This window comes from Engystomops pustulosus, chromosome 4, assembly GCF_040894005.1.
Source record: "Engystomops pustulosus chromosome 4, aEngPut4.maternal, whole genome shotgun sequence".
NCBI classification, from domain to species: Eukaryota; Metazoa; Chordata; class Amphibia; order Anura; family Leptodactylidae; genus Engystomops; species Engystomops pustulosus.
The window spans coordinates 145635662-145759171 of NC_092414.1; the positions used below are offsets into that span (position 1 = coordinate 145635662).

The 123510-nt window shown below is 42.5% G+C and overlaps 4 protein-coding genes, 2 non-coding genes and 1 pseudogene across 12 annotated transcripts; 4 read left to right on the top strand and 3 right to left on the bottom strand.

Moving 5' to 3' along the window:
- The first annotated feature begins 9090 nt into the window (after nt 1–9090).
- Nucleotides 9091–42151, top strand: LOC140127366 (long-chain fatty acid transport protein 2-like). The gene is made up of 10 exons (XM_072147973.1): nt 9091–9631; nt 26260–26469; nt 27653–27811; nt 29920–30044; nt 32517–32711; nt 33002–33092; nt 35829–36027; nt 38850–38947; nt 40227–40357; nt 40651–42151. The coding sequence occupies exons 1-10, from the start codon at nt 9157–9159 to the stop codon at nt 40825–40827; spliced, it is 1860 nt and encodes a 619-aa protein (XP_072004074.1). The 5' UTR covers nt 9091–9156; the 3' UTR covers nt 40828–42151.
- Nucleotides 42152–42342: 191 nt separating this feature from the next.
- MAN2C1 (mannosidase alpha class 2C member 1) lies at nt 42343–73411 on the bottom strand. The gene is made up of 26 exons (XM_072147972.1): nt 73214–73411; nt 69851–69976; nt 68729–68852; nt 68274–68344; nt 67560–67737; nt 65658–65847; nt 64521–64627; nt 62327–62437; nt 61748–61840; nt 61394–61510; nt 61180–61275; nt 60791–60936; nt 58232–58355; nt 56897–57018; nt 56569–56654; nt 56054–56215; nt 54852–54928; nt 54651–54745; nt 53543–53647; nt 52031–52187; nt 49129–49272; nt 48866–48975; nt 47757–47836; nt 45795–45940; nt 44055–44158; nt 42343–42704 (listed from the first exon to the last, which is right to left on the bottom strand). The coding sequence occupies exons 1-26, from the start codon at nt 73324–73326 to the stop codon at nt 42587–42589; spliced, it is 3102 nt and encodes a 1033-aa protein (XP_072004073.1). The 5' UTR covers nt 73327–73411; the 3' UTR covers nt 42343–42586.
- Nucleotides 73412–76242: 2831 nt separating this feature from the next.
- NEIL1 (nei like DNA glycosylase 1) lies at nt 76243–90126 on the bottom strand. 7 transcript variants are annotated; one of them, XM_072147979.1, is made up of 10 exons: nt 89975–90126; nt 85597–86020; nt 83674–83793; nt 83512–83581; nt 82877–82976; nt 82662–82786; nt 82182–82215; nt 81247–81302; nt 80192–80594; nt 76243–76487 (listed from the first exon to the last, which is right to left on the bottom strand). In XM_072147979.1, the coding sequence occupies exons 1-9, from the start codon at nt 90081–90083 to the stop codon at nt 80193–80195; spliced, it is 1440 nt and encodes a 479-aa protein (XP_072004080.1). In that variant the 5' UTR covers nt 90084–90126; the 3' UTR covers nt 76243–76487; nt 80192. The 7 variants fall into 7 exon arrangements, with proteins under 7 accessions (XP_072004080.1, XP_072004079.1, XP_072004078.1 ...); XM_072147978.1 differs by lacking the exon at nt 89975–90126 and adding an exon at nt 89759–89781 and having other exon boundaries at nt 83536–83581; XM_072147977.1 differs by lacking the exon at nt 89975–90126 and adding an exon at nt 89759–89781 and having other exon boundaries at nt 82188–82215; nt 83518–83581.
- Nucleotides 90127–90450: 324 nt separating this feature from the next.
- TRNAD-GUC (transfer RNA aspartic acid (anticodon GUC)) lies at nt 90451–90522 on the top strand. The gene has a single exon. It is a non-coding gene; the product is annotated as a tRNA-Asp (tRNA).
- Nucleotides 90523–90944: 422 nt separating this feature from the next.
- TRNAV-AAC (transfer RNA valine (anticodon AAC)) lies at nt 90945–91018 on the top strand. The gene has a single exon. It is a non-coding gene; the product is annotated as a tRNA-Val (tRNA).
- Nucleotides 91019–93346: 2328 nt separating this feature from the next.
- COMMD4 (COMM domain containing 4) lies at nt 93347–104101 on the bottom strand. The gene is made up of 8 exons (XM_072147981.1): nt 103947–104101; nt 103696–103767; nt 102964–103029; nt 102831–102870; nt 99610–99729; nt 99012–99092; nt 95718–95888; nt 93347–93847 (listed from the first exon to the last, which is right to left on the bottom strand). The coding sequence occupies exons 1-8, from the start codon at nt 103947–103949 to the stop codon at nt 93807–93809; spliced, it is 594 nt and encodes a 197-aa protein (XP_072004082.1). The 5' UTR covers nt 103950–104101; the 3' UTR covers nt 93347–93806.
- Nucleotides 104102–117639: 13538 nt separating this feature from the next.
- Nucleotides 117640–120809, top strand: LOC140128477 (tigger transposable element-derived protein 1-like; annotated as a pseudogene).
- Nucleotides 120810–123510: the final 2701 nt, after the last annotated feature.

Here is a 123510-nt window from a genome sequence, read left to right on the forward strand (position 1 = left end):
TTCACATCTGCTAACTTGTCGGGAGATAATATACGCGCGCGGAACAGTGAAGAAAAGATTGTAGATGTTTGCATACATCTGCTAACTTATCAGAAGACATTCTTTTTCAATTAAATAAAACATTTTATTCCCGAACCATGGTCCCTTTGAAAAAGTCCCATTGACTTAAAAAACGCGCGTGAAAAACGCAAAAACGCTAATGACTCCAAGGAAAAATGGAACAAAAACGCAGCCAAAAACGTCAGTTTTTCACGCATTGCACCCTGACGTGAAATGCAACGCTAGTGTGGATGGGCCTAAAGGTGTGCAGTATGTGTTAATTAGCAGTCCCTACTGGCCCTGTCTTTATAATACTGGCATATTATTAAAAGGTAAAATGGTCTTTTCCCTTCCCAGGATCCATGTGCACTCTTTACAGATTTAGGCTACCAGCACACAAATGTGGCCAGCTGTTTTTCATGGCTGATTTGCATCAGTCTAACTTCAGTTTTTCACGGATCCTCATAAACTATGGTGTATAAGAGATTTGTGAAAAATGGGTCTAATTAGGACATTGTTAGAACTTGTGCTGTGTAAACCAGTGGTTGTTTCATCCTGGTCTTTTGCTTTACTGCAAGAAGTAAATTCTTGTCTTTCATCATGGAGCTGAATGAAGGTGTTAAGTGTGGTTTGAGTGATGAACAGCCCGTCCAATCAGCAGGCCATGGGGCACCCAGAAACTCCAAATATATATTTTTTTCACTTAGGTCCTAGTTATACTGATGTTGTTCTACTTCTATTGTGATATTGCTGTGTATTCCCACACTTGCTTAGTCTAGACTTTTCTTTGCCTAAGGATTCTGTTCATCACCACCATCTTGATATTGACCCATTATCCTGACTTCATTTGTCTGTCTCTCTGTTTGTTTGTCATCTTTTCTGAGCACATACTTAGAGTAGGGAATGCTAACCAGTTTCCGCCAGTGGATTAGCCCAGGGCTTGGAAAGTAGGTAGGGACAGAGGTCATGGGTAAGCTCAGGGCCTGTAGACCTGTACTACGTTATAACAGACTGGCTGCATGACCCATTAAAATAACAGCTTCTCTGTAAATGACACTGTATCACAGAAAAAAACTCCTTAGCTTAGCTTTTTTCTCAAAAGGGTCTATGTAAAAAATTAACCCCTTACCGAAGTGTGACATACAGATATGTCACTACGGTAAGGGGTTAATTTGTTTACATACATGGATGAGCCCTCTCCATACACCCACCGGTAACACCCGCAATTGTTAACCCTTTGATTGCCACTGGCCTCATAGCTGAAATTATTGCCCCCCAAGATGATCATTGCGGTCATCTGGGATGTATGAAAACACAATAAAATGTATATAAATTTAGTATCCCCATGATCACACTGACCCAAAGAATAAAGGAGATGGAAAAGTTTCTCTGTTTCTTTACTTTACTAAAGCAAGTGAAAAATAAAAATCTATGTACAACCTTAAACTCTTGAAATACTTTATTGCTCATGTGTACCAGGATTGTGACTTATAGTTCATGTAGAAGTTTGACTGTTCTCCTTTCTCCTGTAAGAATCAATATACAGTGAAGTTTAGATCCAATGAAAATGTGAAACTCTGATATAGGAAGCAATGAGTTCCAGTTTTGTCTCGCTATAATGTATCCAGCTATGATGCAAGGAGTCCTTGTCTGCCACCAGAACAGCAGTGCTGACATTAATCATACATTCATACAATGGGGCTCATTTACTAAGGGTCGCGCTACTCACTTTCATTGGACATTGCACCTTTTTCGGGGATTGTACCACTTCCACGGGTAATTAACTAGTGTCTGCACTGGCAATCGTTTTTTGGCGCAGCTGCGCTGGCTTTCATACACCACAAATTGGGGACTTCCCATCGGACAATCTGACTGGTTCGGACTGGGTGCTGGATTTAACTTTCAAATTGTTTCACAAGACAATGAACTTACATGCTGCAGGAAGAAGAAGGTGAAGAAGGATATCGGGCGCACAATCTTAGTGAAGCGCGGCACACTAAGCATTATGGTTGGACAATGCACTTTCGGTGAACTCCATCGGACAGGTAAGTAAATGTGCCCCAATACGTTTTCTCCATACTGTTGATGGCTTTGGTCATTAATCTGCTTTTAAAGAATGTAATAAAATACTGTGAATAGAGCTCAGGCAAGATAGAAAACCTGAGACAAAAAATTGAAATTTGTACTTCGATGCAATGTACTGGGAAGCTGGAAAAGAACCCATCACAAACTTGATATATAAAAATTTAATAATACAAAATATCATATGCAGATTTTATTTTTGTGTCAATAAAGTGATATATATTTTAATATTTTGTGTTTGTGTGTTTTGATTGACTATTTAGAACACAATGGCCCTCACTGGGCATTTTTTGAGGCATTTCTTGTAGGTTTTTATGTTTGATTATGTATATTTATTTTTATCTGCACTCTAAGGTAAAGAGGGTTTTTGTATTTAAATCCAAGGGGGTCTGAATACTCCTACAAAATATTACAATAGGACTAAAGAACCCTCTCCATAAGGGTGTTTTCACATTGGCGTTTTTTTTCACTGAAGCCATTTTAGCTTATGGACACATACAGATTGTTTTTCTCTTCCTGGCTTCAGTGATTTATCACTGATGCCCTTACTGACCCATTCTTTTCAGTGGGCTATTTCACACTTCAGCTTTTTCCACTCATCCAATGTTGTCAGTGAGTGCAAAAAGAACATGTTCTAGACTGACCACTGATCAGTGAAAAAGCCCATTGAAAATAATGATTTTCGTTTCCTGGATTCAGTGATTTATGACTGATGCCTTACTGACCCATTCTTTTCAATGGGCTTTTTCACACCTCAGTTTGTTTCAGTGGTCAGTCTAGAACATGGTGGTCAGTCTTTTTGCGTTCACTGACAACATTGGATGAGTGGAAAAAAGCTAAAGTGTGAAAGAGCCCACTGGAAAGAATGGGTCAGTAAGGGCATCAGTGATAAATCACTGAATTCAGGAAGAGAAAACCAATCTGTATGTGTCCATAAGCCAAAATGGCTTCAGTGAGAAATCACCAATGTGAGAAAAACGCCAATGTGAAACCCAATTTTTTATATTATCTGCTATCCACTGTAGATCAGCAGAAACACCTCATACCAGCTGTTAAAAATTATGTTAGAAAGCTCAGTTCAAATTTACTAACTGGTATTTGAAAGAGGTGTTATTGGGACGAGATTCTGTAGGGACTCCGTGAGATATTTTGATGAAGGCATACGGTTTCATGTTTTATTTGGCCTTTCTTTTTCTGTTATGACTTTTTACCCCTATATTATGTAGCATGGGGGGGGGATATGTTCACTACTTGTCAGCATCCTTATATTAGTCTTGCAATTTATAATACATTGCAGTACTGTGATGTTGAGATGGGCAAATGGATTCTAACAAAGTGGAATTCGTTTAGAATTTCAGGAAAACTTCGCTTCGGCACTAATCTGAAGTTTACGTGATTAGTGGGAACAATTTTTTTTCCCCCCTTTTTTAGCAAAATGGCCACGAGCACAACGTGTTACATGGGGCAGAGAACTCTGTGAAGAAGAAAGGAACACCCTTGATGACATGCACAGACATGTGAGCCAATCAGCGACCGGCAGGTTTATGTGATGTCACAGCCCTATAAAACTGTCGGCCATTTGCAATCCCGTCATTTCACACTGCATTTTACCACAAAACAGGTCCACAGGATAGGGCCTAACTTGCTAATCAGTGGGGGTCTCAGTGATCACGAGAACAGGTATGCGAGGTACCCTCATGGCTCCACGAAATTACTGGAGCAGCCGGTTACGCATGTGCGCATACCTCCCAACTTTTGTGGAGGAGAAAGAGGGACAAAATGGCGGCGCGCGAAGCGCGCCGCGGCGATTTTTTTACCCACAGAAGCCACACCCTAGCCACGCCCCCTAACCACACCCCCTGGCCACGCCACTGCTCATACCTTCAACGCATCCACTGGCACCAATGTATATTTATGTATATAATTGGGGGGCATATTCCACTCCCCCTAGACAACGAGCATGCCCTCCTAGACAACGAGCATGTCCTCCCCTAGACAACGAGCATGCCCCCCCCAGACAACGAGCATGTCCTCCCCTAGACAACGAGCATGTCCCCCCCTAGACAACGAGCATGTCCCCCCCAGACAACGGGCATGTCCGCCCCCAGACAACGAGCATGCCCCCCCCTAGACAACGAGCATGTCCCCCCCAGACAACGAGCATGTCCCCCCCAGACAACGGGCATGTCCGCCCCCAGACAACGAGCATGCCCCCCCCTAGACAACGAGCATGTCCCCCCCAGACAACGAGCATGCCCCCCCTAGACAACAAGCATGCCCCCCCTAGACAACGAGCATGTCCCCTAGACAACGAGCATGCCCCCCCCTAGACAACGAGCATGTACCCCCCCCTAGACAACGAGCATGTACCCCCACCTAGACAACGAGAATGTACCCCCACCTAGACAACGACCATGTCCCCCCCTAGACAACGAGCATGTCCCCCCCCCCTAGACAACGAGCATGTCCCCCACCTAGACAACGAGCCTGTCCCCCCCTGTGGCTGCGTGCCCTTTTTTGTGTGTTTGTGTTATTTTTGTCTTCCAGGACCGTGCATGCTGTGGACTGCTTCCGATTCGAAGGATTACATCGATGACCGACAGTTCTAACAAATAAAATGGTCAACGAGGGTGTGTCTGCGTTTTTTGTTCAATAAAATTTTCTGAAAACGGTGTGATTATTTATTTTTTTGCGACACTCTTCATAGTTTGCCGTAGTAGTGGTGCCGGCTAGGTGACGGTGCTCATTACTAAGGGCTGGCCTTAGTGTTTGCCTTAATTTTTTTGGCAAATTCACACTAACGCCCATACCATTACCCCGGTACCCACCGCCACCAGGGGTGCCGGGAAGAGCCGGGTACAAACCAGTACCTGACCGTCTATAGATGGTCAGGTAGTGGGGCGGCTGCAGGCTGTTATTGTTGCGCTGGAATAGCCCCCTAACAGTGACCTATCCCAGCTCAGTAATGGCAGGCTGCTGCTGCTTTTTTGTATCAGGCTGATTTGAAAAATAGGGGCACCCCATGCCGTTTTTTCTTCAAATTTTTGACAAAAATATGCGTGGGGTCCCCCCTTTAAAGGGGGCTCCCAGGCTGTTTCCCCCATTTTTACAAAAAAATGGGGGGGAAAAACGGCATGGGGTGCCCCCTATTGTTCAAATCAGCCTGATACAAAAAAGCAGCAGCAGCCTGCCATTACTGAGCTGGGATAGCCCACTGTTAGGGGGCTATCCCAGCGCAACAATAACAGCCTGCAGCCGCCCCAACACCTGACCATCTATAGACGGTCAGGTACTGGTTTGTACCCGGCTCTTCCCGGCACCCCTGGTGGCGGTGGGTACCGGGGTAATGGTATGGGCGTTAGTGTAAATTTGCCAAAAAAATTAAGGCAAACACTAAGGCCAGCCCTTAGTAATGAGCACCGTCACCTAGCCGGCACCACTACTACGGCAAACTATGAAGAGTGTCGCAAAAAAATAAATAATCACACCGTTTTCAGAAAATTTTATTGAACAAAAGACGCAGACACACCCTCGTTGACCATTTTATTTGTTAGAAATGTCGGTCATAGACGTAATCCTTCGAATCCGAAGCAGTCCACAGCAGGCACGGTCCTGGAAGACAAAAATAACACAAACACACAAAAAAGGGCACGCAGCCACAGGGGAGGACATGCTCGTTGTCTAGGGGTCAGGGGTAGACATGCTCGTTGTCTAGGGGGGGGGGAAATGCTAGTTGTCTAGGGGGGGGACATGCTCGTTGTCTAGGAGTCGGGGGGAGACATGCTCGTTGTCTAGGGGGGGGAATGCTCGTTGTCTGGGGGGGGGACATGCTCGTTGTCTAGGGGGGGGGGCATGCTCGTTGTCTTGGGGGGGGACATGCTCGTTGTCTAGGGGTCAGGGGGAGACATGCTCGTTGTCTAGCAGGGGGAAATGCTCGTTGTCTAGGGGGGGAAATCCTCGTTGTCTAGGGGGGGGACATGCTCGTTGTCGCAGTAAAGGGGAGGGGTCCTATGGAGCGCAGTAAAGGGGAGGGGTCCTATGGAGCGCAGTAAAGGGGAGGGGTCCTATGGAGCGCAGTAAAGGGGAGGGGTCCTATGGAGCGCAGTAAAGGGGAGGGGTCCTATGGAGCGCAGTAAAGGGGAGGGGTCCTATGGAGCGCAGTAAAGGGGAGGGGTCCTATGGAGCGCAGTAAAGGGGAGGAGTCCTATTGAGCGCGCAGTGAAAGCCATAAAAAACACATTTGATATTTTCCTTCCCGCTTCCCAGTACAGGGCCTGGAATATTTAATACTGTCACTAGGAAGTATAATTTGTTACGCAGAAACAGGCCGCACACAGCTCTGTACGTGGAAAAATAAAAAAGTTATTGATTTTTGAAAGTGGGGAGTGAAATATGGAAACGCAAAAATCGTTCCGTCAGAGTAATGGAGCAGACGGCCGTGTATGACCATTCTGCTCCATTACTGTCATAGAGCGATGACATGGACCTTATGTGGACCCCAACAGACCCCTTGTTTTCATGATCTATGGGGGTCACATCACTGAAACCCCCACACATCAGCAGGTTAAGCCCTGTCCTATGGATAGGGCCTAACTTGTATTTGTGGGAAAACCCCTTTAACCCCTTAACGCTCTGCGCCGTAGCTCTACGACGCAGAGAGTATAAGGAGTGTATGAAGAGGGCTCACGGGCTGAGTCTTCTTCATACAAGGTGGGGGGTTTTGCATGTTGCAGAAAACCCCCACCGCTAATAACCGCAGTCGGTCATTGTCGCCGGCAAAGTCTTTTTTACGATCGCTGTGCCCCCGAACGTCATCGGGGGCGGCGATCGTTTGCCGTGGTAGCCTCGGGTCTTCTTTTGACACGAGGCTACATGGCTTCTGCAGGTTCGTTACAATGAGCCAGAAGTATTGCAGTATATGGTAGAAGCGATCTGACCATCTAGGGTTAATGTACCGTAGATGGTCTAAGAAATAGTGGAAAAAAAAGAAAAAACAGGTTTTAAAAATAAAAAAAATTTATAAAATATTAAAAATTCTAATCACCTCCCTTTCCCTAGAACGGATATAAAACATAATAAACAGTAAAGATCACAAACATATTAGGTATCGCCGCGTCCCAAAATGCCCGATCTATCAAAATATAAAAACGGTTACGGGCGGCGGTGACCTCCGAGGCGGGAAATGGCGCCCAAATGTCCGAAATGCGACTTTTACACCTTTTTACATCACATAAAAAATGAAATTAAAAATGATCAAAATGTCGCACAGACCTCAAAATGGTAGCAATGAAAACGTCGGCTCATTTCGCCAAAAATGACCCCACCCCCAGCTCCGTGCACCGAAATATGAAATAGTTATTAGCGTCAGAAGATGGCAAAAATTTTTTTTTTATTCTTTTTTGCACACATGCGTTTAATTTTTGAAAATGTATTAAAACACAATAAAACCTATAAATCCGGTATCACCGCGATCGCACCAAACCAAAGAATAAAGCTGAGGTGTTATTTTGAGTGCACAGTCAAAGTCGAAAAAACTGAGCCCACAAGAACGTGACATGTGCGGTTTTTTAAAAAAAATTTTCCACATTTGGAATTTTTTGCAGCTTCGCAGTACACGGCATGTTAAAATAAATAACATTACGGGAAAGTAAAATTTGTTACGCACAAAATAAGCCCTCACACAGCTCTGTACACGGAAAAATGAAAAAGTTATGGATTTTTGAAGTTGGAGAGCGAGAAATGAGAGAAAAACCCTGCGTCCTTAAGGGGTTAAGGGATTAAGTATATGGTACAATAAAAGCAGAATAGAAGGGCACTGGGGGGGTTAGGGATGGGGGCAGGGGGTCTATGGAGGAAAGTGTTTAACCCTTTAGCTGCTGCCTGCAGTCCCTGTAGAGTACCTGTTATCACACTGCAGCAGCTGCACACACTCGGCTCTGCTTCATCAGACGAACTTCAGTGAGGAGCAGGAGGAGGTGGGGGCAGGGAGCCATTGATGTAGCAGAGCTGGAGAGCTCCTGCCTGCACGGAGGATGATCCCCTGGGGCTGCTGTGCAGGGGCAGTGCAGAGAACATGACACTCTGCACTGCTCCATCCATCCATCCATCCATGTGCCTGCAAGTGGCAGCCTGAGGACAGGGAGGGCTCTGCCTCCCAGGGGAGGGGATGGGGGAGGTGCCGGCTCTGCAGCAGACAGCCCGGGAGCTGGAGAGGAGGAGGACGCTGTACCCCGCCCCCTGGCTTCTCTGTATCCTGAGCAGGACGGGGGCGGGACTCGGGGGCGGGACTCGGGGGGGGGGGCGGGACTCGGGGGCGGGACAAAACGGAAAAATCCGTGAAACCGCAAAAAAACCGGGACTTTCACTTAACGGTCCGTGCAGGCGGGACAAGGGTTAAAAAACGGGACTGTCCCGCCCAAAACGGGACGGTTGGGAGGTATGCATGTGCGGGCTGCCCCATTCATCTCTATGGAGCTGCCAGAGATTGGTTAGCGCTGTACTTGACAATCTCCATCAGCTCCATAGAGATAAACAGGGCAGCCCGTGCATGCACGACCGGCTGCTCCAGTCATTCCAATGGGGGTACCTCGGATCCCATCAGTCCCCTGCTCTTGTGATCTGTTGGGTCTCATCACTGAGACCCCCCACCAATCAGCAAGTTAGGCCCTATACTGCGGATAGGGCCTAACTTGCTTTTGTGGGAAAACCCCTTTAAAACCTTTTAAGGGCCAGACTTTTTTTTATATTATGTTCCGATATGTAAAACCATAGAATTCAAAGAAGGTGTACCTTATTTCTCGCATGAGTGTATTGTTTATTTATAGATACTGATTATTTCTATGCACAGAATGTATTACTTTAGTTATGGAGATGTGTTTCAATGGTAGGTAAAAGGTTAAAGTTATGAAACGTGATCTTTTCAGAGTTCATAGTACACGATAGTCGTCTTTGTGCTGCCTGTGTAGAGCACACACCTCCCCTGCTTCATTGTTTGTAATCAGACATTCAGCGAGACTCGCTTCCCCATTCTGCAGGATGTCTATCGTGCAGAAAGCTCTGGTTGGGATACCGCTACTATGGATGCTGAAACGCATATTATTCTCATACCTCTGGCAGGACCTCAGGTTTTTTTTCAGAGCAGCTGGCTATGCACGGAGGATACAACAAGCAGTTAAACGTTGCCCTTCCTTTGGCATGTTGGATATGTTTTTGAAACAGGTGTCTGTCAGACCAAACCAGACATTTATTCTATATCAAGACCAGTCGTATACTTATAAGGAGATAGACCTTAAAAGCAACCAAGCAGCCTGGGCGTTAAGTCAGTATGCAAAACTGAAGAAAGGTGACTGTGTGGCGATTTTCCTGGGCAATGAACCTGCATATATCTGGCTTTGGTTAGCATTAGCCAAGTTAGGATGCCCAATGGCTTGTATGAACTATAATATCCGCTCGAAATCCTTTCTTCATTGCTTTAATTGCTGCAAGGCTAAAGTACTGATTGCTGCTCCAGGTAAGAGAAAATCCAATATCCAGGATATTATGCATTCACGTGTTGGTGAGCAAGGGGGTCCTATACATTTTATGAGTTAATCTGATATACATGTATGGCAGTATCTGCATTATTTCAGTGACACAAGACAGTATGCAATCTGTTGTTTTGCCTGCAAGCAGGGAATCCTTGCAAAATATTTTACTATGATACAAGTAGTCCCATCCCAGGCAATTTGCATGGTCCTTGGAATCCAGCCAGCACAGGATAGGGACTAACTTGCTGATCAGTTGGGGTCTCAGTGATGAGACCCCCACAGATCACTAAAATAGGGGGTCCGAGGTACTTCCGTCAGACCCCTCATCGCTCCCCTAGATGAGAGGAGCAGATGGCTGTGCATGTCCGTTCCGCCCATTCATCTCTATGGAGCTAATGGAGATTGCAAAGCCATGGAGGTACATAGGATCCCTGTTCTCATGATGTGTAGAGGTCTCATCACTGAGACCCCCACCGATCAGTAAGTTAGAGCCTATCCTGTGGATAGGGTCTAACTCATTTTGTAGGAAAACCCCTTCAAGAAGGTCATGAAAATGTTATTATAGAGTGTATAGAGATGTTTTAGATGTAGTATTGCATCATTGACCCACACCTTCTTTGATACAAAACATTTCCAGTAGCTGGCAGTCCTCATGCTGATGCCACCTCGTGTGCCCAGGGCCCTGTAGTATCCCAGCAACTGTTACCCGGACTATACATACTACATTCACGAGGGAGATTTCATTGGAAACTAAAGATGAGAGAGTTTCTATAAATGAAAACTGACCTGCACACATTCCTGTGGAAGCTATGGGAGCACAGCAGATATGTAGATGTTCTAGTTTCTAGATTTTATCATGGTAAAGTTTTGTTCAAAATGTTATTTTTCTGTTATCTGGGCAAGCAATACAAGTAAATACATCAGTGTGTATCTAATGGTGATGATAGATCTTCTGACTATAATAGGTTTCTTCTGAGTGTCATCAGGGTGCCTGGTATTGTACTAGACAAAACAGGGAATCATACTGTGCCATTCACTTCATGTTTTCATGGAAATAAGTTAGACACATAAGTTGGACTTTATAGACTTCTCTACCTTATCAACTGTGTAACTTATCAACTATACAGATAGTGTATGAACAGCTCAAATTCCAGATTATATACTATAAGTAAGAGAACCTCTGTGCTAAAATATGCCAGCTGCAGAAATGCATGGCTTCTGTCTGCCTCTGATAACATATTCAGAAAAAAACATGACATACTCTACTGGATGCCATATGACAAAACTATAGACCCCTAGAAACAGAGAATAGAGATACCTTTCTAAGCATGGATCTAAATCTGCTAAATAAATCAATAGAGGTCCTTAAACTATTGTGTAAGGACCTTATTATTGTCCAATATTGTTGTAGAAAAGTTTGTTCCATCGAAGGTTAAAGGGGTTTGCCCATGAAAAAAAGTTCTCAAATTTTATTGTTTACACAATAAAGATGATTTTTTAACCCCTTACTTTACAATTTTACTCATGTCAGTCAGTGTAAAATTCCAGAGTGTTGGTGGGGATTCTGTGCTATGAGATGCTTTGAGCTGACAATGTGCTTAGATTATCAGGGTCCAGGTTTATACACAATTTTACTTAGTTTCTGGACATTCACTAGAATCTGGTACATAGAAAAAGAGTGATGAGACAGATCAGAGATGATCGATAATGAGATCCATGAGATGGATATAAAACACAATGACATCTCAATTCTGCTACCTCACCTACAACAGACACAGAGTCAGCTCTGCTATATGCCGGATAAAGATCTTATTCTGCTGATAGCTAGTAGAGTAAGTCTCTACACACTGCTGCTTGCTGGCAGAAAGACCCTGTATCTGAGCTGGTCTTGTAATGCACGGGGAAGAGGCTGGAGGCATAGAGCATATTGCAGCATGAAGTTAAAATAAGCTATTGATGAGAAGAATCTGCACTGCCTGACCATAGTAAGAAGATTTATGGTCAGATCCTAGGGGAAACCAAAATTGTATACAGCCAGGACTGATAGACAGGTTGGACTTCTATCTGTGAAATGCTGTATTTTCGTTAATAACTTTGAATTAGAGAATGTGTCATTTTGTTATCCTGAGTATATTCAAGACTCTTGTCCTTATGGGAATACCCTTTTAAAAGTCATCCCTTGACACCTGTACAAGAGGCATCACCCACCACAGTACCACATAGTATCATAGTAGATATGGTTGGGAAAAGATGGATGTCCATCTGGTCCAAATTATAAGGTCTGGGCTTTCCCAGCTATTTGAACATATTGGTGTTAGGTGCTTCAATTTCTTCCAGCTATTCTGGAATTATCAGCTTTTTGATCTCCAGAGAATTGTCTCGTCAGTTTATTTAACTTTGCCTACCATGTAAAATGGTACAGGCTCCTTTGTACTAACCAAGTGGAAGCCTCCTAAATTTCCTTCTGTCCCTAGTGGATATGACTCACAGGCAGATTTGCATCAATTAACATATGCAGCTAGAGGAATGGTTCAGTGATTTCCACGTACTCCTCACAAAGCCATTGATTTCTATGGGTGTTTTCACATTGGCTTTTATTTTCACTGATCCATTTTCCTTGGAAAAAAATATGAAACATGTCCTATTTTTCCACTGAAGCGGATCATGGAAGGCAATAGAACTCTATGGGTCTTCAAAAAAAAAAAAGATTAAACTTAGTTTTCACTGACGAGGCTGATAAACGAGGTTTTGTGTTTTTAAAGCAATGTTAAACCTCCAGTTTTTTTGTGGACACAGAGACAAAACAGAAGCTGAACATCCATGCTGATGTGAAAGAACTTTAACCCTTCATAGAGGTCGTAGCCCAAAATAATGAGGTATAAACTGGATAAAGGAACAGCTATAGTGGGTTGCAAAAGTATAAATTCCCACCGAATGTTCCCTTGTTTTACTTTTAAATGTTACAACCACAAACCTGAATGTATTTTATTTATATTTTATATGACCGAGCAACACAAAGTATTAAGTATTTGTGAAGTGTAAAGAAATGATACATGCTTTTGCAAATTAAAAAAAAATGAAAAGTATGATGATTCCAATTGCCTTTAGAAGTTACCTAATTAGAGTGCATGTGTATATAATGTGTTCTCGGAATTAGGGTGATTTTTCACTGAACCCATTCCAGTTTATGGACAGATTGGTTTTCTCCCTCTGGCTTCAGTGATTTGTCCCTGACGCCTTACTGACCCATTCTTTTCAGTGGGGTCTTTCACACTTCAGTTTTTTTCCACTGATCCAATGTTGTCAGTGAACACAAAATGAACAGGCTCTAAACTGATCAATGAAAAGAAACTGAAGTCGGATCCTTCCTGCATTGTGTCTGGTCCTGCCCTAGGGTTCATGTCTTCTGGTCCGAAGTGCTGGAGTTCCTAAATTTACACTTTGATTTCCCACGATTACTGTCTCCCTCTGTGTGTCTCCTCGGCATCATAAACGAAGTTGTCAATGGCCACTATGACAAAATTTTCTTTAGGTTTGTCTTATACTACGCCCGAAAAGTGGTGGTGATGACCTGGAAGGACCAGGAGCCCCCCCCCCATTAAAAAGATGGATACTACTTAGAGATGAGCGAGCACTAAAATGCTCGGGTACTCGTTATTCGAGACGAACTTTTCCCGATGCTCGAGTGCTCGTTTCGAGTAACGAGCCCCATTGAAGTCAATGGGAGACTCGAGCATTTTTCAAGGGGACCAAGGCTCTGCACAGGGAAGCTTGGCCAAACACCTGGGAACCTCAGAAAAGGATGGAAACACCACGGAAATGGACAGGAAACAGCAGGGGCAGCATGCATGGATGCCTCTGAGGCTGCTTAAATGCACCATTATGCCAAAATTATGGGCAACAGCATGGCCATGACAGAGTGACAGAATGAAGCTAGATAGCATCTAAAACATCCAATAATTGACCCTGACACTATAGGGGACGGCATGCAGAGGCAGCGGCAGCAGCGGAAGGCTAGAGAGTGGCATGGCGACATACCCTAAATGGACTCAGGCTTCAAACCAATGGGTAGCAGAGAGGAACCAAAGGAGGTGAGCAAGAAGCGCTCAAATAATATTGGTACATGATAAAAGTTTGCCAGTATATTTTGTGGATTACACAGCAGGGTGGCGACAAAGTTAACATGGAAGCCATGAAAACAATCCAAAATTCTGCCTGACACAGCTCGTTTGATAAGGGGACGATGTATGGAGGCAGTGAACTAGTAGTAGATTAAAGGTGCTGCAGTTAAAACTATGTTAGTTGGTTCTTGGCATGGAGCTGGCGCTCCGCTGCCAGGCGAGCTTTCGCCAATCCAAGCCCCTGTCTCTAGGCTACTCCCCAAACAGCACTTCTAAAAACCTTTCGGATAAGATCAAGTGTAGTAGCGTTCTTATAAGTTTGGGATATGGCGGGTGAGGGGAATGTAAACATCTGCGCAAGAAGCGCTGAAATAATATCCGTAAATGAAAAAAGTTTTCCAGTATATTTTGTGGCTTACACAGCAGGGTGGCGACAAAGTTAACAAGTTTGATGTGGAATGCCCTGCAATAGCTCTTGGGCGGTGTGCCTTTTATCACCTAGGCTCAGCAGTTTGAGCACCGCCTGCTGTCGCTTAGCAACGGCACTGCTGCTGTGCCTAGAGCTACCGACTGATGGCGCCATGCCCACGGATGGTAATTCGGAGGAGGTGGAGGAGGGGTGGGAGGATTTGGAGGTATAGTAGGCCTTTGAGACCTGGACCGAGGTAGGCCCCGCAATCCTCTGCGTCGGCAGTATATGACCAGCCCCAGGGTCAGACTCGGTCCCAGCCTGCACCAAGTTAAGTGTAGTAGCGTTCTTATAAGTTTGGGATATGGCGGGTGAGGGGAATGTAAACAGATGCGCAAGAAGCGCATGATGCGCATGGAGCTGGCGCTCCGCTGCTAGGCGAGCTTTCGTCAATCCAAGCCCCTGTCTCTAGGCTACTCCCCAAACAGCACTTCTAAGAACCTTTTGTATAAGATCAAGTGTAGTAGCGTTCTTATAAGTTTAGGATATGGCGGGTGAGGGGAATGTAAACAGATGCGCAAGAAGCGCATGATGCGCATGGAGCTGGCGCTCCGCTGCTAGGCGAGCTTTCGCCAATCCAAGCCCCTGTCTCTAGGCTACTCCCCAAACAGCACTTCTAAGAACCTTTTGTATAAGATCAAGTGTAGTAGCGTTCTTATAAGTTTAGGATATGGCGGGTGAGGGGAATGTAAACAGATGCGCAAGAAGCGCATGATGCGCATGGAGCTGGCGCTCCGCTGCTAGGCGAGCTTTCGCCAATCCAAGCCCCTGTCTCTAGGCTACTCCCCAAACAGCACTTCTAAGAACCTTTTGTATAAGATCAAGTGTAGTAGCGTTCTTATAAGTTTAGGATATGGCGGGTGAGGGGAATGTAAACAGATGCGCAAGAAGCGCTGAAATAATATCCGTAAATGGTAAAAGTTTGCCAGTGTATTTTGTGGATAACACAGCAGGGTGGCGACAAAGTTAACAACTTTGATGTGGAATCCATGAAAACAACCCAAATTTCGGCCTGACAAACCTCGTTTGATAAAGGGACGATGTATGGAGGCAGCTATATGGACGACTTTTGGAGGTAGCAATGGAGACAACGTGTGGAGGCTGCTATGGAGACAATTCAATTTGGATAGTGCCTGTATGTGGCAGTCCAAAAAATTTTTCAAACCAGAGGAGCAGGTAGGTGGCCCTCCAGAAAAATGGAATAGATTGAGTGCCTGTATGTGGCAGTCCAAAAAATTTTTCAAACCAGAGGAGCAGGTAGGTGGCCCTCCAGAAAAATGGAATAGATTGAGTGCCTGTATGTGGCAGTCCAAAAAAGTTTTTAAACCAGAGGAGCAGGTAGGTGGCCCTCCAGAAAAATGGAATAGATTGAGTGCCTGTATGTGGCAGTCCAAAAAATTTTTCAAACCAGAGGAGCAGGTAGGTGGCCCTCCAGAAAAATGGAATAGATTGAGTGCCTGTATGTGGCAGTCCCAAAAAATTGTTTAAAACAGAGGACCGGAAAGGTGGCCCTCCAGAAAAATTGAATAGATTGAGTGCCTGTATGTGGCACTCCCAAAAATTGTTTAAAACAGAGGACCGTGTCGGTGGCCCTCCAGAAAAATTAAATGCATAAAGTACTATACCTAGAGCCAGTGGGCCCTGTCAAAAAACAGCCAGTTTCCTCTGCTTTACTGTAGAAAGAGGAGGAGAAGGAGGAAAATGAGGAGGAGGAGGAGTGGATAAATTATTCAGGTTGAGCTTCCTTCACCTGCTGGAGATTTGAAATTAGGGGAAATCCATGCTTTATTCATCTTGATAAGCGTCAGCCTGTCAGCGCTGTCAGTCGACAGGCGTGTACGCTTATCGGTGATGATGCCACCAGCTGCACTGAAAACCCGCTCTGACAAGACGCTAGCGGCAGGGCAGGCAAGAACCTCCAAGGCGTAGAGCGCCAGTTCGTGCCACATGTCCAGCTTTGAAACCCAGTAGTTGTAGGGAGCTGTGTGATCATTTAGGACGATGGTATGGTCAGCTACGTACTCCCTCACCATCTTTCTGTAAAGATCAGCCCTACTCTGCCGAGACTGGGGACAGGTGACAGTGTCTTGCTGGGGTGACATAAAGCTGGCAAAAGCCTTGTAAAGCGTACCCTTGCCAGTGCTGGACAAGCTGCCTGCTCGCCTACTCTCCCTCGCTACTTGTCCCGCAGAACTACGCACTCTGCCGCTAGCGCTGTCAGAAGGGAAATACTGTTTCAGCTTGTGCACCAGGGCCTGCTGGTATTCATGCATTCTCACACTCCTTTCCTCTCCAGGGATGAGAGTGGAAAGATTTTGCTTGTACCGTGGGTCCAGGAGAGTGAACACCCAGTAATCGGTGCTGGAATAAATTCTTTGAACGCGAGGGTCACGGGATAGGCAGCCTAGCATGAAATCTGCCATATGCGCCAGAGTACCAACGCGTAAGAATTCACTCCCCTCACTGGCCTGACTGTCCATTTCCTCCTCCTCCAACTCCTCCAACTCCTCTTCTTCTGCCCATAAACGCTCAACAGTGTAGGACTCAACAATGGTCCCCTCTTGTGTCTCGCCAACATTCTCCTCCTCTTCCTCCTCATCCTCCTCCACCTCCACCTCCTCCGATATGCGCTGAGAAACAGACCTAAGGGTGCTTTGGCTATCAACAAGGGAATCTTCTTCCCCTGTCTCTTGTGAGGAGCGCAAAGCTTCCGACTTCATGCTGACCAGAGAGTTTTTCAACAGGCCAAGCAGCGGGATGGTGAGGCTGATGATGGCGGCATCGCCACTGACCATCTGTGTTGACTCCTCAAAGTTACTCAGCACCTGACAGATATCAGACATCCACGTCCACTCCTCATTGTAGACTTGAGGAAGCTGACTGACCTGACTACCAGTTCTGGTGGAAGTTGACATCTGGCAGTCTACAATCGCTCGGCGCTGCTGGTAAACTCTGGATAACATGGTCAGTGTTGAATTCCACCTCGTGGGCACGTCGCACAACAGTCGGTGAGCGGGCAGTTGGAGGCGGCGCTGCGCTGCCCTGAGAGTGGCAGCATCTGTGCTGGACTTCCTGAAATGCGCACAGATGCGGCGCACCTTCGTGAGCAAATCAGACAGATTGGGGTATGTCTTGAGGAAACGCTGAACTATCAGATTTAACACATGGGCCAGGCATGGCACATGTGTCAGTCTGCCGAGTTGCAGAGCCGCCACCAGGTTACGGCCGTTGTCACACACAACCATGCCTGGCTTCAGGTTCAGCGGTGCCAGCCACAGATCAGTCTGCGCCGTGATGCCCTGTAATAGTTCTTGGGCAGTGTGCCTTTTATCGCCTAGGCTCAGCAGTTTGAGCACCGCCTGCTGTCGCTTAGCGACGGCACTGCTGCTGTGCCTAGAGCTACCGACTGATGGCGCCATGCCCACGGATGGTCGTTCGGAGGAGGAGGTGGAGGAGGGGTGGGAGGAGGAGGAGGCATAGTAGGCCTCAAACACCTGGACCGAGGTAGGCCCCGCAATCCTCGGCGTCGGCAGTATATGACCAGCCGCAGGGTCACACTCGGTCCCAGCCTCCACCAAGTTAACCCAATGTGCCGTCAGAGATATATAGTGGCCCTGCCCGGCAGCACTCGTCCACGTGTCCGTGGTCAGGTGGACCTTGTCAGAAACGGCGTTGGTCAGGGCACGGATTATGTTGTCTGACACGTGCTGGTGCAGGGCTGGGACGGCACATCGGGAAAAGTAGTGGCGGCTGGGGACCGAATACCGAGGGGCGGCCGCCACCATGAGGCTGCGAAAGGCCTCGGTCTCTACTAGCCTATAGGGCAGCATCTCCAGGCTTAGCAATCTGGAAATGTGCACATTAAGGGCTTGGGCGTGCGGGTGGGTTGCACTATATTTGCGTTTCCGCTCCAGCGTCTGGGGTATGGAGAGCTGAACGCTGGTGGATGCTGTGGAGGATCGTGGAGGTGACGATGGGGTTTTTGTGGCAGGGTCCTGGGCAGGGGGCTGACTATCAGCTGACACAGGGGAAGGAGCAGTGGTGTGCACGGCCGGAGGTGAACGCGCTTGTTGCCACTGAGTGGGGTGTTTAGCATTCATATGCCTGCGCATACTGGTGGTAGTTAAGCTAGTAGTGGTGGAACCCCTGCTGATCCTGGTTTGGCAAATGTGGCACACCACAGTCCGTCGGTCATCCGGTGTTTCCTTAAAGAACCTCCAGACTTCTGAAAATCTAGCCCTCGCCGCAGGAGCCCTCGCCACGGGAGCTTCACTAGTTGACACATTTGGCGCTGATGCACCAGCTCTGGCCCTGCCTCTCCGTCTGGCCCCACCACTGCCTCTTCCAACCTGTTCTGGTCGAGGGCTCTCCTCCGTCTCAGAAGCACTGTGTTCACCCGGCCTCTCAACCCAGCTTGGGTCTGTCACCTCATCATCCTCCGATCCCTCAGTCTGCTCCCCCCTCGGACTTCCTGCCCTGACAACAACTTCCCCACTGTCTGACAACCGTGTCTCCTCATCGTCGGACACCTCTTTACACACTTCTTCCACTACGTCAACAAGGTCATCATCACCCACAGACTGCGACTGGTGGAAAACCTGGGCATCGGAAAATTGCTCATCAGCAACCGGACAAGTGGTTTGTGACTGTGGGAAGGGTCCAGAAAACAGTTCCTCAGAGTATGCCGGTTCAAATGGCAAATTTTGCTGGGAGGGGGCAGACTGGGGGGGAGGAGGCTGAGGTGCAGGAGCTGGAGGAGTGCCGATTTCGGTGACATGGGTGGACTGCGTGGAAGACTGACTGGTGGACAAATTGCTCGAAGCATTGTCGGCAATCCACGACATCACCTGTTCGCACTGTTCTGGCCTCAACAGTGCTCTACCACGAGTCCCAGTAACTTCAGACATGAACCTAGGGAGTGTAGCTCTGCGGCGTTCCCCTGCTCCCTCATAAGCAGGTGGTGTCTCACCCCGCCCAGGACCACGGCCTCTGACCCCTGCAGTAGTTGGACGCCCACGTCCCCGCCCTCGTCCTCTACCCCTAGCCCTCGGGTTAAACATTTTGAAAATGAGAGTTATAACTTGTATTTTTTTTTTAACTTTTTTTTTTTTTTGGTTTTTTTGTTTTTTTGTGTTTTTTAGTTTTTAAAACCAAACGATGCTATCCTATTGCTATGGCTATTTTCTAGCCAAGTATTACAGCACACTACTATGCCAGATAAGATGACGCTGAGTTATGAAAAAAATAAACATAAAATAAAAAAGGAAATGGCAGACTGTGCCTAGTTGAAATACAACCCCGGGCCCTAATAAATTTTCCCACTTCGGTCTTTGCGATGGATATGTGCGTCACTAAAACACAGTGGTCGCAAGTCTGACTCCAAATTGCTCCCAATTTGATAGTAGATGCACTGCAGCAAGTACAGCCACCAGCAGATCAACCAGAAATCAAATATATCTAACGCTACTGTAGGCGTAATTAAGACGTTTGTATTCTCCTATGGCTATTTTCTAGCCAAGTATTACAGCACACTACTATGCCAGATGAGATGACGCTGAGTTATGAAAAAAATAAACGTAAAATAAAAAGAAACTGGCAGACTCTGCCTAATTGAAATACAACCCCGGGCCCTAATAAATTTTCCCACTTCGGTCTTTGCGATGGATATGTGCGTCACTAAAACACAGTGGTCGCAAGTCTGACTCCAAATTGCTCCCAATTTGATAGTAGATGCACTGCAGCAAGTACAGCCACCAGCAGATCAACCAGAAATCAAATATATATAACGCTACTGTAGGCGTAATTAAGACGTTTGTATTCTCCTATGGCTATTTTCTAGCCAAGTATTACAGCACACTTCTATGCCAGATGAGATGACGCTGAGTTATGAAAAAAATAAACGTAAAATAAAAAGAAACTGGCAGACTGTGCCTAATTGAAATACAACCCCGGGCCCTAATAAATTTTCCCACTTCGGTCTTTGCGATGGATATGTGCGTCACTAAAACACAGTGGTCGCAAGTCTGACTCCAAATTGCTCCCAATTTGATAGTAGATGCACTGCAGCAAGTACAGCCACCAGCAGATCAACCAGAAATCAAATATATCTAACGCTACTGTAGGCGTAATTAAGACGTTTGTATTCTCCTATGGCTATTTTCTAGCCAAGTATTACAGCACACTACTATGCCAGATGAGATGACGCTGAGTTATGAAAAAAATAAACGTAAAATAAAAAGAAACTGGCAGACTCTGCCTAATTGAAATACAACCCCGGGCCCTAATAAATTTTCCCACTTCGGTCTTTGCGATGGATATGTGCGTCACTAAAACACAGTGGTCGCAAGTCTGACTCCAAATTGCTCCCAATTTGATAGTAGATGCACTGCAGCAAGTACAGCCACCAGCAGATCAACCAGAAATCAAATATATATAACGCTACTGTAGGCGTAATTAAGACGTTTGTATTCTCCTATGGCTATTTTCTAGCCAAGTATTACAGCACACTACTATGCCAGATGAGATGACGCTGAGTTATGAAAAAAATAAACGTAAAATAAAAAGAAACTGGCAGACTGTGCCTAATTGAAATACAACCCCGGGCCCTAATAAATTTTCCCACTTCGGTCTTTGCGATGGATATGTGCGTCACTAAAACACAGTGGTCGCAAGTCTGACTCCAAATTGCTCCCAATTTGATAGTAGATGCACTGCAGCAAGTACAGCCACCAGCAGATCAACCAGAAATCAAATATATATAACGCTACTGTAGGCGTAATTAAGACGTTTGTATTCTCCTATGGCTATTTTCTAGCCAAGTATTACAGCACACTACTATGCCAGATGAGATGACGCTGAGTTATGAAAAAAATAAATGTAAAATAAAAAGAAACTGGCAGACTCTGCCTAATTGAAATACAACCCCGGGCCCTAATAAATTTTCCCACTTCGGTCTTTGCGATGGATATGTGCGTCACTAAAACACAGTGGTCGCAAGTCTGACTCCAAATTGCTCCCAATTTGATAGTAGATGCACTGCAGCAAGTACAGCCACCAGCAGATCAACCAGAAATCAAATATATATAACGCTACTGTAGGCGTAATTAAGACGTTTGTATTCTCCTATGGCTATTTTCTAGCCAAGTATTACAGCACACTACTATGCCAGATGAGATGACGCTGAGTTATGAAAAAAATAAACGTAAAATTAAAAGAAACTGGCAGACTCTGCCTTATTCTACTCAAACCCCTAATAAATTTTCCCACTTTGGTGTTTGAGGTGGATATGTGTGTCACTAAGAGCTAAACACAACGGTAGCAAGTCCCCCTGCTAATTCCTCACAATATGGTACTAGCTGCAAATAAAAAAAAAAAAAAGTATAACGTTATTGTAGCCCTAAGAAGGGCTGTTGGGTTCTTTAAGAATCACTCCTGCCTAACAGTAAGCTAATAGAACACCCTAACGCTTTCCCTGAGCAGCAGCAGCTCTCTCCCTAGCGGCATCCAGACAGAGAATGATCCGAGCAGCGCGGGCAGCGGCTAGTCTATCCCAGGGTCACCTGATCTGGCCAGCCAACCACTGCTATCTACGTGTAAGGGTACCACGTCATGCTGGGTGGAGTGCAGAGTCTCCTGGCTTGTGATTGGCTCTGTTTCTGGCCGCCAAAAAGCAAAACGGCGGGAGCTGCCATTTTCTCGAGCGGGCGAAATACTCGTCCGAGCAACGAGCAGTTACGAGTACGCTAATGCTCGATCGAGCATCAAGCTCGGACGAGTATGTTCGCTCATCTCTAATACTACTCATTAACAGTGTCATTCCCCACTACCGGTCCCTATATACCAACAGGAAGTGTCCCCAGAAGTTTGACCGCATCTGGTCCAGATGGTGCGCGACTCCCCATACAGCCTTATAATCACATGTGATATATACTCCTCTCCATGATGAAGGAGACTGAGCGTGCTGGTATGTGTGTGTGTGTGACTGATTGTCTATGTGTCAATAGTTATTTGTGTTGTATCAAGATGTCTGGCTGCAGTATCCTGCTGTTATCTACTGTGTAATATCCCTCAGGTAGTTTTGAAACACAGTAAGAACCTGACTGTTACCATGGCTGTTGTATAATAATCCTGTAATGGGGGGAAGGAAATATGTGACAGACAATCTTGTTCTTCGGTTTTGTTTATTATAATTGTATAAAATTTCAAAAAACTGCAAAAATAAATACTTTAAAAAAAAAATGAAAAGAAACTGAAGTATGAAAAAGACAATTGAATGAAATGGGTCAGTAAGACATCAGTGAAAATTCACTGAAGCCAGGAAGAGAGAATCTGTATGTGTCCTTAAGCCAAAATGGGTTCAGTAAAAAAATCACTGATGTGAAAAGAAAAAAAAGCCAATGTGAAACCACCCTTACTACAGCTTATTTGTGAAGGCATTGTTAGAAAATGCCAAAAAGCAAAACAAAAAAAGAAAACTTTAATATGGTACATGACGCCTATGAACGGCAGCACTAAGCATCGGGATTGCGCCTGTGTGGGCTGTGCTTCCACATTCACAGGTGACATGGATGTAGGGGGGGGGGGGCAGAATAGTCTCAGGCCCCTTCCACACTAGCGAGTGTAATGCGATGAACTCGCATCACACTCGCAACGCAAGCTGCCGGGAACGCACGGCCCGAACCCTGCACCGCGGGAGTGAACTCAGCATGTCAGTTCACTCCCGCGGTGCAGGGTTCGGGCCGTGCGTTCCCGGCAGCTTGCGTTGCGAGTGTGATGCGAGTTCATCGCATCACACTCGCTAGTGTGGAAGGGGCCTTAGCCCCAATGCTCACAGAGACTACCCCAGGCCCCAAATTGCCTCAGCATACGGTATATTTTAGAAAATAGTAAATATTTGGAGAATCTACCATCAGGCTAAGAAAGTAGATTCCTGATGACAGATTTCCTTTAATAAAAAAAACAATGTAAAACATTATTCCTCCCAGCCACTCAGCCCTAGGCATCTAAATGAATACTAAATATAAGCATATTTTTAACATCAAGATAACATTGTTAGAACTATAATGTACTATAGCATTTACTAATTTACGGTACTATAATTTAATATTTAGAATTTAGTACATAAGATGGCCAAATGGTGAAAAATTGAAGTTGGGATATATTACACATTTGATACATTTTACATTAACCATTTAGCCAGTGTTAGTCGCAGAAGGTGCTTCATTCTCTACCTTTTTCACCCTTATACACTGTTTAGCAGTATATTAATAGATAAACATAGGCAGATCCGATCTAGTGTCAATACTGAGTCACAGATTGTAAGAGGGAGAATTCTGAAACTTAACTTAAGGGGTTCAGAGAGTACAATCAGGTCAAGAAGCTTTAAAGGATCCATAATGGTTCTTTGCTCCATACAGAGAGACCAGTACTATAAACAGTGCATTACAGTTGTGGGCTGTAACAGATCTTGAATTGGGGTGGGGCAGCTATAAGTTATGGCCCTGGGTTTTATTATCTTTGTATGGTATTTATAGTGGCATTATACCAAATCTGTACACACTCAATAGTTTGAAATTCTTGCTGTAATGCTGCCATTCCTGTGTTAAATGGTGATAACAGCAACAGCTTTGCTGAATACTATTCTGCAGAAAGGAGGAGTCAACAAATTTTGTTTACCAACATCAGGAGCTAAAACGATTTCCGATTGCTGCCAAATACAGAAAGTTAGGGCTCTTTAACATTGGTTTTGTTTATCACATCTGTGGTTCAGTGATAGAAAGTAATTGATTTCTATGGGTGTTTTTACATTGGCTTGTATTTTCACTGATTTGCTGTCCGTGGGAAAAAAAATAAAAAATTCACAGATCACGGAAGGCAATAGAAGTCTATGTGTCTGCAAAAATAACGGATGAAACATCTATTTTTTTCACTGATGAAGCAATGTTAAACCTTCAGGGTTTTTTTTTTTGCGGATGAAGAGACAAAACGGATGCATCATAGAGACAAAACACAAGAAAATGGAGAGAAAACACAACGGATGTGCAACTGCAGCTGATAACCAACCAACACTAATGTGAAACAGCTTTATTAAGTATATTTCTGCAAAGGCAAACATCCATTTGCAGTTGTCTAAAGACTTAATATGTACCCCTTAAGGCCCCAACACATAAGCAGCATAATTTGATAGGTGTCCCCTTTATACTACCCATAAGCCAAAAAAACAGACTTGTGCGGCCCACAAACTCAGACAGGAATAGGATCTGTTCTGGGCAGTCGGCTCATGCTAGGCGCCATGGGATCCATCGTTGTGTGCATAAGCTCATAGAAAGAAATGGGAATACGTGTTAACCGCTAAAACAATGGCTAGCTTATGGACCCATTTCCTGTTTATATGCATGAGGCCTTAGATTGATAGGATATGCTGTGAGTGAAGGAAACAAGATGATGAAACGGCTGGTGACTGCACCAGTAAGGGAATGATATGTGATCAGCTGTATAAAATACCTTCCTCCTGCTTGTAGAAGTAGGTTCTGAGAGATAAGTGATAGAAGGGGCATTTTCAAGCTTAACTGTGGGCTGCATATAGTTATACAGTAGATAAAGTGATATTCCATAAGTAGAGGTATCCCTTTAAGGACTGTAAAATGACTTTCTGCACTTGGTACTTCATAAACTACTAATATTTTACCTATGATTACATTACATTACTCAATAGCGCCCCAGATTACATATCACCTTCTGCTTCTAGTATTGAGCCAGCCAGCAATACCGGTCCTGAAGAATCTGGAATTACAACTTTATGCATAAACTCTACACTAAAACAAGTTTTAACCTATATAGATCCTGAATGTATGTGCGCATAGACCAGTGATGGGCAACCTTTTGAGCTTGGTGTGTCAAAATTCGCCAAAAAAACGAGCATAACTCGGGTGGTGTGTCACCATGACAAAAAAATATAATTTTGTGATATTTATAGTTTAAATAATAAATCTGTATACTATTTAACTTTTAGGGTACTTTAACTGTAGGTTGTCTGATTGATCCTACCATGTACTGCCATTCTACAGTATGGCAGTATATGGGGATTTTCCCAATCATCTATTACTATGTGCAAATCACACATTGTAATAAATCGGTTACAATCAGTGTGGAAATGCTTAGTAACCTGTGAACTTTCAGTCATGAAACTTCACAGGTTATAGCAAGGGCGCAGGTGCCGCTGTCTGCATCTCCCTTATGCCCTCTTGGCATGGAGAAGGTGTGAGGAGCAAAATAATCGCAATGTCTGGCGATTTGCAAGGCGTTGCGATTATTTCAGGGCTTGTACGTCACAAAACTGACACACAAGCCCTGATGACTGTCTTCTATCATACAGTGCACTGACCTTACTTACTATATGATGAGAGTGGTTGTCCTCCCTTGCCCCTGCTGTGGACATGGTCAGTGTAGAGGTGGGAGCTGCTGGGACATCACACAAGGCAGCAGCGATGTGACCTCTGACTTGCTGCCATCCTCCCCCCACCACAACTATCAGGAGCTGCAGAGGAGCCTCCTGGATGTATGGCCGGGTCACCTCTCCTGCTGTGCCCCATGCTGATACCTGTGCTGGCCGGAGACACTAGGCACAGCTCACACATGGGGAGAAGTTGGCCCGGGGAGGAGGAGGAGGGGGGTGCTGGAAGCTCAGTGCAATCTCTCAGCCTCCTGGCTACTGCACCTGGTCATGTAGGATGAAACTTAACTCTCAGGCAGCCGCGTGTCAGTGAAAATGGCTACGTGTGTCAGCACTGACACGCGTGTCATAGGTTAGCCATCACTGGCATAGACCTTCAAAAATCTAAAATGTGAAAAAAAAATAACTTTTCTGATCTAACACAATAGGCTTGAATCCTGTGCTTGTTACTAAATATACAACTTAGACATGCAATTTGCATAAAAATGAGATGTTACTAAAAATATACATACTCTATACATTCTAAATGTATACATTTGTTATTAAGACTACTTTATTTATTTTCCCAAGAATTGAGGGCCGCTGTGGAGGAAGTACTGCCCGCTCTCTCAGAAGCTGGGGTTGTGGTCTTCTACCTGAGCAGGGACTCGCCCACTGAAGGTGTTCTAAGCTTACTTGACAAAGTGGAAGCTGCCTCTGAAGACCCGATTCCTGAATTCTATAGATCAGGTTCTACAGTAAAAACACCAGCTCTCTATATTTACACATCTGGAACTACAGGTAAATCGTATTTAATAAATACTGCAAAATGTCTTAAACCAATCAGAATCTAGAATAAATCCCTGTACTTTAAAAATTTTTCATCATTGGGCAGCAAATACGTAAAACATATTTTTAAATCCCCCTCTAGTTCATGATAAATGCACAAAACACATTGGGGCACATTTACTTACCCGGTCGACGGAGTTTACCCGAAGTGCATTGTCCGACGACAATGCACTGTGCCGCAATTCACTAAGATCGTGCGCTCCAATATCTTGCATCTGTTGCTTCCCCGCTCAGCTCCGACGGAGTTCACCCTCTTCTTCCTGCTGTATGTAAGTGCATTGGATGCGACTCAATTTGAATCAGTCGGATCGTCTGCCGGTCCATCTCCCCTCCCATTTCTGTTGCATGAAAGCTGGCGCTGCTGCAGCAAAATCCGATTGCATGCGAAACAAACCCCCTTCTAAATAACTGTCACAGAGGAGCAAATCCCGAAAATTTCCAAAATCCGACAAAAGTGCGTTCCGCGGAACCTTAAATAAGCCCAAATATATGGTGCCCTCCTTTTAATCTTCTGGTGCTGGTGTGCTCTGATTCCAAATCCATTTATGTAACATTGCTACCTCCCAAACCTTATTACCTATAGCTATGATACATTTTGGTGTACGGAAAAACATTTGAATGTTAATGGAGACTGTGGTAGCACAGAGTTTCATAGACGTGACCGTGTTACTTTGGCAGGATTGCAAAAAAAATCTTTGGTTACGGTAATTTATTTTTATTTATAAAATAAGGCTTCAGGAACAATAATTGAAAAATGGGTAGCTAAATAAAAGGTACTATTAAGAGGTCATAAAGAAGAAGGAGTGCATGAACACAACAACGGTATTGCTTAAAAAATCTTTTCCATCTCATCATCTCGTAACTGAATTTGATGATGTGAAAAATCTTATTGGAAAATGGGTTTGCATGCATTGGGACTGAATTTATGCCCATTTCATTTATGTATATTCGGTTTATGTAGATATTTTAGGTTGAGGTCTCAACAATCACTTCTAAATGTATCTTTTCTTCGGTATTTATATCAATTTTAGTGGGTGTTGAACCCCTACCTGGATAGGTCATTAATGTTTCTAAGTGGGATAATCTAAGTATAAATAACATTTTAAGCAGTAGAATTGTACGATTCTCTTTGTAGGTCTTCCTAAGGCAGCTGTTATAAATCAGGGACGCCTTTTGATAAGTTCATCAATAAGTACATTGGCTGGAGTTACATGCAATGATGTTTTGTACATTCCATTGCCTTTATACCACAGTGCTGGTCTTATGATTGGGATTCGTGGATGCATCCAGCAAGGTAATGATTTATTTATACATTATATATATTAAATTAAATACTTTTATCTATTATAGATGAAACCTATTTGTATTTCTCTCACATTTAAATAATCTTTTTGACTGATGGTAGATGTCCAGCATTACACGCTTGTTTCTTTGTGGACTTATTGGAACTGTTTTAGTACATAAAGAAAGGGCATATTTTCTACAAAATTTACTTTTAAACAATGTAAATGAGCCACAGACATTCAGGCTGATGTCGCCCGAGTGCCTCTTGGCATTGCCAGGTTTTAATTTATGCAATCACATTCCCTGCTGTAATCCTACCTCCCGCTTCTGACCGAGGAGCTTGGAGAGAGCACACACCGCTCTCTCCATGCCCGGGCCTCTTACATCACCAGTCAGGAGCAGGAGCCTTCTGACATCACCGGTCAGGAGCAGGAGCCCTCTAACATTACTCGGTCAGGAGCAGGAGCCCTCTAACATCACTCGGTCAGGAGCAGGAGCCCTCTAACATCACTCGGTCAGGAGCAGGAGCCCTCTGACATCACCGGTCAGGAGCAGGAGCCCTCTAACATTACTCGGTCAGGAGCAGGAGCCCTCTGACATCACCGGTCAGGAGCCCTCTAACATCAATTGATCAGGAGCAGGAGGTTCATTCACAGCTGGACGGTGGGGGGAGGAGGGTTGAATACATTTAAACCAGGCATTGCCAAAAGGCGCTCAGGCCTCCAGCTTACTTACAAACTGATGGCAGATGTTGTTTAAAATTAAAATTTGAAAGTCCCTTGCATGGTTTCATCCACACAATGTTCCAAGTCTTATACAATGCTCATCAGGAATTCTGGCCACTCATCTTTGCAGAATCTTCTAATTCACCAACATTGAAGGGTTTCTGAACATGAACCGCATTTTGAGGTCTTGCAACAGCATATCAATCCAATTAAGGTCAGGACTTTGAGTAGGCCACTCACAGCATAGTAAAGGACTCTTTAGCAGTTATTGCAAACAATTGATTGCAATTGTTGCGGGTGGCCACTACTAGTTTTTACTTTTGCACGTAGGACCCTGCAGGTTTTTTAGCAGCTTTTTCTCTAAATTAAGACCTTCATTAAAAACTGCATTTTTGTTTAACATATTTTTCGGACTATAAGGCACACCGGATTATAAGGCGCACCATCAATAAATGCCTGCTAAAACATCTAGGTTCATATATAAGGCGCACCGGATTATAAGGCCCACCTGATTATAAGGATGAATGACCAGCAGGTGGCAGACCTGTGCACAGTTCAAGGCAGCTGTTGTCTGTAAGTACAGTACATATACAAGGCGCACTGGACTATAAGGCGCACCTTTGATTTCTGAGAAAATCAAAGGATTTTTTGTGTGCCATCGGTGCTGCGGAGAGGAGAAGGGGATGAGCGCAGCTCACCCCCGCCCCTCTCCTTAGGAGTATACAGCGCTCTGCGCCGTATCACGTAGAAAGATAGGACATGTCCTGTCTTTCTACGGAGCGGTACGGTGCTGCACCGTACCGCTCCCGTACAGGGCTGTGACCCCATAGCGATGTATGGGCGACTTACTCATGTAGGTTTATCTAATACTTACATTAGTTTGGTGATCTGAAAAATATAAGTGCGACAAATGTCCCAAAAATGAAGAAATCAGGAAGGGGCAAATACTTTTTCACAATACTTACTGTAATTTTTCAAAAGTGCTTGGGGATGGAGGGAACGTAGAGAGACTAGTTTTTCAAGATTTTGCATTATATATGAGAAGTCATGATTCCATCGATTAACTGCCAGGTTGTGGTAAATGATTGAGATTCCTCCTTTACAAAAGTGATGATCCACCATAAGTCTTGGGATTCCAAAGCAGTGGATGGGGCAGGTGGTAGTGAAACAGATAAGCAGGGTCACTTGTATTATGTGCTGGAGCTCTGTAATGGAAGTCCTTATTATTGTCTTGTTTTATACCTTTATTTCTAGTAAACTCCATTGGTTATACCAGCATATTCTCTATATTTTATTAATTGTATGATCTCAAAAGAAGACATATATGCTACACAGGACCCCAAATAAAAAAAATCATAAATGATGTTGAACTAATACAACTTATTTTACCCAGGAGCCACCTGTGTTTTAAGAAACAAATTTTCTGCTAGCCAATTCTGGGATGACTGCCGGAAATATAAAGTTACAGCTTTCCAGTATATTGGAGAGATCCTCCGATATCTGTGTAACACCCCAAAGGTATGGACAATTTTCAGAATTTTAATCAATTGCTTTAGTTTTTGTGTAAATATAAAGACACAGAATAGACGCAGGAGTTATAAATATGTAAATAGCTGGATAGATTTAGTCAATTAGATGCAATGAACAGCAAGTATTTAAACAGGTGCAGTCTATTTTCCAGTGCTATAATATTGGTTCTTAAAGGGATGGCGAGATGCACCTTGGTGCTCTAGGATTGCAAGAACATTTGTCTTATAATAAGGATAGCATCATTGGTAGAGTAATGGTTAAAAAGAACCTCTTATGCGGCTCTAAACATAGACAAAATAAAAAACAGTTTGGCTCTAGATTGCACAAATGTCTGAGATGTTTGCTATGTGTCAGAGAAAATTATAGTCAAAAGAGCTGAATATATAGAAAAGAGAGTGCAAGTGAATTCACATAAAGAATGGCTGGAGAATTGCACTTGTGCTGTAAACTCCTGTGTTACCCCTTCCTCTTCAGCAGCAGAGCCCTCGTTCCTATTGTTTCACATGACAAGGTTATTACTTTAGAAAGCTTTTTTGTTTTATATGTCCTGCATGATCTGTGAAGCACTTCAGAACATCATATAAAACTAAAGATTTATTATTATAATAATTCTCAAAGGTTCTCTTTAAAGGAAATCTACCAGTAAGTTTAACAAATAAAAAACTAAACAAACACATCTATGCTTTTCTTCCTCATGGCGGTGGTCTTCTTTAATCTTGAAAGCTGGGATCGCCTGGAAAAAAGACTTATAATTAGCAGGCCGGAGCGTGAGGACAAAATGTCCAATTATCCATGTCTCCTGCGTGACATCACCTCCCTCTCCCATGCCCAATGACCCATTTTAAATATCCTTCTCACAGAGCTTGCATCCCCATGCACCCCCATATTCCCTTCCATCTCACAAAATCTGCACCACATGTCCTCCTATTTTCATGACCCCCCTACATTTTGCAGCCTGCCCCCCATGCATCCCTTTTCCACAGCCTGATACCCTATGCCGCCCACGCATGCCCACTTCTTTCTTTCTCAGTCTGCACCACATATCTCACTCTTTTTCACTCCCTGCATGTCATGACTTTTCTAATACGGTAATTAATCTACAAATATCTCTCTTCCTTCCAGCCTGCGGCCTAGTACCTTCTTACAGCCTGCACCACCAGGTTTTAGTTTTTTCTACAGCCTGCCAAATATCACGACACAAGAGCAGCATCTTTCTACTTACCCTACCACACTGGCTTATCAAACGGCTTTGACATCTTTGCAGGTCCTGTAATCCAAAAATCCACTTACTTAAGTGACTTACTGCACACAAAGTTTTTATAGAATTGTTAACACAAGTTGTAGCAAAAACACAGTAAAATATCTGGCCACAGTTTGAGTGGCCAGGTGTAAGTCTAGACAGACACGTACCCATGCTTAAAACTAGTCCCTGACCTGTTGAATCAGTTTTAATACTCAGTGCGGCACAATTACAAGGGACCTTGCGCCACTTTTCTTTCATATTTTATACTCTCTTTATGTGCAAACTGCTTGCACTTGTATTTAAGAAGTGTCTGCTACACATATGTGTCGCAGGTGACTCATTTGTGTTGCGGCTGCACTATACCCAATGCAACACAAATCTCTGCACATAAAGGTGTGTTCCGATGTACAGTCGGAATGTGCGCCACATTTATCATGCAGAGTTGGACAGAAGTGTGTTGCATGCCACATGTTAAAGGTGAATCAAAAAAAGTTGGTGCACAGTTGGAGCAGTACAGGGGGCGCCAGATTCATGAAGAACGGGCACCACAATTTCTGAATCTGGCGGCCCCTACTCTATACACAGGCAAGCTGCACATAGTGCAGTTTGCACAGTTTTTGATAAATGTGCCGCAGCTTTTGTCCCAATGTGTATTTATCATTCTATAAAAGTTTTTGGTTCAGGTTGGTTTCACATTGGGTTTTTTTTTTTTACATCGGTGATTTCTTACTGAACGCATTTTAGCTTATGGAGCTATACAAATTGGTTTTCTCTTCATGGCTACAGTAAATTTTCACTGATGCCCTACTGACTTATTCTTTTGAATGGGCTTTTTCACACTTCAGTTGTTTCCACTGATCCAATGTTGTCAGTGAACTCAAAAAGAACAGGTTTTAAACTGAAGTGTGAAAAAAAATACATTGAAAAGAAAGGTTATGTAAGGTATCACTGAAACAAAATCACTGAAGCCAGGAAGAGAAAACCAATCTGTATGTGTCCATAAGCAAAAATTGGTTCAGTGAAAAATAACGGATGTGAAAAAAACACCAGTGTGAAACCACCCTAATAATGACATCCCCATTTCCCAGAGGATAGGGGGATTTCAATCAAACCTGAAAGGGTTTCAAGACCTGCCCGACTGCTTCTGTTACACAGTGTACAAAATTACTCGTCGCTGATAATTAAATAAATTCACACATTTTTCCTTTTTCTTCTAGAAATATAATGATAAGGAACACCAAGTACGACTTGCAGTGGGAAATGGACTTAGGCTAGATGTTTGGAAAGAATTTATCAATCGTTTTGGCGATATACATATTTATGAATTTTATGCTGCCACAGAAGGAAATGCATTATTTTTCAACTACACCAGAAAAGTAGGAGCGGTAGGAAGATGCAACAGCTTACTAAGGGTACGTTGTATAGTCCTTTACATATAATTATACCTTCCACCTGCTTCCCATTCAAAGAAAAAAAACTACTCACTATAACAGTCATTAGACCATTTACTCTGAACTGCCCCTATAACAGCACTCTAGAGTGCCCCCTATAAAATGTGTAATCTGGACCAACCTCTTAGAATAACTGCCTGTGTGTTTAGTCTTGAATAATTAATGAACTGTGTATTTAGTAATAATTATAAGTGAGAGAATAATAACATGAAAAGAATATAAAGTGGAATCTGGAAATTTTTGCATTTTAGCGTATGAGACCTTTTGAGCTGATCAAATATGATGTGGAAAAGGATGAACCCATCCGTGATGCTGCAGGAAATTGTATTCGTGTTGGAAGGGGTAAAAATATTTCTTTTCTAAGTACTAAAGAATTAAAACACTTGCTTTAAATAAACGACATTAAAAGGTTTCAGAGGTATTTTGGATTTTTCAGGGTGTTCCTGTTAAGGTTACCGTATATACTCGAGTATAAGCCGACCCAAGTATAAGCCGAGACCCCTAATGTCAACACAAAAAACTGGGAAAACCTATTGACTCAAGTATAAGCCGAGGGTGGGAAATGCATTGGTTACAGCCTCCCAGTACAGGCAGTCCCCGGGTTACATACAAGATAGGGTCTGTAGGTTTTTTCTTAAGTTGAATTTGTACGCAAGTCGGATCTGTATATTTTATCATTGTAATCCAAGCCAGCACTTTTTTGGTCTCTGTGACAATTGGATTTTAAAAATGTTGGGTTGTCATAAGAATCAAGATTAACACTAAAGCTTCATTACAGACGCCTGTGATAACTGTTACAGCTGATCAATGTAGCCTAGGCCTAAAGTACAGTAAGTTACCAACATCCAGAGGTCCGTTTGTAACTAGGGGTCGTATGTAAGTTGAGTGTTCTTAAGTAGGGGACCGCCTGTATATAGTCTGCCAGCCCCTGTAGCATACAGCCTGCCCAGCCCCTGTAGTAGGAAAAAAAAAATAACACTGTACTCATCTTTCCAACGTCCCCCATAGGTCCTCTTCTGTCTCAGACTGTCTCAGACAGAAGAGGACCCACAGGTGACGTCAGAAAGGTTTTTTAGTTGACTCGAGTATAAGCCGAGTTAGGGTTTTTGAGCACAAATTTTGTGCTGAAAAATTAGGCTTATACTCGAGTATATAAGGTATGTTGAATAACAGCGCTTTGTAGAGGTGAAATACCCAAATGTAGCTATATCTTTATTATATAAATTAGCGGCTTGTTTTATTTAAAAAAAAAAGTTATATTTATGTAAATGTGTCTATGTTGCCACTCTGGGCTCCAGCTTCACACCCCGAGAGTACTTTCTCTATTCCCACTTCCTCCTCCCTAACCCCCTCTTCCTACCAGCTGCTACTCACTGTAGCAGTGACGTCTTCAATTGCGGAGCCAGAGGAGGTAACAAGCATGGTAGAAATGCTCTGGAGCCCCAGGGAACTTCATCCACATTTAAAGGATATCTACCACCAGGATGAAGGATTGTAAACCAAGCACACTGCCATGCAGGTGTGTGTCCTCTTGGTCAGGATCCACTCTTCTTTTAGCTTAGCTTCTTAAGTCCTTGTTTTTATGAAAAATTATGCAAATGAGCCTGTGGGTCTCTGGACTCCATAGATGTTGATGGATCCTGGAGCCCCTTTGGCTCATTTTTGATAAAAACAAGGGCTTAAGAAGCTTAAAGAAGAGTGGATCCTGAAAGAGGAGGCACACATCAGTATGTAAGTGTGCTTAATTTACAATCCTTCATCCTGGTGGAAGATGTCCTTTATATTAATATAACTTTTTTATTTTTATGAAAGCAACCTATTCATTTATATATTATAAGATATGGCTGCATTTGGGTTCTTTACAAAGCACCACCAGGGCTCAACATGTAATCATAGCCAAATGGAGGTCCACAAAGAGTTGGTGGACTTGGTGAGTTGGTGTCTTTATTCACCGATAATGCAACGTTTCAAACCGCCAGAGCAGTCTTTATTAATCATGCTTGATAAAGTCTGCTTTGGCAGCCGAAACATCGGATGGTGAGTGAATAAAGACACCAGATTGTTCATCTAATCTTGAGCTGTACAGTACAGTAGTAGAACCGAATTTCCTACAGAAATCAGCCACTTTGTTAGGTAGAATCTAAACCACACTTACTTACTGGTTGGCGTTTAGATACTGTTGCATTATCATATCTTCATTAGACATAAAACCACTATGTAAAATTATGCTCTGGTGCCCCTATGTATGTCACACAGGGCACTTGGCACACTGCTTGTCTCCTAATTATGCACGCCTCTGGCATGCATTACAATCCACCCAATCCCTCCGGGGGAGGGGGTGGCCAGATTCAAATGCAGGCTGGAGGCGTGCATAATTAGGAGGTGAGAAGAGCGCCGAGTGCCCTGTGTGTCATACATAAGAGTGCCAGAGCCTAATTTGCATAATTTTAAAAGAAGTTTTCTTGCTACCGTAAATCAAGTGGTTTTACATTTAATAAAGATATGATCCTCCAACAGTATCTAAACACAGACTAATAGTCATGTTTGGATTAGATACTACCAAGACACTACAAAGTGGTTTATTTCCTTTGTAGCACACCAAAGACAAAATGATAGTTTCTTTGTTTATAAAAAAAAATTGTGAAATATAATGAAAGGATTCCTCTATTGTTAGCAGTATAGCAGCGCCGATCATGATCACTATGATAGGTAGGTCCAAAAGGAAAACAATGGTGTTCTGAATTTCAGACCAGTAGAAAAAAACAGGGACTTAAAATTTGGCGCAGGCTTTGAGACAAAGTTTGCGACATATCTTAAGTCCATTTTTTTTTTTACTGGTCCGTAATGCAAAACCCCATAGTCTATTTTCTATTGGATCTACATATCATTTCTCTCTTCTTTTTTTTTGTTCAGTTTCATGATCACTATGATGCAAGATGTAATCTGGCCAGCACGCAGTCCGATTTCAAGGCACAGCTGAGGAAACATATCTGAAATCAGTGCACACTTATTCAACATGTATTTCATTTCATTTCTGTTTATTTACACCTGTTGTTCTTGATTCCCACTTATTCACAGGAGAGACTGGTTTGTTAATATCAAAAATTACAGTTACCAATCCTTTCACGGGATATGCAGGAGACGAGTCACAGACTGAGAAGAAGAGACTCCGGAATGTGTTTGAGAAGGGAGATATGTATTTTAATTCTGGAGATTTGCTAATGATTGACAAACAAGGTTTCATTTTCTTCCAGGATCGTGTCGGCGACACATTTAGGTACGATGTCAACAAGCTTCTTGTAGTAGTAAAGGGTACATACGTTTTCAGACTATTAGCAAAGTTACCTTAGACATTGCTCCCCCAAATTAATTCCAATATAAAGTGTCCCCCTTTTAAATGTACCCTCTCTTTGAAATTATATTGTGTACGGAGTCCTTAATTTACATGTAAACAGTATCCCCATAATGAATGTATACATGCAGTCCTCCCTTATAATTCATACTGTGTAATAAATATAGATAGATACTGTGCTCCTTGTATTAAATACCATCCTCCCTTTAGTAGATTGTACATATACTTTACCCCTCTCTATTAGACATATATACATGATGTTGAATCTGTATACATATCAATGACGGACCCCATTGACACACTGTATTACCTCTGAAGGATGGTTGCACTGCACTGGCAACCAAAGGGAGAAAACTAAAAGATCCAAACAATAATTATTAAGCATGGCAGTTTAAAAACATGACAAAAATCCACCCAAGTATATAGTTATTTAGCACACTGCCCCACATATATAGGTAGACAGCACACGGCAGCCCCCCCCCCCCAGTAGATAGGCATCCAGAACACTGCCCCCCCCCCCCCAAAGTATGTAGGTATCCAAGACACTGCAGCTCCCCCAGTATATAGACAGCCAGCACACTGGAGCCTCCCATTCCACTATATAGGTAACCAGAAAACTGCACCCCCCCTCCTCCTAGTAAAAAGGTATACAGCAAACTGCAGCACCCCTCCCGCAGTATATAGGTAGCCAGGACACTGATGTCACAGTTTGCTCACCAGAGGAGCACACAGAGCTTTGTCGCGCTACTGCTGAAGAAGAGAGGAGATGATGAGCTGTGAGGACCTCTAGAAGGTGTACTTAGTTTTTTTTTTTTTTTTTTGCTCGGGGGCAGTGGGAGGCTGCTGGCGCCTCCTGCCCACAGAGTCTTGTAGTGTGAGGATTGATGTTGGGGTGTCGTGACAGACTATGGCCTGTCCTAAAAACTTTACAAAGTATAAGTACATCGCCCTGTCAGATGAATGGTGCGGATTTGCAGTTATTGAAATTTATGTAAAAAGCCTGGCATATGTAAACATAGCCCTTCTTTCATTTTCTAAAAGGGTTTTTTCCCTTTTCCATGCCTGATGTATAAGGACCTGTAAAGACCTAAAACATGTAATACCTCTCTGCTGTTTAGCAGCGAGTTATTTACAGAAACTGTGAGCATAATATATGAATCTGGTCTCCAGTGTTATGTCTAGGAAATATGGCCGATATGCAATCATTTTTTTACAGAGAAGGTTTGCCAATTTTACAGCTCCTTTACACAGTCGAGTTTACACGAAGTAAAGCTATAACTGTTTTTACTTCAGCTTTGTGAGTGTTTTGTGTGCAGGGTTGTAATACACTCAGGGCCGGGACGACGGGTGGGTAAGTGTAGGCAGTCACCTAGGGGGCACCCCTGGTTCCTAACCTAGGGGGAGTGCATTCCTGCACACACATACCATTAATAACAGGATGCAATAATGTCGTTGACACCGCCTGTGTCATAGAGAATAAGCGCAGAACCTAAGAGGAAGCTGCAGGGAGCTAGGAGGTCCTGTGCTACATAATTAGGGGAACCTGTGCTACATATTTAGGGGAACCTGTGCTACATAATTAGGGGGGCACTGTGCTATATTACTAGGAAGTGTCCAGTGCTACATTTATATATGGCAAAGTTAAGCTACATTACTATAGGCACTGCTGTGCTATAGGTGAATGCCTAGGGCGCCAAAATGCCTTGTCCCCTCCTTGAATACACTTATAATAATGCATATCCAGCTAATCTGATTCTTACATTTCTTTGTTCTTGAACAAAATACGTTCTGCCTAAGCTAGCTGTGCATGCCGTCTATGGCCCGGATTAAATAACTGGGACATTTTCCAGATGAGCCAATTGAACATATTATTAGTGGAAATTGTGGAGTACACTACACACTGCACCTGAGCTATGCAGCTGCTTAGTAATCATAGTAAACACAAAGGTATTATACAAGGTGGGCTAAACAAAGTACTAACTACTGTACATAAACAGTCTACTATACAATTCCATCCTGTGTTTTCTTGCTGGCAACATAGTGACCAGGCGGAGGCCTAAAGGATGCTCTTTTGACCTCCATCTTACAGCTTATGACAATTGACACATTCGGCGTGAACCTTTCTGATATATATGCTAAACATGTTCACAAAACAAGATGTAAACCCAGCCTGGTGGTGTGGTAGGAAACGTGTATTTAGACTGAGATTATGTGACTACAGGAAGTCCTTCTAGAAGAGGTTTACTGGCTTAATCCCAAGTCATGTCACAAGGCTTCCTGAAAGCCAGGTTGTACTTGGCCATTTCAGTGAAAAGAAATCTCATTCTAGCTCACCTCCAGCCTCTCTGTACTTCGGAAATGGCACGGGCTTCACCTCGTTTGCTGAGGTCACAATAGCTTACAGAAAAAACTCTCGACAGTCCAGCCAAATTCCGGAAAAAACTTTTGAGACTTTATTTGGTCAGAATACAAACATCCACAGCATTGTTTCTCGATATTCCCTTACTCAATCCAACGCGTTTCAAACGGATTAACCGTTCTTAATCATGGTGTATCATGATTAAGAACGGTTAATCCGTTTGAAACGCGTTGGATTGAGTAAGGGAATATCGAGAAACAATGCTGTGGATGTTTGTATTCTGACCAAATAAAGTCTCAAAAGTTTTTTCCGGAATTTGGCTGGACTGTCGAGAGTTTTTTCTGTACTTGGCCATACATTCTCTATAAACAATGTTATTCTTTTGCAGATGGAAAGGTGAAAATGTTGCAACAACAGAAGTAGCAGATATTGTAGGGATGACTGACTTTATTGAAGAAGCCAATGTCTATGGAGTTCCAGTTCCTTGTAAGTACAGAAATATATGTTATCCAGTACCAGGTCTTAAAAGGGAGTTTGTCTCTGTTTTGCTTTCTGGTCACCATGGCCAACAATTGTCTTTTTAGAAAAATGCAAATCAGCTTCCAGTGCAAGGGTCATAGTTCACCAATATCAGATACTGGGAGTCTGACACTTGGAATCCCTACTGCTCGGTTGTTCCTAGCATTTACAGAATGGAGTCCAGCTCTGTTCTCAGATACGACACAGGAACAGATGATCAGTGGGGATTCTTTTTGTCGGGCCTACACCAATCTGATATTGATGACCTAGAGGAATAGTGTCATCAAAGGAACCTGCCATTCGAATTAACCCACTCAAAATATATACTTCATTAAAAACTATAAAAAGCATTGCCCTTGTCCCTAAATGGTTCCATCCCATGGCTGCAATGTTAAAAATCAGTTTGTAAACTCATATGCAACTCACCTGAGGCAAGTATGATCACAGAAAGTGGGTCCCAGGAATGCCCTGCCTCCATGGTCCTAATTGACAGGTGTCATTGCTTCCGCCATGCTGCCAGTATGGAACTAGTACTAAGGGACCGTTTGCCAATATTCAACTGCAGACATATACAGCTCCCTTTTACTTTCCCCTGCCCCAATGGAAAAGAGGCAGTCAATAAATGTCTAATTTAGAAGAATGCTGGCTCTAATCCCATGCAGAAAAGGCTAAATGTATAAAAACATCTAAAAGGTACTGTCTGTGGGCGGTGTTGCTGATGACAGGTTCTCTTTAAATATGAAAATCCCCTTTATAAAGCAGGGTCCCACAATTTCTCTGCAGGGCCACCTAAGGATTATGAGTCATTATAGAATAGCCTGTCCTAATAATGAAGAGAAGGATGATCCTTTAGAGTAAAAGATGCCTCTTTAGTTATTCTACAATCATGTTCCCTGAAGGGGATGACATTTTATGTTCTAACTCCGAAAAAACTCTTAGGTTGAATTTAGACAAACATTTGCCCGTACAGCTATGTCCAGGCATACGTAACACTGTGATGGAGAGGAGGGGTGACCCCCTCCCCTTTCTGTAGAAATGCATGGCATATGAGCCTTGCACATGGGAAAAGATAGGACATGTCCTATTTTTTCCCCATGTATGGAGTGGTACGGTGCTGAATGTGTGCACCACCGTATCGCTCTGTGTGGCAATTGCTCTCTACGAGGGACACATCCCTCATACGTTTGTGTAAATGCAGCATTATACCATTTGTCCACTTAAGATTTTTGTCACTTTCTTTTTTCAGATCATGAAGGAAGAATTGGAATGGTGGCCATTAAACTTAAGGAAGGTGAATCATTTGATGGGGAAAAACTTTACCAAAAAGTTTCAGATTATTTACCTAACTATGCCAGACCTCGTTTCATAAGAATACAGGTAACAGTTTTTTATATTAACCAAAACCATTCATCTAGGTTACATATACTTGTTAAATCATATTAGTCAGTGATCCTTTTACAATACTGTACATTTATAGAATAAATCATTAGCTAATCATTAGATTCCTAATGGATGGACCTCAGAAGGCTTTCATATACACTGCTCACTGCAGTAGAAAGAGAACCTGTCTTACTTAATGTATATTACAAGTACTATTTTTTTTTTTTTTACAATTTTACATTTGTTATACAATTATGTATTAATAAATGAAGTATTGCTTTCATCTACAGGACTCTATTGAAGTCACTGGAACCTACAAGCAGCGTAAAGTGGAACTGGTCAAAGAGGGCTTTAATCCACTCACTGTAAAAGATCCACTGTACTTCTTAGAAGAGACTGAAAAGCGATACACAGCAATGGATCGTCATATTTACAATGCAATTCTGGAACAGAAATTAAAACTTTAGTTTCCTATGTGGTCACATGCCACGGTTTGGTATAGGTTTACCAGAATAATACATGTCCAAATCCTGATCACAGTTCTAGTTTGGAGATTTTACCGACTTAGATTGCACTGTTAATATTATAAATCACAGGGACTTTGCTGAGAAAGACATTAATAAAGCGAAAAACTATTGACTGGACATAATGCCTCACCTTTACCTGATTATTGATCCCTGTGATTAAATTGCACATATATGAAAAATAGTCACTTACCATCTGTTACATGTAACATGTTAGATACCATGGAAATAACTCATGTGGAAGACAGTAAAAGTTAAGCTAAAGGGTATGTGCATCCATAGATTATGTATCAATTGGACAGGTCCTTAATAATCAGCATTTCAATATCATTATTCATGAATATTTTTAGCCACAATCTACATCAGCTGCATAGAGATGAATGGAGCAGAACGGTCATGCATACAAGGGGTCTGCCGGAAGTACGTAGGACTCCTCGTTTTTGGGATATGTCGGGGCTCATCACCGATCAGCATGTTGGGCCCTATCCACAGGAAAGGGGCCTAACTTTCTTGGTGGGAAATACAAAGAATTTCAAAAGTGTGATGTTGCACTACTTGTTTTGCTCGCTTCGATGTCTTAGGGCTGTGCCCCCCCCCCCATAGTCGGTTTGTGAATCATCACGCAGTGTTCCATTTCATGGATGGACCACCTTGCAGAGTTGGTTAAAGTTTGGTGCTGCTCTGTTGCAGGAAAGAACACCTTGTGTCCCTTGAGTCCTGTCCTGTAGTCTGTCTGTGAACCAGGACATTGCATGGTCCTTAATTCACAGAAGAAGCACAGCAGTATGTGGGATCCCTTAAAAAGAGCTTTCACCTTAATACGACTGATGACTATAAGTGCCACTATTGCAAAATGCTTTATGTTTAATTATTAACCCACAACTGATCCTGAACATCCAAGCAGCAACGAAACTGGGTTAAGTAACTAGTAAATGAAGTATATTCACCTAACATCACCTATTCACTGCTGGATAGAGTTACCCTTTAAACATCATTAACTGTAAAGTAATAAATGGTTTCAGCAAGGGATCATACAACTATTTCATGAATCTCGGGATTGAATCTTCCACAAGGGAAAAAGCTTCAAAAGGCTAATAGTCCTTGGATAAAAAAAGACCATCAAATGAAAAGAAAATAACACGAAAATGAAAGCTGTCTGCAATTGATAGTGAATACATTTAATCATACTGAATTATTATAGTTTTTAGCAGTACCTAATCACATTGTTCAGGTAACAAATTGGGTTAAAATGTTATGATTGCAGAATAATCCCATAATTATATTACATATTTTTTCCATACAGTCAGAATATTGCTGTAGAAGATTCACAATGCTTTGTACAGTGTGATTTTGCTGTTATTCTTTCCAAATATTTATAAATAAATTGGCTTGGTTTTTGTTGGTTTGATTTTCCATATGGTGAGTGTCTCAGCACTGGCAGCAGTGACTGGACAGTGAGACTGTGTCTAGAGCCCAACCACAAGCAGCAACACCTTTCTTGAAAGACGAATAGATAAAATGCAGAATTTTGAAAGATCCCAGAACAACTATTCTCCATTATCTTTTTTTTATGAAAATTCTTATGAAAATAGACAAGAGACCAGAGAGATTTAGCAAGTAGAAATCTAATGAAAAGCCATTGGTACAGTATATATTACCAGATTTCTGAAAACATGAATCATTTGGAATCTCCTATTGCTCCCTATCTCTGCAGAACTAACAGTAGAGATAGCACTTTAAAGGGCGTAAAGGAAAGTTTCACCCGCTGGTCCTGGAATGTAAGAGGCTGGTTACTGCTGGGACGTTCCAGAAGGTCACACCTGAGAGGAGCAAGAACAATACCTTGTAAAGACAATCCTGTTGTGGCATTATAACTTCAATTACATAAATAAAGTACCTACATAATCAAGAAATCATAATCAAGGTATTTTATGGTATTTAACCACATCTTTAGGAAGCTTATGAGTGACAATTTTTATTCAGGGGGATTGTAACAAAAATGCTTATCTACTATACAAATGATATGGAATAAGTGTCTGATTAGGTGAAAAGAGCCTATGCAGTCCATATGAATTAAACATGGGTGTTCATGCTCAACTAGCATTTCCATCACTTGTATCAGACCTTGAGGGATAGCAGAAATCTATTTGGAGAAACTGAGGGAACTTGAAGGTCCAGATTCATAGTATCATAGTATAGAAGGCTGGAAAAAGACGCAAGTCCATCAAGTCCAACCTTTACGAATTTATCCTCGGGTTTATCCCCATAATCCGTGATATTTTTGCTCTCCAGAAAGGCATCCAGGCCTCTCTTGAACATGTACATAGAGTCCGCCATAACAACCTCCTGCGGCAGAGAGTTCCATAGTTTCACTGCTCGTACAGTAAAGAACCTTTGTCTATGGCAATGGTAGAATCGCCTCTACTATTCTTACTATTGCTGCAATTCCAAATAAATCCTCTCTGCAAGGGATGGCGCTGTGGTTGGTTAGTGGTAAAGAGACCATAGTGCTTGTCTCTTTAATTGTTAAATGTGGAGGCGCTGGGTGTTTGATACCTACTGAACTGATGTTAATGACCTATCCTAAGGACACTAAATAATAAGTATAGACTTCAAACTAAAACCGATGATTGTAGCAGGATGCTATAGTAAGCTAGGAAGCTTATTGCCATGTATTGGCTGTGTCTGGATGCCCCAGGGGTGCAGGTATATAGGGCAGCACGGTAGCTTAGTGGTTAGCATTACAGCCTTGCAACGCTGGGGGTCCTGGGTTCAAGTCTCAGGGTCAACATCTGCAAATCAGGGACTGATCTGGCAAGCTCTGTGCAGCACTGCGTAATCTGTGTGCGCTACATAAATAAAGGAATTATTATTATTAATATCATCAATCATTTGGAAAAAAGGGTTTTTTGCAAACGGAAAGCAAATGCAAAATTTGCATTTGCACATATGGGCCCCATGGCTAGATACTGCTGGGCTGTGTACATTTACAAAGTACGTGTCTGTAAAAATGTCACAAAAAATGTTTTGATTGCCCGGTGGCCGCACCATTCGCCAGATACATCAAGAGGCCAAAGCCTTTTGATGTATCCGGCACAACAAGTGGGAGCGTGGGTGCCATCATACACTGGCGTATGATAAATGTCCCCCCCATAACTTTATATACTCACAAGAAAACTTCTTTCACCGGGAGCGAGGTCTCCAGCCAGGTTTCTACAGTGCTGCCATAAGACTCATATAGTCTCAGTACCAAGGAGTCTGGTTGCTTCTCTGCCTGTGAAAACAATTACAAGCATTATGAGATATATTTTTATAGTGATTTCCCTTTTTTTGCTTTACTTACAGTATTCTGTATTCTGAGGTGTCTATAGGATGAATCCGTATCCAGGGATTAGACGGAGGCAACGTTGTGCAAATCAATTTTAACAGCAGATTCGCATGCTGGAAAAGCCATGGAGAGCTAGTCCACAGGAAGGTTACACGCAGCCTGGTAGTAGCTTTAGGCTGGGCTGGTACAGATGGAGTCCGGGTGGTGGATCTCGGCTCTGGGCTAAAGTCTCTGGACTTGCCCTGGATGACAGACTAGTGATGGGTTGCGCGCGGTCGAGCCGGCACAAAGAGCCCATTCACTAAACCCCGCCCCTAAATGGCTCACCACGCCCCCTTTAACACGATAATATCGGGTTAAACATGGAGTGGTGCGGGCGCCTGACTGGCCTATGGCCCCCTGTTATATATTTAATAGGGAGCAGTTCAGGAGCCAGAAGACCCGGGTCTTCTTAGTGAGCGGAGCCTAATGATCCAGCTCACTAAGAAGAGATGGAATTTCCATCACTAAGACAGACCATAAGCATCCACCCAGCCTGGTCAGGTGGTAGCACTCCTCCACTCAGCTTCCAGCTTGCTTTACAAGAACATCATTGGACAGTAACATCTCACAGTGTTAACTCTTGCCTTATCAGGCAGTGGCTACATATCCAATTACTAAGTTCTCCAGTACTTAAAAGGAAACCTACCACTTAGAATGTCAGGGGTAAGCTGTAAGTACCGAGCACCAGCTCAGGGTGAGCTGGTGCCGGTACTTACTTTCGTTAGTGTTATAAACCGCGGTATCCCGGTTTTAACACTTTTTAAACTTTAGAGCAGAAGACGCTTCGGCGCTGTGTGCGCGCGCCTCCATAGGAAATAGCGGAGATGTTGCGCGCGCACGCGAACTTCTGCTCTAAAGTGTTAAAACCGCGATACCGCGGTTTATAACACTAACGAAAGTAAGTACCGGCACCAGCTCACCCTGAGCTGGTGCCCGGTACTTACAGCTTACCCCTACCATTCTAAATGGTAGGTTTCCTTTAAAGACCTCCTAGAGAGGTGATCAGTCTCCCTAACAGCTCCTGAAATGAAGAGGGCGCTATTCGCAACTACTACCTTGCCTATGCATTGGCAGGGGTGTTGCATATACATTTTAAAAAATTATTATCCTGTAAAAAGAAACAAAAAACGGGGCCAACATTTATTATCACGCCTCAAAACAATTGTAAGAAAAATAGCTGTTCATCCCAGTAAAAATAAATAAAATATAAAAGAAAGACCTCACATAAATAGGTTGATGTAAAAATAAAATTATAATTATTAGAACCTGGTTATGTGATTATGCTGACCCAAAAAAATGAAGAAAATGTTTCATTTACACAGCTCCCAAAACAAAACCAATAAAAATCTAATAATCTGCAATATAAACAAGCCTTTACAACGTTCCACAGAAAAGTAAAGTTACGGCTCAAAGAATATGGCAGTAACGATAACATTTTCACCCTTTAAAGGCACAGGAAATTAAGTTACCCATTCTAAAAAAATCAAGATAAAAAGCTATTTTTTAAAGCAATCATTGGATGAAGACAACTTGTACTCACTAGTTTGACAGCCTCTAAAACTACAGCAGAAGAAAGGACAGTGAAAGAACTCCAAGATGTCTGCTGTGTAGACGGTGCTTCTGTGGTGAGAAGGGGCATACAGAAGCTATATGCATTCTGGATCACACCAGCGTCTTGAAATGATCCTGACAGCAAGATATAAGCCAATTAAAATATTGTATCTAAAAGATTAAATAGGTATAGTATCTCATTATATATGTATTATAAAATATAGCTTGGTTAGCATTTAATGGCCTCATAGCCAGGCACTGAGGCTCCATTCACACCTCGGTATATGGCGGCTTTGAGCTAGCTGCAAAAATGGCAGCTAGCTGACGTCCGCCATAGATGTGCATTATGCACAGACACAGTGTGGTGATCATAATGAGTCTCACCACACCGTGCCCAAGCTGTGGCTGAAGGCTCTCACATGGACGTGTGAATGGAACCTGAGCTAGAATGGCACCTTACATTATCCAGGGGACGTACATACAATATTCACGGTAAAATGACTACATACACGACAAATAAGCACTTTTTCCAGGATGGGGTAGGGAAAACATTGCCTCTTAGCTACCTTGTAAGGCAAGGTAAACGCAAAACCAGTATATCTTTTCGAAAAAGGAACAGATTCCATATTCACAACAGCAATGATTACCACTACACTACAGAAATTTGTAGAAACTGTAGACAGTGTTTGCGTCTCCCAAGTACAGTGTTGGTTCAGCTAAGTGAGAGACTTCTGATTAGGGTCAGGAAGTCAAAGTTCTAATTACGGAGAACAATTGAGGCCGCCTTGCAGGCGTGTGGAGACTTACTTATGCTGTTCCTTCTGGAATAGATATACTGGTTTATCTTTAATCCCACATCATGTCATTAGGCTTCCTGAAAGTCTAACTTGTTATGTTAAAGGATATTTACAGCTTTTTATAACTCTTTTTTTCATGCGACCCCAGCGTGTCAAGCTTAAAGAAGTCCAGCGCTGGGATTGTTTTTTTTTTTTTTTTATATATAATTTTTATTAATAATTCGACACATAACAATAAATGTATAGATCATCCTCTATCAAATACAAAACTATATAAATTTCTATTATACACTTATTATAGAGATCTTTGACAAATTAACTATACATTTTTACATATATTCCCTTTACAAATCCCAACCCACCCACCACCCCAACGACTGGTGAATCCTAGATAACCAATATCTATACAATTTATTTCTCTCTTCCTAATTCCACTATTTCCATAAGCAATTCATTTTACTCCTCTATAACTTCATCAGCTTCCATTATTCTCATGCGGTCCATTCTAGTTCGCCACACTTGACACCTAGGTGGATCTTTGTTTTTCCAGTTATACAATATAATTTTACGTGCCATTAGCAGACCTTCCGCAGCCTCTCGTATACCTTTTTTTGTACCAATTAGCCCAATTTTGCTCCCAAGATACAGTTTTTAGCACAATATGGGACACTGCAACCACTGGACACTCTGATGCCCTCTATTATGTATTCCCAATATCGCACTAACTTTGGGCACCTCCACTCAGCGCCGGGATTGTGGTGAGGAGGAGTATAGTTGACTATGTGTAATTTAAGTTTACTACCAACTACTGGCAAATTTGCTTTACGGGGTCTGCCTTACAAGGTTGCCAATAGGCAATGTTTTCCTTATCACATCTTGGAAAATGTATTTGCATATTTCCAAGAATCCCCCATTGGAGCGCCAATGTTTGTAAGTCTCCACACATCTGCAAGACGGCCTTAATAGGGAAAGTCTCCATAAGAAGAGCTCTTACTAAATATTACTAAACATTACATATATGTGTGTCAATCTGAAGGGAAATCTGATCAAGAAAAACCATACAAAAAAAAACACATAATCTATTTGGATGATGTGGCAAATGTAATTCAGAATTCCGGTTAATTGATAAATGGTTGCTTTGTAGTAATACTTACTCTCATGAGGCATAACTGCATAGGAAAATTCATGATGTCCAATATCTGCTGTGGCATCAGGGGACTTTGGAGCTCTCAACCTAATAAAACATACAAAATAATAAGCAAGAAAACATTGTATGCGATTGCAAATTTCTTCATCAAATGTTTTACTAAAGGTAAAAGGACATGAAAAATTATATTTAAATATGAAACAATAGCAAACTGAAAACTCCAATTTATTCACCCACTTGGCAAACCTGCTCCTGCTTTCAGACTTATATGGTCTTGTCACTCCATTAGTACATGCTAGTTGTGACATCTGTATCCAGAGTGACGTGGCCTCCGCCAGCTCTCACCAATTAGCACAGCTTCATTTCTAGTCTGCCCTATCATGTACGATCTCTTTCTTTGTTCTCCTTTCTTTCTACCTTTTTTTACACAGCCTATAAGGTTTATCCATCACAATAAGAGAAGGGAGAGGAGAGAGAAAGGACACTGGTATCTATGTAGGCTACTTAGATACCTGGACCCTTTGGATTCTAAATAAAAAGGATCCAATCCACGGGTCTTAAAGAAACCATAAAAACCAAGCATGATAAACCAGGGGCAATTACTCATAGATCCAGGCACTAGCTATAGATCCCCTGTGACTGTGGTAATCTTCTTATATTTATTATCCATGGCCTCCTTCTTTTAAAACTAACTTTTAAAATGATACCAATGAAACTGAAGGGCTATGGCTCTGGCTTCCCAAGCTGTTGTTACACTGTGCAGTAGCACGTCTGAGTCTCACCCTCCCCCTGCACTTCCTGTACCTTCTAAATGTAATAGTTGGTGTAGTTACAATACAGAGGGGCTCTGGTAACACCCCCCCCCCCCCCCCCGAGCACTTAAGACTTAGTATCATTTTAAAAGTTGATTTTAGAAGCAAGTAGGCCATGGATAACAAATATAAGAAGATTACCACAGTCACAGTGCCTGGGTCTATGAGCAAATACTTTTGTATTCATATTACTATCTGAATTCTAGATATGTCCTGAGATAAAGAACATCCTTCTTATACTGGATTTTGATGGTATATTTCTTTTCAGATACTGGAGACCCAGAAAATACTGATGATAACTCACAAGGAAAGGCTGAGAACGTTCCGAAGCACTGAGCACCCATATTTGCAGTCATTTAGAACAGCTATGCCAAAGCCATGTTCTGACAGATCCATCCATCGATGTGCCCAAACCTAACAAGGGAACAAGAAGTTAGGTTCATGCAGATCCAAACAATATAGATCTGCATGAAAACCCCCAAATTAATAGCAAAGCTCTCTACTATAAGGCAAAGGGGTCCGTAAAGATGGCAGTGGTGGCTACTAGGAGCCAAACGAAGATCTCACCTCATATCGGGCCCAGTCCCAAGAAGTATTACGATGAGTCGGTCTCTGTAAATGTCCAAACTGGATCTCATATGTTGCATTTGTACTGTGAACTGTGGTAGGAAATTCAACTTTCAAAAACTTGTGAGCTTCTATCCAGGTTACCTGTACCAAAACAAGAAAATGACTATAATATACAGACAAACCATGTATGCAGAAACCAGAATCCAGCATACAGAAGAATAGAGGTCTACCGATCAGGGGTGCACCTAGCCTTTCTGCTGCCTGAGGCGAGCTATAGAAAGACGCCCCCCCCCCCCCCAATCCATATATGTAATATATCAAGGAGCGTCAGGACCAGACCCAATCTTGGGTTAATATGAAAATAAAGCAATGCAAAATACATAAAGTGTGCCACCGTTCACTATATAATACACACAGCAAGTTACCACAAAGAACAAAATACATAAAACGATCCGCCATATAATATAAAATCAATACATCATGCCACCATATACCATAAAATACATCCGGCGTCCTTCATGTAATATATAATACATACAGCGTGCCGCCATATACCATATAATACATACACTGTGCCGCCATATACCATATAATACATACAGCGTGCCGCCATATACCATATAATACATACACTGTGCCACCATATACCATATAATACATACACTGTGCCACCATATAATACATACAGCGTGCCGCCATATACCATATAATACATACACTGTGCCACCATATACCATATAATACATACACTGTGCCACCATATAATACATACAGCGTGCCGCCATATACCATATAATACATACACTGTGCCGCCATATACCATATAATACATACACTGTGCCACCATATAATGCATACAGCGTGCCGCCATATACCATATAATACATACACTGTGCCACCATATAATACATACAGCGTGCCGCCATATACCATATAATACATACACTGTGCCGCCATATACCATATAATACATACACTGTGCCACCATATAATACATACAGCGTGCCGCCATATACCATATAATACATACTCTGTGCCACCATATACCATATAATACATACACTGTGCCACCATATACCATATAATACATACACTGTGCCACCATATAATACATACAGCGTGCCGCCATATACCATATAATACATACACTGTGCCGCCATATACCATATAATAAATACAGCGTGCCGCCATATACCATATATTATATACAGCGTTCCGCCATGCAATATAGATACATTCAGTGTACCACCATGTAAAATATACTATATGGCAGTATATGTAGATATACACACACAGTCATACAGCATGTACACATATATACAGCAAATATGCAGCATATACACTCATATAGCATGCATAAACACACACAGTCGCCACACACATACAGTATACACACACTTCTATACAATCATACAGTATACATACACACACACTCACCATACAGTATATACAGATTAATATAAACATATATATATATATATATATATATATACCCACACATCTTACTAAAAAATAGATACATACTTACGTGGACGGCGGGCGAGTGGGAAAGGTGGGCCGCAGATAGATGAGGCGGACCGCGGACGGGAGAGGTGGGTCAGGTGGCTGGGAGTGGCGGGCCGCGGACGGGAGAGGCGGGCCGCGGACGGGAGAGGCGGGCCGGGTGGCTGGGAGTGGCGGGCCACGGACGGGAGAGGCGGGCCGCGGACGGGAGAGGCGGGCCGGGTGGCTGGGAGTGGCGGACGGGACAGGCGGGCCGGGTGGCTGGGAGTGGCGGGCCGCGGACGGGAGAGGCGGGCCGGGTGGCTGCAAAGGGCTTTCTGCGAGAGGCAGGTCGCGGACGCGAGAGGCGGGCCGCGGACGCGAGAGGCGGGCCGCGGACGGGAGAGGCGGGCCGGGTGGCTGCGAGAGGCGGGCCGTGGACGGGAGAGGCGGGGCGGGTGGCTGCGAGAGGCAGGCCGTGGACGGGAGAGCCGGGCTGGTTGGCTGCGAGAGGCGGGCCGCGGACAGGAGAGGCGGGCCGCGGACAGGAGAGGCGGGCCGGGTGGCTGCCAGAGGCGGGCCGGATGGCTACGAGAGGCAGGCCGCGGGATGGCTACGAGAGGCAGGCCGCGGGATGGCTACGAGAGGCAGGCAGGCGGTCCGAGGGTCCTGGAGAGGCGGTTCGGGAGGCGGCTGCAGGAGGGGCGGCCAGGACGTTCACAGCCAAGCTGCGGTGAGTGACCTACCTGATGCCGCCCCTCCGTCCACCAGGAGGCGCTGCCGCCTGAGGCGAGTTTCTCAACTCGCCTCATGGTAGGTGCGCCCCTGCTACCGATCATCACACTTAGATTATAAAAAGTAGCGTCTATTCTATTACCTTGGGGTCGACTGCTGAGACAACCCAACCAGACATGTGAAATACATCCTGGCATATCATGGGAAACACTTCAGCTTAACATGATTCAGGACGGATACAAAGGTTGTGATACAGACAAAGCGGGGTAATGCAAGTCTGGCACATGGCGTCCTACAGTGTTTAAGAGGCTCCGGCCTCTTAGATCCAGAAGAAATCCATGTCTGATCGGACCTATCTGACCATGCTCTATCCAATGATCTGCTTATATTTTAGTTACAGTCTCCACCTGCTTTCCGTGAAAGAATATATTAAATATCCACTATATTTAATATATTCTTTCCTGGAAAACAGGTGGAGACTAAAACATTAGCAGATCATACCCGAGGCATTCAAAAAGGCTAGCACATTCATATACAAACCAGCATATTAAAGCAATTTTAAGAATAACCTTCCCATATATTAATATATATAACCAATCATATTACTTTAAACTGTGTGAAGTATTTTCATTCATTTGCATTTTCAGTGCAGAATATTCATTTACTTTACTAGCTACATTACCTTAGTATTAAATCTGAGGTATGGACATGAAGCCTCGAGGATTATCTCTTGTACAATGGTGCTATGATCACTGATTTTCAGCCCAAACTTTACAACTCCTCTTAGTCCTCCATTACTACTCATCTCTAGTTTAGTCAAGACACTTGTTACAGGTTTCCTACAATGAGAAAATGATAGAACAAATGGCAGAATACAGTAACAAGCGGTTTACTTGACCCAAGTAGGGTTGCATGATGCATCAAAATATCGGTACTTGTACGACTTCCACAGACTCTATAGACTCCTCGTATCTGTCTGTAGAGAAGACATCGGGCAGGGAATCCTTTGTATAGAAGCGTCAGGTTAGCGGGACAGCAGACATCGGGCATGGAATCGTTTGCATAGAAGTGTGGGGTTAGCGGCAGAGCAGGGAATGTGTCATCAGGGAGATATCACCATGTGTCCATATATGGTCACTACATCTCCCAGGGCTTCCCCAGATACAGGGCTCTATTTAATTCAATTAAATAATTTTTGCTTAATGCGGGATTTGGACCCTACAACCTCCACACTCTACCTGCCATAGACAGACAGAGCCTCTGTCCACTAGGCTATGGGCTTACTGGCTCTCAATGAGAGGATTTTATTTAATGTTATATAGAGAGGGAGCTTATCAGAAACTATTATTATTATTGAGATTGTTATTATTATAATTATTGAGATGATGATTATTATATATTATTAATCATAAATAATAATGAGATTATACGATTTTAAGCATATAATAGAGTTAAATGAATATTAAATGAATAAAAATGTATAAGAAGAAAAAATAATGGTTTATTCATACAGGCGTGTCCGCTGCTCATCTGCAAAAAAATATGGATGTAATGTATCCGTACGCCATCTGTTTTACATATGCAAAAAAAACTGATAGGTTTCTAATCTACTTCTTGCCCTGCCCAGTTGGTTGCCTAGCAACATTTTAGACAAAGAAAAAGACTTGTATGGATGTACATGGTCCACATGTGAGACAAAATAACACATGGGGCAATTTTTTTGCACATCCATGAAAAGAAATGGACATGTGAACAGACCCACAGAAACGAAATGGTCCATTTGTTCTTCGCACCCGGACATCAAAAACACCAATCTACTTGAGCCCTAAAGTATACTCTTTACGATGTATAATGACATTACCAGGATAACCTTTACATCACATGTACTACACTGTCATAAAGCACTAAAGCTTCTCCTGGCAAATCACTTGGTGACCGCTACTGAACACATGTGTTTCAAAGGAAATGCAAATGTGATCAGGCTGAGCCCCGCCCCCCAGACATCTCTAAATGCACTGTAAACGCTGCATGCAATCACGCCCTGAACATTCAGATAATACTTTTTTCTTTTCTTGAAATTATCGTATCTTTATCAAGTATCGCTATACATTTCTGGGTATTGTATCACACTCAAAAGTGTATTCTGGATATTATAGCGCACTCAATAGACCCAAGCACATCTCATCAAGGTTACCTGGTCTCCAGATGATAGTCCATCACATCCCAAGCATCCCAGTATAAGGGAATGTCATCAAACATCACAAACTGGTTCCCATAACATGCTTGTGGTATACACTCTCTGAAACAAGAACCAGCAAGTCAAAATCAATGTACAGATACAAAGTTCCATTGCAATCCTGCACTAAAAGCCAAATGTACAAAGTAATCCATAAGCAAGCCTATAATCAATAAAAAAATGTATACAGTTTATGCTAAGGTGTGAAAAAGACATATTCATGACATTTTTTTTTCCACTCTTTATGATATGTTTAAGAAACTGTAAAGGGTTGAAAACACACAAGCAATTTTTTTCTATGGATGTAATTCCTTGTTTTTGATCTAGTAAAACTGAAGTTGATTTTATCTTAATTATGTCAAATGCTGGATTACTAGGTTCATCGTGGATCAACAGAATGTTGCCATTTTCTGTTCTGTATCTTCAATCAATGTCCATTTCATATTGTTAACCACCAAAAGGAAATATAAAATGCACTGAAATAGTGGGCATTATTTCCAAAGTAAACCTTACATGGGTTGTTAACAATAGCAACAGAGTCTGTGGGGGTTATCTGTCATACACCAGCAAACGTGATAGCCCCTCCAAGCATCTGGTGCAGTCAGATACATCAAGAGGCTCTGGCCAGCGGGGGCCTGTGCAGCATAGACACTAGCTGGCGTAGAAATAAATGCGGACGGCGAATTTTCACATATAAAAAGTCACCGTCTGCAAGCGAATGCACAGGCGCGGGGACAGTAAAGCCCTTTGCTTGCCCAATCCCCATAGGCCCCCCTGGCATGGAGGTGGCGAAAATAATCGCAAGTGCAAGCCATAAGGTATGGTGCAGAATCCCTGATAAATATCCTCCAGTGTTTTCATTCTACAATCATTCCAAAGCAGCTATATTGAACCCTATCATTTTCTCTTCGCACATTCCAAATATATATTATATACACACATATATATATATAAAGTTATATAGAGAAGGGGTTTATCTTTGTAAATAATTATGGATCTCATATTCGACTGATTTGTCCACTGTATGCTGTTTGGGCTATAAAGTAATTCAAGTAAACTACTTAACCTATTGCACGATAAGAGTCTTAGAGATGTCAAACGTCCCACTGAATCAATGCTAGCCTGAAGAATTCCATTATTCATTGTTATACAACCATTATCCTAAAAAGAAAAAATTAAATGTAATATCAGATATAAACATGTATACAAAAGGGTGACAGAACTGCAGTATTTTATTGTATTGTTACTTTACTAGAACTGTACATACCTGCATGACCACGGTTACAGGATAAACTGGATTTACTTCTTCAGGCAAGATAGAATAGCCCATACCAGGAACCTTGACTAAAAACACACAAGCATGACACAGGCAATAAAACATTGTTGCTTTTGGATGCTACTGAAAAAAAAAGATTTCATAAGTTGTTACAGCTAATGTACCTAGAGTTTTGGTCCTAAATTTCATTCAATAATCTATCTTTGCCATGCAAACAACATTTTTTAATTACTTTCTACAAAATGAAATGTTTACAAACACTAAAAGTACTACACATTTAACCCTTTCAGGACTCCTATTTTGGCCTCAAGGACACAGACCCATTTTAATAACCCTGTGTCACTATGAGTGGTTTTAGCTTTGGAAGACATTAACATATACAGTGGGTTTTGAGATTGTTTTCTGGAGGGAGTGGATGGTAGGGAACCACACCAACTCCCTCCAGATATTAATGTTTGTTGATCTGCTTTAGTAATTTATTCTTGTATTCTGTGTTATTTTAGTTATACTTGCACTAATGCATTTTGCCACTATATCAGACATCTAAAAGTAGGGATTCTGAGGGCTTTACCCTTGGTGTGACAAGTACTGTGTCCACAAGGGTTAAAGGACATGTAAATGGAGGTCTTATATTGACCCCCATTTAAATAGTTTTAACAAATTATTTGTTGGATAGCTAAAAAAAATTAATATGATTGATAGCTCGCCTGTACAGTTTTCTTTTTGCTTCTTTTTTTCTGATGTGCTCTAAGGCATTAATACCCACAATCAGAGATGGCAGAGAGTCCATAGAAGACTATGGGGAATGAAAGGTGAATGTACAACCTTCTGTTTACCTTCCATTTTTTCTAAGGCTCTTTTTAAATGGATAGTGTAACAGAAATCCCTATAACAGGTGTGAAATTAGACAGTATTGGGTATTTGTGTTGCAAGTGAATATCTACTTCCTGTGTTTGTGTGTGTGTTTGTGTGTGTGTGTGTGTGTGTGTGTGTGTGTGTGTGTGTGTGTGTGTGTGTGTGTGTGTGTGTGTGTGTGTGTGTGTGTGTGTGTGTGATATATATATATATATATATATATATATATATATATATATACACACACACACACACACACAATATATATATATGTCAAGAATCAGAAGTTTATATCTAGAGATGCGATATTCTTAAGTTACTCAACATAATAAACATACCTAGACGATGCTCCCCTGATTCTGGTATGGAAATTACTTCTGTGCGCTCCCAAGGCAAAGTGTTTATCACAGACAATGACTGACTGCTTGAAGGTTGGGATGAAGTTTTCAGCAGGGACTGTATTGCTTTACTAAGAAGTTTGGCTCCTTCTGTTCTGATCTCTGTTAAAAAAAAAATGTATCAATGTAAAGTAATGTGGTTTTAACCCGGTTCATTTATTATTTTATTATACCTAATTGGAAAGGTTAAAGAGGAATTTCTATTTACCCATTCACGCCTCAAAGACTTCAAGAAACATTGATTATCTGTTTTGAGATCTCATATAAAAGTAAATGGAGAAAGCTGTACATGTGTACCCACCTCACTAACTGAGGCCACCAGATAGAGATGATTACACCCACATTTATTAGACATTAACCTGTTAATCCTACCATTATTACATACAACCAGGTATAATAATAGGATCTTGGTTTATGGTCTGTAAGTGAAACATATGATCAACAGATGATCTTACCTTCATAGTATCTCAAAGCGTCTTCAACCACCAGCTGGATACAGCTACCTGGCAGCACATCATGAAACTGATTCAAAAGCAACAACCTTGACCAGGAGTGAAGAGAAAGTAGTCAAACCTTTTCTGTCATTTTAGAATACATCATCAATTTCATCAATACAAACCATACCAAAAATTGTTCAATAATGTTTGGTAGTGGTAAAAAAAAAAGTTAAGGTACGGTAGCGTTATAAGGGTTCATTAAAGGCACATAATAACACATTTGTATACCACGTAACTGAAGAAAACATAAAATGCCAGACACTAATGAAAAAGACCTGCACTTTACCTCCAGAGATGCTGAAGCCGATCCCTTGGGTAAATGAAGTTCTTGTCCTGTGCGAGGGCAGCAGAGCTCAGAAACTCTACATCATGTAGTAGCTGCTCACACTGTCTGTTCCCTTTTTTGATCTGAAGAGTAAATAGATTTAAAAGAATGTGCAATAAAGTGAATTCTCTAACTGTAGTTACTCACTAATTAATATTATTGGAAATAGAAATTAATATATAATTAATAGAAAATACTACAGTGCACACAAGATTGGCTTCCATCCATTTCCATGGGTTACGCTATCTTCAAGTGCATCTCATCAGGATCCTTTCCAGGACTCTATTAGGTTATAGCGCTCTGTTTTGGGCATGAAGGGGCAAAGCCATTGATTCAATACTGTAACCCCGTCACAGTTTTATCTTGATCATCAGTGCTTCCTGTCACTCAGAACACAAGAGTTCCTGCTTTCAAGGACATTTACCATCAGACTGACCAATGGTAGACTCCTGACCGTTTTGTCAATGTGTATCAGGACCTGTTCTTCTAATATCCAGGAATGGCTGCATATTCTAGAAACAGGAGTTTTAAAAATATGTGCTCCAGGCTGTCCCGTCCATCACCAGATATCTGTGAGACAGGCTATGATGAACAGAATGGGGGCGTGAATGAATTGATAGCCGGCGGAGTCAAGAGATCAAACATTCATCCTTATCCTGTGAATAGGGGTTAAATGTTAATCGTCAACCCCTTTAACTTTAATTACGTCCTGTATACATATGCAGAGCACAAAGAATAATGCAATAAGGAGAATATTATACATCACAGCCACACCTTTTAGGCCTAACTCACACGAACTTGAGGGGGGGCGTTTGTACAAGTTTGCGGCCGTACATACGCCCCCCATAGACGGCAGACGGCAATAGGCACACAGAGTGATACGGTGCCGCACTCCGTACACGGGGAAAAGACAGAACATCTACTAATCTTTCCCTGTGTGCACGGCCATGCAGCTCTATGGAGAGGGGTCATTGCTTCTCCTCTCCAGAGCACCAGACCTATGCCCGCCCCATACGTTGGTCTGAATTTGCCCTTAGGCAGAGACAAGCTTTATTAAGCTTTAGGGAAAGTTTTCCATACACTAAACATTATATCATTTCTCTTCTTACTTTTACAAGCTTAGCATCAGCAGAGCAGATTAAAATATAGTTTTACCATCAACCAGCACTTGCCAAGAGGAACAATAGTGTGGTCGTATTTAGTTTGATTCAATGATTTCAATGCTGTGAATAAAAACAAGTCAAACAATGAACACATAATGTACCAACACAATTCCCATGAAGAGCACAGAGTTACCTGAGCTTGTGTAGTGTATGTGCCATTGTGCAGCTCCAAAAACAGCTCCCCAACCCACGAACACAGCTGAGAGGTGTCAGTTTCCAAAGCAGAAAAGAACCGATCGGGGGCAGATAGCTGAACTCTGTTGAATAAATAGATATGATATGTAACAACACAAATAAACACAGTATTCCCGTTATTATTCTGGAGAGTCCTGGACAATTTTGTGAGAATGTGATGTAGATTAAGTTCACACCTGTGTTCAATTACACATCTCATTAGTAATAGCAGAAAAACAGCACAGAAGCATGCAAACCGCTATTAATAATGGATGTGTAATGGAAGAAAATGGAAGGTCCCTTAAAGTTTGAATAGGAGACTTTGACATTTTATTGCTAACAAAAAGGAATACAAACAGTCCAAGTGTCACACAATGTAATAAACAATTACCATTATTAATGTGACAGCTTTCATTATTACAGATCACACATAGATTAACCAATTGTGGGGACTCCTAACATGAAACACCCTACAATCACCTTGCATTGCCAAAAAGAGATCGATTCCACAATCCTCCCGTTGACAAATTCAGTATTATATGCATACCAAGAAATTGGCTGGCACCGCACAATTACAATCATAGGTGGCCCAGTGCAAAAACGTAACGTATACTCCAAAAAAACCAAGCAATGCACAGTGGCCAAAAGTAAGACACAAATATATAAGCAACAAAATCAATTTATTAGTATTCCAGGATAAATCAAACACGCAAGACACACATTTAAAAATATAATATACAAAGAACGTCATGGGTGGGGACCCAGGTAAGGGTCCTCCACGTTTCGCCCCTAGTCCAAACACTATATGTGTTCTAATACCTCATTCTATAAATATGACAGAGTCAACACAGAATCAAAGTCTCAGTCAAGATACAACAGTGTAAAGTTCTGAGCACAATCCCTATTGGATCAAAAGATCATCAATTGAAAACAATATCAAATACATAAATTGTGCAATGTGCAATAAATGAGAAAGTGCAAGTGCTTAAGTAAACCAGGATCATCTATACACCACCAATCCAAAAAGTCTCACTAGGAGTATGCGAATACCGCTGCAAAAAGTTATCCCTATAGGGTTGGCATACAGGTAAAGACGAGGCAGGATAAGGGGCGAATGGCTCCCCACGCGTATCGTTGTCCTCCAGACAACTTCCTCAGGGGTAAGTAACCATACTCATGACACACTCACTTAAATGTGCCTCCCAATTAATGCGGCGTCCGCGGACAACGCCAGGTGCACGCAACAGCTCATGACTGGAAGTGGTATATAGTCATGTTGCTTGGTTACAAGTCAAACTTTACCCAGACCAGGATGCGCAAGCGCGAGAGGTGGATGACTATACACCACTTCCGGGCATGCGCCGTTGCGCGCACCTGGCGTTGTCAGCGGCTTTATCCTGGAATACTAATAAATTAATTTTGTTGCTTATATATTTGTGTCTTACTTTTGGCCACTGTCTGTGCATTGCTTGGTATTTTTGGAGTATAAATTCAGTATTATATATCACCAAGTAATATCAATTCATGTCTTTGCAGTGACTCTTCAGTTTGGCTATGGCCTCATGTACACGACCATGTGCGGCGGCTGTGAGCTAGCTGAACAAACAGTGGCTCCATAGCCTTCTTTTGGGCACGTTTACGGTCGTGTGCATGAGGCCATATACAGAGGTTACTAAATGGAGGGCGCTCCTCTATAACATCCATATTACATAACATACAACATTATTACCATGTTCTAGTCATACTACTTTATCTTTATGTTGTAGAGAAGCCCTTTCGACCTTTCAAAATACCATCTGCACCCCTGTAACCTATAGGTTAGTTTATGTAATACCAAAAGTGCTCTAAAATCTCCCAATGCAAACTAAAAGTTCTACATTTTATTTCACAAACAGATCCGATACATATGTTCTGGGAATAGAATAGGCTGGGGGTATTCTGGATTTTAAGAATATGGTATTAGGCTTGAGACCTCCTCAATGGATTTGTTCTGGGCCTGCTGGAGGATATTCCCCTACCCATCAGCATGCCTTGTATTCTCTGAATAGATACATCTTGTGCTGATTTCCGTGTCTCACACATGTGTATTAGGAGGATGCAGCATGTCAGCAGATAAAGCACAGACACTAGCAATGCTTTGCTATACATTACATCCAGACATGAGCAGGGGAAGGAGAGGGGAGGGGTAACACGGATGACATCACTGCCTCTGACCATGTGACCAGCCTCATTTACATAATAAAGAAAAGATGATTTTATAATGATTAATGTATGAATTGACTAGATAAAGGTTGGGATGGGATCCTTGTGAGCTGCTCTAACAGGTAGAGGTGACAGAAATAGTGACAGAGACCTGATGACAGGTGTCCTTTAATGTTTGCCAAAATAAGGATCCAATTTTTTGGAATACTGAGAAAGCCATCGACTGTTGTGCACTTTAAGTAAAACAACAACTATACCTCGACAGAAAACACATGTCCAGCTTACCACTGAAATAATTTAGATGACTTGTACTGACCTGGGCAAACCATCTGTATCTTTCATTCGTCTAAGTCTTCCTACCATCTTCTCAGTTGGACCTCCTCCACCATCACCAAACCCATAAAGGGCTATACCGCAGTTGACACGGCCCTTATCTCTGTTATTCTTCACTGTTTTTAGCATCTGAATGATCAAACAATGAATACAGATTATAGACAGAACCCTCAACATAATTAAAAATACATTCCAGAAGCATAAAGAATAAACTCCAGAAGGTGCCTTGACATCACCTATTTACCTGTCCACAGAGAAGGCAAGAAACAACTTTGAATCCCTGCTCCAATCCAAATAGAAATGCAATTTATTTTTACCTTAAAACTGTCATGCTCTTTTGGTTTTGTGTCTAGTTTAGATAAAATCTCTCACCTCTTCCACAGTACCCTTCATTCCATAGGAGTCACCAGGAGGGAAATGAGCCAGAACCTTTGAGCCATCAATGCCTACCCAGTGAAAGGTATGATGCTGCATAAGGACAAAGAACAAAAATGTAAACTTGCAAAACACTGAAATGTTTACAAACAAAAAATATGTGAAAAAGTGATGCACAGTTATTAAGCACATTGGTCTTCAGGTGACTCACAGGAAATGCATTAACCAGACTCCAACTTAATTTCTGAGTGAGGAAGCGATGGATCCCACAGCCGTTCATCAGCTGTGGCAGCTGAGCCGAGTATCCAAAAGTGTCCGGTAGCCAGAACTGGGAAGATGATAGAGAAAAGGTGGGATTACTATAGTAGACAAGCAAATACAAATCAGCTAGGATCAGCTAATGGCTGTAAGCATAGGATGGAGTTAAAAAAAACTGGACAAAGAATTTTCCTTTAATAAAGTAGATTACAAACTTTACTATTATCATCTGGACTATTAATTTGTAAAATTAAAAAGAGTTTTAAGCATTTAATTAACTTGAAGATGGTTTTGCTGATCGGTTCACCTCAGAACACGTAATGCCAAACTCTTCTTGAAAGAAGAGCTGTCCATGGAGGAACTGGCGCACCATTGATTCACCGCTGGGAAGGTTTCCGTCCTCAAAGAAAAAAAAACAATGGAAATTCAACTGCTTGATCCATATACAATCCTGGAAAAATACAACACTGGGTCCATATTACAACACAGTACTGAGGAGGTATAAAGAGATTACTAGGAGCAACATGGAGAGATGGATTCAATAGATGGGTTGCAGTCTACTTATATTTTGAACCCAATGCACAGCAGAGCAGTATTTTATCACATCTCAAAGATTTTTGATGAAATTGGATAAATGACCCAAAAATAGCTCTACAGTTAGTTTTTCTTCTGAATAAATTAGGATAAATTTTAGCCTAATGAAGGACTTGCATAGATTTGTCCTAACTTCAGAGTGCAGTATATGTCAGAAGTTTGTATAATACACCCAAATCTCTCAACTATTTAAAATATTTAATCATTAAGCATATATGAAACAAACCAGACAAAGATTCTCTGTTTGCCTCTTGAATATGTCCTCTCAGAATAATCAGAATTATGGTCTTACCATTTCTACCCATGTTCCACCAACAGGTATGAACTGACCAAGTTTCACAAACTCTTTAATCCGTGAATATAATCCAGGATACCATGTTTTCACCCACTCTAGTTGCTGAGCCTGTAAAAAATAATATTAATTACGTTAGAAAAGTTCCCTGGAAGAACAGAAACCCCAGCAATCCAGGATGGAACGGCAGATCAAGCATGTGTTGCTGCTCCCATCAATTGTATGGTTGTGTTGTCAATTCTGACACTTCTATACTATTGGATGAAGCTGGAGGGCTCCCGTACTCGTGATTGTGGACAGATCACAGATCAGCTTGTTAGCCCCTATCCTGTGGAAATGTATGAAAAATACTATTTATGGATCAGTTGGAATCAGATTTAGTCTGTGAACTCTCCCTGGCTGTACCACACTGGCAAAGGGTAGTCAGCAGGAGTCACGGATCACCAACGGAGACCTCTCTTAGGTGATTTCATAGAGTTTATTACGTCCCTACCGTCTTGCTAATATGTACCCCCACCTACCCAACAGCTGTTTCAGAGGCTGCAATTGTCCAGGCGATATAACCCACATCTGGTGTAACTGCCCCCTGGTTTCCTCTCTCTGGAACCAGCGAGGGTCAAGAACACAGCTCACCGCTTGGTTCAGTATATAACTTTAGCAACTAGAATCCATATAGTGGCAAAATGGAAAACAGAGTACCCATTGTTCACAGGGTTAAAAATACTGATCTTGTTCAAATCCCATTTTCAGATTTCCTACACTCCCCCTTCTGTTTTCTCTTCTTTTGATTGATACGGTAGCTGACTATTTATCATACTAAACCAATTTCTGTTAATTCCCACTGCAAGGGGTATGCTTTTTGCCGTGACTTATTGTAACGCATTATTCTGTTTTCTTTCAATAAACTTTTGTTGAATTTAGAAAGTTATCAGTCAGGAGAAGAGTACAAAAAAAATTCCAAAGGCATCAGATAAACGCTGAAAAACAGTGAAGACGGCCAACAAGAGGTGGACAGAATTTGTCACTACAGTGGCATTTCCGAAAACGTGGTCCAGGAGGCAGCCAAGAAGCTTACAGTCACATTAAAGGTTGTGGTCTGACAGGTTGTGGTGCGTAGACAAAACCGCTTGGACGTGGGCTTTAGTAAAGATGGAAAGAATTATGAACGGTTCAAAGTATCAGTCAATTTTGTCCGCACAGATCTCAGTTCTGTAATAATCATTCTTTGATTTTTTATTTTTTTTTACAAAACATAAACCTGCTTTTATTATATCCTTCATATGGAAGGGAGAGACGCACATCTCTCTAGAAAAATCAATATTAAGATCTATGAAAAAGAAAAAGCAGAATACTTTTTCCCAGGACCCCTAGAAGAGAAAGTCTCACATATAAATCCTGTTCCAATCATGGAGCTGAGCTTCTGCCCATCATATGAAACTCTCAGGGCAACATGAATCAACTCACAAATTCAAATTAAAGGGAGTCCAACAGTAGTTTTGACCATATAACGAGTTCGGTATTAGCCCTCGGGATCTAGTATCTTTGTGTGTGCTTTTATTAGCAGCAGGACTGTAAAGATGCATTTATATTCCAGAATTGTAGCTTCGCTTGGAGCGCAGGGATGCATTTCTGTGTGAAATCTCTTGAATGCAAGCAGCACAAAGGGACATATATTTAACGCATAGACCAAAGGACACGGGCAATGTGAACAGACACCCCAGTGCTCCAAGTCCAGTTACAATCTAGAATCAAATCCTTTTTTTAAGTCCTGCTGCTAATACCAACACACACACAAGGTATGATAACACAGACCTCTGGAGACAATACCTCTGCTGACAGTTTTTATGGTGAAAACTGCTGCTGGTCCTCCCGTTTGAATTTGTCTACATGTATGCAGAAGTAACCTTTTGGATAATACATGTCACTGCTGCAGTCAATCCCTGGCATTCGTGCTAAACCACTCAAGACTGCTGAGACTAGTGACCACTGCCTGCCACAGCACTGGTAGAGGTGGCAGGGTGGACCAGGAAGTATAGATATGCTTTTTTTTTGTTTTGTTTTTATTATCTCTTTTCCTGTGGGTGGACAATTTATACCCAAACCAATTATAGTGTTGAATGGAATGCTCTAGTAAGCAAAGTTATACTTAATCCTAGAATAGCTTTTTTTTGGATGATCATAAGGATATATGTACCTGAGAGCACGTAAAGGTGAAATCAGAATTCTCTGTCATCAGTTGTACAGCAGTAACCCAACTGCGGGCACATTTTCTAATGGTTTCCTCATATGGCCACAACCAAGCTGGAAGATAATGTGTAAATCCATGTTATGTTACTCATAGAGGGACATGTATCACTCCAATTGCTTTCTTTTTCTTGCAACTTTGTGTAATACTTTTTGCCGTTTTAGACTTAGGCGCAGAATCAAGCAGTGTACAAAAGTTAGCTGCCTCAAAGATTTAATGAAGTAGCCAAATTTATCATTGTAGCCCAGATGTTTGCCCAACTTCTGAGATTTGGGCTCTAAAATTGTCCCATTCTTGCAGCTAATAAGTCCCAAAACAGAGCATGCTGGACCAGACTTACTTTTGGGAGCTATTATTTGGGACTAAAAAGTCACACACCACAAAAAGTCGCAAAAGTGAGAATAAACAGGCAACTCATCACATGTATCACAAAGGTGAAAAACTTAAGATACATTGCAATGATTAAGTAGGTCAACTTCAGGAAACCTGAAAAAGTGGCAGCGGAAAAACAATGATACACGTGCCCCATAGTCAGGTATACAGGCAGCTCACTTGTGTCTATACTAAAACTATGACTATGATCTATGACAAAAGGGAAAATCATTGAATTCTTAAAGAAAACCCTACAGCAGATTTGTATAAATATGTGAGTCTGAAAGAATAGTTTCAAACATGTGTGTAATGTGTGAGATATTTTTATCTAGGCCTCCAACAAGCTTTCTATAATTGTAAGGCGATTGCCGAATTTATAGATCTATGTTCCCAGCCATTTTCCCAAAATTTTGATGAACTATGCACTGTTTCTCATTTTTCTCAGAGAAACCGAATGTTTATACTATCCCAGCTACAAAATGTAATGAGAAGACTCCTCAGTAGTCAAAATAAGATAAGGAGAAGAAATAGGCTGAAGGACAACTATTTTCTAAGAGGCGTCAAGGACAAGCAGGCAAATTACACAAGATGGCTGACAGTGGACAATATAGCTCCCGGCTAAAAAAAAAGATGGCGTATGGGTGAACAAAATGGCATCCAGAGAGAAATTTGATATATTTCACAAATGCATGTAATTTTCTAACCTAAAAATACCTGAATCGATGTGGCAGTGCCCCATTGCATGGATAGTGTGCTGGCTTTCACCATTTCTTTGACTGAGGAATTTAGAAGACAGCTTTCGGACAGCAGCAAAGGTGCCAGGGTCGTTAACATCACACAAATTAACCATTTGATTTGCCACATACAGGGCCTGGAAGCTTCTTTGGTTATCTTCACCAAGCAACTAGAAAAATATCATGAAAAAAATATAAAATCTCAAAAGGTGGTACATCAATAATAGTAAAGATGAAATATGAGCAATACATTCAAAATGGTTATTTGGTATATAGCCCAGAGTACGGCATCATATAACAATTGTACAGGAGTTTTGGAATAACAAAAACAACAGTAAAGGAGTTGACACTTCACAAGAAACATCGACACCATGAAGGGGAGCCTGTATTTGGTCTGCCATTAACTCTCAATTGACTGACCTGACACTTAACTCAAACGTAGCTGATGAGCTAAAGGGTATCCGCTGTTTCCACATACACCATTTGTATTACAAACTAAAAGTGATTGTTACAGGAAATAATTAAGATTTATCTTTGATGTATTACACACATGCAATAAAAAAAAAAAAGTACCTGACTAATGATCACACCGTTCACCATAGTTTCATGATCCTCTTTATTAGCAGAGAAGTTGAGATAAGGATCTAGTTGACTGACAACTGTTCTGTCAGGCACAGAGAAGAATAGTGCAGTTACATTACACTACACTATGATTTTTGTTGTCAAAAAGCAGCAAGGTTCTGATAGTATGACCCTAATGCTGCAGACAGTTGTCAGATGTTATTACATACATACTAGATATTTGAGGCGAAGCAGTTACAATTCCCTGGAGGAACATTAATGACACAAGATCCGTCCACTGCCACAAACACTACTTTAAAGCACAACTGTAAATTACCCCCCCCCCCCCCACATACCAATAGCTCTTGGGATGTAGAACAACTTTGACTATTATCTTTGTTACCTATATGCAGCAGTTTCTTTGCTTTACCCCTCAGATTATCTCAGTGCTGAAGTTGCTCCTTCCCTGCCTGTGCTGACAAGCCCTGCAGATCTTCCTATAAACAACTTTATGGGCCCACAGGTGGGGAGGAGATTCTTCTCTTTGCTCACAGAGGAGGAGGTCATGTGACAGAGCTCTCTGTTTGTAGCATAGCTGAATGTATTTAGTGCTGTGAATACAGATGTCTCCTACACAGAATAAAGAGGTACAAAATCTCCCCTGTCCATATCAGTTTCTCCGTCCCAGTCTGTGATTCTACAAAACTTTCTCTGTCTCTCTCTCTCTCTGCACCCCTCCCCTTCCTTCTACTCAGAACTGTGCAGAAAATGTATTAACCCTTAGTGCTCGCACAACACAGACAATATTATATACTTCACATAACTGTTTTACTTATGATTTCTACCACTTATTACATGCTTCATGCTCCTCCATGTAAATAAAGCTGCCACACTAGTCACCATATACATCCTGTATGCACAATGTGCAGTGTTCAATGGATTTACTTGAAGGAATCTCACTGGATTTGCTGGTAAATTACTTTGAGAGACAACACAAGGCATCATGGGATCTGTGGGATGAGTGAATTGGACTTAGCTTCAGGTCAGATAAAGGGAGGTGTTAGTCTCCGCCCAGTACACATCTGGTGAGAAAGATGTTTGTCAAACACTTTCAGAACAGAAAATTCCATAAGGGCGAACACCACAACAACTTTTAAATGGGGAATCACATATGATAATTTGGTGAAATCATTATAACTTTACAGTTAGAATGTAGTTTCACAGGAACGCAGCACCTTTGTTGTTCTCCAATGGTAAAAAAGATTAAATAAAAACACATTAAATACAATAGAGAGATCTAAATTGATTCAAGTATTCTTACCTTGGCCATATCATACAAAATCTCAAAGTCCAGAAGAAGCTCATGTATATCACGATTGAAAACAGCAAGTTCAGCTCTTTGTAGTGTAAATATTTTCTTGGGATCAACAGGAGAAATCATCCCTCCTTGACCAGCCCCAAAAAGCCCATTACAAGCCATCTCTATGTACAGGGTCAGGCTGAAATACACAAGTAAAGATTGAGTCCTTTTGGTAATATTTTAGGTACTTGCTAGAAGAGCACAACTCCCATCCTACATGTTTTATATTAATATATGTTACATATATATATATTACATACATAAAAGGTCTCTATTTAAAAAGGAGAGATTTACAAATGCTAAATGAAATAGATTGTAGTGGATTATATTGTAATACTGCACATGTAATACTGTCCCACGATCTTACAATATGTTACATTTGGCTACAGAGCAATTTGAGTCTTAGCCTTTCAGCACACGTGTGCATTCTTGGCCGTTGTTAGAGGCCCATATATCATTGGCGTGTGGGGGATTTATCCAAGCCACAAACGCATGCAAAATTGGAACCTGCTCTATAACATGGAGCTCAAGCGGACGACTCATGTACATGGAAACCAATACCAGTTTGTAGGAGCCCACTGACATTCATGCTTTATCCATTGAATTAACAAGTAGCATAGGGATAACAACATAACATTAGTGTGCACGGAGTCATATTCTTTAAGGGCATCTTACCTGTGTGGATCCTCTGCTTTCAGAGAGCGAGACAAAATAAAGTTGGTCTTCTCCCCCTCCTTTGTCAAACCCTAAATACAAAGAAAATCAACATTAAAAAGTTACACATCATTCACTGATCCACTCACTAATACGAAAAAATATATACAGTAAATATTATTTATTTACAGCATAAAAAGTAACAAACGAAATCAAGAGAACAGCTATACAATACAATAACTCAAAAAGTGTTTACTAAATGAGTTTAGATAATAATGCGTGATAATAGAACTACAAGAAATGAGTAACATATCAGTGTGCTAAATTGGGTTTTCTAGCTAATAAAACCATTTAAGCCACTCTGAAAATGCTTTCTAATGGTCACAAAGGGGCTTGGACTATGTTATAGCCAAACACTGGCCACTGGGCTTTCATTTATGTAAAACAATATAGGAAACCTGTGTAGAAGCATTTACCTGGACTGGCATGCCGTCCTTCCATACTAATCCTTCACCATCGCTTTCCCATAGGAGATGAACCTCCTGTCCTGACCATTCCTTGGGAATAGTAACCTGGACCTTAAACCAACATGTCCACCATCTTAAAGAAAATAAAAATATTTTAATGGTCATGGCTCTGTGACTGCTCAAAATGAAAATGCTGTGTAACTATCAGGGGGAGATTAATAAGTAGTTCAACCTCTTAGTTATTCAAATGCCACTCTTGTGCACCAGAATCGAAATCTACAGTAGGGATGGCCTGACGTACATTTCAGCTATAACCTGCACCAGTATTTTGTTTGTGGGGTGTAAAAGCCACAAAACAATCATACAAAGCATGATCAATCTATCCACATATGTCAGCTCTGCATTTTACCCTTAACACTCCAGCCGCTCAGTGAAGGCAGCATCATACTGTGGACATGCTTTCCTTTAGCAGGGACTGGGAAAATGATGGGACGATGGATGTAGCTACCTATAGGACAATTCTGGAAGAAAACTGGTTAGAGGCAGCAAAGCACATGGGACTGAGATGTAGATTCACCTTTCAGCAGGACAACAACCCTAAACATACAAACAAAGCTACAATGGAAGGTTTTAAATGAAGTAATATCCATGCACTAAAATGGCCCAGTTAAAGTAGAGACCTAAACCCTATTGATGATCTCTGGCTTGACTTGAAAATTTCTGTTTAGAAATGTTCTGCAAACAATGTGACTGAAGAAGAGCTATGCTGCCAAGAAGAAATGGAAATATTCCAGCTTCTAGACTCAGCTGTCAATGCAGCTAAAGGTGGTCCTACAAAGAATTGACCCGGAGGGGCTAAATACATGTACTCACCACATTTTACATAGCAAAAATGTAGCAAGTAACACATCAATTTCTCTGCGCTTCACAAATACTGGATACTCTGTGTTGTATCACAACACATTTACATTTGTGGCTGTTATGTGTATAAATACATGGAAGTTCTAGGGGTCTGAATACTTGTAGGGAAATGGCAGGTTCACTGTATGACATGGGGCACACAAGTATTTAATTTGACATTCGATAATAATTAAACCCAGGAAACTTTATGCACAACTTTATTAGACTTACGTGGGGCCAAAGGTTTGTCCAACATGAGCCGTCTGAAAGTCCCTCTTCACAGCTTCGTCATATGAAATCCTCTTCTCAGTTAGAAAGAAAGAGAGGGAATCCACTGGACTCGTAGACCCGTACAATCTGGTACACATACAGAATTTATATCACTGTAATATGACACAATATACAAGATACATAATATATTAAGCAGACAACCACAGTGAAGGTAGACCCCACCTCTGTTCATTTTCCCTTTGTGGACCCACTCTACCGGTTAGGGAAATGCCACTGCCACCTTGGCAGACTCAGAGCACCATCCATTGTGCACTACAGGCCACCATGGATTTCTTCTTTGGCGCTGTAGTTGTCAATGGGGAATGATATTTGGTTGCAAACGGTGTGGCCATTAGTGAGGGGGCAGGAGGAGAAGGTGCACTGCTAGTAGTGAGGGGCAGGAGGAATAGGTGCACTGCTAACAGTGAGGGGCAGGAGGAGAAGGTGCACTGCTGGCAGTGGGGAAGGAGGAGAATGAGCACTGCTAGTAGTGGGGGGCAGGAGGAGAAGGTGCACTGCTAGTAGTGGGGGCAGGAGGAGAAGGAGCACTGCTAGTAGTGGGGGCAGGAGGAGAAGGAGCACTGCTAGTAGTGGGGGCAGGAGGAGAAGGTGCACTGCTAGTAGTGGGGGCAGGAGGAGAAGGTGCACTGCTAGTAGTGGGGGCAGGAGGAGAAGGAGCACTGCTGGCAGTGGGGAAAGGAGGAGAATGAGCACTGCTAGTAGTGGGGGCAGGAGGAGAAGGAGCACTGCTAGTAGTGGGGGCCGGAGGAGAAGGAGCATTGCTAGTAGTGGGGGCAGGAGGAGAAGGAGCACTGCTGGCAGTGGGGAAAGGAGGAGAATGAGCACTGCTAGTAGTGGGGGGCAGGAGGAGAAGGAGCACTGCTGGCAGTGGGGAAAGGAGGAGAAGGAGCACTGCTAGTAGTGGGGAAAGGAGGAGAAGGAGCACTACTAGTAGTGGGGGGCAGCTGCAGGAGAAGGAGCACTGCTAGTAGTGAGGGGCAGGAGGAGAAGGTGCACTGCTAGTAGGGAGGGGGCAGGAGGAGAAGGTGCACTGCTAGTAGTGAGGGGCAAGAGGAGAAGGAGCACTGCTAGTAGTGAGGGGCAGGAGGAGAAGGAGCACTGCTAGTAGTGGGGGCAGGAAAAGAAGGAGTACTGCTAGAAGTGGGGGGCAGGAGGAGAAGGTGCACTGCTAGAAGTGGGGGCAGGCGGAGAAGGTGCACTGCTAGTAGTGAGGGGGCAGGAGGAGAAGGTGCACTGCTAGTAGTGAGGGGCAGGAGAAGAAGGTGCACTGCTAGCAGTGAGGGGCAGGAGGAGAAGGTGCACTGCTGGCAGTGGGGAAAGGAGGAGAAGGAGCACTGCTAGTAGTGGGGGGCAGGAGGAGAAGGAGCACTGCTAGTAGTGGGGGCAGGAGGAGAAGGAGCACTGCTAGTAGTGGGGGGTAGGAGGAGAAGGTGCACTGCTAGCAGTGGAGGGCAGGAGGAGAAGGAGCACTGCTAGCAGTGGGGGGGGGGGGCAGGAGGAGAAGGTGCACTGCTGGTAGTGAGGGGCAGGAGGAGAAGGAGCACTGCTAGTAGTGGGGGCAGGAGGAGAAGGAGCACTGCTAGTAGTGGGGGCAGGAAGAGAAGGAGTACTGCTAGAAGTGGGGGGCAGGAGGAGAAGGTGCACTGCTAGTAGTGGGGGCATGAGGAGAAGGAGCACTGCTAGTAGTGGGGGGTGGGAGGAGAAGGTGAACTGCTAGTAGTGAGGGGCAGGAGGAGAAGGAGCACTGCTAGTAGTGGGGGGTAGGAGGAGAAGGTGCACTGCTAGTAGTGGGGGGTAGGAGGAGAAGGAGCACTGCTAGTAGTGGGGGTCAGGAGGAGAAGGAGCACTGCTAGTAGGGAGGGGGCAGGAGGAGAAGGAGCACTGCTGGCAGTGGGGAAAGGAGGAGAAGGAGCACTGCTAGTAGTGGGGGAAGGAAGAGAAGGAGTACTGCTAGAAGTGGGGGGCAAGAGGAGAAGGAGTACTGCTAGAAGTGGGGGGCAGGAGGAGAAGGTGCACTGCTAGAAGTGGGGGGCAGGAGGAGAAGGTGCACTGCTAGTAGTAGGGGGGGCAGGAGGAAAAGGAGCACTGCTAGCAGTGGAGGGCAGGAGGAGAAGGAGCACTGCTAGCAGTGGGGGGGGGCAGGAGGAGAAGGTGCACTGCTGGCAGTGGGAGGCAGGAGGAGAAGGAGCACTGCTAGTAGTGAGGGGCAGGAGCAGAAGGTGTACTGCTAGTAGTGAGGGGCTGGAGGAGAATGAGCACTGCTAGTAGTGGGGGGCAGGAGGAGAAGGAGCACTGCTAGTAGTGAGGGGCTGGAGGAGAATGAGCACTGCTAGTAGTGAGGGGCAGGAGCAGCAGGTGTACTGCTAGTAGTGAGGGGCAGGAGGAGAAGGTGCACTGTAGTAGTGGGGGCAGGAGGAGAAGGTGCACTCCTAGTAGTGGAGGCAGGAGGAGAAAGAGCACTACTAGTAGTGAGGGGCAGGAGGAGAAGGTGCACTGCTAGTAGTGAGGGGCAGGAGGAGAAGGAGCACTGCTAGTAGTGAGGGGCAGGAGGAAAAGGAGCACTGCTAGTAGTGAGGGGCAGGAGGAAAAGGAGCACTGCTAGTAGTGAGGGGCAGGAGGAGAAGGTGCACTGCTAGTAGTGGGGGCAGGAGGAGAAGGAGCACTGCTAGTAGTGGGGGCAGGAGGAGAAGGAGCACTGCTAGTAGTGGGGGCAGGAGGAGAAGGAGCACTGCTAGTAGTGGGGGCAGGAGGAGAAGGAGCACTGCTAGTAGTGAGGGGCAGGAGGAGAAGGTGCACTGCTAGTAGTGAGGGGCAGGAGGAGAAGGTGCACTGCTAGTAGAGGGGCAGGAGGAGAAGGTGCACTGCTAGTAGAGGGGCAGGAGGAGAAGGTGCACTGCTAGTAGTGAGGTGCAGGAGGAGAAGGTGCACTGCTAGTAGTGAGGTGCAGGAGGAGAAGGTGCACTGCTAGTAGAGGGGCAGGAGGAGAAGGTGCACTGCTAGTAGTGAGGTGCAGGAGGAGAAGGTGCACTGCTAGTAGTGAGGGGCAGGAGGAGAAGGTGCACTGCTAGTAGTGAGGGGCAGGAGGAGAAGGTGCACTGCTAGTAGAGGGGCAGGAGGAGAAGGTGCACTGCTAGTAGTGAGGTGCAGGAGGAGAAGGTGCACTGCTAGTAGTGAGGTGCAGGAGGAGAAGGTGCACTGCTAGTAGAGGGGCAGGAGGAGAAGGTGCACTGCTAGTAGTGAGGTGCAGGAGGAGAAGGTGCACTGCTAGTAGTGAGGGGCAGGTTTTGAGTTTGTTCTACTCACTTCCCCCGCAGGTTGCAGTCAGTGAAATAAACCTCGGAGATGAACTTCTCCACTCTCTCTAGTGTGGTCCTCCTGTTCTTCAGCACCAGGGGGCGGGATGACGGCTCCTCCATAGCTCAGCACAAAATATACACACACAGACACACGAGCTTCTGTACTGTCAGGACCTTCCGCATCAGCGGGTCATGTGACTCTCACAAGTCATGTGACTGAGAAGCAGAGGCGGGATCAGGATATAAGATACCCAGCATGAGATCTGCTAGTGTCTGTGATGTACAGCTGTACAGAGACTGGGGAGGGATGTCATACAGAGAGGAAGGGAGCTGATGGGGGATCATAAACGAGGCAATGGTAATGGAGGGGCAGTTAATAATTATGGAGGGAATGGTTAACTGGGATTTGAATCTGGGGCAGTTATATCATCTAGTGGGGGAAATAGTAAACATTGGGGGTTAATGAAATCTATCATTAAGTTTTCATGCTGCTAATGGTTATTAGGAGCTTCCTGTTCTCCAAGTGCTCCAGGGGGTGTCACTAGAGCCCCTCCAAACTCCCGGCCTGCCTGGCTATTACACATTCCCTGGAGCACTTCTCCCCCCCCCACACAATTACTGAGGCAGCCCATTTCTTCTCTGCCTCCCTGGGTGCTTCCCCTCTCCTGCTGTCAGGAAAGGGAACCTGTCAGGACGATTTTGGACACAAACCAACCGCAGATTCCTAGGGATCCTCTACACGGTCACATAGAAAAAACATTTATACTTTCCTGCATCCAGAGCTCACAGCATCTGCATCTGAAGTCGCCGTAGTACACTGGGTTTGGTGCATGTGCAGTGAAGCTGTGATATTGTTCCGGCTTCACCTGCCAAAAAGCGAGAGGAGGCAGAGGATCTGCAGATGTGAATCCGATGTGCCTCATCGCAGTCACATCTTGATAAGTATTAATGCTTTCTTTTTTTTTTTTTTTTTACTGAGGTCATACAAAAATGAAACACGTTCATTTTGGACACAACCACCAGTCCTCTAACTTGAAGCCATTTTATGGTCAGGAATGTCTGGCTGATGAGATAAAAGACCAGAGACTTCACTGTGAATATAAGAGAGTTGGGAAAGCTTTAATAGATGTATTAAATTACCATATGTACTGGAGTATAAGCCGAGTTTTTCAGCACAAAATTTGTGCTGAAAAAAAAAAAAACCTAACTCTGATGCTCCGGTGACTCTTCAGGTCCTTCCGCTCCTCTTCGCGTCCCCTCACGATACTGGCAGCTTACAAACAATGACAGCAGCAAGCATTTGGCATCATTGTGTATGCCGGCCGAGTAAGAAGACCACAAGAGAGCCAAATGACCCAAAGAAGGGCCGAAGTAAGAAGAAGACATACGGGGGGAGAGGGGGGTTTAGGCGTTGTACCGTATTTTTCGGCCTATAAGGCGCACCTCTAATAAATGCCTGCTAAGACATCTAGGTTCATATATAAGGCGCACTGGAGTATAAGGCGCAGGATCAAATGCAGTACCTAAAAATGACCAGCAGGTGGCAGACCTGTGCACAGTTCAAGCCAGCTACACTTCCCGGGAAACTTGTCTTCAGCGTGTCAGAGAGCTCCGATCTCAGAGGTATGGGCTGCTGGGGGTTAATGCAGGGTGATGCTGCAGGGGTTAAGCGGTCTCCCTCTGCCCCTTCTCCTTCCCTCCTCAGCCAGGGTGTTATTCCTGTGGGGTTCCCTGTGGCTCCTTCTCTTTCCCCTGTTACAGGGCTGGTATGGGGGATTGTTTACTGATGATGATGATTGCCTCGTGGTCGGCACTATGGCAGCTCCGGTCTCTCCGGTCTAGAGGAGGGCAGGATGGGCACAATGTTAGTTGTGGTGCCAGGGCACTTCAGGAGCTAGGGACCCTGTATACTGTGTGGGAAGGTGCAGGAGATTTCTGGGGATGGAGCTATTAAACACTGGTAAATGTACAGTACATCTTGTCTGTAGTACATTTCTGTATAAGTTCATATATAAGGCGCACTGGCCTATAGGCCGAAAAATATGGTAAATGTGTGTACAGTGTTAATTTTTTTTTTTTTAATTGGCATACTCGGGGCAGGGGCTGGCAGGCTATATACCAAAGGGAGGGAGGCAGGCAGGCAGGCTATATACCACAGGGAGGCAGGCAGGCAGGCTATATACCACAGGGAGGCAGGCAGGCTATATACCACAGGGAGGGAGGCAGGCAGGCTACATACTACAGGGAGGGAGGCAGGCAGGCTACATACTACAGGGGGGCAGAGGCAGGCAGGCTATATACTGGGGGGGGGGGCTGTGACCAATGCATTTCCCACCCTTGGCTTATACTCAAGTCAAAAGGTTTTCCCAGTTTTTTACCTAGTATTCTAACCCCCACACATCACAGAAAACATAAGGCAAAGCAGCCAACCCCTTTGAGGGAAATCTGTCAGCAGGTTTGACCATACAATACTGAACAATGTTGGGTAGCAGCCCTGGAGATCTGTGTTAACCATACCATGTGTAAGATTGTAGCTGAACTTTGGGCACTCTAGTGCACCAGTGTGTAAAATCTATTCACTGTACTGCACACAGTTTTGAGCTCTGATCACCTCGCCGATGTCCATTTGGCACGTTCATGGTGTGATAAGACACGGAGCAAGCACCACACTGTAAACATGCACAATGGAAATCGTGGTGCCAGGCAGTCACGGATGGCCGCCCCCAATGACCTTGGGGGAGAAAACAGGTCAAGATGCGGGCATGTATGCAATTAAGGGGTTAACACTAGTGATTGTTGCCAGGATCCATTGCGGGTGTTACCGGTGGATGTTTGCATAATACAGGGAGCTATGGATGAAGAGGGCTCATTAAGGGAACTGTGATATACTATTCAGGACCCAGGAACTTCAAGTCACACCCTGTTTAACGCCCATCAAATAAATCAGCTTGGAAGCTTGGACTATATTAGTTGATTGAAAATACTTTGTTTATGCAGTCCTATGCAAGCCATGTAAAATAATAATTGAATAGTAGAGAAAATTAAAAATAACTTTATTTGTATGAAATTTTAAAGACCAATATTTTTCCATTATAAAATGCATCTCAATATTTAAAAAAATAAAATGTAAAAAACATCAAGTTACATGGTTATTCTCTTGTCTTAAAATCAGCAGTATATCCTAGTGACAAAAGGCATAAAACACATCAGCAGCAGCGTTGAGTCTCTAAAATCGGCTCCCAGTGTGTAGTTCCCGGATTATTCTCTTGCAGTATGTAAAGCTGAGGAAGTAAATTAAGTATAGAAAATTAACGATAAAGTATTTTTTTTATCATATTTCTATTTTAACCGGTTAAGGACCGGGCCCTTTCCCGTTTTTTCATTTCCATTTTTCACTCCCCACCTTCAAAAATCTATAACTTTTTTATTTTTACACGTAAAAAGCTGTGTGATGGCTCGTTCTTTGCGTAACAAATTGCACTTCATAGTGATGGTATTAAATATTCCATGCCATGTACTGGGAAGCGGGAAAAAAATTCCAAATGCAGTGAAAATGGTGAAAAACCGCATTTGTGTCGTATTCTTGTGGGCTTGGATATTACGGCTTTCACTTCACGCCACAAATGACGCATCTAATTTATTCTTTGGGTCAGTACGATTACAGGGATACCAAATTTGTATAGGTTTTATAATGTTTTCATACATTTATAAAAATTAAAACCTCATGAACAAAATTTTTTTTTTTATTTTGCCGTCTTCTTGTGCTTATAACTTTTTCATACTTTGGTGTATGGAGTTGAGGGTGGTGTCATCTTTTGCGACTTTTGATGATGTTTTCAATGATATTTTTAGGACTGTACGACCTTTTGATCCCTTTTTATAGAATTTTTATTTTTTTTTTAAATGGCAAAAAAAGTGCCAGTTTTGACTTTGGACGCGATTTTCCGTTACGGGGTTAAACTCAGTGAAAAACCGTTATTATATTTTGATAGATCAGGCATTTTCGGACGCGGCGATACCTAATGTGTTTATGATTTTTACTGTTTATTTATATTTATATCGGTTCTAGGGAAAGGGGGGTGATTTGAATTTTTAGGTTTTTTTATTATAATTTTTTTTTTTTAACTTTTTTTTCATTTTTATTTTTACTATTTTTCAGACTCCCTAGGGTACTTTAACCCTAGGTTGTCTGATCGATCCTACCATATACTGCCATACTACAGTATGGCAGTATATGGGGATTTTACTCCTCATTCATTACAATGTGCTGATAGCACATTGTAATGAATGGGTTAACCCGAAGTAGCTTCGGGTCTTCGTGAGACCTGAAGCTACCATGGCAACGGAACGCCGCTCCCCGATGACGTCACGGGGAGCGGCGATCCTCGGAAAGATGGCGGCGCCCATGCGCCGCCATCTGTTTGAAGCCGCCGGCACCGATCGCGGGTGTTACCGGTAAGCCTTTGCTGCAATATGCAGCAGAGACTTACCGGCTATGGAGAGGGCTCGGCCCGCGAGCCCTCTCCATGCATCGGAACGCGACCGCCGCCGTGAATACACGGCGGGCGGTCGCGAACCGGTTAAACATTCCAGAGTTGGTATAAAATGTAAAATGTTGTTTTCACAACCAGAATAAACACATTACATTGTAGCTTTAGGGCACTATGCCATAAATAACTTCACACTAACCCTACCTGCACAAGTGCTCAGGGAGCAGGGGGAGGATATGAGAGGAGCTATGGTAGTACCTCATGCTCATTAGCATAATTGAAATTAAAAGTAGATTTTTAGAAGGAAGGAGGTAACATAACAAATATAACATTACCACAATCATTCCCTTGATCTATGAGTAAGTTTACCAGATTTATGATGCTTTATTTTAATGGTAGATTTCCTTTACAAGTGAATTCATCACCACATTTTTCACACATACAGCTAGTGACAGATTCCCATCGAGAACTTTTAACTAAATGCCACCCTTCTTTTAGCTAAAAAAAGGTTTTCCCTCACATCCCTATAAAATCAATTTTATGTTACATAGCATCCAAGGTGGTGTGTTCTGCTAGGCCCCCCCTCCCCATCATCTACTCCTCCCAGTGTCTTATGCCTCCTCACGGTTCAGCACTTCATGTCATGAGACCAGGGTGATGTCATGTTCCTTACCCAGTTATGTTAACATCTACCTCATGTATGTATCTGGTCACATTCAATCATAGCATGCTCCAATGGACTTCTACTTTTCCCCATTTTCCATGGAGGCTGCTGTGATTTCATGTGATCAGATACATACAGGAGGTAGATTTCATCTAAAGTCCTTTACCCAGTAACAATAACATCTCCCTCTTGTATGTATCCAGGGCCACATTAAGGGTGGTTGGGGGTCTCCCCATAATTTTAGTAAATGATACTAGAATTTTTTTTTATAGAGCCGCCCCAGAGATATATATATATATATATATAGACTGCTATAACTATACCCAGCCCCCTGTAAAAATTATGTACAGCCCCCTATAAATATATACAGCCCTTCTATAAGGACTATACACACGATCTAGCAATAACTATATACTGCCCACTGTGATAAATATAAACCCCCCCCCCAATTATAACCATCTACGGCCCCCCCATTATAACCATCTACGGGCCTAGGCAAAATAATAAAATGGTACTCCCTTTCCTCCATTCCCCTGATGCGCGCCAACCTCTTCTTCCAGTGTCAGCATACCATCAGGCTCTGACAAAATGGAGGCACCCTGTCTCTGCTAGGGCCACCATCTTGTTGAAGCCCGATTGTCTATGGCTTATTGTTCCCTCGCTCTGCTATAGGCCCAAATCTATTAGATTCTACCCAAGTCTGCTGCTTTAACAGCCGGTTCAGAGAAAATCTGAGCCAAACCTGCACAAACTGTGGGCGATTTGGGGGGCCATGCGACAGCTTGAATCGTCCATAGTTAGTGGGGCCCCTTTAAGGGCAAAGTGGTGGCGGCCCTGGGAGCCCCCCTATAATCCGGCCCTGTATGTATCTGATCACATGAAACCACTGCAACCTCCTTGGAGGATGGGGAGAAGTAGAAGTCCAAGGGGGAATGCTGTGATTTCATGTGATCAGATACATGCATGAGGTAGATGTTAATATTACTGGGAAAAGGACCTTAGATCACCCTGGTCACAAGATATGAAGTGCACAATGATATAACATATATAACTTTTTTCAACGTTCCAGCAAGGCACTGTGTTAAACATGACACAGTATTCTTTTTTACCCCTAATGAAAACAGCGCTGTATCTGTCTGTAGTTGACGGTCCCCAAGTACTAGTTCCATACAGTTCTAGCAGTGAGCTGGAACGAGGAGGCAGGGCAGTGCAAGTAAAATTTAATATGCAGGACTCGCTATGATTGAACTCACCTCAGGTGAGTTGCATATACATTTTTTAACCCTTAAGGACCTCGTCTTTTTTTTTTTTCATTTCCATTTTTTACCTCCCCACAATCAAAAATCTATAACTTTTTATTTTTCCACATAAAGAGCTCTGTGATGGCTTATTTTCTACGTAACAAATTGCACTTCGTAGTGATGGTATTTATTATTCCGTGTCTTGTACTGAGAAGCGGGAAAAAAAAATTAAAATGCAGTGAAAATGGTGAAAAAATGCATTTGCGTGTTTTCTTGTGGGCTTGGATTTTACAGCTTTCACTGTACGCCCCAAATGACAGGTCTACTTTATTTTTTGGGTCTGTGCGATCACAGCGATACCAAATTTGTATAGGTTTTATAATGTTTTCATACATTTACAAAAATTAAAAACCAGTGTAGAAGTTTTTCATACTTTGGTGTACAGAGCTGGGGGTGGTGTCATTTTTTGCGACTTTTGATGACGTTTTCACTAGTACCATTTTTAGGACTGTACGACTTTTTGATCACTTTTTATTGACTTTTTTATAGTTTTTAAAATGGCAAAAATATGTAGTAGATTTATTGCTTACCTCATTTTCTTCTGGTCCTAGGCTTTGGAGAGTTCTGGGACTGTTTGCTCACATCAGACTTCAGCCTCCTGGGCCTGGGTTTTGGTGTCGGGGTATCGTCTGCCAGAAGTTTTGCGGCTTTCCTTTTTCTTGCTGGAGTCTTTGGCACTGGGCTTTGTTGGGATAGACGCCTACTGATCTTTACTTCCAGGTTATCTACAGTTTTCCTTTTACTACGCAAACGCATTCCTCGCTCTCCTGCACTTATGATTTTAGAGTCTCCCATTGAATTTTCAGTGGTCTTTGCCCTTTTTCTTTTTACAGCAGTTTCCCCTCCTTCTTCCATCACTTCTTCCTTGCACTCTTTCTTTACAGTTGTCGATTTGCCCCTTGTAGCTTTCCTTTTAGTCGCATTAGTTTCAGCCTATGAGTGCAATATTTTACATTACAAATATTTTTGAGGTGAAAATGTATACAAAATGTTGTCTTTTAATTTTAATCTCAATATTTCCTTGTTATTGTCATATATGTTTGTGAAATCCTAGATAACCCCTTAAAACAAAAAAGGGATACAGTTTGCAATAAAAAAAATTTCTGACCCACTTTGAGCCAAAAGAACTAGTATTTTTTCTCATATACTGTATCGTCAAACATGGAAAGAACATATTAATAATGTGCACCTATGTACCAATATTCTATAAGCACTAGCTTGCTTTGTATTCTCATGGCATCCTGGGGATAACAAAGTCTGACAGGTAATACTCCATAGCTGAATGCCTATTCTAATGCCTGCAGATGTAACATACAAGAAACAAAAAATATAATAAATGGTAAGAAAAGGTAATAAGGCTCCATCAATAACTTGTATTCCATAATTGTGGGAAATAGAGCTATAAAAGTTAAGCAAATTAGCCTGGGGCGTTCATGTTTCGTCACCGGAGCGCCTCATGGAGTCCCGTATTTTGATTTATGCCCAGCCCCCATAGCGCTAGTGGCCCTGCCTGGTTCAGTGTTAATTTCCGTATTGATATACAAATATTTCCAATTTTATAAAATGATGTTTTATGAATCAGTACCTTGACTGGTTTGGCATCGATATCCACCGACTTGCGCTGCTTTCGCACTTTCTTCCCTGGAATTTATTTGGTGTATAAAGTAAGAAGATTCATATAAAGTGAAATTATTAACAAAAAAAAAATTTGGCGAGTTCTGTTAACCTTTGCGTCTCAGATTTATTAAAACTAATAAAAATAGCGCTACAATACAGCTCTATGTAAGTTTCCATATGATGGAAACTTCATAGTAAGCATGTTCTATATAAGCATATTCTAAACTTGTTCCATGCACCACAGCACTCCCTAGTAAAGACATATCACAGTCATGAGATGGATACAAAACACGCTCAACTCTGAGCACTACTATGCCCCCTCATATCCAGAGCTTATCTTTCTGTAAAGCAGGCCTCCTTTGCAGGGTGCTGGACAGGACGTGCCTCTATCTTTAGTGCTCTATGCCCCCCTCCTCCTTGAAATACAGGAGATGCATTCATGTAAGAGGAATCCAGTCAGGAGTTTATGGTCGTATCCAAGGACAACCAAAAATACAGAAGCAGGACTCATAGAGACAGGTTAGAATTCTAATTTAATATCTGTAAAATGCTGTATTTTTGTTAGTAACATTGAATTAGAGAATGTGTTATTTTTCCATCTTGAGTATATTTAAGAATTGTCCTGGGAATATCCCATTCACACATGAATTCTTGTTTGATCTATATATATATATATATATATATATATATATATATATATATATATATATATATATATATGGATCAAACAAGAATTCATGTGTGAATGGGATATTCCCAGGACAATTCTTAAATATATATGGCATCAATAGCACTGGGGGAATTAAATAACCCACATTTTATACTGGTGTGCTGCCATTTCTTTGTATTTATGGCGTCAATCTGACATTTGCTAATGTGAACTTGACAGCTGGTGCACCTTACCTTTACCTTTTGGAGCAAGGGGACCCGGTTCTCCCTGTCAAAAAATAAACATACACAAAATTAGTAAGATAGAAGCCTCAACCTATAAAATCTCCTCCACATAAATTAGCAGACATCACCAGCCCACACATTGGGGGGAATACATGAATGTGTTGCAGGCTTGAAGTGCAGAGCTCAAATACACTAGATGCATTATTGTGATGATGGATTCTGGGGCAGTATCATATTGTCGGCTTCTATTTTAGAACTGCTGTTAACCACAATGCGGCATACCTGCCTAATTTGTGTGCCACTTCAGAATACAGCCTCTATGCACCCACCTAATTTTTCGACTATTTAGAGTATTTTCCACCTGTACACGCCCCTTTTCCCCTAGGTCACACCCCCTTTTTTAGGAGAAGTTAGAAAAGTTTTTTTGGCACAAATCTGCTATGAATACAGGTGCAGACACATTAATGAATTGCTCTCATCATATCCTACCTGGAACCAGATTGTCCTTCCATTACTGTCCCTCAAAGATTTCATTCCGGGCACAAAGTAACACTGCAGCCACTGTTCAAAGGCAGCATAGTCCTCCCCATGCCCAGGGTCATAACCTTTACCCCCTAAGGAAAAATAACATTTACAATATTCCAACCGTTAATAGAAAAAAAAAAAAATAAACTAACAAAAAAAAAAATACCCAGCAAACTCACCCAACTGAATAACCTCCATAGGTACCAAGTTACAAAGCTGGAGAAGGTCTGGATTTTCTTTCTTAATCTTGACTTTCTTGCTTAGAGGGAGGTCTGCATTCTGTAACAGCAGCAAATACCATTCTCATGTCAACTTAAATTTGTTTATGACTTCCAGCAAATTATTATTTTATACTAAGGGGGTATTAGATTTTTTTGTTTTAATCTATCATCTTTAGAGTAGGTGATTAGTATCAGACTTGCGGTTGTCAGATACTGGGCACAGGATCCGCTGTTAGAAGAGATTGCATTGTTGGGACAAGTTTTATGACCTTTTCAGTCTATCATGCATTGCATTGTACATTGTATAGTGTCTGTGTTTTGTATTGCAGCTAGCCCCATTCTTTTCAATGGTCAGCGCTACAAATTGGCCATGAGACTAAGTGACGTCACGTCATAGGTCTGTAAGCAGAAACGGGCCCCAATGGCTATAAATATAACTGGTGTATAGGTAATGGCCATTCCAACCATCAATATTATAGAAATAAACCGGAATACACAGTAATTCATTGTATATCATTAGTGATACCAGGACCCATATAGGTGTCTGGATGAAAATCCAAGTATAATTCTAGGTCAGATTTTTAGTGTCTTACTAGAACCTGGCTCTGGTTCCTCACACTTTCCAAGACAGCACGAGCTGGCATAAACGGAGGGATCTTCAACCTGGGAAAAAGGATATGGAGTAGTTTATTTTAGGAACATAAAACAACACAAAGGGCATAAAATAAATGTCCATATAACACTTAGATACAAACCGAAATAGGATCTCTGCTCGTAAGTAGTTTCCAATGCCATTAAAATATTTCTGGTTCAGCATAACTTCACAGATTGGTTTCTCAAAAGCTTTATCCGACAAGTGTTTGAAAACATTCTCCCTATGTGAAAATAACAGAACAAATTATTTAAATAGGTGACATAAACAAAAAACCTGTAGGGTATGAGCACTTTCTTTCATCCCAGAATGGGGTCTTTAACCATTATACAATTTGGGAACAGAATACATAATGGTTTCTCCATAAAGGGGCTGTCCACTTCAAAATTATAAAGTTTGTGCAATGACGTGTTATACAATATACTTTCTGTATCAATTCCTTACTGTTTTCTAGATCTCTGCTTGCTGTCATAAACACTGGTCCGTGGTCATGTGATATCACACAGGTACACAGCTCATTATATCACAGAGTAATCTGAGCTGTGTGTTATAATGAGCCGTGCACCTGTGCGACATCACATGACCAGGTATATATAACGAGCCGTGCACCTGTGTGACATCACATGACCAAGTATATATAACGAGCCGTGCACCTGTGTGACATCACATGATTAAGTATATAACGAGCCGTGCACCTGTGTGACATCACATGACCAAGTATATAACGAGCCGTGCACCTGTGACCAAGGACTCATTATTATCCACAGGAAATAAACAATGAAGCTTCCTGTAGAGTACCAGATATCTAGAAAGTATATTGAAAAACAGTATCAATTATTTGCTGGAATTTTCTGAAAGCGGACAACCCTTTTCAGTGGATCTCCTGGAGGCAGAGCCTCTGTTATAGCATTGTGGCGATCTTCCTCTTCTTGGACGTGCAAGAAGTTTAAAAGGACACATGACCTGCTGTGCCCAATCCGTGGTTTCAGCAGGCCAAGATGTGCTATAATACATGGTTGATAGCAGTGGGTTCCCAGTGGTGAGGAATTGAAGAACACAGAACTGGAATCTGGAGCAATAGCAAACTAAGCACTCTAGATTATTTCTGCGGACCTCTGTTCCAACCCCTCTAAAGCACCCATACATCTCCAATAGCTATCAGCTGAAAGCCCCCAAGTATGCCCCCGCTGGTCTGTGTGCACATTGGTCACATTCAACCAAGCAGTAAGGGTGGGTACATTTTTATCTCCCCCCTGTCCCGAAGAGTGCATTCACACAGGACATTACTGCATGTTCTTTATAAAAGCAAAGTTGACAGCAATGTAATCAGACATCTCAACATCTCAGCCGTTGTGATGCATTTGAAAATGCAAGTGTTAACGACACATATGAATGCACCCTAAGCAGAAATTGGCAGGTTAGGCTGGTGTCTTGTATGTCTGAAAACGCATATGCAATGTGGCCGGGTCCCGTATATCTGTGCACTAGCTTTACTCATAGATCCAGGCACTGTGTTTGTGGTAATCTTCATATCTTTGTTATCCATGGCCTCCTTTCTTTTAAAAGCAACTCTTAAAATTATGCTAATGAGCCTCAAAGGCTACTGGGACGATACCCAGTGCCCGCCCGTGCTGCATATTTACAGGCCATTAATGGGTGTAATGGGCACTTTCCGCTCCCACTGTGAGCCGAATCTTCCTCTGCTGCCATGAGAATACATCATGCAGTGACAGTAGGAAGTTCCGAGTAGTAGGAGGGGGAGACAGTGTAACAGCCTGTTAATCTGCAGCATGGAAGGGCTCTGGGAACCGCCCCAATAGGCTTTCAGACTCTTTAGCATAAATTTTTAAAGCTGATTTAAAAGGAAGGAGGTCATCGATTACAAATATAAGAAGATTACCACAGTGACAGTTTGTCCCTGGTTTATCCATGCTTAATTTTCATAATAGATTTCCTTTAAATACAAACTGGACACAGACAAACTACATAGGTCACAACCCTTCATCTCAACAGAAATCTTATGCACCTGAACTTTTCATATTCCATCATGACACAAGGCCCACGCTCCGGCTGCCACGTGCCGTTATATTCCCAGGTGCCGAAGCGTCTTGGGTCTACAAAGCACAGAACTTTCCGGGGCACATCCACTGTGAAGAAACGCAGGTGAGCGTGTTTTGGGATTTCATCCTCTGCAGTAAACTTGAAACTTCCAGACATTCCAAATCTGAAGATGACACTGGCCACTTCATCCGCATCAGCCATCGGCGTCAGGATCAGCTTCACCTCCTTTCCCCGAGACACTGCACTGATGGTGTACTCCGGGCAGCTGAATGGCACTTCTGGATTTTTGCTGACCTCCGATTTCTCCACTTTACCTCCAAAACGCAATCCATCACATACTTTGTTAACAAAGAGACTGGCAAGGTGAAGCTCTGGACCTTCTGGCATGTCTGCATTTTAAAGGAAGCAGCATTATACATTTGTTATTCAAGGTCTGGATACATAGATCATTCACCCACTAGTGTGAGATAATAAACACAACTGCAGAGCAACATCCACACACTACAGCGAGAATATCCACACCATGTGGATAATTTATGTCCCTGTCACAACAACACAAATAAGGTGCAAAGCATTCAGCTGGGAGGTACGTACTGGTCCCCACAGTCAGGACACCACTACAACCGCTCATGGATGTGCTGAGTGACCCCGGCTCATAGGCGTGCCAAGCGGTCCCGGCTTATAGGTATGCCGAGCGGCCTGCAAGAGTGTTTACTGTGGTGCTACAGCAGTTTTATTGCTATGTTACTATCAACAAGCAGACTTATTCACCAGGACTGGAAAATCCTTTTAAAATCTCTTCCACTTAGTGGCCATGTGCAGTTGAGTAGCATCATGTCAAAGAATCTAGCCTGTCATGGCTTAAAAATGTTTTGATCAAAATAAAAATGGTCTATACAATGTTATTTATCAACATGGGAATGGAGGGGGGGAGGGCGCAAAAAAATCTTCCAGTCATGGCGGCCCTACTAAGGGTTAGTTGCTTATCTGCACAGTGCACAAAGTGCCATGTACAAGGTGGGGGAGAGGAGCAGCATGAGGTGAAGAGAAAGTTCTGTAGAATCACAAACTGGGATGGAAGAACTGATAGGGAACAGGGGAGATCTTGTACCTCACTATTCTGTGCAGGAGAAATTTGTGTCAGTGATAAGTCCTTCGTGAACGACGTGAGTCAACTCACCTCAGTGAGCTGATGGCTCACTTAACACGCCTCTAACCAAATCACCACACCCCCTTTAACCTAATACCATTGGGTTAAAAGTGGTGTGGCGTGGGGTGATTGACTGGCCTGCGGCCAGCTCTTTTTAGTGAGCGGAGCCTAATGAGCCAGCTAACTAAGAAGAGCTATTACTTGAACTTGAACACATCCAGCTCTGCTACATACACAGAGAGAGCACAGTCACATGATCTCCTCCTCTGGGAGCAGGAGCTCCTCCCCTCCCATGAAACCGACAGATAAACTATGGATTCACAGGGCTTATCAGAGAGAGGAAGTAGCTCTTACAGCAATGAGGTAATCTGAGGGGTATAGCAAAGAAACTGATGCATATTGTTAACAAAGATTATGTTCTGCATCTCAAGAGCTATTGATTTGTGGGGGGAAAAAAAAAATTACAGTTACTCTTTAATATTTGTAGAGACAGTGATCACTCATTCACACTGCCAACTTGTTGGTATTGCTTTATTTTAACCCCTAGGCGCACCAGGACGTTATAGTACGTCCCCGGGGCTAGATGCTTAGCGCACGGGGACGTTCTATAACGTCCTGCTTCTGGCACCGGCTCACGAACGGAGCCGGTACCAGAAGCAGCGGCTGTCAGCTGTCTAGTACAGCTGACAGCCTGCGATAACACCCGCGATCGGAGCCGGCTCCGATCGCGGGTGTTAACCCCTTACACGCCGCGGTCAAACATGACTGCGGCGTGTAAGTGTGTTTGAGCTGTGGATCGGATCCCCCGTGCCGCTTACCGGGGGATCCGATCCACTTCTGGGCAGCTCCGAGGACTGGCATGTGCCCCGGAGCTGCCCGGTCTCCATGGCAGCCAGACCCCTTCCGGGTCTGGCTGTAAACTGTCTGAGCATGCGCAAGTGTATTGAACTTAAACCAGTGATCAGAGCATCACTGGTTTAAGTTCAAGTATGTATAATTAAAAAAAAGTCAAAAACACTAAAGTTAACACATTAGAATAAATAAAAAATAAATACATAAAAATATAAGTCCCTAAAATGTCACTTTCCCATAAAAAAACTTAAGTATAAAAAACATAAAAACACTAAAAGTTATGCATATAGAAAGATGGTGATGCTAAAATGAATAAGATTTTCTCCAAATTAGTTTTTATTCAGTACAATTGAATAAAATACACAAAACCCCCACATATTTGGTATCCCTGCGTCCGTAACAATCTGCATAATAAAACAGAATCGTTATTAGATCCGCAAAGTTAACCCCGTAAAAAACAAAACAAAAAAAAGCTCCAGAAAAAAGATCATTTTCAATTAATACCATATAAAAATGCTCTAAGGGATTTAAAAAATGTTATGCACTCTAAAATAAGACCACTAAAAAGAACAACTCTCCTCGCAAAAAATAAGCCCTTAAACAGATTTGTGAGGCGAAAAATAAAAAAGTTATGCATATGAAAGACGGTGATGCTAAAAGTAACAACATTTTTGCCAAATTACTTTTTATGCACTAAAAATGGGAAAAAAATAAAAAATCTATATAAATGAGGTCTTTTTGTAATCGTGGCGACCCATAGAATAAAAATAATATACTATTTTTATGGTATGGTAAACAGCCAAAAAAAAAAACCCCATAAAAATCTTCCTGAAAAGTGATGATTTTCATTTCCTCCACCAACAAAGAGTTAATAAAATCTCACCAATTAGCCTATAGATTCCCCCAAATTACGTACCAGAAAAGTGCATCTCATGTGGCAAAAGAAATAAGCCCCTATAGGTCCACATTAAAAAAAGAAAAAAATTATAGCCTGTACAATGTGACATAGAAAATCTGCTCTGGATGGCGCCTCCTTCCCCTCTATGCCCGGCCGTGCGCCCATACAGCAGGTCACCACCACATATAGAGTATCCGTGTACTCGGGAGAAATTGGGTAACAAACTTTGTGGAGCCTTTATTCATTTAATCCATTGTAAATGTTTAATTTTCCACCCAAAATGAGTGTATTGTGAAAAAATATTACAATTTACAGACTGCACCTCCATTTTGTTTTAACCCCTATAAAACACGTAAAGCGTTAACAAACTTCTTAAAAGTGGTTTTTCATACGTTGAGGGGTGTAGTTTCCATAATGGGGTAATTTACGAGTCTCACTATTATTTAGGCCTCTCAGTGTCAATTAGAAGTTGAGCAGGTCCATCTAAATACAGGTTTTGGTGATTTTACAAAAAATTTGAAAAATGATACCTAAATTCTGAGCCTCAGAACATTCTAGTAAAATATGTGGAATCTTAAAAAACCATGCCAACATAAAGCAGACATTTGGGAAATGTAAGTTATGAATTTATTTGGGAGCTATGACTATCTGCATCAAAAGTAGAGAATTTAGAACGTTGAAAATAAAGAATTTTTCCAAATTTAGTTTTTTTTCATAACTAAACACAAAAGATATCATCCAAATTTTTAAACTAATTTGAAGTACAATGTGTCACGAGAAAACAATCTCAAAATCCCCTGGATATCTCATAGCGTTCCAAAGCTATAACCACTTATAGTGACACAGGTCAGATTTGAAGAATGGGGCCGCGTCCTTAAGGCCAAAATAGGCTGTGTCCCCTAGGGGTTAAGCAGTGCATCTTGCGTTCACACAATCATGCATCCCCATACAGCGCAGATGCTGGCTCCATGCGGTTTTACTTGGCAATTGTTAATTGTTATCAGCCTGTGAGTTAGAGCCTTTAGTGCCCTATTTTATTGTTCCAGGAGCAGGACTTACAACACCATAGTCCTCTATAACCCTGTGTCACCTGGGTGGCTCCGAAGGTGGTCGCCCGGCACCTGGGTGGCTATGCAGGTGGTCGCCCTGCACATGGGGGGCTCCACAGGTGGTCGCCCTGCACCTGGGGGGCTCTGCCAGAACCTGGGGGGCTCCGCAGGCGGTCACCTTGAAATTGAGCGCTCCTCAGACTGATAAAGGTTGTGTACCTCTGGTCTAAATCATATAACACACCACTACATGACCTATAGAGGGCGCAGCACTGCATCGCCGACAGCAGGTTATGTAAGCAGCACGATGCTGCCATGTCCCCGCTGCCCCCAGCACTACACCCGCTAATAATCCTCCGCTCATCACATGTTATCACCCGAGTAACCCACTGACCTTCGTCTTTATCAGCCCCAAATCTGTATCTGCTTCCAGCATAAAACTCGCGACGGTAACGCCCTCCTCTGCTCTTATTGGTCCATTGAGTTTTATTAGACGCGTTCATGCATCCCAAAGCATGCTGGGACTTGTAGTCTTTAGAGGAGGAGTTCTGTGTAATAATCTAACTGCTGGGCATAAGAGGAGCTCTAAGCAGCAATCTTATAACTACAACTAGGTAAAAGAGCAGTTTTGTATAATAATATGATAACTACTGCTGGGTATAGGAGGAGCTGTGTATAATACTCTGATAACTACTACTAGGTATAGGAGGAGCTCTGTGTATAATACTCTGATAACTATTTCTCGGTAAAGGAGGACAATTTGTAATAATCTGACATCTACTACTAAGTGTAATATGTGTGTTATAATTATCATCGCACATTACACACTACATATGAGACCGAGCCCGGTGCGGTCAGGTGTATAGCCAGTCCTCGTTAGTATAGTGGTAAGTATCCCCGCCTGTCACGCGGGAGACCGGGGTTCGATTCCCCGACGGGGAGGCTAATATTTTTTTTCCCAATATTCAGTGTATTCACAGGATTGTATTCTAAACGGTATAATGAGGGTGTATGAGGCTTCATTACCTTATGGCCCGCAGCCATTCTACAGATACTAACAGAGGTTACGAACTGCAGTATAGTGAACAGGCTACTGTACTGTCAATAGGTTTGTAGCTAGTGCACAAAAATGACCCTTATGCAGAAAAATCCTTTCTTTTTATAATTCATCTTTAGATATCCCCGATGCTGAGATCTTTGAGCATAGTCACATATAGAAGGCTGTGATCACTTGACTGTGATGGCCATAGTCACATATAGAAGGCTGTGATCACTTGTCTAGGATGGCCATACTTACCGTTAACAGAAGATAAGTATCATCTGTCTGTGATGTCACAGCTCTGAACAAACTTTTACATACAAATGGCCGGTTAGCTCAGTTGGTTAGAGCGTGGTGCTAACAACGCCAAGGTCGCGGGTTCGATCCCCGTACGGGCCAGTTAACTTTTTCCCTAAATTTTTGAATTTTATAAGGCATCTGTAAAGTGTTTTTAAAAACCCAATACAAAATAAAACGATATTTCATTTGTTTTGCAGTTTTTTTCTTCTAATAAACGTTATTTTACTTAGCATAATCATTTATCAGTTTCAATTCCACTAGTAGTCTTAAGAGATTTTTTGGGTGACTGTACATATAGATAGTATACAGCAGATAGTAAACTGCATATAGATCCACATTAAAAAGACATATCATGTCTTAATATACACCATGCCAATACAACCAGTTTGATACACTGTGTCAGTTTGAGGCCACATTCACAAGTTGCTTTTTTGATGTGTTTTAAGAACAATCCAAAGGTTCCAAACATGAACTGAGGCAACACTGGGTTTCCATCACACATTATTGAATTGTGTTTGACACATATGAAATCAAAGGGACAGTCCAAACTATAAAATATGGAGAAGATCAACTGCATGGCTTTAAAATTGGATGTTTGGAGGTGAATATATATTGAGGCAAGCTAGCCTGCTGGACTATGGGGAACATTTACTTACCAGGTCCCTCGGAGTTCCCGAAAGTACATTGTCCATTCGGAATGCACTTTGCCGTGATTCACTTAGATCCTGCGGCCGATTTCCTGCATGTGTCGCTGCCCTGTTCAGGTCTGCCAAAGTTCACCATCTTCCTCTCGGTGCATGTAAGTGCTTGGCTTGCGACACAATTTTGAAGTTAAAACCCGCGGTTTGTCTGAATCCGTCGGATCATCTGACGGTACGCCCCCCCGATTTGTGCCGCATGAAAGCTGGCACCATAGCGCCAAAACCCAAATCACGTGCACCAAAACCCCTTTTAAATCCCTGTCCCAGCGGCGTAAAATGGAAATCTTTAGTAAATGAGCCCCTACATGAAATGCAAATAAAGTTCAAAGTAATTTGAGATGGTTACCCTATGTAGACTACCTATGGAGCCTAAACAAATAATTTTAAGGGGTTGTCGGACTGTTATAAATATTCAGCTGCCAGGTTGGAGAGGGCTTTAAAAAAATAAATAAATAAATAAACCCATAGGGAGGAGGCGAGTCGGACAACCCTTTTAACGTTTGCAAAAGACTATGTTGTCTCACCAATTTTCAAGCCATCCATAAGGCCCTTTGCACTCGACTGGAAAATTTCAGATGTTGAAATATTCAGACAGCACAAATGCGCTATGGGTAACATACACTCACATTCGTTTAAATGGGCAATTCATCCATCCATATGAATTGACATATTGCCCACTGTATTGTTGATGGGAAAAAGATAGAGCTTGCTCCATCTTTTCCTGTATGTGCATTTCTACCTATGGAGAGGGGAGGAGTGAGCAGCGCTCCCCCTCCCCTTCTCCAGCTGAACGTATATGCTACTCTCAGGTTCCAGCCCCGCGTGGCATACACTTTGTGCAAGGAACGCAAGTTAAACTTTATGCATTAAAGGGATTTCTGTTTTTAATATTTAATCAACAATAAAGTATATTATTTTAAGAAGTGTGTATTTTTGCATTTTGGAGGTAGACCCTATTCTTGTAGGTGATATGATGGCAGCTAGACTATTAATCTGAATAATAAGTATACCCCAGGAAATTGCAGAAAAAAATTAGCAGTGCACCAGACTATGGTTTAGTAATGTGCAATAGGTGGCATTCACATTTGCCCCTTGACCTCTACTATTGTTGGCCACAGCATTTTCAGAGAATGGTGTAGATGCAAAAGTAGTGTTCAATGGCCATTATCAAATAGACATCATCTAGGCCAGTGGTGGCGAACCTTTGGCACGGGTGCCAGAGGTGGCACTCCGAGCCCTTTCAGTGGGCACTCAGGCTGTTGCCCCATGGCAGAGTTTGCCAGACAGGGATCCTCCTGCAGTTACAGGACTTTCCATGCTTTGCATTATTTTAATGTGAAGCATCATGGTCTTCCTGAGACTGCAGGAAGAGAGAGGTGTGGACAGGGTTAGGTTATCATTCTGTGTGACCCCTGAATCTTCCTGTTCAGGGGGCTGTCAAGGGAAGCTCCAGTGGCAATCCAAATTTCTTCTCCTTCTGACAAAGATATTGGTGCCCTCTGGCCCATTGAAAGCCGTGGTATAGCATGGAGCAAGAAGATTGTAATAAGTTACTGCAAGAATTGCTTTGTTGGCACTTTGCAAAAAATATGCAGGTTTTGGGTTGCAGTTTGGGCATTCGACCTCTAAAAGGTTTGCCATCACTTGTATTACTGTACATGTCCTTTATAAGCAATAGTAAAGTGCATCTTACACAATAAAGAGACAAGGAACATGGTTCCACATAAAAGTTTTGTGAGCATTTTATTAATTAAAAAAAAAATATTTTGCAAGCAGAATATACAGGATGTACAGTTTGAGAAAACTGAATCATTTTCTGCATCTGGGAATGTCCAAAACCCCCAATAACACAACTGGCATGAGAAACTATATGTACAATGTGACCATAAAGAAAATGAGAAAAGCTGCAATGCTTATTTTTACACCTGATATGGAAGCTAAGAGAAGAAGGATTTCCTGGGCATTTCATAAAAGTAGGGAACTGCAGTGTCCAGCCACCTTCAGCGTTGGATGTTGTCTTCTGCACAAAACACGTATACAAAGTTCACATTATGCCACAAGAGCCTGTGCAGCTCAGGAGATTCAGTCTCTCTCATGTTCAACCAGCCTTTTTTTCAGGAACCAAGTGCTTTTCAATGGACCTCATGGTCTTCAATATAGCAGAGGATTTTCAGTTGTCCAGAAGCTTAGTTCAGAGAGTTCATGATCTCAAGAGCCTGTTTCAGTTCTAGAAATACAAACAGAAGATTGTAATTAAATTGTGTAAGCAAACCAATCACAAGAGCAATGCAAGAAAAATCTCCTAACCCATCGAATGTATATAAGGCTTCCTGACTCATAATCTTAGCAACCCTTTAGGCACTACCAATGTACCAATGAGACCCGAGAGAGAGGGATGGCGGGTAAACATAGTCAAGTTCCTGCAAATATAACTCTAATCCTGGCAGCATAACCCTGATATGAAGAGATCCCCTCTGTAAGTGTGATCACAGAGAGGTTATCATGTCAGGCAAGTCCTACCAAAGCACAGGCAGTACCCGGGTTACGTATGCATGATAGGTTATGTAGGTTTGTTCTTAAGTTGAATTTGTATGCAAGTCAGAACTGTATATTTTATAATTGTAACCACAGCCAAATTCTTTTTGGTCGCTGTGACAATTGGATTTTAAAAATGATTAACAGTAAAGCTTAATTGCTGACACCTTTAATAACGATTATAGTTCTTTATTGTAGTCTAAGGCTAAAGTACAGTAAATTACCAACATGCAGAGGTCCATTTGTAACTTGGGGTCGTCTGTAAGTCGGGTGTTCTTAAGTAGGGGACCGCCTGTATTGCAATAAATGTACTCACAACCACCGCACAGAGACAGATGTGGCACTAGTGTGATATGTAATACGTTGTTTGCATTATACAGTTCCCTGTATTTTTTGTATTGGTTATTTTGAGCTAAACCAGAGATAAGGTACCTTTAGAAAGACCTGCTCTGTGTGTTAATCAATACTGGTCCTGCTCAAGCAGTCCTTTTGTAGGTGCACTAGAAGGATTCCTACTCCATCAGCAGATTCTAGGCACTTTTTCAAGTGAGAAATTTATTTGCTTTATTTGTGCGGCCAATAAAAACTTTTGTAACGTTTTGGCAATAGGTCTTGTCTTTGTCAAACATGAGGCGCTATGACAGTGCAAGAAGTCGCCAAGTGGAAATCAAGTCTGTGCTGGATGAAATGCGCATTAACACACAGCGACTTCCTGCCCTCACATAGTGGCTGATGTTTGACAAAGGCAAGACGCATTACCAAAAAAGAAAACATATTTGAAGAAGTGCCTAGAATTAATTTTATTTTGCTGTGTGTTAGACTGCAACTGGTTTTGTCTCACAATAAATTATGCAAAGAACTGAAGATAAAACTGAGATGTGAACTGGGTCTTAGGCACTCTGACAATTGAATTGCTCTTTGAAGCACAATTTAGCACATCAGGGGTCATTTATAAACACAGAACAGTGTAACCCTAAATGATTGGCTTTGGAAACTGGCAACACATATTTTAGGCAAAATACACGTTGCCATTTCCCCCAAACATAAGTGTTTTGGCTGAAACACTAGTTATTTAGTCAACCTATTAGTAAATTAGACATGAAAATACTTAGAGGGGTATTCCCATTTCAACAAGTAATTGCTATTGTTTGAATAATGAAAAGTTATACAAATTTCCAATATACTTTCTGTATCAATTCCCCACAGTTTTCTAGATCTCCGCTTGCTGTCCTTCTATAGAAAGCTTCTATGTTTGCTTCCAGTGGACAGAAATCTGACCGTGGTCACACAGGTGCACGGCTCATTAGTATCACAGAGAGTAATCAGAGCTGTGAGATATAACGAGCCGGGCACCTGTGTGACCATGGTCAGATTTCTATCGACTGGAAGCAAACTATAGAAGGACAGCAAGCAGAGATCTAGAAAACCGTGTGGAATTTAAACAGGAAATATATTGGAAATTTGTATAACTTTTCATTATTTAAACAATAGCAATTACTTGTTGAAATGGGAATACCCCTTTAAGCATGGTAGGGTTAAGACCAATTAAACAGCAATCTTACCAGTTAGCAAAACTCTTAATTTAGTGGCAGACATTGTAACAGCGAGCGGCCTGGAGTCAGCAGATTCTCTCATGCACAGATTTAGATGGACTACTGGCTCATTGACTTCCTGTAGTATACTGGAGCTGAGAGTCTGATCTACCCGCCAACTAAGGGAGGATAAGCGTGATACTAAAGAGACAAAAAGGAGACCTTTAAACATACGCAAGAATTGACATATTTCACTCTGGTTGATTTTTATCATAATATAAGACACCCAGAACAAATTACCGTATATACCGGCGTATAAGACGACTTTTGAAGACAGAAAAATCTTCTGTCTTCTCTGGGGTCGTCTTATACGCCGGTAATCGTCTTATACGGCGGGCTGAGCCCTCTCCATAGCCGGTAAGTCTTTGCTGCATATTGCAGCAAAGGCTTACCGGTAACACCCGCGATCGGAGCTAGCACCGATCGCTGGTGTTTGCACAGCGATGGCTGCCGGCAGCCTCAAAAAGCTGCCGGCAGCCTCAAAAAGACATCGGGGGAAAAATACTCACCCTCCGTTGGCCCCGATGTCCGCGCTGTGCTGTCTTCAGTCTTCCGCGCCGTCTTCTTTCTTCTGCTGGGCGCCGCCATGTCTTTCCCCGGGTCGACGCCTAGTATGACGTCAGCAGCGGCGCGTCATACTAGGCGCCTGCCGGGGAAGATCAATGGCGGCGCCCGGCAGAAGAAAGAAGACGGCGCGGACATCGGGGGAGCATCGGGGTGAGTATATGTTTTTTTTTTTTTTTTAATGCTGGGCTGTATACTACTGGGGGCAGTGCTGTATACTACTGGGGGCAGTGCTGTATACTACTGGGGGCAGTGCTGTATACTACTGGGGGCAGTGCTGTATACTACTGGGGGCAGTGCTGTATACTTCTGGGGGCAGTGCTGTATACTTCTGGGGGCAGTGCTGTATACTTCTGGGGGCAGGGCTGTATACTTCTGGGGGCAGTGCTGTATACTACTGGGGGCTGTGCTGTATACTACTGGGGGCAGTGCTGTATACTACTGGGGGCAGTGCTGTATACTACTGGGGGCCGTGCTGTAATGGTAATGTTGTTGTTGTATGCCTTATGTTTTTGAGCGACAGTTTTCCTGCTGTATACCTGCATGTCATAAGAATTTACATTAAAAAAAGGACCATGTTAAATTCAAATCTGTTTCTTTTTATATTTTTACCGGTGTTTTGTATGCGTTGGAAAAGGGGTAGTCTTATACGGCGAATATATCTTAAACTCTATATTTTAATCAGGAAAGTAGGGGGGTCGTCTTATACACCAGGTCGTCTTATACGCCGGAATATACGGTAGACAGCAGGAACTGTGATATAAAAATATTTCATATTACATTTTCCCAATGGTCCAAGCTAGAAGACAGGTGCCTTGGATACCAGGGTTACACAGGATGTAACACAAAGGTCTGAACAGTGGAATAGATCACGAAATGCACATCGGATTCCAAAATCTAAAAATATACAAGCCAAATATTTTTGCAAAACCCCCCCCAATGATACCAAACTAGGCTCCCTACCCCCTGGAGGCAAAAAATCATAAATGGAAACCTAATTTTTCATTGCAAATTCAGATTCCCCAGGAAAAGTTACATTTAATTGATCTACAATCAAAGTCATTTAAATTGACAGATGGCGCTTTAATTGTCAAAAATCAGAATGGGTAAAAACAATCTATTGCTTTTAATAGGTCCTACCTTATGCTGGACCCTACATCCATGTTCGCAAGATTGAATTACATTTTCGGCACATATGGAGAATCTCATCCCTTAATATAGATGTGTTAAAACTTAAATACTTACCAAACACAAGCATTTAGATCTAAACACATCTGAGAGATTCTCCAGATGTATTTTAAAACACAATTCAATCACATCTTGTGCACATGGTCTTAAAGGGGTTTTCCCACAAAGCAAAGTTAGGCCCTATCCACGGAATAGGGCTCAACTTGCTGATCAATGGGGGTCAGTGCTGAGACCCCGCAGATCGCAAGAATGAGTGGTCCATCAGACCCTTTGTCTCTCTGGATTAATGGAGCAGACGGCTGCGCATGACCATTCTGCTCCATTAATCTCTATGGAGCGGACTGAAATTGCCGAGCGCCGCGCTCACCAATCTCATTCGGCTCCATAGAACGTCTTTACATTATATTTCCATATAATACAGGGACTCCCAACCTCTGCTCTGTGTGCAGCCCGTGGATTGTGCCACCATATGGCACATTTACCCGGCTGCACATGTTCTTGTGAAACATCCCCAATATTAACGTGTTTTGGGATGTATTTCGCCTGATGCATTTGCTGTGCCTTTTAAAATGCAATTAAATCACATTCTGTAAATATTCAGATAATATTTCTATGTAGCAGTAGGTGGGGCCCAAACATCTATGTCACTAGTGGGCCCTGGGTCCCCCTGTCCGACCCTGCTGCCCTCTACCATATCCCCAATCATTATTGCCTCCTCCTGCCCCTTCCATAACACATCACCTCAAGGCCTCCTCATGCCCCCCTCGTGTATTTGGACAAAAGTCAAATTTGCACTGTCCCAGGGGTCCAGAAATGTCTTCAGTTTGGACTATGTCCCATTTCCCTTTCTGCTCAGTATAGGTCATGCACAATAGCACCAGGGAGAGAAGTGAACATGAAGTTTGACTATATCCAGCTGTACATGCAATCATTGGTTTATAATAACCTAATCTTAAAGGATTTCACATTTTTCATAGACTTTTAATAATACTTTTTAATACTAATTCTCAATCTGCTTATATCATAAACACTACTGGTTCTACTCACTCTTAAAAGTATATAACAGTTTACTTGTCTCCCGGCCAGCAAACTGCAGTCACAGAGGCATCTGTGCAAGGCTGCAGTCCCTATGTCATCATCATCCTTATCTCCTCTCTGGCCTGCTAGCTCTCCTTGCTGCAGACATGAGCTGACAATTTTGCTTGGAGCATGGGGTCAGCTCAGAGCTGAGAGGAAATAATGAGGATGATGAAACAGAGAGCCAGGTATACTTGTATCTACTTTTAAAAGTGAGCGAGACCATTATTGTTAATTATAAAAGCAGCTTGGGAATGAGTATTAAAAAGGTTATGGGGACCTGTCATTAAGTGAAAATGTCTGTAAGATGTGGCATATACAGTTTATGCAGTGCTGGCATAGAAAAGGTCTAAACACCTATCCCAGGAACCTCTCTGGTTACATACAAGAACAGATTAATGCATGTTATGTAGCAGGAGATGGCTGAATACTTACAACGGAGACTATTTTCTCTCAGTGTTTCCTGTAAGGCAGTCTGCTTCTCTTCATAAGAACGGCAAAGAGAGACCGCATGTTCTGCGGGAGGAAAAAGGATATATTATAGAACATTCATTAGACCTACCTGTCTGGTTATACCACCACTAAGAGTGTTTGCACACGGTGCGTTCTTGGTGAGTTTTTAAACACACTGAAAACTCATGCGTTTTTGTATGTTTACCATGCGTTTGGCTGGTTTTAATCGGTTTTTCTTCATTTCTGAAATTGTAGGCAGCTGTGAAACGGATTCAAACCAGCAAAACGCATGGTAGACATACAAAAACAAATGTGTTTTCAGTCTGTTTAAAAACGCACCAAGAAGGGTCCAAGAACGCACCGTGTGACAGCACCCCGAGGGTACATCCACAGCATGTAAAAGAATGGCTTTGCAATAAAATGGTGTAATCCACTACAATGTCTGCAGGACCAGAACCACAAACTCATGTCACGTGTTTATGTTGCAGTTGCTTTAAGACAAACTTCCTGTGGAATTATGAAAGAAAATCCTGCCGTAGAATGTTTCCAGGACATACCCTATTACTCTCCACTTGCTTACCTCTAGGAAGACCAAGCTGCTGGAGTTCACTAGATAGGTTGTCCCCACTGACGTTATGTTTGGCAGCACTTGAGAGAATGAAAGAGAGAACGGCGACTGTAGCTTTAATGTCACCAGACTCTGCAGGAAGAAAAATCCAGGTGATTAATGAAGTATAATCACTAAGCATGTGCCCGTTTCACATTGCTACGAGCCCTTTGCTTTCCTTGTTTAGACATCATTAGGATATCATGTGCATTAAAATCAATAACAACTTCTTCAAACAGTAGGGTTGAGGCAACAACCTCAACAGTGTGATACCTGCTGAAGGTTCCAATCAGACACCAGTACCCATGTTCACATATGGTCCACATATGGTACCCCCGGCTTATTAGCTTTTGGGATGAAGTGACTAGAGACACTCGGGCCCCTTGTTCCAGTGATGCACTTTAAAGCTTAACTGTACAGGTTACAAAGCTTTTTCTATAGTTGTAATAGCTTAAAACTAACATTTTCCAATATACATACATTACCGTATTGCAGCTGTTTGTCAGCTAATCCTCTACTTTTTTCCTGTTTCAGGCCCTCTCCCTTCAAACCTACATTCCGGTTGTCAGAAAGAAACCGTACAGCGAAAGAGAAGGCAATAGGAGATGCATCTTTATTTATTATTTTACTTTGTTACCTTATAAAGAATGGCTGACCATTATACAAGCTCTTATACCTGTGGCACCCCCTTCATCCTCATAGACTGTAAGCTCTTGTGAGCAGGGTCCTCACTCCTATTGTTCCATATGTCTTAATGCACTCATGTTCCCACACAAAGCCCTCTTCCTCCACATGCAGATGATCAGTTTAATAAGGAAGCATCCATAAGTGTGTTCTGCACACCACCTATTTCTCTCTAGGCTTTGACAAGGCTACAGTCATGTCAGTGAAGAGAAGGGGGGGGGGTGTCCACACAACAGTTTGATATGCATGATGTAAAAAGTTTCTTTATTATCATTCTATATACTATCTTTAGGGTCACATTTGTGCGGTTAACACAAATAGGAGATTTTTCTTAGTCATTTACTGTATGTTTAAGGGTTCATTTACATGACAGTCTACGGGGGACGTACATGCGACCGGCAATAGCGGCACGGCGGTGATACATGTGTGGCACCGATCTGGGCCACACACCACAAAAAGGTGGAGCATGCTCTATATCTCTGAGTGTGTGGCCGTGCCCTGCTGTTTTCTATGGAGGGAGGATGGGCCAGCAAACGTCGTTATGACTGCATGGCACCCTAATACAGGATGTTAGGATCCGGTGCCAAGTTCTGTCAGCTCTGTGTTTGACCTCCTTTGCTCTACACTAGAAATCTCTACAAGCCAAAAAGGTTAAGGATATGCTGAGATTCTGTGTAATGATTGGTTAGGCTGCTAGTGTTTGTGCATGTAAGGCGAGCTCCGCATTATGGTCAGAGGCCAGTCGCCTTGCCGAATGCCAGGGTCCTGCACCCATTAAAATTCTGAAGGATCATCTCGGTAAGTGCCGCATTTCTTTCTACGTGTGTCTGCTTGATGTTTGAAGTATACTATTGCTGTCCACCTCCGGTTCCCTATCACTGCTGCTAGTGCCGCCCAGAACTCCACAGCTGACCTCCGGTTACAATTGGAGTGGATTGCGAATGGGAGCAGTGCCAGTGCTGCCGTTTCCATCTTGACCGCATTATGGGAAGGGAGGGAAGCTTCTCTGGCCTCAGTTCCCTCACCTAATGTCACAACCAGGAAGTGCCTGCCCAATTCAGGAGACGCTGGAGAGGATTTTACAGTTAGGCTAATAGACATATAAGACTGGATTTCAGACTAGGAAGAAGCCAGCAGTATAATATAGGTATTATTGGAATTGTTTTGGCTGTGCCAAAATTGTTTTGGCCAGGCACTTCTTAGAAACTCTTTAAAGGAAATCTACAGCTTTGAAAAAGTAAAAAACACCTAGAAATACTCACCTTACCTCCGCTCCTCTTCATCTTGATCCCGGCACTGTCCTCTCTCCTGAACTCCTTCTAAGGGCCTCCTAACAACAATTCGTCCCATGTTGATGACACATCAGAGTCTTTCCTAATAGCACTGAAGCTCATGATTCCTATAATCTGGCACCCTCATGACCCACCTACGACATCACAACGGTATAAGAAGGTGAATGAACTGGGGAACTTTTAGCGTGGGAAACACAAGAACACAATACCTTCAGATATGGAAACTCTAGATGAGTTACCAAAAGTAACCCAGCCTGTTCTCTTCAACCCTGTTGATCAGATTCTATCCTATTATCTCTTTGCAACCTGGATTGCCACTAATGTTCAGGTAATGTGTGGGGCGCCCATCCTTTCCTTATACCTCTGTTAGATATGATATTTTTTTACTGTGTGTTCATTGTAGACATTCCTAGCACCACCTCACCATTTCTTAACCCACGACTCAAACACTTTTGAAAATGACAGTGGTAGCTCAGTCAAGTGAATAGATATCACGGTGGCTGAGTGAGTAGCACATCTGCCTTGCAGCACTGGGGTCCTGGGTTCGAATCCCACCCAGGTCAACATCTGCAAAGAGTTTGTATGTTCTCTCCGTGTTTGCGTGGGTTTCCTCCGGGTACTCCGGTTTCCTCCCACACTTCAAAACATACTGTTAGGATGTTTAGATTGTGAGCCCCATTGGGGACAGGGACCGATTTGACATGCTTTGTGCAGCGCTGCGTAATCTGTGTGCGCTATATAAATAAAGAATTATTATTATTTATATTTTTATACAATATTACAGGAAGTCTGTAGATAATTGATGACCGCACACTTCTTACTAGTTGTATTTCTAGAGTGCTGGCAATAGGATTTTGTTCAGTTTAAAACTACAGTGCTGTTTTATGGATGACCACAGAATCTAGGACTTGAGATGTGAAGTAAGTCCCTGCATCCCCACTAAACAGCAGCGGGTAGATGAGGGATGTCTACATGGGAAACACACGTTTAGATTACTTTACTTCTCTAGAAATGTTTTTACAATATCTTTTTTTAGTTTACCACCCTACCCCATCTACATATTGTACAACATTAAACATAATGCCACTTTTCCTATAGGTTGGAATAAACAGGATATTCACTTTGAAAGAAGGGAATCACCCTTTACAGACATAGATTCTCTATAGCACGTCAATGGGAAAAATAATAACGTTCACCAAATGCATCAAAGTATCTCACCAAAGCGAGCATCTGCCGTCAGCTTCAGAACCTTTTCATACTGAGAAATATAAAAATAGACAGGATGATCAGTCCTCCAATATCTAGAACATGAATAACAGGAGACCTATTCATCTGTGTCCATATTACTTACATCAATTGCCTCTCCCAGCTGTTCCTTCAGAACTTGAACACAGATCAACTTCAACTTAACAGAAGACTAATAGAAGAAAGAGAAGACACTGAAAATATGGTTGTGATGGATAAAAGCACTGGGGTGGGGGATTCACAGACAAAATGTGCAATAGTAGTCTTATATCAATTCTTTATTATATCAAGTCAGGTGATTGGAACCTTGATAACAAGTCTATGGCTCATGGACACGTTCTGCCCACCTAGAAACTGCAGAAGGTGAGCTCATGCTGCTAAATAGATTTAACATTTCTTATCTGTAACAGTATATGTCCATATCATTAAATGGGATATGGATCTCTATACAAAAGGTTCTGGTTTTGACTGCAGATGTGTGAACATATGCCCTGCGGCATCACCATCTATCCCATGCCCTAGAATCAAGATCATGATAAAATAGGTCCCCAAGGGCAGACTGCGCAATGTATATTCATGGTTCTATCAAATCCAAGCTCAGCAGCCTTCAGTTACAGGTCAGCAATCTTCCATGGAGAGTGAATGGGAATAAAAATATTCTTAATTTACTAAGAAAATGGGTCCTTATTCTAAGGAGTCCTGGAAACCCTAAAGGGCTCGCCACACTGTGCCAAACTTTACTCCAAATACAATGCTTCACATTCATTTTTGTATTTTTTAAGCAAAGATGAGCAATCTCTCCCCACACTTATACTGAAAAAATCCAAATATACTCAACTATTTTAGCCAAGGTGCTGATCTCTGCCAGCACCCAGTCTGGGCAATCCAGATCACCGCAGAAACGGAACCTCTGGAATATAACAGATGATCAGATTAGGACACAGTGCAGACACATAGGATTATAAAATGCATGCATAATATATAATAATATATAAGACAGTGCAGAGAGATCGGAGCTGCGCTCATACACTGCACTGATCTAGACGTGTATATACACAGCACCGAGTATACAGAGAGTACGAGACTCACCATGTCGCCGTATTCTCCAGCCTCCAACGTCAGCTGATCGGGGGCCGATCATGTGATCTTCCACAAGCTACTTGAAATAACTTTATTCATACGAACAACATCCGATGTGGAGGCGGGATTCATTGTCATACTCTCATATTACAACTGAGAAACCTTATGTAGATTAGAAGATGAACCCCATTTACTCCTGTGACCATAACAAAACAGCACAACACACATCGCTGTATACATTCTCTATACATCCTGCTACACATGGGGCAAGTACAGGCTCATATAAAGGTGACTAGAAGCCAGCACCGATTCCTATCAATCAAGCATAGCTACCAATAGCTATCAATCAGCCATAGCTATCCCACAGCTATGGGGCCTACAGTCTCACGGCTGATCCAGGCACTCTGAAATAAGAAGTCCGTAAAAAACACACATGCGTTTTTGACAGTTTTTGTCCGTTTTCCAACTATCCTCATTTAGATAATTGGAAAAAACTGTCAAAAATTGATGCATTTTCAAAAAACGCATGTATTTTTTAACGGACTGCTTAAAAACGGTTCAAAACGCCACGTGTGCCGCTGACCTTAGGCCTTGTTCACACAGGTGTGTGCCTTGCGCATCTTCAAAAAACTTATCTTTTTAAGACCATCTTATCAACCAATCAGTATTGTATCCCTTTCTGCTTCAATACATGTGCATATCGCATCCGTTAAAAGAAGGTTTGCAAAAATTTGGCACCTGATTTGCCAATATAAAATTAAAAAAATGGGCCATATACGGATATTATCTTTGTGCCATCCTTTTGTTTTTGCTGACCCATTGACTACTATTGACATCCGTGGTAAATGTTGCTCATGATAACCAATCAGTGCTCAGCTTTCATTTACCAACAGCAGTTATTTTTAATGGGAAAGCTGTTAACCCCTCAAGGACACAGCCATTTTGTAGCTTAAAGGAAACCTACCATTTCAAATGGTAGGTTTAAGCTGTAAACACCGAGCACCAGTTCAGGGTGAGCTGGTGCCGGTGCTTAGTTTCGTTAGTGTTAAAACCGCGGTATCGCGGTTTTAACACTTTTTAAACTTTATAGCAGAAGCCGCTTCGGCGCTGCGCGCGACCGTGCGCGCGCAACGCCTGCGGCATTTCCTATGTAGGCGCGCGCACGCAGCGCCGAAGCAGTTTATGCTATAAAGTTTAAAAAGTGTTAAAACCGCAATACCGCGGTTTTAACACTAACGAAACTAAGCACCGGCACCAGCTCACCCTGAGCTGGTGCTCGGTGTTTACAGCTTACACCTACCATTTGAAATGGTAGGTTTCCTTTAAGGCTCCGTCCCATTTTTTTGGATTCTGACATGTGTCGCTTTATATGGTTATAACTTTTGAACTCTGTTACTTATCAAAGCGATTCTGAGATTGTTTTTTCCCCACATGTTGTACTTCATCTTAGTGGTAAATTTTGGCTGATAAGTTTTGCGTTTATTTACCAAAAAAAGAAAAATAGTGAATTTTTTTTTTTTAATTTGCCATTTTCAAAATCATTGCATTTTCAGGCAGATAGATTTACCACCTAAATAAATTGCTGAATAACATTTCCCATGTGTCTACTTTACATTTTCATAATTTCTGAAATGTCTGGATAATTTATTTTGATGTCACGCGGCTTACAAATCGAATAGCGCTTTTCTGTATTTTCAGAATTGACTATTTTGGGGATAAATACAGTTTTGAATGAAATTTTACATATTTAACATCAAAATCCCCTATATAATCTACCTATTTTCAAATCTGCACCCCTCAAACTATCAGAAACAGTTTTTAGCAAGATTGTTAACCCCTTGAGATCTTCATAGTAATTGAATCAAAATGGAGGTGAAATTTAGAATGGTCAAATTTTGTCGGTTATACGTTCATTTAGCCCTAAAATATATTCATTTCCAAAAGATAAAAAGAGAAAACCCATCATACAATTTGTTCTGCAATTTCTCCCGAGTACAGAGACCCCCCCACATGTGGCTGTTACTTGGTTTATGGGGGCACAGCGAGGCGCAGAAGGGAAGGAGGGACCTGCAGCTGCCAGGATTTTAGTTTCCTCATTGGCCCCTTTTGGGGCCATGTGATGGCATTTTTTTTTTGCGGGACGAGATGCTTTTTCCAGTGTTACCATTTTGGGGTTGGTATCACCTATTGTTGAAAATTTGGGAACTTTTTTTTGAGGGCAGGAGTAGAAAAGCATCAATTCTGTACTGGATTTTTTACTTTTTTTTTTTTGGTGTTCACCGTATAGCCTAATAATCATGTTATCTTTATTCTATGGGTTGATACGATTACGGGGATACCAGACATGAATATTTTTTCTTATGTTTTACTAAATTTGTCAAATAAAACCCTAATGTGGGAAAAATCTATCATTTTTGCATTGCCGTCTTCCAAGTGGCATAACATTGTTACTTTTTTGGCTACGGAGCTGGTTGATGGCTTGTTTTTTGCGGGACATGTTGTTCTTTGCACCAATATGTTTTTTTGATCACTTTTTATAGCATTTTTTGTAGGATTGAATAGGTATACATTTTTGGAGAGTTTATAACAGTTTTTTTAACGGTGTTCATCATGCGGGTTCAATAATTATTGACTGTTATTCTCCGGATTGTTACAGACGCGATGATACTATATATGTGGGGTTTGTGTTATGATTTAGACTTTTTTCTGCGTTATATGTCTCTTTATATGTTATGAGGATTATGGGCATTTTTATTGATTTCCTACTTTATTTTTTTATTGAATAACTTTTTTTTTTACTGTTTCCACCATGGGACATCTGATTGCTTGTTCATGACAACACTCTGATGTATTGCAGGGTATTAGCAGTTTCAGCCTATGCACAGACGCCATCTTTCAGGCAGTTCTTACAGACAGCTCTGGGGTCCTGATCGGACCTCAGAGTTGCAATAGCAACAAACCACACCCCCCCCCCCCCAAAAAAAAAAAAAGCACAGGGGGGGGGGGGTTGCGATCATGGGGAAAAGACCCCCCAAAGGCAAGTTAAATGGCGCGGTAGCACTGACCGCGGCTGATCGGAGCCCACTGCGACCGCGGGTGTTACACCCCGTTTTTCCCGATGCCGGTTCGGCTCAGATCTTCTGACGCTGAACGCTAAGTCACTGTGCTCAGCGTCCGATATATGGGATGCAGAGCGCTAAGGGGTTAAGGAGATTGCACTGGTCTCGGACACCATGTTGTGTACTGTCAGACATTTTAAAGTCTCAGCATTCATTTCACATAACTTGTCTAGTGAAAACTAAAGTATGGATGGGGTTTCTATTCAAACAAAGTAAGGTAGAAAACACAAAGACTTAGCGCTCGCTAGCACCACCTAGGGGAAGGTATTCAGGGGAGCACCTGGGCATTTTGTTTATGTGAAGACAGCCAATGGTTCTACATTCCTTTGTGTGCTCACATCCAATAGTGTTGCATTTCCGGGGTCAAACCACCCAGTAGTATTGCCCGCTTGTGTACTTGCACGCCCTTTTCAAAGTGTCTTATGATTTTCTATATACCGTATATACTCGAGTATAAGCCGACCCGAGTATAAGTCGAGACCCCTAATTTTGCCATCAAAAACTGGGAAAACCTATTGACTCGAGTATAAGCCAAGGGTGGGAAATGCATTAGTCACAGACGCCCCCAGTAGGTATACAGCACGCCCAGCATTAATAGAAAATAATAAACTTATATACTCACCCTCCGGTGGCCCCGACCTGCAGCGCTGCTCCCCCGATGTCCGCACGGGTCCTCTTCTGGCTTCGGCGCCCGTCTTCTGTCTTCACTAACTTCGTGCCGGGCGCCGCCATTGTTCTCCCCTGGACGGCGCCTAGTATGACACGCCGCTGCTGACGTCATACTAGGCGCCGCCTGGAGGAAAAGCATGGTGGCGCCCGGCACAAAATTAGTGAAGACAGAAGACGGGCGCCGAAGCCAGAAGAGGACCCGCGCGGCCATCGGGGGAGCAGCGCTGCAGGTCGGGCCACCGGAGGGTGAGTATATAAGTTTATTATTTTTTAAAGATTTTTTTTATGACTGTATGACTCGTGTATAAGCCGAGGGGACGTTTTTCAGCACATTTTTTGTGCTGAAAAACTCGGCTTATACACGAGTATATACGGTAAGTGTTTCAGTGCCAAAAATAAAGTACCGTATATTCCGGCGTATAAGACGACCTGGTGTATAAGACGACCCCCCCTACTTTCCTGTTTAAAATATAGAGTTTAAGATATATTCGCCGTATAAGACTACCCCTTTTCCAACGCATACAAAACACCGGTAAAAATAAAAAAAAAAACTGATTTGAATTTAACATGGTCCTTTTTTTAATTTAAATTCTTATGACATGCAGGTATATAGCAGGAAAACTGTCACTCATAAACATAAGGCATACAACAACAACATTACCATTACAGCACAGCCCCCAGTAGTATACAGCACAGCCCCCAGTAGTATACAGCACTGCCCCCAGTAGTATACAGCACAGCCCCCAGTAGTATACAGAACTGCCCCCAGTAGTATACAGCACTGCCCCCAGTAGTATACAGCACAGCCCCCAGTAGTATACAGCACAACCCCCAGTAGTATACAGCACTGCCCCCAGTAGTATACAGCACTGCCCCCAGTAGTATACAGCACTGCCCCCAGTAGTATACAGCACAGCCCCCAGTAGTATACAGCACAGCCCAGCCCAAAAAAATAAACTTCTATACTCACCCTTCGGTGGCCCCGATGTGCTGCGCTGCTCCCCCAATGTCCGCACCGTCTTCTTTCTTCTGCCGGGCGCCGCCATTGATCTTCCCCGGCAGGCGCCTAGTATGACGCGCCGCTGCTGATGTCATACTAGGCGCCGCCCCAGGGAAAAGCATGGCGGCGCCCAGCAGAAGAAAGAAGACGGCGCGGAAGACGAGTCGCGCGGACATCGGGGCCAACGGAGGGTGAGTATGCGCCCCGATGTCTTTTTGAGGCTGCCGGCAGCTTTTTGAGGCTTTTTGAGTGCTAGCACCGATTGCGGGTGTTACCGGTAAGCCTTTGCTGCAATATGCAGCAAACACTTACCGGCTATGGAGAGGGCTCAGCCCGTGAGCCCTCTCCATGCACCGGGACCCGACCGCCGCCGTATAAGACGATTACCGGCGTATAAGACGACCCCAGAGAAGACAGAAGATTTTTCTGTCTTCAAAAGTCGTCCTATACGCCGGTATATACGGTAGTCTTGTCTTGAGCTAATCTTCAGTAAGGACAGTGTGTCTTTTCTGTGTTAGTCAATGCATTCCAGCGCTGGAAACAAAGACTCATATAATTCGAAAATCACCTTGCAATGCTGACGGGGACGGTCATCTTTAACAGAGCTGAGCCATGATTGGTGGCCATAAACAACTAGAACAGTTTTGCTCTAAGATGATTCTGATAAACCTCCACCAGTGGCTATAGATGGTAAATGTATTATCCATGGAACTCACAGATAACATCATGAAGAAAAAATGGACATGTGAATGAGCCCTTAAAAAGTGCTTGTTGTAAAGATTGAGGCCCACAAATCACCACCAACCCGTTATTCAGGACAGTAACTAGATGTCAATGCTGTCCTTATGTATTCAGGGATAATCAGCATTACACAGAAATAGATCCTTGAACACTGTATTCATAGGAGTTAGGGCGTTGGAGCAGAGTCATGCTGGGATGTCCCTTCATGGCTGAGTTGATGTCCCACAGGCCAGGTAAATTATCACATCTGGGGACATTTATCATGAATTGCCCTATTGGCAGAGACTTTGAGGCCGTGTTCATGCGACGCGTTGCGTCACATTTTTTGTGCAGTTTTTGACGCATTCCAAAGGCTTCATCCTTGATCACATGCTGAGGTTACAGTCCCCTCTACTGATGGCTGCACCCCCTTCACTCCCCTCCAGTTGGTATTGAGGCTTCATAAATAATTATAAGTGCAATTCCTCATGATTTGTAAGGAATTGTGATTATTTCAGAGCTTGCAAGCCAAAATACTGACGTACAAGTCTCGATAAATCTCCCCCTATGGGCCATTGGTCAGGCCAGGTTAGGGCAGTGTGACTCTGCATCTCCTAGAACATGGGTAGGGAACCTATGGCTCGGGAGCCAGATATGGCTCTTTTGTTAGCTGCTTCTGGCTCTCAGCCAGCTGTGGCTACCTATCTACTTGGGGGCATGTGCTGTGGCTACCTATCTGATAGCCGCCGGTCTTTATAGGAACCCAGGAAGTGGGCAGCGCCAATCAGCAGGGCACTGGCCCTTTAAATAGGCGAGTGTCAGCGCGTGCTGGCCAGCCAGGACAGGAGCCAGAAAGTGGTGGGTTGAGTGAGCTCAGAAAGGGGCACCGCCACGGAGAGGGGCACGGGTGTGCCTGCGATCCGAGACCTAGATCGCAGGGGCATCCGTGACACTGGGACTACCTATCTACTGGGGGGAATGTGCATATGGTACGGCTCTTACGGAATAACATTTTAAAAAATGTGGCGTTCATGGCTCTCAGCCAAAAAGGTTCCTGACCCCTGTCCTAGAATATAACAAGAAAGCTCAGAAGAAATTAGTAAATGATCACACATCAGCTATTGAGAGCTACAGAATATGGTTTCACACAGTGAAAAAGCAACAGTGCTGTGAAAAGAATACATTACGGATGCTATTCCAGATTCCGTTGTGGTAAATAAATTGGAATAATCTTACCACACGTAGCTTGTAGAAGGGAGCCAAAAGGGTTAAGGCAGGAATCTTCTGAGGGAGTCATGATGGAAAGTGTCCCTAGATGACCCCCACATAAATTGACTCCTGCCCTTATAAGGCCAGTCCCATAGATCGGCGGCCCCCAACCCCTGGCCTTGGCTCGTCCCTTAGCACTGCCAAAGAAAAAAACTCTATACTAACCACCGGCTTCAGCTGCAGAATTTCATTAAAGGGGTCTCTTCTTTGGATATTTCATTAAAGGGGGGATCTGCTGTGGGTATTTTATTGAAGGGGTGCTGCTGTGGACATTTCATTAAAGGGGAGCTCTGCTGTGGATATTTCATTAAAGGGGGCTCTGCTGTGGACATTATAATAAAAGGGTGGCTTTGCTATGGACATTTCAGTAAATGGGGCTTTGTTGTGGACATTTCATTAAACAAGGCTCTGCTGTGGATATTTTATTAAAGGGGGGCTCTGCTGTGGACATTCTCTTAAAGGGGGTGCTCTGCTGCTGGGCATTCTACTATTGTGGAGAAACTGTGACTCAACATTTTATTCGTGAGAGGAGGTTGCTGGACATTTTATTAGTGAGGGGAAGCTGCTCCTGGACATTTCTTTGGTGAGGGTTGACTGCTGCTGGACATTTCATTGATGGGGAAGCTGCCGCCGGACATTTTATTAGTGAGGGGAGGCTACTGCTGGACATTTTACTAGTGAGGGGAGGCTGCTGATGGACATTTTATTAGTGAGGGGAGGCTGCATCTGGACATTTAATTAGTGAGGGGAGGCTGCTGCTGGACATTTTATCAAAGAGTATTGCTGCATTTCCCCCCCTAGGCTTCCCTTGGCAATAAGTTTTCTCAGTTTTCTTTTACTTTTAAAATTAGGTGCCTTAGCTTTTACTTGAGTATGTATATTTTTTTTTCTCATAGTGAAAAGGCCAAATATAAGGGGACATTATAGGTGTGTGCTGGGGGTAATATATGGAAAAATGGGCGCTATCAGGGAGCACTGCCACTGCCATAGATACTGTCCCTTTAGAGGAATGTTGTTAAAATCTCCATGCGTGTCTTATGAGTTTCATACAAGAATCATCAGAGGGCTATAGCGAAGGAATAGATTACTACAGGCTAAACCCTAGCTAGGAGTATAGGAGGTAACCAAAGCACGACCAGATGATGAAGCAGCACTCCGTATAAGCCAAAATAGTGATTTTATTCCACCATAGTATTGCAATGTTTCACCTTATCATTAATGGCATTTTCAAGCATCAAGTGTTCACAGTCAATCAGATTAAATAGAGTTGAACTAATCACCAACATATGTGTACATAAGTGACGTCATTTACGATATCATTATACAAGTACAGAAAGTGCATCAGTGAACAAATATTCATACAGCAGAGCATAATATACATAGTGACAATAAGGCCAATTAAAAATTTGAATAAAGTGTATAAGAGACTCACGAGTCTACATCGTAACCCTTGCTCCACCTCCTATGTGTAAACAGACAGGGAACAGATCCCTAGTCCAAGTGTATCGTGGACAAAGTGCTAAGTGCATATAAAAAATTAAAACCAGAGACATACAGTGTAGTACATATTGTAACACATATAGCGTTCAAGTGGGTAAAACCTTATTTTTTTCTGTGTAACCCAAAAACTCACTTTTCTCCGTTGGTCTATATAAAGACCGCTCCGGTAAAAAAACACAGACATGCGCATTCAAGGAAAAGTCTCTAGAGCAGCCATCTTAGAGAAGGGAAACATTGCCCAATCATCAAGTCACAGCTAGACAGCAAAAGAAGGACAGCGACAATCCCCAGGGAACTTCACATGGGACAAATCGGGATAGTGCTGAGTGGTCCACAGGTAAGCCGGTATTGTCAAGCACAGGAAACCTCTTGTTGCCTATTGCCCAAAGGGTCTATGTCTGTGACTCGAAGACTTCAACCAAGTCCCATCCGGGATCGATGCCACCTCATGTGGATCCGCTCGCTCAAAAATCACCCGACTATCCGAAGCTACCGTATTGAGGAGAGTCATAATCTTTTCCCCTTTTCCGTCAGATGGATGTTGCAACAAAAAATAGAAAAGCGCATTAAACAAGGTTACATCACAAGTATAAGACATCTGTACAATCTATCATAAATGTAATGTATCAGGACAATTTCGTCACTATTTTAAAGAAGCGGACAGAGATCAATCGTGTTAGGGGAATAGCGCATATAGGAACAGAGTAGTCTCTATTTCTAGAGAGCCAATTTACTATCCCGTGGATCCAATAAAGGAACCGGCGCAATGTGTTCCGAGAATACTTTAATTTTTAAAATATATGCATCAAAACAATAAATATATTAGGACAAGATGCGTTTCGGATCCGGAATGGATGCTTCATCAGTTGTGTTACATGACATGAGTAAGTAAGATCTATATAATAGACATGATTTGGCACGTTAACGGCCCCCGGGGCACGGGGGTCCCATGCAGGATGATTAATAGAATGCAGATGACATTGATAAGAAAACATATAAATTCTAACAAAAGATCACTAAAAATACCATAACAATGGAGGAAATATTTAAAAGACTCATATTTTTATGAATAGGCTACACAACCTACTTATTAGCCATGAGGGACGTGGTACTTTTCCGTTCTTCTTGCCGGTATAAGGGTGAAAAAACTACAAATATGGAGGCTGGGTGGCACTATTTTGAACTACATCTACGGAAGCCTGTGTGGACCAAAATTATATCATATGCTATGAAGGCATTTTGCTGATGACATGAGGATGTTCGTGTTCATACAGGAATATTAAGCGATATGTTGATGCAGAGTTATTTATCTCAACGGATCGTTATGAACAGGGGTAATGATATTATACTAAAATGGTTTCAGTGATTTCATTTAAACCCGTGGGTTTCAATGTTTTTAATTTGAACATCCAGAAAATTTCTTTACGTTTCAGTATTTCAAATCGATTGGACGTTTCCTCTCTAATATGGTCTATTTAGCATTGTTTTTATGTTTCATTTCCATATGCCTGGATAGACTATGTTTTTGGTTGACGTGAACAATATTGAATCTGTGCTGATTTAGACGGCAATGGAGGGATTGGGTAGTTCTTCCAATATATTGTATACTGCATTGGCACTCAATTAGTTAGATGACATATCTAGTTTGGCAAGTCATGTTTGTTTTGATGCTGAATTTTTCTTTGGTACAATTCGAATGAAAGGTGTCAGTATCATGCTTAATGACTTTGCAGCACTGGCATTTACTTTTATTGCATCTTGTTACTTTGTTGCTACTGTTATCTACGCTAATGGTAGTGTGTTTCTTCAGTTGCTTCGGTATGCTCGGTGCTAGTGTCTGTTTGAGTGTTTTGGCTCTTTTGTATGTGAATTTAGGATTTTTTGGGATATTCTGGGATATATGGATCGTTTAGTAATATGTGCCAATGTTTCTTAACAACAGCTTCTATTTTCTTATGATCATTGGTGTAAGTAGTGATAAATCTGGTCACATTGTTGCCGGTCTTCCGTGTTTTTTCTCTTTTGACGGATTGTAGACACTCTAATTGTGTATGTTGTCCAGCTTGATGTTTTGCATTTTCTATTAAGCCCTTAGGGCAGTGATGGCAAACCTTTTAGAGACCAAGTGCCCAAACTGCAAACCAAAGTCCACGCTATCATTGCAGAGTGCCAACCCGGCTATTGAGCCTATATTTACCGACAATCCCCCTCTATAAGGGACATATAATACTGCCACATGATGACCATTACCAGTACAACAAGATAAATACCACCATACTGATAATATACAGACCACCATAGAAAGACCAACATCACCAATTATATCACAAAGCAGGAGCAAGTACAGCTGAGAACACTACCCCCATCCAGCGAGGAACACTACCCCCATCCAGTGAGGAACACTACCCCCATCCAGTGAGGAGCACTACCCCCATCCGCTGAGGAACACTACCCCCATCCACTGAGGAACACTACCCCCATCCACTGAGGAACACTACCCCCATACAGCGAGTGTGGGTGCACTGAATTACAAAGTTACATGAATCAAACATCAAATGTCCCCATATGACAGCCATCTGTGGCCATATATATATATATATATATCTCCCTTAGTCCTGAGCTCTGGGCATCTGTGCCATGCTGTCAGTGAGGGCAGTGTAGTACACCCCAGGGTAACTGACAGCATGGCACAGCAACAAGACAAGAGATCTGGGCCAAGGGCAGTATATATGTGGCCATGGGAAGCTGTCATACAGGGCAGTTTGGGACACTAAACAATAATGACCTATAGTTGTTTAGTGTCCCAAAGCTTGCTGCCTGCTGCCTGTGACTTATACACAGAGCAGCTCCTGCCTCCTCCTGTTACGCTTATCTTTACAGGCTGCTGTAGGCTCCAGCAGTTCCATCTCTCTCCTCTCAGGGCTGCAGGGGAGGAGGGGGAGGGAGTAAGAGAGTGTAAGGCAGCACTAGTGAGCACAGAGCAGCCTACAGTGAGAGATATCACTGGAGCGCTCGGCGATCGGCAGCTTTTCCTGCTGGCTGAAGCTTCAGTGATTCAAGATATAGACGGCAGGGGAGATGGTACGCGTGCCCATGGAGAGGGCTCTGCGTGCCCTCCGTGGCAAGCGTGCCATAGGTTCGCCACCACTGCCTTAGGGTATCCCTTTTCTAAAAACCTTGTTTCAATAATCTTAGCTTGTTTATTAAAAGTAATATTATCAGTGCAATTTTTTCTAATTCTTAAAAATTGACTATATGATATATTCTGTACCCATTTTTTATGGTGGTTGCTCTTAAAATTCAAGTAGCTGTTTATGTCTACTCCTTTAAAATATGTCTCGGTTATGATTTTATTCTCACTGTGTTTGATTAACAAATCTAAAAATTTTATTTTTTCTTTTTGTCCATTAAGAGTAAGTTTTATACACCATTTATTATTATTAATTTCTTCAAAATATTTTTCCAGTTGTTCTTTTTCACCTTTCCAAATCATGAATAGGTTGTCTATAAAGCTATAGTAAGTGACAAGGTTACCTTTATGTATTTCATGTGGGTTAATATGTAAATTCTCAAAGACCCCCGTGAAAATATTCGCATATGAGGGTGCGACTTTTGTCCCCATCGCTGTTCCTCGGATCTGATGATAGGTAGTATTACAATATAGAAAGTAATTATTCTGAAGTATAAACCGTAGACATTGAAGAATGAATGTTCTTTGATCTTTTTTGATGCATGTATCATTCTCGAGGGTTTGTTCTATACAAGCTAAACCAAAAAAAGTGATCGATGTTACTATATAGAGCAGAAACATCCATGGTTGCAAATCAGTAAACTTGTTCCCATGTTAATTGTTGTAATTTCTGAATAAGTTCGCTGGAATCTTTTATATAACTGGGTAAGGTTGTGACATATGGCTGTAAAAATAAATCTATATAGTGAGATAAGTTGCTGGTGAGACTCTGGACGTTGGAAACTATGGGGCGACCTGGTGGAACTATGGGATCTTTATGTATTTTGGGGAGGTGGTAAAAGTATGGCTTGTTTGCTTGGATGATGGAGATGAATTTCTTCTCTTTTTTATTTAAAAAACCTTTCAGGTATGCTGATTTGATGATGTTATTGAATTCTCTAGTGATGGAGGGAAAAGGATCTGTAAGAACCATTTCGTAATAAACAGGATCTGATAAAATGTTGAGGGCTTCATTTTGGTAATCGTCCCAGTTTTGTACAACTACAGGCAGTCCCCGACTTACGCGGTTTCGAGTTACGAACAACCCGTAGATACGAACGGGGTCCTGGCCTGCGCATGCGCAGCTGAGAGCCCCGTTTGCATCTAGGAGTGGCCCGTAACTCAGATCGCAGATGGTGTCCTAAGTTCTGCGGGCGATACCCGCTGCTTCTTCTGTATAGGCACAGAAGCGCTGTACAAGCCGCGACCGCGTCCTTAGTGATGGCAGCAGTATCGCGATCTCAGGGGTAACTAAGGACGCGTCGGCAATACCAGCTGCTTCTTCTGTATGCTTCTGTATGGGCACAGATTCTGCCGCGTCCCCAGTGATGGCAGCGGCAGCATTGCGATCTCGCCGGAGGGTGGATGTTCTGTGATGTCCCGCTTAATAGATAGCAGCGGCTTGTTTCAGCCCCTGCTATCCATAATCATAGGTAACTAAGGACGCATGCGCTTGTGAGATCTCCTGTGATCTCCCTTGTTTCCTTGGTTACCTGTGGCTTTGTATAGCAGTGGCTTGTGTTTTATTCTGCACCAGTTATCTCTGAGGCGGGTCTTTCATCCTACAGTGCCCAGACTAACCTGCTGGTGTGCCCAGTTACTACAGGGGTGGTGTATCCTACTACAGTGCCCAATTGCTACAGAGCGCAGACACAGAGGCGGTTTTTCTACCTACAGTGCCCAGACACAGAGGCGGTGTTTCTACCTACAGTGCCTAGATACAGAGGCGGTGTTTCTACCTACAGTGCCCAGACACAGAGGCGGTATTTCTACCTACAGTGCCCAGACACAGAGGCGGTGTTTCTACCTACAGTGCCTAGACACAGAGGCTGTGTTTCTTCCTACAGTGCCCAGACACAGAGGGGGTGTTTCTACCTACAGTGCCCAGACACAGAGGGGGTGTTTCTACCTACAGTGCCCAGACACAGAGGCTGTGTTTCTTCCTACAGTGCCCAGACACAGAGGCTGTGTTTCTTCCTACAGTGCCCAGACACAGAGGCGGTGTTTCTACCTACAGTGCCCAGACACAGAGGCGGTGTTTCTACCTACAGTGCCCAGACACAGAGGCGGTGTTTCTTCCTACAGTGCCCAGACACAGAGGCGGTGTTTCTTCCTACAGTGCCCAGACATACAGAACAATTGAAACAGTAAAGGTGTTTCTTTATAGGTACTGCACATTTTGCACCTAGAAACAATATGCCTTCTAAAAACAAATCTGAAGCAAGTGCTGGTGATACAGCAAAGAAAAGGAAAACGATCACAATGGAAAATAAAGTACATATAATAAGGAGGTCAGAGAGAGGTGAAACTCCATCATCCATTGGCAGAGAGCTCGGTTACAGTCGGTCGACAATTGCAACAATTTTAAAAGATAAAGATAGAATAATGGAGCATGTGAAAGGACATACTCCAATGAATGCTACAATTATTACCAAGCAACGCAGTGGCTTAATTATCGAGATGGAACGGCTGTTGGTAATTTGGATCGAAGACCAAAATCAACGTAATATGCCCATTAGTCTTTCTTTAGTGCAAGAAAAAGCACGAAGCCTTTTCAACGATTTAAAAGCTGCACATATAGAAGGTGACGGAGATTGCAATGAATATTTTGCTGCAAGTAAGGGCTGCAAGTGACTTTCCCAAGATATTGGAAGTGATTATTGATGAAGGAGGTTATTTGCCAGATCAAGTTTTTAACGTAGATGAAACTGGATTGTTTTGGAAAAAAATGCCTGAGAGAACGTACATTTCCAAAGAGGAAAAAAATGCACCAGGGCATAAGGCATCAAAGGACAGGCTGACTTTATTACTTGGGGGTAATGCATCTGGGGATTTAAAGCTCAAGCCTTTGCTGGTGTATCACTCCCTAAATCCCAGGGCACTGCGTAATGTCACTAAAGCATCTCTTCCTGTTATTTGGAGAGCAAATTCAAAGTCTTGGGTTGCAGCAGCAATTTTCCAGGATTGGTTTTTGAACCATTTTGTACCTGCAGCCAAACGTTATTGCTTAGGCAAAAATATTCCATTCAAAATTCTTCTTCTCCTTGACAATGCCCCTGGACATCCAAACACTTTAGACAACATGCACCCCAATGTAAAAGTGGTATTTCTACCCCCAAACACCACATCCATAATTCAACCAATGGACCAAGGAGTCATAGCCTCCTTTAAGGCTTATTACTTGAGAAGGACATTCTCACAAGCTGTGAGGGCTACGCAAAACAATGAAATAACCTTGAGGGAGTTCTGGAAGAGCTTTAATATTTATGATGCCATCAAAAATATTGCTGATTCTTGGGATGAAGTAAAAGAGACAAATATGAGAGGAGTTTGGAACAAGTTGTGCCCCCAATTCACTCAAGAGTTTTTGGGGTTTACAGATGATGAAATCGCTGAAACCATGAAAGCTTTGGTTGCTATTGGTAATGATCTCCAGTTGAACATCAATGAAAATGATGTTGAAGAGTTACTGAGCTCCCATGGCAAAGAACTAACCAATGAAGACCTTATGGAACTTGAGCAGCATATCTCAGAATTTAGTGAGGAAAACCAGGACATGGAAACTCCAAAGTCGAAAAAATTTTGTACAAGAGATTTAGCCGATGCTTTTAGTCTCATTGAAGCAGGTATGGCAGGTAAGCAGGTAAGTTAGAGGAGCAGGATCCTGATACAGAGAGGTTCAGTAAAGTGTACCGTGCAGTTACTGAAGGCCTAAGATGCTACAGGGTTATTTATGATGAGAAAAAGAAAGGCACAGTACAAACCTCCCTTGATGTCTACTTCAAAAAATCGACTCCAGCCGCAGAGTCAGACTCTGACACTCTAATACCAATCCCATCCTCTCCAACAAGTCCCTCATCTTCTACCATGATTGTTTAAGCTTGTACCAGTAGCGTACATATACGTTTTTGAAAATGTTTGAGTTTATATGCGCAGTGTAAAAATTAAAAAAATTGTTAAGACAAACTGTTGTTGAAGTTGCATTTAATTTGTACCATGCAATTTATTTATCTCTATTTTGTATGTGGTGGGCTTAAAGCCACTGTGAGGTCTTTACTACAACAAAACTGTACAGTACATATACCACTAGGGCAGTGGTGGCGAACCTATGGCACTGGTGCCAGAGACGGCACTCGGACCCCTCACTGTGGGCACCCAGGCCATCACCCCAGCATGAAGTTCACCAGACAGGACTCAAAGAATCTTCCTACAGAATCTTCCTACAATGATAGGTGAATTGTCCCTCCTCCTTTCAACTGCGTTGGTGTCTTTAGGAGGCTGATTGAAAGTTGTCTAAGAACAAAGAGAAATAAATTACTACTTAAATTGCTGCGCTGGCACTTTGCAATAAATAAGTGGCTTTTGGTTGAAGTTTGGGCACTCAGGCTCTAAAAGGTTCGCCATCACTGCACTAGGGGAATAGAAAATGGTCAAAGGTTACCAAAATTTTAAAAATCAATTGGCACAGGGGCAATAAGTGAAGTTCAATCTGAACAGGAGCACAAGCATCAAAACCAACTTAACATGCTTGTGCACAGTTGCCTGTCATATAAAACAAAAAAAATATTACTGTACATTTATAAAATACACCAGATCCGACTTACATACAAATTCGACTTAAGTACATACCTACAGCCCCTATCTTGTATGTAACCCGGGGACTGCCTGTATACCCCCATCCTTATCAGCGGCCCTTATAATGATGTCTTCATTTTGTTCAAAATTTTTTAGGGCTGTTTTTTCTGATTTGGTGAGGTTGGCTGATTTGTTGGTATATTTTATTGTGTGTTTTTTGGGGGGTTTTTGGAGGTCTTTAGTTGTCCAATGTTATTGAGTTCGTTTGCTACCAGGTCATGAAAGGTTTTTATGTGATGTCCTTGATGTTCAAGAGGGTAATAAGTAGATGGGGGGTGGACTTCTTTATGTATATAACCATCTAAAATAGGGTTGGGGTCTTTTATATCGGTATTGGAACCAGTATTTTTAGATTTTAATTCAAAGTGTCTTTTAATAGTTAATTTGCGGGTGAACTGATGTAGATCTAAAAATAGGTCAAAGGTACTGGGTGTGTTATCAGGACAAAAAGATAGTCCTTTCCCCAAAAGGCTCATTTCATGGGAGTTGAGTATATGCGATGAAAGATTGAATATTTTGATTGGTTGTCTTTTCTCTATGAAAGATTGAATTGAATAGCGCATAAACATATATCATTATAGAAAGACGTTAAGAGGGAGTTCCCTATTGAGGCCAGTGGGACTCAGAGATCCGAGCCTATATATCCACAGAACTTCTCTGCGTTTCAGCATCAGTTCCCTATTACCTCCCCTCCTAAGAGGTGGAATCCTGTCTATAATGGTAAATTTTAAATCTTCCAATTTGTGTCCAGCCTCAGAGAAATGATGTGGCACTGGCAGTTCTATTTTATTGGTACGTATACTAGATTTGTATTTAAACGCAACCTACGATCCGTACTAGTCTCACCCACATAAAGTATCTTGCGTGGACACTGTAAAACATAAATTACATAGTCAATTCTGCACGTAAGAAAGAAATTGATCTTGTAAGAATTACCAGTGACAGGATGAATAAATGTCTCACATTTGGTCATAAATGCACAATTATCACAGGCCATACATGGGTAACTACCCTTGCGGCTTGTTTTGTCCAAAGTCACATTAGAAACATCTGTTTTCAACAATTGATCCCTTAAATTTTTGACCCGTTTATATGAAAACAGAGGGGGTGATAGAAAATAGGGAATATCCTTATAAAATGTATTAAGGATGCGCCAATTCTTCCGTATGATTGATGCCACTTTCTGACTGTGTGTCGTGTAAGTGGATATCATGGGTATACGGGTATCAGACTTGTTGTCGGGCTTATTGGATAACAGTGGGGTTATATCAATGGATTGTACTTTTTCCATTTGTTCAGTGACAAGTTGCTTGGGGTAACCCCTTTTGATAAATTTCTTACCCATAAGGAGAAGTCCCTTATTTTGTTTTTCCTCATCATCCACAATACGTTTAACCCTGAGAATCTGGTTAAATGGTAAAGAGGTATCATGTTTCGAGGGTGTTGACTTTCATATCGTAGTATGGTGTTGCAATCTGTTTCACATATAAATCAGTTCTCAGTGTATTGTCTACAACATTTACATTAGTATCCAAAAATTGTAGTTGGACATCAGACACCACCATTGCTAATTTGATGACAGGGGAAATGTTATTCAAATATTCAAAAAATACATGAAATGACGGATGGTCCCCTACCCATATCGTGAAGACATCGTCTATGTATCTCCACCACTCCAGTACCATCTGGAAGTGGTATGACACATAGACGAAAGTCTCCTCAAGATCGACCATTACAATATTGGCATAGGCTGGGGACACATTGGACCCCATAGCTGTTCCGCGTAGTTGTACAAAGAATTCATCGTTGAACGAAAAATAATTGCAAGTAAGAATAATTTCCAGCAGGTTCAAAGCAAACTCCTTACCATGAGAACTTTACCAACACTGGCTAAGCCCTGGTCATGATCAATAGACGTATACAAACTTGTCACGTCAAAGGACACAAGAAGGGCCCCTGTAGGAAAATACATTTTGGAAATCATATTCAAGAAAATCTGTGGTATCTTCCTGCATTCTTCCTGTGGTATCTGTGTGTGTTCCTGCATTCCTGTGTATTCCTGCGTTCCTGTGTACTCCTGCGTTCCTGTGTACTCTTGCGTTCCTGTGTGTTCCTGCGTTCCTTTGTCTTCCTGCGTTCCTGTGTGTTCTTGCTCCTGAGTCCTGTGTTACCAGACTTTCTCTGTATTTCTGTGTTACGGGACTTCCTCCATGTTCCTGTGTTACCAGACTTCCTCCGTGTTCCTGTGTTACCAGACTTCCTCCGTGTTCCTGTGTTGCCCTGGGACATCCTGTTACGATGGGACAGCTGCCATCTTTAATCCCTTAAATAGGACATCCCTTGGGGTCACTTTCTTAGGATGCCAAGAAATTGCAGTGGCTTTTTCTTCGGAAACAAGCAGGGGAAATCTTTGATCGCCTAAAGAGGTGGTGCCTCATTGACAGGAATCAACTCGTTTTCCTTAGGAAACGTGAACAAGAACAGACTTTTACACGTATAAAAGGGACTTATGTTAATGGACATTTGTGAGATAATCGAGATGTCCATCTGGCAGACTTCCTAAACTGTGCCTTTGACTTTGTAGTCTTCAACTGTCTATCCCTAATACAGATTGAACAGGTCCCCAAAGTCCATCCCGACAGACTTAAACAGTTTATTACTTTACAGACTGATTTTAAAATCCTACACTGGACATTCATTTACATCTACTCATAGATTCTATCACTCTGTCTCTCAATAAAGTTTTTTCTATTTTTCCATCTGGCAACATGTGTAATCCGGCTGACGAGGTTAGCAATGTAAGTACACTCAATACTCTCTTCATTCCATCTCATTTCAATTGAAGTCCGATTCCAATCCACCTCTATATTTTGTACACAGTATAACCTACATCACTACTGGCGGACACACCCTCTGGCTATACATGTAATTCGGCTGACGAAGTTAGTACAGCCACAATTAACTACGGTACTATGCACCAAACATGAATAGGAATCCCAGAGACTATTGACAATAGTTTTATTATCTCACTTAGCAATTAACTTGTATATATATTGGGTTTATGTATGTGGTCCTAATTCACATTTTTTCTGTGTATGCAACTGTGTGGAGCTGGCACACATGATGATGTCAGAAAGAAGACGGCTGCTTTCGCTGCTTTGGGGGAGCAAGAAAAGGTAAGCTAATTTTTTCCCTGGGGGGTGAGGGGAATGGTGACTAATGGGGAAGGTGCAGGGTGGCTGCGGGAGGGTGGGGCACAGCGTGGCTACTGGAGGGGGCAGTATGGCTACTGAGGAGGGTGACTACGTGGCTACAGATGGGGGACAGTGTTACTACTGGGGGGACACAGTGTGGCTACTGGTGGGAGGGGGGGTCCTCACACATGTGGTTTCCTGGATTTTTGGATTGAGTCTTTCACAGTTAAAGTGTATC

What these genes read in the sequence shown, in the direction of transcription:
- LOC140127366 (XM_072147973.1), top strand. Translation starts at nt 9,157, where the DNA reads ATGTCTATCGTGCAGAAAGCTCTGGTTGGGATACCGCTACTATGGATG. An exon ending in CGTGTCGGCGACACATTTAG is followed by an intron (nt 36,028 to 38,849) that starts GTACGATGTCAA and finishes ATTCTTTTGCAG; the next exon opens with ATGGAAAGGTGAAAATGTTG. An exon ending in CTATGGAGTTCCAGTTCCTT is followed by an intron (nt 38,948 to 40,226) that starts GTAAGTACAGAA and finishes TTCTTTTTTCAG; the next exon opens with ATCATGAAGGAAGAATTGGA.
- MAN2C1 (XM_072147972.1), bottom strand. Translation starts at nt 73,326, where the DNA reads ATGGAGGAGCCGTCATCCCGCCCCCTGGTGCTGAAGAACAGGAGGACC. An exon ending in GTCTGGTTAATGCATTTCCT is followed by an intron (nt 61,276 to 61,393) that starts GTGAGTCACCTG and finishes GTCCTTATGCAG; the next exon opens with CATCATACCTTTCACTGGGT. An exon ending in ATCAGGGGAGCATCGTCTAG is followed by an intron (nt 54,929 to 56,053) that starts GTATGTTTATTA and finishes GTGTGTTTTTAG; the next exon opens with TCAAGGTTCCTGGTATGGGC.
- NEIL1 (XM_072147979.1), bottom strand. Translation starts at nt 90,083, where the DNA reads ATGAACGCGTCTAATAAAACTCAATGGACCAATAAGAGCAGAGGAGGG. An exon ending in TGGGGCTGATAAAGACGAAG is followed by an intron (nt 86,021 to 89,974) that starts GTCAGTGGGTTA and finishes TTTAAAATGCAG; the next exon opens with ACATGCCAGAAGGTCCAGAG. An exon ending in GAAGGACAATCTGGTTCCAG is followed by an intron (nt 82,216 to 82,661) that starts GTAGGATATGAT and finishes ATTTTTTGACAG; the next exon opens with GGAGAACCGGGTCCCCTTGC.
- COMMD4 (XM_072147981.1), bottom strand. An exon ending in GCAGCTTGGTCTTCCTAGAG is followed by an intron (nt 99,093 to 99,609) that starts GTAAGCAAGTGG and finishes TTCCTCCCGCAG; the next exon opens with AACATGCGGTCTCTCTTTGC. An exon ending in GAGAGAAAATAGTCTCCGTT is followed by an intron (nt 95,889 to 99,011) that starts GTAAGTATTCAG and finishes TTGTCTCTTTAG; the next exon opens with TATCACGCTTATCCTCCCTT.